The sequence below is a fragment of the Lonchura striata genome, chromosome 7 (genome assembly GCF_046129695.1).
Source record: "Lonchura striata isolate bLonStr1 chromosome 7, bLonStr1.mat, whole genome shotgun sequence".
Lineage (NCBI taxonomy): Eukaryota > Metazoa > Chordata > Aves > Passeriformes > Estrildidae > Lonchura > Lonchura striata.
This window is the reverse complement of record NC_134609.1, coordinates 27,977,940-28,121,823: the sequence shown is the minus strand read 5'-3', so window position 1 is coordinate 28,121,823 and position 143,884 is coordinate 27,977,940. Positions and strand designations below refer to the sequence as shown.

The following is a 143,884-nucleotide window of genomic DNA, read 5'->3' as shown; positions in this document are numbered from 1 at the left end:
CTGTGCTGGGCTGCAGCACTGTCTTTGGAGCCTGGTTTGGGATAAATCCATCCTGCCAGGGGGAAGCAGTGACTCGGAGGGACCACTCCTCCTCCTGATTCCTGTCCTGACGTGGTTCTCTCCCCACAGCCTCAGTCATTCCTGCTCCTCTCCAGCTCTGGTGATGCATTCCCGGCCTGCTGGCAGCCCAGGAGAGGGGTCTACCTGGAAAACTGAAGGAGCATTGATGTAAGAGAATAATATTATCAAAAAGCAGGATTTGACTGTGAGGCTTTCCAGGGACTGTCTCAAGCTGCTGAGGATTGAAGAGTCATCAGGGTTAAACTCTAAAAAGAAGCTAATTCCCAAAAGACCTTGGCCTTTGAAGTGGTGATGTCAACAGGAGAAAGAGAAAAAAGAAAAGTCTCTTCTGCTGGTGTTTGTCACTTGGAGACAAAAATGACTGCCCATGGCAGGGGTCTGGGACTGGCTGGGCTTTAATTTCCCTCCCAGTACAAACCACTCTGGTTCTATGAATACCTGAGGGCGTCATTGGTGATGTCAGAGGGTTGGAAAGCATTTCTGGAGTGAGCAGGTGAATCTCTCCACAGGGAGGGCAGTGACGGGGCCAGTCCTTTGCTCCCCAAACAGTAGGGGACATTGCAGAGGACATTGTCTCCTACATGGCTGCAGGGACCTGTGCCAGGTGCTCCCAATCTCCTTGGGAGAGCACACAGGGCAGCAGCCCTATTCCCATGGAGCCAGGTCACAGGGCTGAAGCAGAGCTGCATTTCTGCAGTGGAGGCTGCTGGTCTGGCAGAGCTGCTGGCAAAGGGATGAGAGATGTTTCCTCTCCTTTTGGCAGAATGAATGGTTTGATTTGGTTTGATTTCCCCTAACATGGTGAACAAGCTGGCAGCAGAGGAGGGGACAGGAGCAGCAGAGCTGCTGAGAGTCACAAGAATGTTATGTGGGACTGGGCAGGCTTCCCTCTAGGTTTGCTTATGTTTTAAAACCTGGATGTGGCCTTGGAGTTGGTTAGAGAGAGCTTCTACCTCCCTCCACCTGCAGCCCTGCCCATGAGACAATATCTGAGCTGCTGAGCTAAGGAAACATTGCTATTCCAGAGCCTCTGGTGTTATCCCTTCCCAAGAAAACAAGCGTGTGGCTCTCTGCAGGGTGAGAGAGGATTTGGGCACTGCATTCAGGCCTGGAGCTCTGAATGGAAAGACTGAGCTCTGCACAGCACTGAGCAAAGCTCCTCACAGCTTTCTGCCCAGAAGCTGAGTCTCCTCTGCCAACCTTCAGCTCTGCCCAGCCTTCCCAGAACGTGGTCCAAAGCCATCCTGATTTCTGCTCCCCACTGCAAGGAGCTCAGAATCAGGATTAGGATAGGTGGGTGTTGTCCTGGCCCAGTTTTTGGAAGGCTGGTTAACAGGAGTTCAGCACTGAAAATACCTGCTATGGACATGACCCTGCAGAGCTCATCCAATGTGAAGGAAACTGTTTTTGTCCAAATCTCCCAAGCCAGGAAGAAAAAGTGACTTTATAATATTTTTTTAATGTTTCAGCTTCTGCCTGACTGTTGCAACCTTCCTGTTATTTGCTGCATCATTGTTTGTCCTGCTGGGGAGGAACAGGGAGGGCAGCCCTGCTGTTTAATCACTTGCCTTCACTGCTCACTTGTGGTTAATCCTTGCTCCTCAGCACAGCAAGTGGAATGCAGCAGTGCTGCTTTGCATTACCGCCCTGGAGCTGAGAACCAGGCCAATATCATCAAAATTCAAGGCATTCCTTTCCCAAACCCACTTTACATGGAAAAGTACCCTTAACTCTCTCTAGCCCCGAATACCAGGCTTGAGGGCCTCTTTACCTGCCAATGATGCTGGGCAAGCTTTCAGCCCAGATAAATCACAGGCAGCTGGGGAATGGGTGGAGGCTCTCGTTTCACCACTTGAAAGGCAACTTTTAAAAGTTGGTTGGAATTCAGCCTTTAATTTTGCACCCACAGATTTGAGGCTGTAATCAGATGTGAGCTGGGAATCTGCAGATCCCATCTTCTGCAGCACCAACACCACCTCTTGCTGCCTGCCTAATCCAAGAGAACAGTTAGGTAATTAAAGGTCTGGATGTGTTTAGCTTTTCCCACCGCTGAGAATGGGCAGAGCATTAAAAGGCTTTGGGTCCTGTGCACACATCCTGGGTGAGCAGATTCCTGTCCTCCTCATCATCTCTGAGTGCTCCCTGTAGCTTTTCCATTTATCATAGAGTGCTCTGATATGCTCCTCCAAATGCAATTATTATTACTCTTATTGCAGTTATTATACAAAACCCCTAAACCTGCACACTTCCAAAAATGAGACTTCATTTAGTGAAGATTCTTTAAAATATATTTATTTCATTTTCCAAATCCAAACTTCAGGAAAATTTTGTATGCAGCATCCATGGCTTGGGGCTGTGCCTGTGGGCAGCCAGAGCCTCAACATTGCTTCCAGGGGAATATTGCTCCACACAGCCCAGCAGAAAATTGTTATTTTTATTGGCATTTGTGCTGCAGCAGAATTTGGAAGAGGCCATGGAGGAGCTTTATGGTATGGTCTGCTTGCTCGTGTTGTCACTGGTAAAAAAAAAACAAAACAAAACAAAACAAATGAATTTTAAAACTCTAACCCCTGTTCTCTGCATAATGATGGGGAAATGTTGCTCTGGTCTGCTGCCTTACCTGAAATGTCACTGCACATCTCAAAAAAAAAGTCAGGGAAGTAAAATGAAAAAAGAAATATGGGTTTTTTTCATTCCTTTCCTAAATATATGTAGTAAGTATGGAAGGAGGAGGTATATTTTTGCTGGGATACTCCTTGAAGAAGTCACTGATATTTGTGTTTACCGCTGGATCCCATCATATCTGCTGTACTTCATTCACAGAATGATGGATTTAACTCAAAGGACAAAGTGCAATGGAGCAAAATGATTGGACTTACTGTGAAGTACGTGATTCTCACAGGTGCTCTCTTATTTTATTAAGAAAAAATTAAGTCTCTGCACAGAAGCAACTGATGCTGCATCAGGCTTTGGATGTGCTCTTCCCTGTGGGACTGTGATCCCAGTGATCTGACTGAGTCCCAGCTGGAAGTGAATGTTGTCTGGGACTGATCCCAATGCCCAAACACACCAACCATGGCTGGGGGCAGGTGACCTCCCCAGAGAAGCCAACCTATGCCAGGAAAGCATCACTTGCAGTCAGGCACAGGAGGGGAGATGCATTTTGCTCTGGGGGTGTGTTCTCAGCAGCAGTTCTCAGTCTGGATCATGATTAATGCTGTGCCTAGTCTAAAAATTCAAATTTTTATTCATATAATTGGGCATTGAGCTTGCTTTTATTTTTAATTTTTGTTTCCTGACTCATTTGAATGTATCAGACAAAGTCTTTTTCCTCTCCTGGAAAAACTCTGTAAATGTCTTATCATGATTCCATCTTGATATGCTTCTGGTTCTCCTCTCCACCTTCCCCTTCGTTCTGGAACCTGCACCATGCGTACATTTGACATGATCACATTTGTATTTCTATGTCTTGAGATTCATTTTCTTCTTTCCATCCTTTTGCTTTCATTACCTTGCCTTGTTGCACTTTAGGCTGCAAAACCTGTGGGGCAGAAATTTTCCTCCTACAAAACCAGCCCCAGGGTGATGAGCAAACCAGGGTGCAGAGGGCACATTGTGTGCTCTCATGGGCTGCTGGGGTGTTCACAGGGAAAAGCTCTTTATTGCAGATGAATGCAGAGCATGGAAATGGAGTGGAATTCATATTTCACAGAATCATTTAGCTTGGAAAAGGCCTTGTTAAACATCATGTAATATTTATTCCATGTTTGCTGGCCTGAACCACTAAGCAAAGTTGCTGAGGGCTGTTGCCTCTCCCAGCAGTGGCTGTGGTGGGGGGTTTGTGAGGCTGTCTTGCATCCTTCAAGATGCAAGACCCTGTCTTAGGGATATCCTGTTTTATTATTTATTTAAAGGATGTTTTCATTCATGACACTGCAATTTCTGAACCCAGCATGGCGGGACCATAAAATAATAGCGGGTCTGTTTGGGAGGACGTGTTTTATTTGGCACATTTTGGTGAAGAGAAGTACTAAGGAAGAAAAAAAGGTTGCAGTGAGCTGGGCTCTGTCCGTTTGTAACCACTCACCACAAATAACTGCTTGCTGCTGCCCACACGTGATATTTTAGGGCCTGAGCTCTTAAAAAGAAGCTCTTAAACATCAGCAATATTTACTGCCGTGCAGCCTCCTGGCCACACATAATGACTGCAGTGTTTTTTATGAAAATGAAACTCATCACATTTGGGGCTTTGCTTTAAGACCTCACATCCATCACTCAACCCCAAGCCGTGCCTCACACCTTTCCAATTCCCAGAGTCCTGCTCTAAATGTCTCTTTTTTCTGCCTTCTTCCTTGCTGCCTGCTCCTTGAGGAAATATCCTCTTTCCAAAGCTGTTTGCTGAACACTCCTACTGATCTGGAGGAGAGAGGGAAACCTGATCACATCCATGAAGCAAATGCAATTAGAGCACAGTTATTGACTGTCAAAATAAAAACAAACATAAGTTGTATAAAGATCAAGCAGCACCTAAGGTAAGTAAAGGAAAAAATATTTTTGCCCACCACAAAATTAATGGTAGGACTCACTTCCACAGGATATTGTGAAGGGCAGAAATAGAAATGATTCTTTTAAATTAACTAAGAAAATGAATGAAGGCTGGATTCATCACTTGTTATGAAATGCAATGACTCAGGTGAATAAAGCTGCTGAGAAAGCTCCCAGGGAGTTGGTAGGAGCTGGGAGGACCAGGAATCCACTGCTGGTCCTGTGGGATGTGAGATGGATCTGACTCAGCCACTCTTACGTGTTTATCAATCGTGCCACCTGTCAGGAATAAAACAATTACAAAACATAATTTCAAACTGCTGCAGACTGCATAAATGCAGTTAATTCAAGGTATGGATTTGCCTTACTGATGAGATGACCTAGTTCTTCAACCTTTTCATCTCTCACTTTCTTCCCTTCTGCCTAATATTATCTTTCTCCTGCTCTGGTAATGGGAAGTTTTGTTTTGCTGCTCCTCAGGGCTGTGCCTGTGGCTTTCTGTCTATAAAGCTGTCCCACGCAACTAAAAGTAAAGCAGTTTATTCATTTGCTTTTGTTTTCTCCCATTCCTTGACAACCCCAAATCCTCTGGTTCTCCCTTACCCTTTAGTCTCCTTCTCTCTACGTAGTGGAGAATAAACACAGCAAAAAACCTTTCCACCAAGCAGGAAAGGTTGGTAGGACATTTCCAAAGTGCTTGGTCCCTTATCAAAGACCCTTGTGATGAAACTGGGTAGGACATTTCCAAGGTGCTTGGTCTCTTATCACAGACCCTTATGATGAAACTGGGGCTCAACCAGCACCAAGGCCACTGCTGAGTGTCTGAAAACTCTTCTTCCCACCACTCTGTTTCAATTTGAGCCCCCCACCCTCTGGTTATTTTGAATTAGGGCTGTGCCTGGGACCACTGAATTACACAGTGTGACATGAGAATTTATATAAAATATATAACAAACAGCCCAGCACTGCTGGCTGGCTGAGCATCACTTCATCTCTCGTGCCTGGGGGAGTGCAGGATGCAGGCAGATGAATTTCTTACATTGAGATGCACCTTCCTCTCTAAGGTTAGACTGTAAAACCATGAAGGAAATGCAAGATAAGCCACGGCTTCAGCAACCTCCTTTGTCTTGTCCCTCCCCACCCACTGCTGGTGCCCACAGACACTGCTGAGCTTTGTTGGGTGCCCTGCTGGGCAGCAGCACAGTGCCCAGTGCCACAAGTCACCAGCTGTCCCAGGGCCACAGTAAACAAGCAGGGACAATGGGGGCTCTGCAGAGGGGCAGTGGCTTTGTGCCAGGGCTGGTGGCCATACCTGAGGTGACAAAGGGACAATTGAGCCCTCTGGGATGGTGCAGAGAGCATCAGCAAGGCTGGGCTTGTGCAGGCTGGCACATGATAACGTTATTGCTTCTGTCATTTGATGCTGGGTGAAGAATGCAGGAAAAAAAAAAAATGGTTTTAGCCAGCCAAGTTAGCATGTGATGTATTGCAAAAAACGTTAATTACTTGGTTTTTAAAATTTTAAAAGTTTAATAATAATAAAATGGTTATAAAAATAATAATATAATTAGAGTAATAAAGTTTAGAGTTAGGACAATTACAAGACAATAAAAAGTAAAGAATTACGGACGTTTGGATGCTCTCGGACACTAAGTTACGAAAAATATGATTTGTGAAAAAAGGAATTACCCTTAAACTAATATATTTGTTGCATATTCATACATTTTTTATGGTTATGCATACATTCTGTTCTAAATAAGAAACTCTGTTTGTTGTATGTCAACTGTTTTTTTTAATTTTCTGGAGTCTTTGAGTTTGAGTAAGGTTTGAAGAAATTAGCTTCTTCTGATAAGAAGCCATAAATTTTTTTCTTTGGAAGATTTAGGTGTTTTTTGAAGCTAGTATTTTATTCTTAAAAAAAACTTCCCCTACATACATAGTCTCTATTTGAACATTATGTTGTAACCTAAAACTACATTTAACACACTACGTAAGAGAACATTTCTAACATTATACATATAGTATTCATTGTAGCATTTGTGAAAAGGCAATCATAAAATATGAGTTTTTCACAAGTATGATTGGTGAGGTTATTTTATGGCATATTCTGCTCTGCTCCCTTTTTCTGTCCCCTGCAGTCTGGTGGAAAACCACTCTGATATTCCTGGTTATCAGGCACACCAGGATGGTGGAATTCCTGGCTCAGTTAACAACTGGCAATTACCCAGGGATCAATACACCCTGAAAATTTCAGGGTGGCTCACCTTGGGCAGGCTTTCAAAGTATCAAAAACTGAATGCCTGGCCTAAAGCATCCAGGATGGTAGAAAGGTAACTCACACCTGTATAAAAAATGGTCTGGTGAGGATTTATACCCCGAGGAACTGGATAGCTCTGCACAGCACGCAATGAGAAACCCAGCAATGGGCACCTGGGCTTGAAGATGTTGGTTTGTGCTCTCCGTGACACACTTTGTAAAACCAAAATCTGAGTGTAAATAGTAGCAGATAAAGAATTTTTTTTTTAATGGCCTGTTGCCATGAAGAAATGGAGCTGAGCAAGCAAACAAGCAAAGGCAGCTGAGAGAATGAAGGTTCCATTACTCACAGTGCATTTGTTTACTTTCTTTGGCAGGAGACACAGGTGTGAGCTCTTTGTTTCTTGCTGCAGGCTGGAAAGAAGCCTGCCTGCTCCTTGCCATGCAGGTAGCATAGCTCTAGTACCAAAGAATATTCTTTAGCCACCTCTTCAATGAAAGCACAAATGCCTTTTGGAAAAAAAGAAGTCCAAGGACCAGCTAAAGTTGAATAAATAAAACCTGCAAACTGTTTCACGCAAGGCTCTAAGGATGGTTTTCATTTATTCACCTCACCTCCCCCTGAAATAACCTAAACTGAATGTTCATGGATTACTCTCCCCAGTTTTGCTTCCTGGCCTAGATCTTTGCACATTTTCACCTCTCAGGTGTTGAAAATCCCCACAGACTCCCCCTGAGTGCAGACTCTGTACACGCTGTCTTCATGGTTCTGTTAGTCTTTTGTATTTTAAACATTGTAAGGATTCTTTCTGTATGCACTTTTTGATTTTAGACCCTTTTAGTTTAGCAAGTTTAATGGAATCACAGAGAATTTGGGAGAGGGCAAAGTGTAAGAGCAGTAGTGAGGATGGGTGAGTGAACCTAGGTCGGAGATGCTGTCTCAGAATCTGTGTTATTGATGATCCTGAGATTGTAGAAAGTCTCTGTCTGTCAGCCCCGCTGCCAAAGCAGAAGCCAGAATTGGTCTGTGCTGGTTTCCAGGTTGTTTATTCTGTTTATCTCTCACATGTTCTGCTGCCCTGCCCAGCTCTGTCCTGCAGGGCAGCGTGTGGGGCTCTGCCCTCAGTGGGATGTGACAAACATTAAATACCAGAAACTCCCTGGGCTGCATTTACAAGAACGTGCCAATATCTGTCACCTACGTTGGACAGTGTGTCCCCAGCCTGAACCAACAGAAAAATGCCAACACCACAGTGAGACATGGAGGGCATGAAGAAGGAGAAAAAGGACAAGGCACACCCAATTTCCTCCATCTTGTCCCCTTTGGACCACTTATCTAGAATCCTAAAATTTTACTTTTGCACCCGTGCCACACTTAATTATGACTTACATCAAACACTCAGAGCTTGTAATTCATCCTGTAAGATGGAAAACTCTTTTCCATGGCCAGAGATCACAGCCAGTGTCTCTGGGGGCTCTGTCCAGGGGGGTTCCTGACCCCTGCCAGGGTCCCAGGGCAGCCAGAGGGATGCCCTGGATTCCCACAATGCTGGATACAGAGCGACAGTTTTTGGGGAATAGGGGCCACATCCAGCCTTAGGAAAGGGAGTTAAGTTTTCAAAACTAAATGAGCTGTGGAGAAGCCTCTCCTGGAGTAGGAGACAGACACCCAGGCCAGCTGTGTACCCTGGACACCTTTCCTGGGGGATGGATAACAGGGAGAAAAGCAGCACCTGGAGAAAGCAGCCTGGGTGGACTGACAGCACTGTCTTGTGTGCGAGGCTGGAGAGCAGGGAGAGGGAGAGAGGGAGAGAGAGGAAGAGCAGGCAGCTGCTCTGTGGATGCTCCGAGTATTTGGCTAATGATGGTAATAAAACAGGATTAGCTGCTAGCCCTGGATTGATGGCCGTGGCAATTGCCAGCCACTCTGCTTCCCTTCTGCGAGCAAAGGAAGGTGGCTGCATGTGGGAATTACTTTTAAAAGCTCATTAGCTGGGTGTTAAGTCTCATCAAACAGTTAACATTTCAAACAAGTACAACCTGGGTATAATTGCAGCCTCTCTAAATTTGTTTGCCCCATTAATACCTGCCACTATCAATTATTTAATTCCTCCTCAGCTGTTTGAGTGCTCGTTTCACACTGAGCCTTACATGGATTTGTTTGTTTGTTTCTGGCCAGAAGCTAGCAGGAGTTTTTTAAACCAGAAGATGTGTTTTCTGCTCCATGAGCCCTGTAATCTGAAGGTAAGAGATTAAGCGGAAGACAATGAGGATGGCGAGCTTTGGTTTCATGCTGCAAAATCCATAGGAAATTTCTAGGCAGAGGGCAAGCCCAGGGTGGAGAAGATTGGGGTTTGGAGGACCTGCTTTGAGTCTCCCAGATGTGCCAAGGAGTTCCCACCAAAGCAAATGGAGCCTGAGTCATGCAGGAGACTTCAGGTCATGTTTATTCCAGCAACGGGAGAACCATGGCAGCAGGAAAACAAACTCTGGGACAGAGGACAGATAAATGAGACATTCCTGGGCAGCAGGGAGTGAGTGAGTTCCACAGGGATGCCAGAGGGGAGAGAGGGTCCCCTGCCCTGGAGCACTGGGGGAGTGTAAGAGGGGTGAATTGTCAGGCTGATAAGGAAAATCATAACCAGGAAAAATCTTTATTAGTGCTGACCCAAACATTTTTGCTGTTTCTTACCTCGGAATGTTTGCTTTTATTGCTGTTGATTCTCTTTTTGTCTGGCTGCTGTGTCTCTGCTGAAAGTTTTGTGGCACAGATGGCTCTCTGGTAATTTCTGTGTATGTCCTCCAGGACAGCTATTTAAATTTGACTTTTTTTTTTTTAAAGTGGCACCTGTTGTATGTGAGTATTAACTGGAGAGGGCAACAAAGTGGGCTGGCAGGTGAAAGCCCTCCTCTTGATCTCCCTGTGCTTATCTTTAATGCTTTTAAGCACAGAGAATCAAAATAATTAATTAGGGCAGCATTTCTGTGGTCAGAGGGAGAGCTTTGCTTTGGCTCCCAGCTCCCCACAGCTGCTCAGCTGCCACGTGAGCAGGCATTTCTGTGCAGTGCATATGTGGCACTCTGTGCTCCTGGTGACCGAGAAAAGGGGTTTATTTTGGAAACTGCTAATGGCTTTGTTTGCACATTTATTCCCTTTGCTGAGAGAGGCTGCAGACTTGTTACTGTGACCTTTAGTGATGCTGTGATAAGAAGCTGCTTTGGAGGAAAGCAGGTCTGATGCTTTGGGCATCCAGGGGCCTTTGGAAAGGTTTCCAAACCATGGAGGCAGGATGTTGATTGCAGCTGGAATCCATAGGCTGGGCAATGTTTGCTAGGGTAAATATTTGGAATGTAGGTGTAGGAATTTAGAAGGAAAGAGGTTAATGGATATACTTCTCCAAGGCACTGGGTTGCTGGTTTTGAGAGACCAGTTCTGGAGGCATCTCCAGCTGTGCCAGGGTTGCTTCCAGTTTGTTTCCTGTAGAGCAGAGGCCTGCACATAGAGGGGAATGTGCCTTCCTCCCATCTTCAGTCAGGAGCCCTGCAAAGCTGTCAGGCACCAGCTGAAAAGGGCCTTTTGCCTCCTGGAAAGGGAAATAGCAAACCACCCGTGAAGCCTGAGCAGCAGCACTCAGTGTTCTCCCATCTGCAGACCACCTCTTAAATATAGCTGCAAAATAATTCAAGTTTAAATGTTCATTTTCATATAAGATGCAAACTATAAATTGTTCTTGCTCTTTATTTTGGCACTAGAGATGCAAACAGCAAGGCATGTTGTACTACCTTTATAAATTAATCCCTCCAAAAGTGGCTGTAATTGACTTTCAAGTTTTGGTAATATTGGTTTCCATGTATGTTCCCAGTTTCTAGTAGTAAAAAAAGCCTGCTCACATGAATCATAATTTATGACAGGGAAAACTGAATTATGAAGATATCCATGCTGAAAGTATGAAGTGCTTTTTTTTATTATCATTCTTGGTTCAAGAATTAGCTTGGAACTGGTCATTTAAAGAAGAAAAACAATGCTGGTTGCTTTTCCAGTGGCCTTTTCAGCTCGTGCATGTAATAATATATAAAATGAGGCATATTTCCATAGCTGCCATTCTGGAGTGAGCAATTCTTGTTATTAGCTTGTCTAGCCTGGTTTGTTTGCTTTGAACTTCAGTCAGGGGATGAGTGCATGCTTGACATTTCTTCTGCTTTAGACACTAAAATGTCTAAAGCAATGCCAGCCTGGGCTCCATTATGGGAAACGAGTAAAATCCATTCAGTATGTTCATGAGCAGCTATTCTGATTTTTAATATACTTACAAAATATATAACCACTTTTGGCTGCTTATGCAGCCAATGTTTTCCATGTTTAAAAGACAAAAAAACCCCAAAAAAACTAGTGTAGGTTTTCTTAGATATTGAAAAAGCACCAGCAAAATCCATATTTGTTTTATGTGGCTGAACCTGTTTATACTGCCCAGGGTGAGGATAATATGCCCTTAAACAGGAGAGGAATCTTGTCTACAGCTGCTGTCATATTTTTTATTATAAAAGATGACACATGAAAAGTGAAGATTTTGCTTAATGGTTATGTTGGTCATGAGAATCAGATCAGACACATCTGTGATTTTAGCTCAGTTCCTTGGTCCCTGGAAGTACTTTAAGTACATCCCTGACCTGATCCCTGTTGTACAAATAAAGTGAGTATATCTTTGTGGTTATTAGTTTCAATGGGGCTTGCACATGTGTTCAATAACTATGTACAACAAAAGCTCTGCTGAATTCAGGCTCCAGGTTTGTTTTTCAAGTCAAGAACAATGGCATTTGTCCAGCTTGTCCTGAGAGCTACGGATAAAACCACTGTGGATGTTGAAAGTAGAGTTCTCCAGGCTCAAAACTGTTAAAAAAATAGACAAACTGCATTTGTCCTTCTCAGATTCCCTGGAGATGTCTGATTTGGCTGATGGCTTGCCATCAATATCATCATCAGATAATCCCAGAATAAAAACATCATTAAGGTTGGAAAAAGCCTCCAGTGAGCCTGATAGTAACTGAGCACTGCCAAGGCCACCACTAACCATGTCCCCAAATGCCACATCCACACATTGAAATCTTCCACCACTGCCCTGGGCAGCCTGTGCCAATGCTTGACCACCCTTTAGAGAAAAAAACTTCTCCTAATACCCAATCTAAACTCCTCTGGCACAACTTGAGGCCCTTTCTTCTTGTCCTGTCGTTTGTTACCTGGGAGAAGAGACTGATCCCCAGTGATGTTCATCAATTTAGATATTGCTGTGCAAGATCCAGGCATCTCTTTTAATTAATGGCATTATTTATACCTCTCTGAGTATGCCTAAACCTTTCTTTTTTTTCTTCCCTTTTGCCACAGCAATTAATTAACCTAAAGGCTGATATAAGTGGCAGTGAGTATGACCAGAAATCATGTTCAGAAGTGGCCTTCACCACGTACCTTCATGCTGGCTCTGCTGGAACCCTGTCAGGGCTCCTTCCCACAAGATGTGTCTGAACAGGAGGCATCCAGGCTCTGCCCTTTTCCAGCAGCAGCAGCAGGAAGCGATTTCAGAGTTCCTCCTTTGGGTTCATTCCACCCAAACGTGCATATTTTTTTGGTGAATACAGCATGCATGCAGCCTGCTTGACCTCAGTAAATACTGTGTGAGCCGGTGTGTAAACTCGAGGTTGGTGGCTTGGAGAGGCTGCTCTGGCAGCAGGGACCTGCCATCAATCACAGCCCTTGCAAGCAGAGCAGGCTCTGTTAGTCAGTAAAAACTGCAGATGAGGAGGAGCTCAGTGGTGGGAGAGCAGCACTGCTGTGTGAGGTAATTCACCTGTGGCCCTGCTGTGTGTGCACAATAGCAACAGAGCCAACCTTTCCCCACATTAGTCACTGTCAGGTTTTTTTCCTGGTGGCTAGCAGCTATCACTTGAATCTTCCTAACTAGACCGAGTCCCAAATAGTTCCAAACTGTCCCCTGGTCAGCTTGTTATGGCGAAAAGACTGGACTCTCCATTCACAAACTCTTTAAATTTGTGTTTCCTTCATGAAATCCCTACTTTGGGATGTCCATGATGTCTTTAAACTTTCTGTCTCCAAATCTTCATATAAAGTTCAAGGTTGGCACCTGGTAGTTATCCTTAACACTTCACATCAGACACAGTGCAACTAACATCCTACTATTTATTGTTTTGCTCCCTGGGGGAAACTTGATTTTTTTTTTCCCTGAAGATTAACCCAGTCACCCAAATCAGATATTTTTTGTGATGGTTCCTGTCAGAACATTTTCAGTAGTGGCCCAGTGGTGTTCAAGATGGAGATGAAGCAAGACAATATGGCTCCAACAAAGCTAATAGGAAAAACTCCCATGAAGTTCAGCAGAATCAGGATTTAATCCCTGCTATTGTAGAGTTAAGAAAAGCTCCATGAGAGAGAAGTCTTAAAAAAAATTATTAGAGAACAGTTATGATCTCGCATGTCAAATGTATTTAATTAGAAGAATTTTTCCAGTACCTCTAGAAATTTAGGGACATGCAGTGGGACCTTTTCTGCTTGGAAAATACTTTGCCCATTGTGGGCACTAGGAGAGGAGAAAAATTGAAATAATCTGTATCCAATTGCAGTTAGAAATGTAATACAATGGGATAGGGCTGAGACCCACAGGGAAGCAGTGGCAGCACTCCCACTGACCTTAATGGGAGCTGGACCACATCCCACACGGCCTCGGAGACGTTTGTGGGGGGAGAGAAGTCTACTGCAAAGCTGAAAGATGAGAAGGAAGAAACTCATGGATTTCAAAACTCTGTGGCTCAAGTGGGGCCAGAGCCAGAACCTGCTGAAGCAAACACAGAGTCGACAGTCAGGCAGGCTTGGTTTGACTCATTCTGTTGGCTCTTTTGTTTTGCAGAAAGTTTTTTGGGTTTGTTCGTTCCCACTCTTAGAAAATACCTGTTCATCAGCAGATACTGCAATTAGCAGCTCCTCTGTGTAACTGATATGCTGGATTTTATCCAAAATCATAGGTTTTATCCAAAACCACAGGTTTTATCCAAAATCACAATGTGTTTTCACTGATGAAGTCCAGCAGGAGCTGGTGACCTCCACTCTAAGCAGTTCCACTCCCAGAGGGGGATGTCTCCCATGGGATCACCTGTGGGCAAGGGCTGGGAAAAGGCTGGCAAAAAGGGGTCTTACAGTGGTGGCGTTTCTGTTGCTGAAAATTGAGGCAGATCATGGTGGTAAAAATGCTGCTGTCTCACTGGCTTTCAAGACAGCAGAAAAATGATGAGGAGGTAAAATTTGCTAGTGGTAAAATATTTGAAATGCAGCTGAGGAAAGGCTTAATGGTGAAAAGGCATTTCCTTCATGTAGAGGAAAAGGAAACCCAAAGAAATAGAATGAAAATACCTTCAACCTCAACAGGGCCAGCGAAGGGCAGAGAGCTCCCAAAGTGCTGTTGCTTCCTTTCCATTTTGTGAACTTAAGGAAAGAGGTCTCTACCATGGTTCAGTTCACAGAAATCAGGTTTCTGATTTACAAATGTGGGGAGCTAAAGACAGGGCAAACACAAAGCCTCTTCTGGATACCAGGACGAGCTTTGCTCCGTGTTTCTCCGAGTACATCAGTTCTCCAAACTACATGGAACAGTCTCCAGCACTTTCAGCAAAGCCTGGCTCACCAACACCAGCTTTATAGAGAATTAGGAGGGTCCTCCTCCACAAAGAGCTCTTGGAGAGACAGTGCACAGGAGGAGCCCAGCTCCTGAGCAAAGAGCTGCCTGTGCTTCCAGAAGAACTTGCTAGAAGCCACAATGCATCTTGGAAGGAGCGGGGCTCATATTTCAGCCCTGGATTTTAGGCACACGTTGTGACAGCCGGCGGCAGACATGCCAGGAACTTCATTCCGTAAATCACATTTCTTGCAAAGGAGGCCTCTGTGCTCAGTAGTAGTAGCGTTTGTTTCTTCTTTTTCTTGGCTGCTTTGCTTGGAAGTAGTGTAAAGACTTAACCCTGGTGAGAAGGACCTGCAGAGAAATAATGGAGTATGTGAGAGCTCCGGCTTTTGCCTTGTTAAATGAAACTTTGTCTATATAAACACCCTTGAAAAAACCCACTGGTAATGCTGCAAACATGGGATTCTGCAGTGGGCTGTTTTCATTTAGCCTCTTGGCAGCATTTTTAACAAGAATATGTTTTTTTGCGACTTTCAAACCAGACACATCATCTTGGATGAACTATAATGGTAATAAAAGCATTGCAAATATCTCTATTTCTAACCCAGGTTTTGCTGGAAACATCTTACTGCTCAGAGGAGAAATAGAGCCTTCATGTACTGAGTGCAAATTGCTTAGAATTGAGCATATTCCTGTCTTTACTTACACCCCAGCTCTACTCTTAGTGTTCTTTGGTTGGCTCAGTATCACCCCCCTTGTTAAAGGTGGCTTTTACTTTCATCCAGCTGTGCTGCAGAAACTTCTGAAGCTCCTGGCCTGATGTACTTTGCCTTTTCCCTCTGAAGTGTGTGATGTGCTTAATGTAACAGTGTTTTGTATACACAAAGGCTATCATCACCCCAAATTACCTGTTTGTAGACAAATGTTTCCTCAGTCAGTTGCTGAGGGTGAGGAAGATCTCTGCTGTCAGGTAAGGAAAGGCCTCAGTCTAGAGTGAAGTCTGCTTTGAACATTTCTGAATTAATATTTTGCAAAGAAATGTACATACGGAGACATGGTATTCAGCTTGATTATAGTGGTGACCCTAAAATATGCAAATGGAGTGAAGATAGTAATCACAAAAAGGGTTTAATTAGCAAAGCACCCACTGATTTGTAGAGCAGACATGACCAGCTTCAGTTTGAAGTTCTTGCTCCTACCTAAGATGCTGAACCACATCATCAGCTCATCATAACCTTGTGTATCCACTGCCAGCCTATGGCTAGGCAGGAATTTGCCCTCACTACTAGCTAGAAAGTTACTCCAGAATCTCTCTCAATAGCTCCAAACTTTCCAACTTCCATGTGTTCTACATTTTCTTGTCATTGCCAGCTGGTAAAGTTTGGCATAACTGTCACTGCTAATCCTGAGCAGCACAACTCTATTCATTGTACCACTGAATTCAGTCTTTCTTTTTTCTTCTTGTCAGTTCTGATCCCATTCTCCCTGAATAGACATTCCCATCTTCCTGTGTTTGGCAGTCCTTTCCAGTCTTATGCTATCAACAAAATTCAACATGCTCCTATTTCCTGTGCCAAGAATATGAATGAAAATATCTAATATTGATCTAATATCTAATATTACTATTAAGCTAATTATCTAATAACCCAACACTCAGTGTCTGGGAACTCCCCTGTTCAACTCTCTCCATGTTGATGTCCCCCCCTTCAGTTTGAGATCACACTCCAGCTTCCCTAAGAATTCCTTTCTGGCTCTCTGCTGAAAGTTGCTGGGAATGCTGGGGTCTGCCCATTCCTCTCCTCAAAAGCTGGGTGAAGACCAAAAAGCACATTTCCTTAAAATATACCAGTCATAGAATCACAGACTGGTTTGGGTTGGAAGGGACCTTAAAGCTCATCCTATTCCCCTGCCCTGGGCTGGGACAATTTCCACTGTCCCAGGTTGCTCCAAGCCTTATCCAGCCTGGCCTGGAGCTCAGAGGGATGGGGCAGCCACAGCTTCTCTGGGAACTTCTCTGGCCTCACCAACCTCGCAGTAAATAATTTCTTCCTCATATCTCATCTAAACCTTCCCTCTGTCAATCTGAAGCCATTCCCTCTTGTCTTGTCACTACATGCCTCTGTAAATTAAAAAAAAGTAACCCAAAACCAGCAGAACTCTGGAAGCTGGGGCTGTCTCTGAGCCAAAACACATCTTAATAATGAAATGTGGAGTGAGAAAATGAATTGTGCCTTCTGCAAAATCGCTGGGTTTATAAGAACCATAGGCAATGGGACGTTTATCACCAAGAGCCCCCAGTAGCTCATTGACAACAATTCATGCTGTCCATGAAGGTATAGATTGGGTGTGCTGTCACACAGCTGCTGTTGGCCAGTGCAGGTTAATTCCTTGAAGATGTGGCCTCAACACCGAGGATTCTCCCCTGCTTTGGAGCAGAGCTTCCTCTGCGAACGCCGGTGGCAGCTGCAGCACCACCACCACTGACCACAGCAGAAATCATCTCCTCCAAACTCCTTCATGTGGGACAAACACCGCGTGGAAAACCTGAGCCTGTGCCCTTCCCAGGGGCTTTGCTCTTTCACCTCTGCCCTCCTGCACCCAGGGAATCGACCATCAGTGCTCCACAGCCCACTGAGGCCCCTTGAGCCTCACCAGAGGAGGGGCGAGGGAGCAGCACCCTTGTGGTGCAGATCATCCTTCCTGCTGGAATCCTGGGTGCTCAGAATTTTAAACTTTCCCTGCTGAAAGGCACAGACTTGCAAGACAGCACTGCATTCAACCTGAGGCTGCGGAGAAGGCTTCCAAAATTGATTTATAGCACTGGGATTGCGGGTGTGTGGTTGGTTAGAAGTGTGTAATATCACAGGGTGGAAAACTTAGAGTTTGGGATTTTAAAATAAAATAGAGTAATGGATATAAAGCAAGATGGAGGTTTTAGGGCAGGTTGTTCTTTTTCACCTTCTTCTTCATGGGTTTGGGTGTTGTTTTGTGATTGGACAGAAAAGCATTGTGGGCTTTGAGGGATCAGTTATTGGGTTAAAAGGGAAAATAATCTCAGTGTCATTTTTTAATAAGGTAGTTTAGTCTTAGTTCAGCCTTAAAAGACCTTGAAACTGTGCATCTGTGACCATTTTATGCTGTTTTCCTGCATGCAAGGTCTGGTGCAGATATCATGTTGAAGTTTTGATAACAATAAACAAGAAGCTGAAGTCCCCTGTCAGGGGAGCCCTGAGGGAGAAGCCAAACTTGGGGGTAGCAAATACTTGTGGTGGTGCAGGAAGCAGGCAGGGAGTTAATTTTGTGCTCTGCCATGGCTTAGAGCTGCCAGCCCTGCCAGCCTGCTGTTGCTGTCGGGGCAGGATGGGAATGAGAAGACTCTGATCAGAAGGCTGCTGAGTGTAAAACTGATTTATTCAAAATAAACTGCTCTTTTATACAGAGCTCCATGAGGACCAACTCCATTGGTCCTGAAGTGAAAATAACCCACAGCATTGGTGCGAAGTGCTTGACGCACCATGATAGAACTTAACTATAAACAATGTGAATAAGAAGAGAGATAGAGAATTATTTACGTTTTTCTCCAGCTCTTTCCCAGGCTTCTGCCTGGCTAGAAACTCTCCGTTTCTCTCTTTGACTGGATCTGAGGCCCACAGCCTGTGAGGAGCAGCGGGTCAAGCTGCGGGTCAAGCGGAGCCACGGCGGCGCTCCCGGCCTCACCCCACTGCTCCTCCTGCAGCCCCCCAAGGGCCAGTGGAAAACAACAATCAGGAGTTAGTTCCATTGTTTGCCTCCCAATGTCCCGTGCCAAGCACAACAGGAATTCCCTGCGCCGCGAGGTGCGGGCAGGCGCAGGAGCAGCCCGCTGGTTTGTGGCTCTGCAGCTCTGCTTTCTGCATTTCGGGGTTGTGGGGACAGCCGCGGCTGTGCCATGCTGTGGTGTTTCGTGTTTGTGTTGTTTCATGGAGTCGCGGAGTGTGCTGGGTTGGAAGGGATCCATCAGGACCATCAAATCCAGCTCCTGGCCCTGTGCAGGGCATCCCAACTCTCCCACCCTGTGCCCAGGAGTGTTGTCCAAACGCTTCCTGAGCTCTGTCAGGCTTGGTGTTCTGATCACTGCTCCTCTTCCAGTGCTCAACCATCCTCTGGGTGAAAAACCTTTTATTGATACCCAACCTAAACCTCCCCATAAACACCTAATTTTAATGATGTTTGATGCAGTGTTGTCCCTCCTGTCTATGCATTATTTTTTTTCAAATGTTTAATTAGCCTAAATAAAAGACTGGATAACTGACATTAACTCAGGAAATTCCTGTAAATGTAGCAAATTTACAGAGTTTACTGGCTATTGCGTGCAGTCTCTCCCTGACTGTGTGTGCATCACCCCATGCTTCCCTGTGTGACAAACCATTAGTGCCAAAGGGTTCTGGTGTGGGGAAAGGGCTCTGTAATGAAGCAAAATTATAATGAGGTTTTGTGGCTGAAAGCTGAAGCTGAAGAATTCAGACCAGTAATAAGGTGTGCATTCTTGGCCACTGGAGAATTTAATATCTGAAACAATTTGCCTAGGGATATGACGAATTCTCTCTTTGAAAGCTTAAATTAAGATTTTTTTTTTTTTTTTTTTTTTTTTTTTTTTTTTCTCTAAACAGTCTGGTTCAACCAGAAGTTATGGTCTTAATGCTGAAGGTTCTGGTAGCAAGTACCTGACCCAGGCAATGCAGGAGTTCAGACGAGACGCTGCAAGTCTCCACTTGGGTGAAATAAAATGTTTTAAATTCTGTACTAAAGCATTGCTTATGTTCATGCTTTAAGTCTTACCTCAATCTCTCCTGCATGAAGAAGTGGGGGGAAAGTGAGAACAAATGGCATTTTCTGAATTTTTCTGTGATGTGCTTTTACTTCTGTATCTATTCCTCCAATAACTTCTTCCTGACATTAAATATAACTTGGTTTAAAGGGAATTGTCTCACCTTCAGAGAGCCTCCTGATCCCTTTTCTTGTCCTGGGGAATGGGTTACTGCTTGCCTGATGGAACACCAGTGCTAAGGGATAATTCACCAGGAAATACCCCCGGCCAAGCAATGAACTGCACAGCAGCCCTCTTTCTACTCATTTTCCTGCAAAAACAATCCTTGTGTGCTTAGATATTTAAGGAATGCAAAATACAGTGGTGGTAGTGACTTTTGGAGTTGCTAAGTATATTTTTCTTCTCTTCCCTTAGCATAAAGGGGAATTTTACAAAAGCCCCTCTGGTGGGCAGGGTGCAGACCTCCCTGGCTGGAGCAGGATTTCTCCTCCTCCTCTTCCTCCTCCTGGCCCCTTGTGGAGGAGCTGTGGCTGAATTCCAGTGACATCCAAACCACTGCTACCTGCCCAAGTGGCTCCTGAGCCCCTGCAGATGAGCTGGGGAAGGGATGGGCAAGGAAGATTTCTACATCCCTGGGAATACCTGGGCTGGCAGGAGTTGCAGGGCTGTCACCACAGCAGTGCTGAACAGTCAGCAGCAGACTAGTGATGAGAAGGAAAAAAAAAAAAAAAAAAAACAAATAAGAAGAGGACCTTTGATACAATCCCATAGAAACCACCCCTACAACCCAAGACTACCCTACAAACTCATCCAGAGCTGTATAAATCTACTAAATTAATCCAGTGTTTATGATCTAGATGAACCCTTGTACTGGTTTCAGCTGTTTCTGTACAAGGACCTCGAAGGAAAATGAAGATAAAGGCCTGTATGTGAGGTCTACTTGACTTTTCTCTGTCCCTATGATAGTGGTGCATGAATGTCTACAGGGAATGCCAAACTTAATTATGTTGTCTGTGAATAATGAGTCTTCTCTTAATACTCTGGAATTAGTAGGTAAACAAGGGAGTGTTTTTTGGGGACACAGATGTAGTGGCTCCAGTATTTCCCATGATTATACACTTAGATTTATTCAGTCAGTGGGTTTGATGAACCCTCAGACCACGTCCCCACAATGACATCAGTCAGACTCCCTCTCTTGTGCTTTAGGAGATCATTCTAATAAATGTTATACTTTTTAACCTCTGAGCAAAGCAGGGTTGGAGGAGAACTGAAATACCAATTTACTTTATATGAGAAGCAGGCAATGTCCAAGGGATAAAATACTGGAAAATTATTCTTTCATTTGTCAGCGTGCAAAAGCCAGGATCCATCCTTTTGCCAATGCTAAATTATTCTTCATTGTGTACAACACAGATTCACAAATTATTGCTTTTTCAACCTTACTGCCCAGTAGTTACTGAACAGAAAAATCCGTGTTTTCATTTAGAAAGCTGCTCACTCTGGAGAAATAAATTTATTTACCAGCAAGAGTTTTACTTTTTGAAGCAAAACGAGTACTTTGCTGAAGAGTGTTTTGGGGAAAACTGCATATGTTTATCTCCCTGTGTTTACTGAAAATAAACAGAAAAATCTCCCTAGCAGAGGTTCTCTTTAATGGTGATGAGGCCCAGACCTGAAAAGCTCTGGTGGGTTGTGAGCTGGCAGATGTGAAAGTTCTTATTTTCTTCTGCCTTCATGGCTTTCATCAGCAGAGATGCACAGGGTGGCATTTGAAGACTGTAGCTCACCAGGAGAGTGTGAATAATACCCTCTGGTAGGAAAGGAGATGAGATTTATACAAGGAATTTCAAAGCCTGCAATTGAGGAGTACATGCAGGTAAATTTTGCTGGGGAGATGTTTCTTTATTGGCCTGAGACACACTCACTTGACAATGCTTTGTGTTTGGCCAGTAAATTATTTAATGGAACAAACAGTTAATCTTCAGTCCCAGCCTTGACTCTGGCTCTGCTCTTCAAGCTCGTACTCACTCCAGAGCAAATGTTCCTGCTGACAAATTCACGGTGATTTTTCATGTTGTTGGCGAGGTCTGGCACATTTCTTCAAGGAAAATAAATCTTGATATGAAATAGGGAATATTCACCTAAGGAGGAGCCGAGTAAAGGTTGGCTATTGGTTATTTGGGTGTACCTTCCTTCAGGGGAAGAAACTCATCCTTCTGTTTAACTCTTGAGAGGTATTATTGACTTTAAATAGAAAGAAAAAACATTGAGAGCAGGCCACAATCTCCTGACAAATGTGTAAAATCCTGTCCATGTGCATCCACAGAGCAGAGCTGGAAGCGAGCAATGAATAAAGACCATCAGAAAACTTGCAGGAGATGAAACAATGAGCAATGGCCCAGAATTTGGGTGGGGATGAGCTTTTGGGCAGGGGTGGTTTCAAACTAAAAGAAGGTTGATATAAGGAATTTTTTTTCACAATGAGTGTGTGAAACACTGGCCCAGGTAGCCCAGAGAAGCTGCCCCCTCCCTGGAAGTGTTCAAGGCCAGGTTGGTTGGGGTTGGAGCCACCTGGTCTAGTGGAAGCTGTCCCTGCCCATGGGTGGGAGTTGGGATGAAATTATCTTTAATGACCCTTCCAACCCAAATATTTTAGAACTCTGTAATTCAATAAAGAATAAAGGAAGATGTAGCCCTGGGGTGCTCTGTAGCAATAGTAAATTCAATAATAAATTTCTAGGACTGGACATGTGTATAACTGAGCCTTACCCCAGCACAGTGACACCCTGGATGGAAAACTGCTCTAAGGGAGATTTGTCATATGGAAGTGGTACCCAGCCCTCACAAGGAAATAATTTCTCCTGCTTATCTACAAGCTCTTCTGCAATGCTGGGTGAACTGAAGTCAAATATTACACTCTAAAAGACAATTACGTGTCTTTCACTTCCTCAAGTCCCTCGAAAGCCAAATAGTGCTATCTAATCTAAACCACCAGCTCTTCTCCATCCCCTCAGACACATGCTGTGCATTACATTTCTGCAGAAATCCACTGCAGTCTGCTTCAGCAATCCCTTTGAAGTCCTTGGAAGCTTATCTGTACTCCAGCAAGCAAGGGTGTGTCTCCAGGCCAGCTTGCTGGCGACCATAAAGCAGAAATTTATCCCAGAGGCCACAGGTGGCTCTCTGGGGATTTTTTTTTTTCTCTGACTGTAAAGAGCTCTCCAGAAGTTAGCCCAGAATAAAGGGCTTCTCAGGCTGTCAGTGCTGCTGAGTGTGAGTGGGAATGTATTGTGGGTCTGGCCCACCAAGTCTTAAACGAAAACCTTCAAGAAAGCACATTTTCAGAAGATTCTTGAAGGTCACAGCTGCCTCGTGACAAAACTGAGCAGGCAAAACCAAAGAGGGGTTGGCAGGAGGCATCTGCCTGTCTCCTCTCCAAACCCCAGCCAATCCCCCAGGTGCACCCACCAGCACCAGCCTTCCCCTGCCCAGCTCCATTCCCACTCTCCAGAGGGGGTACAGACCCCACTTCCCTTGCCTCATCACCATTCTCATCCCCCTTTCCCAGTAACCACAAATACTATGCCAAAAAATAAAAGCTAGAAAATGGTTTTAATGCCACAAGAGAAAAGAAAAAAAAAAAAAAAAAAGAAAATCTGACATTAATCCTGAGATGAAAATGGTTGAGCAAGTATTTATGTTGATTTAGGGCTGTTCTTGTTGCATTCTTGAAACTACTGAAGTTATCTTGTAATCCATCTGAATTGCAGCTTGAGGCATTTTGAGCTAATTTTCAATTGTGCTGCCTTTAACTATTCTTTACCTCCTTCTGCCTCCCAGTATCTGTGAAAAAACATTCATCAGGCTTAGGAAAACTAAGCCTATAGCCTCTGAGGTGTCTCTGTATCAGAGAATGAAGACAGCATTTCTTAAAAAGACAAATTTTGGGGTCTGATGAGATTTTGGATTCTGTTGAGAGATGACACTTTTGCAGGGCTGGGTTTTGCCTGGAGGAGAGTTTACTGAGCAGCTCCCTTTCTGTTTATTTTCTGAATGCTTGGAGTGAATGCACGCCTCTCTAGATGTTTAGAAAGCAGCAGCAGCACTGGAGATGGGGTTTATTTATTCACAAGATATGTATTGTGCAAACAGCTGTGCACTGCTTCTCCCCACTGCCCTGGTGATGAGATTCAGCTCCCAGCCCACAGATCCCATGGGGAGAGGCAGCACAGCCCCCCAGGAGTGGGGTCTGCAGTGCCTGGAGGCTCCTGCCTCTCCTCCAGCACCAGCCCAGTGGGTTTATCCCTTCCTGCAGCTGGAGCTCTGTCTGCTGGCTGGAAAGAGGGAGGAAAACTGGACATGACCCAGCACTCACTGGGTGCCCAGAGCAGATGTGGCTGCCCCATCCCTGAAGTGTCCAAGGCCAGGCTGGACAGGGTTTGGACCAACCTGGGACAGTGGAAGGTGCCCATGGCAGGGGAACTTGGAAGATTGACCGTTAAAGGTTCTTCCAACACAAACCATTCCATGATTCCAACATGGATATGAGGATTTTGGAAGAGTTTTTCCCTCTGGTGAAGTTAATTCCCTTCTCCCACCATTCTCCCTATTAACAGAAGAGCTCCAAATGGGTGGCAAATTTGTCAGAGTTTTGGATGCAAGGCTGTTGGGCCAGTTTGGTGATCTTCTCAGCATCCAAGGAAAGGAAATCTCAACACTAATCCCAGCATTTAACATATCCAATGACCAGAGAGATTTTCCCAGAGTACAAAGCAGCTGTCTAAGGACATGGGCTCATACCATGATTTTCCTCTGGGATCTTTTGCAAGTTGCTCCCTGAGGAAAGTGGGGTTTAAACCCATTTTTCACGTGCCTCTGGAAAATACTCTTGGTCTGCTCCTTACCCCTTAAACCAAAAGAAATCTGGGCATTCGAGGCAGGAATGAAGAAAGAAAAGAAACCTGGTATTCCCCAAAGAAATCTTGTATTTCGCCATCATGTCCTGGCTCCAGGACAGTTTTAGTGAGAGCACCATATGAGCACCTTCCTTTGCTCCTTCAGCTTCATTTCCCTTTTGTCCCTTCTCTTGACCCCTGGGCACCCCTGTGGCATGGAAAGAGACCCATTGCTTGTAGTTGCCTCCTGCCTGTTTGTTTGCAGAGACAGGGTTAAACCTGCATTATTTCTTATTTCTTATAATTATGTTTTTCCTGTTGAACACAATTCCAAATGCAGGTCTTTTGCTTTTAGCTCATTTTTTCAGTGCTTGTTCCTCCCCACCACCGCCCTTGGTTGTACTCTGGCGATCACAGCAGTTTCTGTTTAAAATGTTTCAGTTTCTCTGTTTTCTAGAATTAACCAGGAGCTTGTTGCTACATGTGGAGCAGGGCGGGACTGCTGATGCTTTTTTTTTTTTTTTTCTCTTTCTTTTTTTTTTTCCTCTCAGAAAGTAGATTACTGAATGTAAGGCTTCAGGGAATAAAATTTACGGGAGAGAAATTGCCTTGTATGTTTTTAAGGCAGAGCTATGTTGCTGGCCAACACAGGATTTCACCCTTTGCATGCCATGAAAAACTCTTTTCAGAGCTAATGCTTTCTGTAAATCTGGGATCAGTGTTTCTCCAGTTCCTCACTCCTTACTACTCTTTTCTTATCCTCTGAGGCCAAAATTGAATTTGTTGCTTTCAGGTGCATTGCTGCTCTGATTTGCATGTAATGAGGCTGAATATTCCTGTAAAAATTTGAAGCCCTATTTAAAATCTCCCTTTTTAAAGAGATGTTTGAGATTTAGCATTTGTCACCCATCAACATTATGGCCCTTTTCAAAGGACCTGCAAAATTTTGGGACCCATCCATCTCGGGAAGGTAGGGAGAGGCTATTTATCATGAAACCCCTGTGGAGGATACCCGTGGGACAGGGCTGGGTCTACAAGGCTGTCTTTGGCAAATTAAAGGAGCACCAGGATTAAAAACCAGCACAAGCTCTGCTGCACATCCTCAGGACCTGCTGTATTCCTCCCACTAGAGGACAGCAGCTGGGTCAAGGCAGCCACCAGGAGCTTTTCACAGCAGAAGCAGGAATATAACAGCCCTACCCTTCCTGTAGAAACTTGTTCCTTTCTAGTGGTTTTCACATAATGAATCCCAGTGAATATTTAACTCAGTCTCCCCTGTAATCAAGTTTCTGGCCTCTTTACTTGTACCCACAGTGCAAAACATTTCCTGACCCATGGAGTTCAGCAGCCCTGGGAGTCTCCAGCAGGATCTCTGCTCAGTTGGCATCAGGAGAGCAGCGTGAGGGTTTTGGGGTTTTTCTCATCCAGCAATCACCAACACAACCTTTGTTATCCTTTAAGAAATGGAATCTGACTTCAACTTGGCTATCTAAATCAAAAGCAGGCCTTCTCTCCAAGCCCTGAAATATGGCTGTGTGTTTACACATATATGAATATTCATTCATATGCATATGAATATTCAGTAATGCAAGTCTGGATTTCATGCAAAGCAAGCTTCCCTGCAACCCTGTATTTAAAACAGAAGATAAAGAAGGAGAAAAGTATGTTTCTGGGTCTGTGGGAGCAGGGAAAAAGGACAATTTGGGTCTGTGTGTGGGAAACCTTTCTGTGACTTTGGTTTAAAGAACTCCCCATGCTTGTATCAAATTGCCTTTGGACTTTATCTGCCTGACCATCACCTTTCCATGCCATTTTTGGGGACTGCAGCTTGTGAACGTGGTTGCAGAGTTAACAAATGAGGGCTGTTAAACCTCGATGCATCTCTGTTTATGGAGACTTTCTTGGGCAGATCACTGGCTGCTCCCCAAGGCAACCCAGTGAAATTGTGGGTACCACAATCCCCTGGCAAAGTGGAGGAGGCCACCTTCCAGTGGGCACTGGAGCTGATAAAAGGCATGGCTTACACTGAGAGGAAGAAGAAAATTCCTGTGAAAACTACGGTAGGAGATAGGAAAGGAAATTATGTGCAAAGGATGGGGAGAGGAGAAAGAATATTGACTGCCTGGAGAATGCTGACTTGAAAGATGTTTGAGGGTTAAGAAGAATGAGGCAGGGAAATAGTTGTAGGCATTTCATGCTTTATTACCCAAGGTGGGAAGTAGAAGAATTTTTTTTATTTTATATTTTTAACTACAGAGTGACTGTGCCTGCTTGTGTCTGCACCTGGCCTGTGGGAGAGAGAACTGGAAGTGCAGAGCTTGGCACTGCAGCAGAGGATTTGGGAAGCAGGAGGGATCTGTTGGGATTTGGTGCTGTGGGACAGCTGGGTCACAGAAAGAGCAGAGTGCCCACACTGTGGGTTCCTTCCTTCCAGTTTCCTGCTCCTTGCAGGATTCAGACTGTAACACGAGCCCTGGTGCAAAGCTGACTTCACACCTCCTGCTCTGTGCCTGGAAGCTGGAGCACCTCTGCTGAGCCCTGCGGTGTCAGCAGGGAGGAACCTGATCTGATGGAGCCCTGCAGGGAAGCTGCCACAACCACCAGTGAGGCACAGGGCTCCTCTAAAACAAACCAGTGGGTATTGATCAGCTGGAAACAGAAACGAGAAGTGCTTGGGCCAGCAAGTAAAATATACCCCAGTTCTGTAACAGAAGGAGAAATTTTCTTTGCAGCCTTTGTCTCCTCGTTTTTACAAGTCTGGCTCTGTCAGAAGTTTATTCACAGGGTTTCTCTGCATTCTGCTTTAAAGGAGATCACTGCTAAAAGATCTTCTGCCATGGATGCTGCTTTCCACTCTTTTAGAAATGATACTGTTCCCCGAGAGCCAGGGGTGCTTTACCAGGACAGTGTGTGACAAATCCTTTATGAGGGAATACATAATAAATGGAGGATTTTCTTTTATTTTGATTATTTAGTATTCAATATTTGCATTATGGAAGTGCCTGGAGGTTCCAGCTGAGATCACTGCCCTATTGTTCTAAGCCATGCATAAAAACATGGTCAGAGATGAGGAGCTTAACATCTAAATAGATGAACTGGATAAAGGGTGGGAGACAGGAAGCATCTATTATTCTCATTTCATAGCTGGAGAGCTTGGACACAGACAAATTAAGTGCTTTTCCCAGGAAAGCCAATGGAGAAGGGCAGAAATCATGGATTGTCCAGGATGCCACTGTAATACCCTGCTCAAAACACTCCATATTTCCTGCTTAAATATATCTTGCGACACTGTAATGAAAACAACAAATATTTGTTTGGAATATTTTCCTTAAGACACACAAAATGAGAGGTGCAGCAGAAAGGTTACATGGCTACAAGGCATAACAATCCAAGGGGAGTGTTGATACTCAAATGCCATTACAAGACACTGACACAGCAACAGTCAAAGTAAGATTTTTTTTTTTTCCTCAACTGCTTAGCCTTACTGCCTGGAGAAGTATTTCCTAGAATATTCAGCCGTTCATAATGCAGAGGAAGATCAAATATTGATGGACAAAAGCAATTAATTTGCCCCCTTCTCTAGCTTAACCAAAATGACGTTTCCATGTTTGATAAACACCCAGTAAAACTATCCTTTGATGGGCCAGGAGCAGCAGCTTCCCCTTCCCGTACAAATTTTCCTGCAAAAGAACTTAGTAGCCCATCTGCTTCACACTTTCATGGATAATTATTGGATCTATTTGTATTAAAATAATTAATTGTTATCTCAGTTTCTCAATTTAGCAGCCTCTTGAAGTAGTATCTGGTGAGAATTATTGATGGAAGCCTCTCTTTTAGTAGTAGCTTTTGTTTTAAAACAGGGTTGTTTTTGTATGAAATAACTTTTCCCTAAGACACTGAAAAATCTATAGAGCAACTTTGCCTGTCTTTGAAAAAAAAAAATCAGAAGTGGGGTCCTATTATTTGCTCTTGGGTACCCTAAAAAGGAGTTTGAAGCTGCCTGGAAAGAAAACCATAAACATTTTGGAAACCAGGTAAATATTTTAGCTGCCAAAGTTTGAGTTTAGACACTTAGCTTTGGAAGAACTTCAAAGAAAAGAAAAATCTTAGACAAGCATTTAATCATATCCAGCATGAGCAGGAGAAATTTTTGGATGGGACAGTTGGAATAACAGGGAAGAATTGTTGATTCCCATTGTCTTTCATGGAGAAAACCCTCGGTGATGTGTGTGGTTGAATTTGGATTTAGGGAGTTTCTCCCCAAAGACCTCTAAGACTTGAATGTGTGGGCTTTCATTTTCTTTCATTTTTTTCCCTGCTTTAACTCCATGTATTTTATTGCTGTTTCCATCAGCGGCATGTTGGCAGGTCCTGCACCTGGAGAATGGTGCAGTGCTGCAGAACCTCCTTCCCCGGGGTACCCATGGCCTCCCCTGCCATCTGCCAGGAGCTGGGGCTGCTTCCTCGCTGGAATTCCACGGAGGAGCCGCTTCCCGCGGAGCTCTGCCTGCCCTGATATCTCCAGCACTTAAAAGAAATGTCAGAGAGTCTGCGGGGATTAGAAGAACTGAGAGAGCTCTGTGCTGTGCTTTTTTCCGAGGTGACTTTTCCCGCATTTCTCGGAGGCGCTGCCTGCCCGTCTCACCCCATCTCCCCGCAGACACGAGCTGCTTGCCACCTGCTGAACCTTCTGCCTTCATCCCTTCCAGCTGGGCTTCTATGGATGAGCTGGTCCAGCCCAGGAGCAGCCTGAAGTCGGGCACATCTTTACCCCCCCAGGTAAAAGGGATGTTGGGAGGGAATGAATCCATTCCCTAACTTTTTGCCTTCATCCCTTCCAGCTGGGATGAAGGGATGAGCTGGTCCAGCCCAGGAGCTGCCTGAAGTCGGGCACATCTTTACCCCACCAGGTAAAAGGGATGTTGGGAGGGAATTAATCTATCTCCTCAGTTTCTGCCTTCATCCCTTCCAGCTGGGATGAAGGGATGAGCTGGGCTCTGCTGGGTCCAACCCAGGAGCTGCCTGAAGTCGGGCACATCTTTACCCCGCCAGGTAAAAGAGATGTTGGGAAGGATTGAATCCATCTCATCACCCAGCTGTGCCCTCGCTGCAGCTGGAGCAGGGCTGGGACCCTGCTCCTGTTGAACATTAACTCTATCCCTGCCTGCGTGCAGAGGGAGGACTGGAGCTGGGCTGACAGCAGCGACAAAGAGCTGGCAGGGCTGAAAGATTCAATTTAACTTTCTTTCTCCTCCCCCGCTTCCATATGCGAGGGCACACAGCGCTGTTCCTGCTTTTGAAACTTGCGGGGCAAAGGAGCATTGGTGTCCTCATTTTCCTTCCTCCCTATTGATGTATCATTGCCAGGATGAAAAAGGACGTCTCAAGAGCTTTTGAAAAAATGGGTGACTACTCAAGACATTTTATAAAGGAGGAAGAATGGGAGAGAAAATAGGACTCGGTAGGGGGTAGAAGGAGCCTGAATGTGTGCCTTGTCTGTCTATTCTTTAGCTTGAAACCTGGAGCTGTTGTTCCTATTTCAGTTCAAACTGTCACCTTTAGTTCATGATGGCTTTACTGCCCTTGCTCCTGAACCTCAACAGATTGGGGCTTATTTACCTATTCACACTCTGCTGTGGAACCTCATTAATAGGCTTATTAGCCACACCATTCACGTGCAGGAGGGCTCACAGAAAGGATCCCAGCCACTTTGAGAGGAGGAGGAAAAAACTGTAAAGAGATTATGCTCTCATTCAGCAGCCTAACTGCTATGAAAGGCTCCCTGGGCCCACTGAGATCTCTTGAAGCCTAAATATGATGACAGAATTGATCCCCCCCCCCCCACCCCTTTAATTCCAAACATGCTTCTGCTTTTCTCAGATTGAGGAGCTGGGCTGTTGTGGGCCACTTTAGGAGAATGTGGCTCATTTAAGAGAAAAGGCTGCTATTGATAGACTGCTATCTTTTCATCCTCCAAAAGAATAAATTCTGACAAGTGCTTCCAGACCTTGGAAATAGGTGTTCTGACTTGTCATTTTTAGTGGAATGCTTCCTTTTCTTTCAGAGTATGCAAAGATATCGATGAATGGGGAAAGGTATTGCAGCTTCCTGTGCCGGACAATAATTTATGTGAGAATGTGTTAACAATGTTTTCAATGGGCGATGGACATGCCCGGTGCTGGGAAAATTGGATCTTGACTGTGACATCTCAGCTTCTCAATTAGTAACATTCAGATGTCTGTTGCTTTAGGAACAACAAAAAAACCCCGCAAAAACAAAAAACGAAACCTGTGTTTCCAATCAATTACAAATTTGTCTGCCCTCCCTCATAAAGGCTGCAGTAGTGGTGGGAAAATACGTGCTGGGAGGTAAGTACAGAAAACTTGAAGTTTTTGGTGTCTAGGTGTGTGGAAATAGTCTTACACTACGATGCGTGGCCTCAGTCCTTGAAAATCCCCTTGATCAATACTTCACACAACATATAAAATGTACAGTAGAGCTTAAATAAAGTAACATTAAATTGATCAACACTGATTAAATTTGAGGCAACCACCACTTATTGATTTTGTTGTCAAGCTGATTCTACACAAGCAAGCATTACAGACTCCATATTCAAAACCTTTGAATGGTTGATGGTATCTAAAGCAAATGTTTTATTAAGCAAGGATCAGGCTAAGCTATATTGAATTCTGAATACCAATATTATGCAGTTTTAAATCCGTGTGGCCAAACAAATGATGTTTGCATAACTTTTCGACAACTTTTCCCATTTGGGCACCACACGGGTATTAAAAGTGCACTGTCAGACCAACTCACGGGGCAGCTGGAATCAAGCTTTGGATGAGAGGCTCCTGAGGGTAATTTTTGGAGCGGGTGTTATCCAGCTACCCTCTCTGGATGGGACTGGCCGCTGGCCAGCCGTGGCTTCTGAGCCAGAAACACTGCAGGAGAGGTTTCGGGGACAACTGCCGAGCTGGTACCATTTCAGCGTGAGGATGCAGACGCTGCCCAGCGCCGGGGTGGCGGTGCCGCAGCCCAGGCTCACCCGCTGCGGCGGCGCTTTCCGCGCACCTCTCCCTCTCCCTCTCCTTTCCAGCCCGCTGGAAAAACTTTCAGCGGAGCAGCCGGCCGGGAGCAGCGCGGGTTCCTGCCCTCGTCCCCGCGGCCGCCCCGGGATGCGCTGCCCCGCTGCCCCGGGCGGGCAGGGCCGGAGCGCGGCTCCCCGCTCCCCTCCTGCCCCGCGCCGCTGCTGCCGCGGGGGCACCCGCGACCCCCGGGCGGGGTGGGGGCTCCCGGCTCCGCACCTCCGAGGGCTCGGCGGCGATTGGCAGAGCCCGGCAGCGCCGTCCAGGAAACGGCTCGGGTTGCAGCGGGGGGAGTGACCGGGGGAGGAGGAAGGAGCCGGAGGAGTGCGCCGAGAGGGGGGGAGAAGGGGGCAGAGAAAACCCACCTCCCACCCGAGGGGGCTGTCGGCGTGACAAAGCTGCGGCGGCTCGGGGCGGGCGGCTGGATGGAGCGGAGCGGGACCCGCGGCGCGCTGCTCGGCGATGCCCGCGCGGGGGAGGAGGCAGCTGGCGCCGGGCACGGCGGGCTCGCCCCTGTGAGGCGGTAGCCGCCGCGGCCGAGCCAGGGCACGGCACGGGACGGGGCGCCGGGCCGGCTCCTGCCTCGCCTCGCCGCCCTCCTGCCTGCCCCGGGCGCGTCCCGCGGGGGATGCGCGGCGCTGCGCCGCTGCGGGCTCGCCAGCCGCGGCCGCCCGCGCCGTGACCGCGGCCGCAGCCGCGGGAGTTCCGCCCCGTCCCGGGAGCCGCCGCTCCGCAGCGGAGCCCGCCCGGCGCTCTCGCCGCAGGTAAAGGCAGCGGGCGGGCCGGGGAAGGGCGGCCCGGGGCAGGGCTGGGGGTCCCGCCGCGCTCCCGGCTCCGGGCGGGGCTCGGGGGTCCCCCGGTGCGGGGCTGGGGGTGCCCGGGCCGGGATGCGCCGGTGCGGGGCTCCCTTTGCTCCGCGGTGGAGCTGCGGGTCGCGTTGCGGTCGCTCGGTCGCCGCTGCGGTGCGGGGGGAAGCCCGAGCAGCAGCGCTGTTCCCCTGCCGTTCCCGCATCCCCGTGGGTGTCTTCGGGGATGGTTCCAGCGGTGACAGCAGCACGGGCGGAGGAAGGGAGGCTCGCCCCGGAGGAGCAGCCCCGCCTCGGTAGCGGCCGCGGGTCGGAGCCCGGTCCTGCCCCGCCGTGCTGCGGGAGCGGGGCTGCGGGGCACAACCGCCCCGTCTGGGACAAGGGGGGAGAGAAATCGTCAATGAAATATATATTTAAATGCAAAACGGCCCCTTCAAACTGGGACCCATTATGCGTTTGGTGTGAAACGCTATCAACATTTAAAACTTTATTGTCTCCTTTGTACCAAATCCCTGTAAATCTTCCACTAGCCTTTTCTCATTTTCATCTGAAAAGCCTGTTTGGGCTGAATAGACAGCAATCAGCAGCCTCTGGACTTCTCCCGCTCTCTGGAATGTCAATTAAAATGCAGATTTTTCTTCCCCCCCCCCTCCCCGATCTCTTGGTGGCAAAAGACTTGAGAAAAACAGGATAGTCCTGGAAAGCAAATGAAAGAAGTTCAAACAATGAAAAAGTACTGAAGCTGCCAGCCGGTTCCCATTAGTCCTTCAGAATTAATGTTTAATAGCTGTGATACTCAGATTTGCTTGGCGATTGAACTCTGCTGAAGAGTCTTGTTAGATATATATGTGTATGTATATTTTTATAGATGGATGTATATTTCTGCATTTTCTGTCCATACACAATTCTTCTGTCAGTGGAATTGTGTATATAAAGCTGTTAGCTTTAAAGCTTCTTCAACCTGGATTTTTTCTGACGAAGCTACTAGGCTTTTAGAGCCCTTGAGGTTTCTTTGTGGAGGGAAGATCCATATTTCACTCAGATTTTGCTATTCCCCGCCTAATTGAGAAAGATGCTGAAAAGTTATACAGTGACCAATGCATTGATTTGGTTAACATACTCTACAAATCGTGCTGTCCCTGGGGAGTGATAAACATCTTATAAACAACAATGCAAGTAGATTAAAAAGAACACTGAGAATTGAATTTAATTAATGTCACTGCTGAACAAGTACTACTTGTTTGTGTGTGCGAGTGTGTTTAAACTGAAGTGCAGCTTGGAGGAATTTGGTTGGGCTCCCAAACCAGTCTGCTTTCCCATGCTTGTCAGTTTGGCAAAGAAAATTTGGGCAGGTATGTGACGAGGTGAAAATTGACTTGATGAGCGAGTGGCAAGGAGAGCCATCAATCATTGGGGGCTGACAACTCCTCCCCAAAGTGTAGGCTGAGAAGAGAGACAGAGTTCCCTTTCAAGGGGAAAAATAAACACTACGTGTGGCTTTCACTGAGTCTGAGACTCCAGGAGGGATTATGGTATTGTAGTCAGGAAGCCAGAATTGTGGAGGCCAAAAAGCATGCTGGGGCTGTGTTCCAAACATTGAGATAGAGGTACATAATTATCCAGCACAGGAGGTCTTTCCAGGGACTCGTCCCCCAGCAACTGTGGCAATTAAACTATGAAAAGAATTTGGTGGTTTCGTTGCATCTTCGCTGGACTCCACTTCTTTTGGGAGAGGGCAATCCTTGAAGCCTGTCTGCTGTCCTGGTGGTAGAGTGGTTTGGCTCCATGGATGGGTGCAGAGCTCTGATTTTTGCATCGTTGCGCCTTCGCAAGGCAGGATTTTGGGTTTGCTGCTGCCCTGTGGATGAAGAATCCCTTCTTTCTGCCGGCAGATGTTGAGGTGCAGGAGGCAACAAAAACCTTCAGGTGAGGAGACGCGTGGCCAAGTAGCTTTGTGCCGCTCTTCAGGATTTAGGGTGAGGATAGGAACCACAAATGTGCTGTCAGTGGTGTTTAGTGTAGTCTGAAAATCTGAAACTGCAGGAATGTCAGTGGAATTAATGCTCTTGGAGTTTGAAATACATGCTGGCGTTCTGGTATGTTTTCTTTCTGCAAAACCGTGATAGGATTTTGCATTTATCAACATAGGCTTTAATCGGAGTTTACAGGATGATTTATGGAAATGAAATCAGCATTACAGCCAGGCTGTTAATGAGGGGTTTCTACCCACTTTACAGCTGGATAAACTGAGCTGCAGGGCTGTGGCTGCCAGACAGCGAGGTGGGCAGTGGACCTGGGTGGTGGCATCCAGGGGGGTTTGCTCCACGCACAGAGTGGTCCCAAAACCAGAGCTCTCTTCAGCTCTACACCTGCTCTCTGCTTATTTAGAGAAGGGCCGGGCAAGCTCTTTGCAAATGTTTGTGCAGTGGTCTGGTGGTGTTTTCGCTGGAAATGTAATGGTAGTTGCTAGCTTGTGGTCTGGGATGCTGGAGCCGGGCTGAAATCTTTACAGGAAGGGACAGGGCTTTGAGGTGATACCAACGGAGTTGGAAAAAGCTTGCCCTGAAGTAGCAGGGATTCATCTTGTATTGTTTTCCTCAAGTGATTTATTTATGTCATCCAAAACCTGTTTCTACTGACTCCAAAAGTTACTGTGTATAGTGCCCAAGATAAAAGATGCCCCAGCAGCATTTGTGAACTTTGTAGCAGCTAGCGCAAGGCTAATAAAAATCAGAATCAACTTTTTAAATGGTTGGCTTTATAAAAGGAGAATCTTTGTCCCTGTTTCAGCATGCTGAGGTACCACACCAAATCTTAATGACAAGAAGTTTGGAGAAGGTTTACATTATCTCCACACTCCCTTACTTCTTCTTTTTTTTATTATTTTTTTTATTTTTTATTTTCAAGTGTTGGGGGCAGGAGGGAAAAAGAGGTTTTGTGGTTTTTTTTCCCCTTCCAGACAAGTGCTCTCCAAATTTCAGTTGAGTTTCATCACATCTAAGATGAATCATTGACCAGATTAGAACAATTGCTGCAGTTACTTGTTTTATCCATTTACTGAGGTTTTACTTTTATTTCTGAAGCGGAAAATCAGGTCTCATTTTCTGCTTGAGCTGTTAAATCACCCTGTGAGGAGGATGCTCTTCTGACCCTCACCTGGCATCTCAGTGTGGAGGCAACAGGGTCCCCTGAAGGGAGTGCCAGTTCCTTTCATGCTACTTCTGTCAGACCGTGGCTGGATTATCACTTAACTTCATCCATTTAAATTTGTTTTATTGTGAATAAGATAGACTCTTTTTTTTTCCCCCACCTCTGAAAAATATATCTCAATAAGCATCACTGAGAGACTGAGCAAAGAAAGTTTTGTGCACAAAAGTTGGCATGTATGGATGGAAAGTGGTGATTGTGAAACAGCACTCTCTACCATATTTTATACAGATTTTAATTACCTGTAATGCAGTGTAGCAAACCAATATCACTGCAAAGACTTGAGCCTTTCACCTGACAAGGACTCAGGGGTTTCCAAAGACCACTAAACTGAGTCAGAAGAAGGTACATCCATGAAATAGTCTTACAGATTTTTCCAAGTCTGAGCAGTATATTTTTTCAACTGTTTTTCTTCTGGAAAATTACTGAATTCCTGCAAATTCGTCTGGCTGCAGAACTGCCTAGGTGAAGGAATGAAAAACAAGGCAAACTTACATAAACCTTCAAACAATAACAAGAATATAATTTGTATAATTGTGGTAATTTTGTAGCATTACAGGTTATATGCCTGCACATGTGTGTGCCTCTCATTTTTTGAAAACCTGTATGTTTTTCTGTCAGTAAAATAGCTCTCAATATGTGCTGAGAAGTGATTTTGTGAAAACAAGGAGGACTTGGTTACGCCTCAGGTGATGATGGAAACTGCTAACAGAAGATGAAAAGTCACTCACTTTTCACATATTCTTGAAGCTGGAAAACTACTTTCCCCATCCTCCTGCTCCCCTCCCTCTCACCTCAGCTCTGTTGGAGGCTTTATGAAGTTTTTGGTTTGTGTTTGGAGATGTTTTTGCTGACAGTGTTCCATCTCTCTCCTCCCCGCAGCAGCCGTCTTTCCAAGGGAGGAGGCATTACCCTGGCCGAAGGCACGGCTTTCTCTCCATGCTTCTCTAGAGGTGTTCAGATGGGATTAAAGTCCACATGGAGATATGGAAATGGACCAGGAATTTACTCTAAAAAGATGGTCAGCTGGGATTCGGGTTGCCTTATCTGCCTGGTGGTGGTCACCATGGCTGGACTTTCCCTGGCTCGACCTTCATTTAATTTAGTTGTTGAAGACACCACGGTGGAACCTGAAGGTAAATCACTCTCGAATACTTAATTCCTTAAAAGAAGCTAATTTTAAATGCTTGGACATGTGAAATAGAAGTCAAGATCTTTCCATGTGCTCTGGTAAATCTAAGGCAAGTAGCAGAGCAGCCCTGGCGAGTTACGGTTTCTGACTTTCCCTGCTCTCGCCTGGGCTGTGTTTGTACAAGCGTGCGTTTGTTTATTCTTGTGCAAGCCAGTGGTGTCAGTGATTTCACTTGGGACTGTCATCACGTTGTATAATCAAAGTGTACAGATGAAAGTTTTCAGGAACGGGTCTTTAAGGAAACCACTCTGTGGCACTTGGGTGTTGCTGTCTCAAGGAACAAAGCGGATGAGTGGCTGCTGCTCTTTGGGATTGTCTTAACCTGAGGAGTCCAGAGAAAAATGAATCTCTGTGGTTTTCATTTGGGAATGTTTAGTTTTGCTGGGCACGCTGCAGAAATGCTATGGCAGCTTTGTTGGTGTTTGTACTCAGGACAAACGTCCCTGTTGCTGTTAATATCCAGGCACAATCGGTGGTGCAGTGCCTGGATCACAAGTTCTGAAGATGTGAATGTTGAGATCTCAATAGAAGGGCTGGAGTTTATTGCTGTGAGAGCAAAGGCCAATCTAGACCTTCACGTTGAAAGAGGTGTTTTGATAAAATCTCCTATTTTGAGCTTGCACGTGTTGGTATGTTCTTCTAGGTTTATCTGCTCCTCAAGCTTTGCAAAGTGGTTTTCTTCTCTGGAGAGCTCAGGAGAGGCTGCTTTTTCATTGTTGTGAGCTGATTGTGTTGAAGAATGATTTTACTGTGTTGTGCTGGATCATTCCTGCTCTCTGAGCATCTGGGGGAGGAAGTGAGGCTTCTTTCATAAGGTTGTATCTGCCTTTTGGAGGAGTGATCACAGTTCTAATAACTCAGCTGTCAAGCTGATCTAATAGTCCACAGAGCATTTCTGACCTGGCAAGCTTGCTGCAGAGAGTTTGGCCTTTACACAATCTACTACTCATGTCCATGGATGCAGCTTCGTTTTTATTTAATAAATATTCATGCAAAACTTATTTGTTTCTATCCACTGCCTCTAAAAATAGACGTCACCAGCTAACGCATTTTTAGAATCCACTCCAAGTACATTTTTATTGATGGCAGGGGATGAACTATTTAGAGGTGATGAGCCCTCTTCCCTAGCAAACATTCCTGAAAAAAATTCTCAAAGAATAGCAATATTGTCATCTGTCAGGCACAGAGATTGTTGATAGCAAAAATGCTTGGGTTTTTTGTTTTTTCTTCTTTTGAAGGTAACCCGAGATTTAAAAAAAAACCAAAACCTCTTGTTGCCACTTACTGTATGATTTGTTAATTGAACATCTGGTGCCTTTTTGGCTTTTCAGGAGAACGACAAAATCATGAATAATTCTGGTTTCAGCCTAGCTTTGTAGTGAGGTCCCCTAGTTTTAGGGTTAAGTCAGAAATAATGTGGTTGAAGATTGGCAAAGTGCTTTATGGGAAGAAGAGTAATATTTTTTGAATGGTGACTGATAATTTTGCAACTTTTCAGGGAAAGAATAGCTTTCATTATTTTGGAAAGCACAGTTTGAGACTATATGTGTCGTACACACTGATATGTAGGGGGTGGAATCTGGGTTTTATCAAAGAGTAAATTGTTAAAAAAGATTTAAAACTTCTTTCCTGGGAAGGAATGTTACTGATGTGAAACAATTTTTGATGTGAGAACCGAAATCATTACCAGAAACAAGAAAAAAAAAATCAAAACGCTTCTAAGTTAATGGCATAATAAGAGCTTTTATGCTGCAGAATACAGGGAATTGTGTGGGTTTTATATCTGAGATTTGGGAAATAAAACCTCCTTTATGTATTTCATTAAACCCTTTGATAAGAAAAAGCAAACCAAAACACAACCAAGGTTTTTACACAATCACCTTCTCTGGGTTCTGTCACTGCCACCCACAAGCTCTCCAAGCCCAAACCAAAAAAACCCTTCAAAAGATCTCTTCAAAGACAGAGCAGACTTCTTTTTTAATTTAGTAAATGCCAAAACGTTTTGTACACAGCTAATTTGGGGGGTCAGGTGCTCCAATAATGTAAATTTTCAGTGGGGCTGCTGACTGCAGTCATTAGAGCTATGACATTTCATGCCAGCTGAGAAGGTCGGCAGGGCCACGACCTTTGGTGACATTTGCTGATCTGCTCCTGAGCCTTCCTTCACGGACATGCCCTGAATTGTCTGTATTTATTTATTTATTTTTAATACAAGGTGCTTGGATTGTTATTGTTTATTGTCTTGGTGACTCAGACTATTGGAAAAGCTTCACACAGCATTAACGGGAATTGAGATTTGTTGCTTTGGGTGTAACAGAGAAAATGCCTTCTCTCAGCTGTGCATAACTTTAGGGGCATTTGCAATCCTTTTCTTCAGATTATCTGGCTATATATAAAAAATACTAAGGTATGTGCTTTAGTTCAAGCAGTATTTACCTAGCAGGGTAATCAGCTGATGGATATGTGAAAGATGTCATGCATTAAGGGGGTGCTGTGCCTTTTGGCTCTTCTCAGTCAGTCTTGAGTAAATAAATATCCTCTGTTACCACTGAGTATTACTCTGGTCCGCTTGAAAGTGTTTACACTGGAAATAGCATCTTGATCCATTGTGAGTGGTAATGTTGGTGCTGCTATTGTGGCATCCTGAGTGTGGTGGATCTCAGCTGTGGTGCTTTATTCCCAAGCAGTGATGGCAAAACCCAGGGCTGTTGAGCTGTGTGAGCAGAAACAGGACCTGCAGGACTTCTGTGGGGACTGCCAGCTCTCAAATTATCTCTCACATCAAGTGTTTACATACATGTTTTTTGTCTCAGGGAGCAGAGAGACTTTTTCTGCTTTTAAATGTTTAGAAACAAGCTTTCCCCAGCGTGTACAAAGGCACCATTCTCTCAGCCTGTGCGTGCCCAGGCCTTTGATGATAGCCAGCGTTTCACAAGGGCTCTGACCGCACACATGGGTTGAAGGGTTACTTTGTGAACTGAATAATTAGTTTGGACGTGTATTTGATAAATAGTGAGCTCTCCCTTGACCTCCCCTTGCCCAGGCTGTGTGTTATCATCCTGCTGGGGAGCTAATTTGGTCTCTTACCCCCATGCAATGCCTTGACACCATCCTTGGAGCACCCACTTGGAGCCCCCGCCCGGTGCGGTGGCAACACGTTTCAGTTCTTTTAATTTAGGTCAAATTTCAAAGGATTAATTTAAGCTTTCCACAAGGGACAGCCTATTTCTGTGTCCTGTGGAAAACAGAGTAGTTCAGAATGGTCCTACATTTGGGAGATTCCCAGGAGCAGCAGGGAAGGGGAGAGAACCCCTTTACCAGGTGATGTGTGTTTATGGTGGAAGTGAATAATGAATTTTTCTATGGGATTTAATCAGTCATAGCCACTTGCTGACACAAAACAACATCCAAAAATAAGTATGTTCAGCAGAGTACCTTCCTTTCTGCAAAAATGTTGAGTCTTTTGAGCAACGTACCTTCATTTTTGTCAAAATGTTGGCAGTGCTTAAAGATTAATGTCACCTGTGGTCACAGTGGTCAGCACTGTCCACTTGGAGATCCTTCTTGAGCTGCTGTGAGCTGCCTGGGCCAGGATGGGGGATTTTGTGAGGTGCTCCAGTGTGTGCAGCAGGGATGCTGTGGTGGTGGGATGTCCCCTGTCCCACTCCCCAGTCTGGGGTGTCCAGCCAGTGCCACCCTGCCGAGAGGTCACAGGGCTGGAGGACCCTGCACATCCATCATTTATTTTCCTGGGACAGAGGTGGTGTAGAAGCACCAGAATGCTGCTTCTAGTTTGGTAGGAAAAAAAATAAAGCAAATGGTTCACCCGAACTTCTGACTGTTTTATTTTGGCTTTTTCTTTTTTAAACAAGAACAGCGTCTTTGATATCTGTGAGTTAAATTAAGAATTCAAAACGATTAGTTAAATCAGAGTCGGCTTCATATTTTAAATTGATTTAATTTTAATTTTATTTCATGGAAGGGCAATTATTAAAGCCCATTATGGAGGAATGTGACATCCCCACAGCTTCGGGTGAGGGCTGGCTGCCCTTTCAGGGATCTGGTTCAGTAAGTTATTTGGCCCAGTACAGGATTTGCTAGCTGAGATTCTGGGGAATTGTACAAGCAGCCAGATTAAATCAGTCTTAATGTGTCCATTCTGTGTTTAAAATCTGCAGCCCTTTAGCAGGAGCATGGTCTTGAGCTTCAAACTAATTGGACATGGGTAGGGTTGTTATTTACAGTCAGTGTTGATGAGACACTGGGAATTGGTAGTCTCTCTGTGTGGCTACTATTTTGCAAAGTAGCAGAAATAATTGCATGTTTTAGGCTTATCTGCCATGCAGTTGAAGCTTTTTGAAGGAGTATAATAGTTATTAACTTTTGGGAATTTGATTCCTTTAGTGAGGGTTTGTTTTTTTTTTTTTTTTTTTTTTTTTGAGCCAGATTATCAAAGATGCTGACTTGTGAGGTTTTTTTATCTTTTTATTCTTTCTTAAAAATAACTTGTGTAGATAAAACTCCAAACCAGCAGCTGACTCCAATGAATGCATAGTTTCCTAATATTAAAATAGTTCTTCCTTGGCAGGGAAATAACAACAAATTTTGGGCCATAGCAACTTTTTTACAGGCAAGTTTGAAACCTCTGAAAGCAGAATTTACAATGAAAATGCTGACATCTCCAGTTATGCAAGTTGTGTATGCATGAGAAAATGGACTATTGTGATGTTTTAATAATACCCATGGCGTAGCTCTTAACGAGCTTATTTCTATATCCAGCTTCCCAGCTTCACTAGAAATGATCTTTAAATGGCTTTAAACAAAAACAGAGATAAGTGTTTTCTTAAAATGAATATTTCGTTTAGGATCGGATGGGAGTGCTAGAAAAATACTCAACTATGTCATTTTCTGTCATTTATGGAGAAAAAATTGCTTATTGGAAGTGTCAGATTTTAAGTGTCATGCATTTGAGACTCAGTATTAAAGCTTTAGAGTGAAAGAGACTTTATTCGAAGCAGTGCTCCTGAGCAGTTTAAATCTTGTGTTTCTAAAAGAACCATCACCCGCTTTGGCAAGTTGTGTCTTGTCTAGCACACCTGGTTTGACTAGAGGAGAAAATTCATTTCAGTGTAGTTAAAGAAGTGCAAAATTCAGGCTGAAAAGGGACCATGAATCCCAGCTGGACAAGTGGGAACATCTTCTGCAGAGGATTGGTGGTAGTGGTGGCAGTGGGAAACGGGGCAGTATTTGGTTTGGCACGGAGCCTTCCAGAGTAAAATCATCCTGTGAGCAACCTGGGGACTGATTTGGAGCTCAGACCTTTGAGTTGAGGCTCAGCACGTTGCAGGGTGTGTTTGCAGTGGGGTTTTTTCGGGGAGATTTGGCACGGCGTGCTCCCCAAATCACAGACGCCGTCTTGCAGTACCAGGGAATAAACTGACTTTTAAACTGATTGAAAGAGAAGTTGGAGCAACTGAGCAACTTTGGAGCGACTTTGTAAGAGTCAGATCTTAAATAAGGACCAGATTTGCAGGAGTTCAGCAGCCAACAGCTCCTGTTATAATTACGAAATGTGCGCTGGGAGTGCCAGAGCTGTTCTGGAAGTTTGGCCCTTCGGGTTTCAGTCGGAGCTGGGAGCGTCGGCAGAACTGCCTTGGCATTTGCTCCTTGGGGACTGTGCTTCCCAACCAAGACATTGCAAAACAAGAGATTCTGTAGGGATTTTTTTTTTTAATGTGGATTTTTTTTTTTTTTACTTTCAAGACCACCTTATAATGCATAAACTGATTATGTGTGTCTCCAGATTGTCCTTTCCCATCTCTTAATTATCACTGGTAGTTTCTTTGTTTTGTTTTGTTTTTTTTTTTTTTTCCAAAGAACCCTTTTTTAATGGGTTTGTTTTTCCTGGACTTCTGAATATCAGATACTGTGATGCATCTTGTGGGCTTCATTTTCTGCTGGTTCAGGTTTTTGTGCCTCTTGTCACCACACAAATGCAATTATCCATATCAAAGAAAGGGATTGAAAGCTGAATTCTACAGTGTTGCTTTGTTCACTTGCTGTGCTATTATTATTTTAATTGTATTTTTAAAGTGACTGTAAGTGAAAGCATTTGGTGAACCCCAGTGAAGCTGAGGAGTTGAGACCTGACCTACTTTCATTCCCCTCCTCACACGTTGCAGGTTGTGTGTAATTATTGCTTTTCCTCCCCCACAAAAGAACTGGCTCATCAGTTTGGGACATTGACCGTGTCAAGCAAAGCCACAAGAACTGGGAAGAGGGGAAAATTCCTTTGTACCAAGCAAATGGCTTGCATTTGTGAGGGTTTACTGGAAAGGGAAATGTGTTGGAGGATGGAAGGGAGAAAAACGAGCATGAGAGACTGGTTGAGCATGAGAGGCTGGTTGAGGATGAGAAAACCATAGTTTGGTTGTATTTGAATTTTTGTTTTCTTTTAGCTGTTCTATTTTGAATTGAGTTTTGTTACATGGAAGGAAAAAACTTTTGTGACCCTTCAGGCTTTCTCCCAGGGGACTTGTGGCTGTTTCTGAGTGGGGTTGGAGTGGGATGCTGTGGCTGGGGGTGCCTTGGTGGGCTGTACCCACCAGGACAAGGCTGTAGGAAGTTCTGTTGTGGTTGGACGGACAGCAATTGATCAGATCACCATGAAATAACTTAGTTTTTAAACTGTAATAAAAAGTTGAGTGGTAGGAAAACTCATGCTACGCTTCCTTTAGGATGGGCAGTGTGGGGAGGTGAGCTGCTGGCAGGACCTGCTGCTGGGCAGGAGCAGAACCTGCTCTGGGAGACTGGCTTTGCAAGTTTGGAAAGTGCCCTGCTCAGTGGCTCAGTGTTGCAATATTTAATTTGTTTCAAGGAAAGTAATATGACTTCTAATCCTGAATGCCACCTGACAGTTCTTGAAAGTAATTTTTAACACCCAGTTCAAATTTTAAGTACTTCTTGAGCATGGTTCTGTTAAACACTGTTTGTTCATGAAAAAAATTAGTGCTGTTGAGATACTACAGTATTGAAGTATCCAGATTTCCCTGATACTGTTTACTCAGCAGGGTAGCACAGGTATTTTAGCTGTGCAGGATTAACATGGAGACTCTTAATAAATCTGCAGTGAACCACAGCTCAGTAATAGCTCTTCTGACAATTCAGAAGCATTTGAACCTCTCCCATTAGTATGGCAAAGTGCCCAGGAGCCACTGGTCCTGTCAGGAGTGACAGAGGTGTCTGCAGGTTCACTGTGTGAGTGCTTGTGTGCCACCTGGAAAGGCAGGTAGCCAGCCTGGCTTTTCACTTCAGGGCTTGTGCTGCTCTTTCTTTGTCCCCACTGGAGACTGTCCTCTGTGTGGAGCTGGAATTAAACAAGTTATGATGCCTCTTGCCTAAATATTGCTCTCGGTTGAAAGGGAGCCTGGTATGCCTTGAGGCTTTGAAGTGCTTGGAGAATATCCCGTGGTTTATGCCCTGTGTGTTGTGGATGAGGCTCTCAAAAGTGCTGAGAGGATGTTTTGGGGATATTGTTTCCAGTGCCTATTTTCAAATCCCCCTTTAGGAAGTGGGGGGAGATGAATTTCAGGGGAGCAGGCAAGATAAGACTTCCAGACGAGCTGCTAAAATTAAGAGGATTTGTATAGTCAAGTAAAAATGGGACAGTGTACAAAAGAAACAACTGCAGGCTTGCTTGTAGGGAATCTGAATAGATGTTCTCTGCATCCAGAACTAACACTGCAACATTGAATTGTGCAATTTTTATCCTCCCAGTTGTAATTTATTTCTTTTGCACATTGAGCAGTTATAGTCTTGAGCATGGATTTTGGCAAACCTGGAAGAAAAAGATTCTGTTTTTATGTTTGGATCTATGTTCTGTTCAGGTTTTATGTTGCTCTTGAAATGCAAATAAAGAACCTGAAAAAGAGCTACAGATTGGAATAGACGGAAGAAAATACTGAACCCAAGAAAAACCTTTTGTAACCAAATATACGTGCTCGTACGCTTTCCCAAGGCTGTATATCTTACTATGGAGCCTTTCCCAAGCAGACTTTAAGGCTGGGTTGAACAACAGGAGCTGGTTTAATTGCTCTGCCACTTGGTTACGTGCAGAGTTCAGTCAGGGAGATTTAAAGTTCTGCTCTTGCTGAAAGAAGAAACAATAAGAAAACGTTCCTAGTTTCAAATTCTGCTTTTTTAAGAAGAGAAGATTAATTTTTTTTTTCAGCTTTTCATTTGAGGTTCTGGCAAAATGCGATTCATTTCCCCTTTGTATTGTATAATAGATTACATGAGAAGACTCTTCTGTAATGAGTTTGAAGAGTAGTTAATTATTTTTGAGATTGTGTTACAAGTGTGTTAGGTTTGTCGTACTCCTCAGTTCACTTAGCAGAGAGGTTCCCACTCTGTTCATTTAGGCAGGTGGTGGATTTTATAACTTGGACAGAAATGGTAAAGATTTGCTGCCTGGAACCAAGCATTCACATCCTGAAGATGGCCTTTAGTTTCTCATCAAACTGACGAAATTACAGACAGTAATTTTAGGGGGTTTGGTGTGACTCCTCAGGGTTGGGGATGCTCTTTCCCTCCATGCTTGCCACCTCTTCGTGCAGAAGCCATCCTGGTGCTTTCCTGTTTCTTGCCCTATCTGGAGATCAGTCCTGTGGTGCTGCTGCATGAAGAACTCTCCATCCTGCCAGGAGCAGACGTGCGGGATGGGGACGAGCAGGAAGAAGTGGCAGGGCAGTTCCCAGCAGCAGGTGGTGGCCTCGCTGGTCTCTGCTGTTTACTTTGAACTTGGCATGCTCTGAGTCTTCCCTGGCCTGGCTTCCAGCAGCACAGACACCCAGCCAAGCCCACGAGCATGTGATACTCAAGGCTGCGTGGTTGTGCAGCCGTAACTCAACACTCACGTCTATAAAGACAGGTAGGAGCAAGCAGGCTACGAGTTGTAGGAATTTTTAATCTCTGCACAAAGCCTAGACAAGTATAATTTCTTTCTCTTTGGGAATGAATCTTTCTATAACCACACGGTGAGTGAGACACATCCACCCAATGCTTGGCAGCCATCAAAGCCCTGATGAAACTTTTCGTGTCCCTCACCCCTGGTAGCAGGGGACCATCCTCGTGAGGTTTGGTCCCGCTGCTCTCCTCTGCTGGGTGTGATGAGGTCTGGGTGGCTGTAGCCAGGGCCAAATGCTGCCTGGGGGCTGCTACCTGCTGCCAAGGAGTATGACCCAAGACAGATGGGATATAATCACATGGGGATAATTTCTGGTTTTAGCAGAGGATTTTTTCTTGTCCACGGAGTCTGACAAGTGGCAAAATGCTTTGTTGCTCACCAGAATGTTTTATTTTTCTAAGCCTTCAAAGCTTAGGAAAACAAGATATAGTGCAGTGTAATATTTTCCCTTACCCATGATGACATTGGCAAGTTATTGCAATTGGAGGAGATTCACTTTTTTAGGCTTTTTTAGATGGTTTTAGTATATGCAACACTCAGTAGGAGTTGACATGGTGCAGAGGTCCAAGCTCCAGCAGGTCACTGTGGCTGTAAGCTCCAAACATGCTGGAGAACCAGCCACGTATGATGTGGCAACTTTTTTTGCTAATGTTAATTTCCAGGACAAGAGGATTATTCTGGTTCCTTATGTAATTTTTTTTTTTTTTGTGTCTAGTTTAATCTCTTTACCCATCAGATGATTGTGTCCTTATTCTATAAGGATAACAATACTAATGAACATGCCAGGAGAAAGTTATTTTTGAGAATCTGGCACTTTGTTTTGTGAAAGTTTATCAAATAGAGCAGATGAGGGGTTTCTGGTAAAGGAATGATTAAAGACTTAGAATCTGCCACATATTTATATTTGTAACCATCATGGATAGCTTTTTCAAGTTTTGTGTTTGAAGCTTTTCTACAAGGCCCAGATCTTTTTAATCAGATTTGAGCAACTAATGTTTTTCTACATTATCTGGTGGGAAATGATTCGTGCTCTTTGCAGTCTTGTTCAGGGACAAGGGATTTAAAAAATAATAAACTGTTAGTGTTTTAAAATTATGGGAGGAACTGTAGCAATTTGGGACGTGTTTTATCAGGACAGAGACTTCCTGATGGTGCCTGGCAGAGGCAGAGCTGGCAGCTGGCTGACAGGAACAGTACCAGTGGGACAGCAGGAACCCAGTGGCTTTGGAGCAGCTGATGGATGAATTGCAAACACTGTTTTGTGCCCCTTTGTCTAAGGAACCTTTGTTTTGCTCTTGGCTAATGGGAGATGGTCACCATGGCCAGGAATGACACTCTGCATTCTTAAACTGGTGGGCTGTGTCTTTTGCAGGCTGATTTTATCATCCGTTGTCAGAAGAGGGCACGGAGATCCTCTAAATATTGGTCTGCCAGCTTAAATGAAGGGAGAGTCCCATCATCTTGGCCCTGGGAGCGGGGAGGGAAGGCTGCACACCTGCCTGGTGATACCTGGGCTGCCTCCTGCGGAGAGCCTAAAGCCTTGGGCTGCACTTGCAAAGTCATGAGACCTATTTGACATCCCCATTCCATGCTGTTCATCCAGCATGGCCTTGCTGGACTTCCCCCAGTGACAGGAGAACCACGAGGAGGGGTAGGAGAAGCAGCAGTGGTGGTGGTGGTTGGCAGCCTGGCATTCCCTGTGGGGACATGCAGTTTTGCAGTGAACCTCTTGGATTCCTGACAGGTCAGGTCTGTTGACCCTTCTGGGCACACTGTGGTGAGTGTTTAGTTATTTACTGAAGCCTTTTGAAGTGAAAGTGGCTTGATGGGGTCTGAGGCTTTTGTGTTCTGGAGAGTTGTGTGAGAATCTTTGCTGGGGTTAGCTATTAGCTGATGGTTTCATTATTTGGCTCTGTAACTAAGTAACTAAATGACTTGAGACTTAAGATAAGCAGCTCTTTGTTAACATTTTATTAAATGGAGACTAATGATAATGATAATAATTTAAAACTTAAGGAAGTATAAACCTCTCTCAGTGAATGAATTTGGAACAGAAACATAATTTCGAATACAATTGCGTATCTTAATAATCTGAAATAGAGCAGTCAGAGTGTCCCCAGTCCTCTATTGTGGTCATGGCTTTTATACAAACAGTCTTTACTCCACTTGATGGCTGGATGGAATAAACCATGCTGTGAGGCTGTATGAGCAGGCAGAGAAAAAGTTCACAGCTGTTTATTTAACAGCAGCTTGGTTTTCCATGGCAGTATTGTTCAACAGCTCCACCTATAAAGTTTAAATACATTGTGTGCACCTCTGTTACAAATAAGGATGTAGCTGAGAGCAGAAAATAGCAGAAGCAGTGGTCCCTGTCCTGCAGTGTTTAAGAACTCCCAGAGTCATTCTGCATGTGCCTTTGTTGCTTGTTTGGTGTTCTAAGGGGTGACAGACAGGTGTAATTCACCTCAGTCAGTGTATCTCTGCAGGAGGAACCAGTGCCACAGTTACAGGATTTGCAGGATTTACTTAAAAAGGAATCTTGTGCCTCTTTAGAATCAAGGAATGGTTTGGATTGGAGGAGACCTTTAAAGGCCATCTTGTCCAACCTCCCTGCAATGAGCTGGGGTATCTTCAACCAGACCAGTCTGCTCAGAGCCCTGCCCAGCCTGACCTCAAATGTTTCCAGGGATGAGCATCCACTGCCTCTCTGGGCAGCTTGTGCCACTGCCACCCTCCTTGTAGAAACTTCTTTCTATCTAACCTGACCAACCCAGCAAAGGGCTCTGGTGATGGCTGAGGATCCAGATCCAAGGCAGAGCTTCCAAGAGGGCTGGAGGAGCTGGATGTGATAACAGGTCATCAAGCCTTGCCTGGAGAGCAGGGACAGAATCCTGCCGGCAGCCACAGGGCAGCCATTGGTTTGGTGGTACAGCATGGACATGAGCTCAAACTTTGTCCCTAAATTTCAGAGCAGAGCAAAAATCCCTGTGTAGTGTCCCAGGGAGAGTTAACTCTGCAGCATGGGTTGTTTATGTGCTGCTGGGAATTTCTGAACAGTTTGAACTGGTTGATTTTTGCAGTGAAGCTGTTGGGTGGATTCATGCCTCAGAATCCCACCTGTTCTCTGTTTGCTTTTGGGCACCATTTCAAACCCACACTGGAAAAAAGTTTATAGGCAAACATTATAAAAAGTGACAGTCTTAAGTGCTGCTACATTCTAGTTTGGCAACACAAAGGCTTACCTGAAGTAACTCACGATTTCCAAACATGACTTCATTATATCATGACAACACTTTGCTGCATCTTCCCTGATACTCTAAGAGAGAAAGAAATGGAGGAGGATAATATATACCAAATGCTAATACCTGTTTGAAACTTGTTTTTCTTTAGTGTACTACTGATCTTCTTTATAAAAGGAGTTTTTTAATTGTAATTTTGAAATAAATTACTGTTCTCAGGTTTGGATTTGGATTTATATTGAAAGACTCTGCAAATTTGGAGTTAGTAGTTGAAAAGAGATGAAATCAGTAATATGATGCTAAAGATTTATTTTCATTTTAATTTCTTTTTAATTGTGTGTGGGCTCATCCTGTGAGTTTCCTGACACTGTTCAGCAGAAGGCTCTAATGCATTTAAAGGAGATTTAAGGTATCATCACCCAAGGTGGCTTTTAAAGAAGTTTAAACAAAGACATTTTTAGTCTCCAGTACATTGCTGTCACAGTGTAAACTCTGTAAAAGAAATTTTTTTGCAGGTAGAATGTTACAAAGAAGTCTTATTTAACTTCAAAGTAAATTAGGTGACTGGCTTCAGGTACCTTCTTTATTTGACAGTGAAATCTAATTTAAAACAATTCTCAAGCAGACTCAAACACACTCATTACTGTGATGAAATATATGTAGAAAGGAGCCCATGCTCCTTCTGAAAATTTGATTTCTGTGAGCGTAATGTGACACACCTCAGTGAAACACCTGAATTGCAGACCTGTGTGTTCATGACTCTATCAGCAAGACTGAATTAATTTATAAGAGGTATAAATCTCTACTGGAGCCTAGACTCTTGAGATGGAACTCTGCATGCTAGGGAGTTAGAGACCTTGTTATAAAATCTAAATCCTAAAAACTTTACAGTCTCTGTAACTGGTCGTGTTTTGGGATGGATTTCACGTGCCACCTTGGTGTGATGTGTGTGTCAAACCTGTTCTTTGAGCAAACATGTTTGCCCTAATGAAAAGGCAGGAGAAGCTTTGATAGGGCACGTTCCTGTAATGACAGGATTGCAGGATGAGTGGGAGAGAAATTGGGTCTCCAGGTCCATGAGTAGAACCTGATACCTAAATGCATGAGTCCCCCACCCTGCTGGACTCTTCTGGTGCTCATAGAATCATGTTTCCTGCTGGAATGGACCCATGGAGACCATCAAGTCCAACTCTCTGCTCCTTGCAGGGCTGCACAAAACCCAGCTACTGACACAACTTCAGCATTTCCAGACATCTCAGACGTGGTGCTTGTTTCAGGCTTCCCTGTTGAAAGTGTGATACAGAAAACGACAACCCAAGGAGGAGGAACACTGGTTTCAGGGTTTTGGCATTCTTAGAAGGAAGTAGGGACTTCACCATTTAGAGCTGCCTCAGATCCCAAGCAGACAGAGAGGTGTTTTATTTATTCCTGGGCTCACAGGTGGTGCCTGTGCAGGGCAGGACGTGTCCGGGCTGCGCGGGGAGCAGCTGTCTCTATGCTCTGACCCTCCCCATGAGCAAACAGAAGATGCCTCTGTGCTTCTTTCCTTTATTTACCATTCCTGCCACTCTTGGTGAGGCCCTTGGGAGAGGGATAGTGTGGAGGTAGGGAGCAACCAGTTGCAGAAGCAGTGCCAGTCTGTGGGACAGCCTGAGCTCATGGTAGGTGTGCTGAGCTTCCCACTGTGGAGACAGTCTGGAGTGCCCGGGGCTGCAGTTCCTTTCCCCCTGCTGAGAGCTGTCCCTGCAAGGGGGAATGAATCTCTAGTAACTATAGGCAGATGTAGTTTTCCAAGGGTGTTTTTTTGGAAAAAGACTGTGGTTTGACATTCTTGTTACCAAAGGGAGCTGACGGATGAGCCATTTAGTTCTGAACTTCTGTGTGTACTTCGATTCTGAAAGCTTTGCTTGTGCTCCTGGGTTTCTGCTGTATTCACTTGGGAGAGGTTGTGAAATAAGTAATGAAGCAAAAAAGAATTTAAAGGGAAAAGTTACTGCCATGGAGAGAAGTGTTCATTGCATAGAAGGCAAATGAGACTTCGTGATGGGCACAGGGAGAAAAATAAAAGGAATCATATATACTGTGTATAGGAACTCATGTTTATTAGTTTAGTGAATGAAGGGGGTTTGGGGTGTCCTTTTCTTTAAAAACAGCACCTCCTAGGTTTTAACAATTAAAAAGTGACTTATAACAAAATCAGGTAGGGAAAGATAATTATTCATTTGAATTGTGGACCTAAATGCTAAGATAGAAAACAGAATTTGCCTTTTGAACCCCTCCTTCTCCTACAAGTCCTTTGAAGTCTCCAGGTTCTGCAGCCCTCATTGTCCCCTGCTCTCTGTGACCCATGAGAGGAGTAATGTGTTGGTGTGGCACTGGGGACAAGGGACATGCCAAGACACTGGTCAAAAGTGCCTGAGCTTTACTCGTGGTGAACTTCTTGAAAATAACCTGCATGTGGTTCAGTTTAACAACACAGGCTGATCGGGACAAAACTTTTTTTTTTTTTTTTAATTTAACGTAACTTGATTTCCGTGGATACAAAGGGCCTTCACTGACCTGTGTTGGAAATTCTCTCCTTTCCCTTCTCTTTCTTCTATTTTTTCCTCCTTTCCTTCCACCTTCGCAGAGCCGCCAACCAAATACCAAATCTCTCAGCCAGATGTTTACTCAGCACTTCCAGGAGAGACGCTTGAGTTGCGCTGTCAATTGAGAGACGCCGTCATGATCAGTTGGACTAAGGATGGGCTCCCTTTGGGGCCTGACAATAGGACAGTGATTATTGGGGAGTACTTACAAATTAAGGATGCCACAGCCAGAGATTCGGGCCTCTATGCTTGCACTGCTGTTAGGACCCTAGACAGTGATACTCTGTACTTCATTGTAAATGTTACAGGTGAGTGAGTCAAACACAGGTTTTTGCATGCAGAAGGTGTAAGATGTGATGTTAAGACAAATAATGACCTAACATGAAACAGTCCACTAGGGCACAGTGAGTTAAGATGAGCTCTGTAGCCGTTTTGGGGGTTTTTCTCCTTGTCCTGACCCTGAAATTGGCTCAGTTTATATCTACTCCTTTTTGCTCCATGGGTTCTACAAAGATTAACAGCTGCTGTAGAGCTCTCTGTTTTATGCCACTCCGACAGGATTAAATTAGAAAGAGTTGCTGTGATGATGAGAAATCCAATAGAATGAATATAGGTTTTTGTCCCCTCCATCAGAAAAGGAGAACGTGTGTTGTACATCCTTCAAGTTTAGCAATAAATTGTTCCGGAGATACTCAGTTCTGTTCAACTGCATTTCTCAAACAGAAATTAAAATATTAAGTAGAAAGAGATTTTTGCGATTGGCAAACTCCCTTGGGAAACTCTGTAGCACTTCAGGACTATTAGCTAGTTTTGTTACAATTTTACATGGAAATAGCACATTTTGTGGCTGGATTTTCTTTTTCTCTAGCTTCTGCACAACTAACAAACACTTGTTTTTCTTAATATACAGTCTAAGATGTAGCTTATCAATTTGTTTTTCTGTAAAAAAAAAAAAAAAGTAGGCTGGTTTAAAGACTTGGTTGTTTTTAATGTGCAGATGCTCTTTCCTCTGGGGATGATGAAGACGACAATGATGGGTCCGAGGACTTTGTGAATGACAGCAACCAGATGAGTAAGTAACAACGAACTGCCAGAAGTCACTAGCAAGATCCACGTGGAAAATTATGTCCCATCTCTTGCACTCCTGTCTTCAGAGCTTCTTGATTGTTAACTGCATGTCCTGTCAAGTAGTGGTATCTTTGTCCTCCTCTGTTTTCTGTTTCATGTAGCTCATAACTTGGAAAAGAAAAATAAAAATAAACTAGTATTCTTCTGAATGTGCTTTTCTGGTCTGTACTTTCTTTTTCCCCCTTCTTCCTGGCGTTTCTGCAGTTTCCTTTCTTTCTGAACTGAAGTTTGGTCTTTGTCTGGTTTACACTCTCACAGATGAACTAACTTTTCCTCAACCTGAGCAGAAATGCAACAGAAGAAACAAAGATCCAGCTCATTTTGTTAAAAGGTGGTATGAAAACTTAAAAAAAACCTTAAATTGTAATGAGGAAAATACTTCAATCCCCAATTCCAGCAGAAATCTCACCAGGGATAATGAATTTGGAAGCAATGAGGTTCTTTTGTCTGCAAAGGACCTTAAGGTTTGTTGCAAAGAAGGCGATTCAGTGCTAAACCCACATTTTATGTTACTTATGCATGATGAAAATGGGCTAAAAGAGTCTTAGACCTATCTGAATGCGTTAAACCTCGTCCCCTTTAGAGAATTCCTAAAGCTATTAATAAACTCTAAATAGAGCACTCTCTAAGAGGAAAAAAAACTGTGTAAAATTCATATTGGCTCCTTGTGCCACTGTGCAGCGTTGCAAAACCCCCTCGGTGGCTGGTGGTTTGCTGTCGCTGGTAAAGGCAATAACACAGAGAGCACAGAAATCCTTTGGGGGAGATGACAGTGGGCAGGGAGTGCATTTGGTGCTCAGCCTGGCAAGGAGCTGGCAGCTGCCCTGCAGCTTGGAGCACTCGCTCAGGTGGGACAGTGTGGGGCTGATCTCTGTGCCTTTTGTGTGCTGCTGCCCCTGGTCTGGAGCTGTGAAACGTTAGATGCTATTTAAAGTGATATAAGTTCCTAGCTGCCTGTTTGGCCTCTGCCATCTGTTAGTGTGATTAACCCTGGGCTGATGCACAGGTGCCTCTGGAAGGGGCTGAGATCAGGCAGCTGGAGGCTGCCCTGACAGAGGAATGCAGTGGCAAAGAGAATGGGAGCGCTTGGAAAAGGGACACTGCTTTTAAAGGAGGTTGTCTAGGCAAAACTCACCAATCCAGGCAGTGTTAGCTCTGCCCTGAAATGGACCCGTGGTTGGAAATTCCTTTTAGGAAACTTTTCTGATGCTTGCTGTTCCTTAAAGCTTTACTAGTATTGGTCAGAAAAGGGTTTGTGATATTTTCAGTGGCAATTGTGCTTCTGATCTGCAGTGGTGGCTTTGGTGATCCATTGTGAGCATAAATGGCTTTTGGAAGAAGTGAAGGGCCTGCTCTCGAGGCAGCTGTGCTCTGTAATGGCCTCAGAAGGATTCCTGCCCTTCCAGTGACAGGGAGCAGTGCCCAGCGGTTGCGCTAATGACGTTCTTGTAAAACGAGCTATCATTTTAAGCTACTGTTAATCAATCTTGATTGGGGAGCTGGTGAAAGGCCCTTGACAGTGTCCATCTGCTGGGACAGGGCTGTGTGCTGCAGCAGGGGCCAGCACACTTTCCCTGCTCTGAGCGAAAGATGCCTCTCGGGCGTGAGAGTTTAAACATCGCGGATGGAGGGGAAAGCACAGCCATAAAGATGGAAGGGAGGAAACTGCAAAAAACAGATCTGGGCCTGAGCAGAGCATTCCACAAGCAACTCCTTGTTGGATTGCTCTCTAGATGGTGCCCACTGCCTGCTGAGGGAGCAACACAGCCTCCCAGGGTTTGAGCTGGAAGCAGGACTTTGACTGAAGGGTCGCAGCACCGTGTCCCACCAAGTATTCTAGAGTGCTCAGCGAAAAGTTGCACCCCTTGGATTAATACAAGGCTGCTGAAAGAGGGTTGTGATTTGGCAAATAATATGTGAAAATCAGGGATGGGACTTGGGATGGTGTGCCTAGTGCCTTGTAAGTCTTCTTTTCCTCTTCCAAGTTTTCTATCGCATCCAAGAGGCCACAGCTAATTGAAGGCACTGTGCTGCAAGGCAGATGGAGGAGGGATCAGGAGCTGTCTTCCCGGTGTGTGCTGTGGGGCAGGCAGTGGTACACAATGGCCAAATGTCCTTTACCCTTCCCTGCCTAAGGGATGTTGAGCCTGGCAAAGTCCACGACCTCACAATAGTCCCTGGCTGCTGTTCTTCTACAGAAGTCTTTTAAGTGTTTCCTCAATCATGGTTTGAGCTTTGCAGATCTCAAATGATTTAACTGATAATTTACATACAAATTATAGCTGTGATCATTAAGGATAAGCAATGGAAATTGGCCTGGTTATGGCTTTACTGATGGAAACAAAAGGCCATAGTCTTCAAAGGTTGTTGCTTTTTGATGAAACAATTCTGATAAAGTCCAGCTGTCTTGGCATGTTAATTATGATGAGATGAAGCAGGAAATGGCTGTAGTGCCTTCAACAGGAAGCTGAACCTTGGCATTCTCATTCCTGCATACTTAAAACTAAAACAAACCTTTTAGAGCTGTTTTATTCACACTGCTAAGTATTCTTTTAAGCTGTTTTATTTTCTTTGTCTCCTTTGCAAATACATATTTCAGAGGCCAAGGTTTCTGAATGCAGGTGGAGAGGCTGTTGAGGAAATCTAGTACAATTTTCAAGGCTACCCAGAAAATGCAATTGCTCTTGAAGTCAGTGGAGTCTGTAGGTGACTCTGTAGATATGAGGAGCAGCTTCTCCTTGGGGAGAGGAGGGCACTGGTGTGTACCCATGTGCATTTGACCATTGACTCTGTGTGTATTTTTCAGTAAGAGGCACGCAGAGCAGATTTCACTCTGTGTTTGCTGTCCCTTCAGCTTGACAGATACTTTAACTGTCTGAAAAAACACTGTGGTAGATTTGTTCCAGACTGCATCCTGAATAGCTTTTTATTACTTCCAGCTTTTGTTGAAGGGATTAGTGCTCGTGGAGAAGGTGCAGGATTGGTTCCACTGCAAAACAGTCCCCTTTCTCCACAAAATGGCTTAGTTGGCAACTCAAGTTTTCCCCTTTGTTACCCTAAAGATGGGCCTTAGCTTGGTTCTTGGAGGGTCATCTCCAAAGACTTGCTTTTACAAACTTTTGTGCTGATCATCATTCTGGCAGCAGTGGAAAAGACATTGCTGGCACTTACTGCCTTGTCCTTGTTGTGATTTTGGGAGGTAGCCCTAATTTGAGGGATTTCTACAATCCTGACCTGATGCTGGCAAGGCAGCAGCTGTCGTGGTGGTTGCAATCAAGTCCACCAACTAATTTATTCTGTAGACCTCTGGGTAGCCCTGAAGATGCTGCTGCTCTGCCTTGAATTCTGGTCAGGCAACTGGAGGCTTTATGACTTTTTTTTTTCTTATCGCCCTTTAAACAATTTCTTCTGGGCCGAGCAATGGTAAATTGGCACCAAGAACAAAAAGTATCTAAATGTAATCCACATGCTGTTCCTTTCATGCCTTGAAGAGTTTCAGAAAGGATGAAACAAGGTTCAAATTCATCAAATCCTGTAGAGTGGAAACCCACTCAGGGGAGCAGCAAAAATTGGATGTTGCCTAGAAGTGTTTTTTAATTAAAGGTCAAATACAATAGTAGTGAAAACCTTGGAGGGGTTTGATGTGGTCACTTCTGGCACTCTATTGCCTGCTTGAGGTGCTTGTCAGGCAGGCTTGGAGTTGACTGCTTTTGTGTTCCTTTGTACTAGGTAAGTCCAAATAAAAACTGAAGAGTCCTGAAGTGGTCCCCTGGGCTCCCTAATTTCAATTTCACATGCAGGAGATTTGGCTGATTAGATGTAATGTCTGTGCAGTGTGGGTCAGCAGGATATTTTCTTCACTAATGAGAACTCTACGGGCAATCAGGAATTCCCACCCGTTCCCCTGCTGCTTGTTGCTGCTTCATGCTGGAGTCTGCCCTGTGGTTACTGTGAACTTTCAGCAGTGGTGCCACCAACTTTACCTGTCCTGATAGCAGTGATGGGATGTGATGGACATGGCCCTGAGAGCAGTCAGCACCTGGTGCTATCTACTCATTAATTGTGCTCATTATGGGTTTTAGTGAAGCTTGGCATTTTTCCTCTCAAGACAATTAGAAGCCCTAAAAGGTGTTTTGGGTTATGATGATTTAATCTATAAAGAAGAATGCTTTGTGTTGATCAGATCAATCCACTGGATGAAAGCACAATTTGAGGGCAAATGTGAAGGTTTGTGGATGTTGCTGCCTTTTCTTCTTTTCCTTGAACATGCTGAGGAGCTGCCAAATGTAGGATGTCTTGAAGCATTTTCAGATGGTGCTTTCCATATGTGATGTCTGCATGTTTTTCTCCAAGCTGACCTGTAATTTAAGAGCATTGCAGGTTATGCTGAGGGTTGGGTGAGGGGAAGCTTTCCAAACAGACCTTTCTCCCATTCTGGGGTATTTATTTTCCCTTTCTGCGGGACAAAACAGAGCCACTTCTCTTATTCCTGCCTGCATCTGCTTGGCCTCTTTTCTGCACCCATCTCTGTCAGAGATTTCCCTCTGTGCATTTGTTGTATTGGAGCTTTTCCAGGAGCAGATTGTTGATGGAAAGGATAGTTATTTTCAAGGAAACCAGAGGATGGAATGGACCATAACAGTACAAACCTGGCTGTATGAAGCAGCTTTGTTTGGGGAGCTGCTGGAGGCTGCATCCTGACCAACTCCAGTGCCCTGGTCCCAGTCTGCAGCCTGATGGGAACATCCAGAGCTTGGCCCTTCCAGCCCGTGAACTGCAGGGCAGCTTTGCCATGGGTGAGCTGTGGAGCTCGAGGCTCAGAGGCTGCATTTGCTCACTCATGTGAGCTCTGTGTGCTCCCTAAGTGTGAGAGAGGTTCGTGTGATGGATGTGACCATGCTGGCTGCAGAGTTGCTGGCTTGGCAGTATCCATTTGGGACTAAAACAAGCCCTCTGCTCTGGCTGGGGTGCTGAGACAATGGTTTGGATGGTTGATTGTCTTTGACCTGCTCTAGTTTTCTTTGACTTTGTGGGAGCTGTGAGCAGGGCCCAGCAATGGTTGCCTTGTATTGCCTTGTGGAAGACTTTTTAGCAGTCCAGGGAAAATAGCTTTTTAGTCCCTCAGTACCAGCATGTAATTCTGCCTTTGCCTGCTGTACTTGTAATGTAATTTGGCCTTTGTGTGTAGCAGTTAATTCCACTGTTTGGCTTTGTTTAAAGTCTTCTGTTGTTTTAATGTGATCCTGCTTTTAGCAAATAATGTTAACAGAGATTTTCCTTGCATCCCTAATTCACTTTAGTCTGCGTAACAATTTCTTAGTGTTGCAGTTAAATTTTCAATAGTTACTTGATTTTCTGTTTTGATTACATGCATAAATTTGCTTTGCTTTTCTACTTCATTAATTTTAACACTAATTGCCACTTCAGGCAAAAAAAAAAAAAACCAAACACTTATCGTTCATAGCATCATTATGGGACTTGCTTTTAGAATGTTTTCTTTATACTGAGAGAGATTTTGTTAAAGGGTTCATTCCTGTATTTTCTGTCCAGCTGTATTTTTATTTAGAGAGGGGGAGTAGCAGGATTTCTGAGTTTGCACTGATTGTAAGAACTGCTATAAATATTTGAGGAACGGAAGAATTTATTTATAGTGGAGTGTTGGCTTGCTAATGAAGGAAATGAAACAGGGCTGGGAGAAATGGAGTTATTCTTCTGGACCCCTCTAGTCCTAAAAATTCCACGCTAATCTGATTTGCTTCAGGAAAACTCCATTGTAAAAAAAATTAATGTTTCCTACTATTTACTAGATCTTGAATCTTTAACTTAAAAAAAAACTGTTACGGTGAGATGACTAAAGCAATGCCATGAAGTCATTGAGAAATGTAGATGAAGTGGTGCAAGGACCCAGAGCATGGGATGGCTTTGTCTTTGGGTCTGTGTATCCAAGTTTACTTTTGTGAGGGTAAAAACATATGGGCAGTTGTAAATTCTGTTCTGCTGTGTTTTCTCTACTGGTACATGACAAATGTGCTTCTCATGACATTCACGTGGGCATAAGCTGGGCAAGGACATGGGAAGGAGTGAGTGAGAGCCAGGAGAGCCATGTCAGGGTCTGGGAAAATGATCACCTCAGAAAATGTGAGTTGAGAGAGAGGCACTCTCATTTTGTGCCATGTTTTTGGATGCCACTGACCCTTTGGACTTTAAGAGGCCCGTTAGTGTGGGAAAGCCCTTCAAAATGAGAAATTATTTTGTTGATCCACATTTCCTCATTTGATTCCATCTGCTTGGGTTAAGATTTCAGAAGTATGTTCCATTTGTAAATAGATTTCAGTGGTTTCCGTGGCAGTAGGAGCACAGTTCACCTTGGCTTCACACGTTGCAGGCTTTAGCTGCTGTCAGGCAGGTGGGTGTTTTTATCCCCCTTCTCACAGAAGGGGAAAAGGGCTGATGCTTCCAAGCATCTTCTGTCTTGGTTTGTCTGGCTTCACAGCTGAGGGGGAAAAATTCTGAGTTTGAACCATTGCAGTAACTCAGCTCCAAAGTGTCTGATGAAAACCTGGTCCCTGTGTCTTGACGTACACAAAACAAAAGTTGTCTGTGGTTAATTACTGGAGTTTTGTCACAAATTAAATAGCCTGAGCAGCAGATTGAGCCGTTTGCAAAACCCAGGCTGACACTTGCAGCAGCCGATCTGCCGTGTGCTCTTTTTGAACCAGTTGTTTAAAAATGTCGCGTGTTCTTTTTAAACCGCGCTTCAAGCAGGTTCCTGGTGGAAGGGGCTGGAGGGGGAGCTCGGTTTCCAAGTGCTGATGTTTCTGGATGTGTCCCTTCGGAACAGGGGCACCTTACTGGACACACACGGACAAAATGGAGAAGAGGCTCCACGCCGTGCCAGCCGCCAACACCGTCAAGTTCCGCTGCCCGGCCATGGGAAACCCAACGCCCACCATGCGCTGGCTGAAAAACGGGAAGGAGTTCAAGCAGGAGCATCGCATTGGTGGCTACAAGGTAAGGGCTCGTGGTGGAGTTTTGGAGTGTCTCTTCTTGACCAAAGCTGTAAAAAAATATAAAACCAACCAAACAACCCAAAGCCAGCCCTCCTCCCCCTCAGAAAAAAAAAAAAAAAAAAAATCAAAACCAGAAATCCACCAAAAACTTGCTGAAGTCAACAGAAAATCTTTTAGCGGCCTTGGATCAAATGTGGAAGCAAAAAGAGGTGGTTGTTTTCTTCTGGGGAAGGTGGGTGGTTTCTTTGGCAGTTACTGAGCACTAATTTTTTTTTTTTTTTTTTGAAATTCAAGCTTCTAGCCTAGCAGTGCAGCTAAGGATTATTTATAGAGACGTATTTGGAAAACTAAAGACTGACTTAGCGAAGCAGATTAAGACTGTTTTGCTCTACTCATTTTTGGCTGCATTGTTAAAAACATGACCATCCGCTTTGGTGAGCGTAAGGCAGTTTAATAAAGGAAGCCTTGGAAGTCAAAAGTTATTATTTTCTATAGAGTTTATGGCCTGTGAAACTGAAATGGGAAGAAGAATTTGAGGGAAAGTAACAGCAATTACTTGGAAGGGTTTGTTTGAATTTTAAATAGCTTCAGATAAGATGTCTTATTCTGAGTTGGTGGTTACTGATTAAGAGAGAGTTTTAGGGAGGCCAGCTCGCTCTGTGTGTCAGTGCACAGACCTTTCACCTCGTGGTATCTGCCTGGGTCAGGTCAGAAGTCAGGATTTGGTCATCTGATCCCTCTCCTCCAAGGAACTGGGAATGCGTGACTTTGGTGGCAAATTGCTGTTCAAGCATGGCCATTTCTGACTTCACCTCCCGTGTGGATCTTCTCTCAGCGGTTTCCTCATGTCCCCGACACCTCTGCAGCTCTTCCCTCAAGAGGAGAAGTTTCGAGCAGTCCCCTTGTGTCAGGAATCCCCAGCCTGGAGCTTGTGCTGAGCTGCTCAGAGCAGTTTGCAATGGTCATTAGACACAAGTTAATTGTCTTTGCTAGACAGAGCTCAATTCTGAGTCCTGAGGCTGCCCCCCAGTCCTGCCCCACTGCTTTGCCCCATGGTTGCAGTGTTTTTGGGGGGCTGCCTTAGTTGAGCCATTGCTTTGTGAGCTGTCGATTCAGGTCCTGCCCGGTGCAAAAAAACTGTTTTCCAGTGCAGAGGAGGGCAAGCCTCAGTCTCCTTTCCTCTCTAGCTGGATTTACTGTAGAAAGTGTCAATTTTTCCAACATTTGTGTTAGCAGAGAGCAGAGCCCAGAAAGTCTCCCCGCTTGAGCACTAATTATCTAGGTAGACTTTTCCATCTATGTTTGCTTACACCATAAATTTCTGTTGCTTATGAGTGTACACCTGGCAACACCTTCTGCCTTTCATAACGCTGTGGAGTGTTAATGAATTGGCTCCCATTCAGTGATTTTTGCCCTTCTCAGTGCTTTTTTAAAAACAAAAAAAGTGCCAATTAAGGAAAAAAAAAAAATCCCCAACCAAACTAATCCTGTCTTGGAAAATAATAGTAACTGTGCTGGTAGTAACCAGGCTGTTACTTTGAACACTTTGCATCTGATGAAGGGGAAATGAAGATATCACTCTTGAAGACCATGTAGGAAAATATGTGTCTAGAGAGGCAGGATGGGGATACCTGGTGTCTGCTTTGGGATCTTTGGTGAGTAAATCAGCTCGTGTGGGGCTCTGTGCTGCCACTGTTAGTCTGGGTTAGGGAGCTGGGTGAGATCATTTAGAGTTGTGCCCATTAAGTGGCACAAATTCAACTTTTGGTCATGTGTATTAAATGCATGCAATTTCCTAGGTATGTATGTACTCTGGGAAGGAACTACAGATGCCTGTTCCTAAAAGCCAGCTGTACCTCTAATTCTAAATCATAACTTCTTATATCTCTTTAGTCCAAAGAAAAAAAAGAGGGTACACAGCTGAGGATTTCAGACTTTCTTGTTGCTTGTAAAGACATTACATTTAAAATTATCTTGTAGGATTTACTTACCGTTGTCAAATCAACCAAATCTGTGTATATTCTATTTTCTGTCATTTTGAATAATCATCTTTGAAGATGGAAGTTTGTTCACAGTGAAGGGGTGTTAAAGAGTGAGGACTCCATAGTCTTTTTTTTTTTGAACTGTGTCCTCATCCTGTTTAAGGGGCAGGATGAAGTCACTGTGAAAAATTACACTAGAATACAGAGAATAGTATTTTCTTGACACCACTTTTATTTTATTGCCAATGAACTTTTATTCAAGGAGTCCTCAGGAAGGACTGAGTCTATTCGTTTTGGTCTGTGTTTAACCAGGTATCACAGCAGCTCATGCTAAATCTTGCACATTGCTTTGTCTTGAATCTGGGTGTTGCTCTCTGCAAGGCATTTTTGCTGGAGATATTCACAATATTTGGGATAGAATAGCTGGAAGCAAACCTGGCCATATCTGACAGAAGAGACAAACATCCCTTGAAGCCCTAAGGGACAAAGGGAAGGGAAAGAAAACGTGAAACTTCTCAGTAATCCTTCAGCCACCTCTTTCCTGCTAAGAATGAGAAATCCCTTGGTGTATTGTTTTTATCAAAATCAGATAGTGGTCTGTAGCACTTTGTCCCTCGGACTGGGGAATGTCTTGAGTCAATTTGCACTCGGGCAGGCTAGCAGGAGGGTGTATGTTCTGGCCAAGATAGCTTCCAGGGCGGAATTCCTGCACTGTGACTAATTCTGGGTGGTGAATTTCAAAATTGATCCTTTTATGATCTTTCAAGATATACCCAACCTCCTTAAAATAAAGAGAACAGGATCAGTTACTGAATAGCTAAATCCTTTTTACTCTGATTTCTCGAAGTGATGATAACTCTTGTTTGTGCCTTTGGAGGCATTTTATATTTTCTTTGAGTTGATAATCTAAATCCTCTCAGAGACCACAGGAGCCTTTTCTTTCCTGTACACCACCCAGAAAGCAAACGCATTTCTATCAGCTGTTACTGTTTAAGCATTAACACGTGTGTGTTTGCACCTATGCATTTGGATAAGCTTCATCACTGCAGCTGTCTTAAACACATTTAAATCCAGCCAGGTAAATACAGAGTAAGAAAATTCATGATTACAGGAACAACTGCAGAAGCCTATGGCCTCTGCCAGGGGTGTTCTGTACTTGTTCTCTTTGTCTGAGCAGTACCACTGTACTGCTGTCTGAGCTGTGCTGCTGTTGTGAAGAGCTGTGTTTTCATTTCTAATCCTTCTTTCGTTTGAGATTAGTTTAAAATTGATCTATTTTTAGCTAACTGACAACTTTTCATGGCATTATCTCTCCAGTGAAGACACACATTTTAAGACTGAACAGAACCGTCCACTCTTCTTTTTGGGAAACTCCAAAAGCAAAAAGTTTATATGAAAAATTCCTTGCCCTTTCCCAGTTCTCTGACCAATATTCCTTGACATTTTGATTCCAGTTTGTTTCCCACCTCCAAGCTATAATTTAACAGTGCAATTTGTATGCAGTTTGATACTGATAATTCAGTTTAAAAATGGAATCTTTTGTTTGGAGGAATGGTTAAAACCTTAATGGAGAAGAACTCTTCCCCCCAATAAAGCTGTCAGTAATTTGCTAGAAGTGTCCATAACTAGTCAGGAAAAAACCTGAACTAAGGCATGTGGCATTTCACATTAAAAGACCATATTACTAAAGCCTGTGTTTCAGGCTGTGTGGGTGCAGGGATGTGGCTGGAGTATTGCATGTCTGAGAATGAAAAGTTGAATTTGGAAATCTTCAGTGGGAGAAGAGGCTCCTCATCCTAGCAAAGGGGGTTTTTCCTGGACTTTGCAATGCTGCACTTGTAGCCAATAATCTTGTTGGATCCAGATCCCTGACATAAATCCAGTTGTCTGACAATGTGTCATAACTCCTTTGGACCTCTACAGTAGTTGTTTAGCTTAAACCAAAGTAGCTTAAGCTGTTTTGTTTTAAAGATATTATCTCTGTCTATGGATTTACAAGAAGGGAAATTGCACAAATACTTTTTAATATTGCCATCCAGTATATCCACTTGTGGCTGTTAAGTTAGATATGTTTTTTTACTGAACATAAACAATTTCTTGTGTTTTCCTGTCAAATTAATTACCTGCAGCTTTTTTGAAATTTTTATTTGTTTTAACTTTTGTGGCAATGTGATCTGGTCTTCCTGTTTCACAGTCACATTGGTTAAAAACTCTTGCTCTGATTCCGAGAAGTGTGTTTTAACTTGTTTTGGCAGAAAGTTCAGGTCACTTTGGCCAAGTGTCCTTCAAAATAAATCACAAAGAAGTATTTAATACTCAAAATATGTAGCTGTTTATTTGTTATTTACAAACAATTTATGACAGCAGCTCTTCCTCACCCAAACTTTGACTTTCAGAGTTGCTACACAGAACAACGAGATGTTAAAACAACACTGATAAACTCTTTCTAGTTCTATAAACTTATCCTTAGCCCTTCACAGTGCGAAGAAAAGTCAAGATATTTTAATGAAATCAATATAATTGTTTGACCATCAACACGAGGGGCTGAGGAGAGAAGCCTTAAGTTTAGGCTGGAGATTTTGAGGCCGTGTCACAATTTCTCTGACATTAGCATAGCATCTTCTCCTGCTGCTGGAGTCTTGCCCACACTTTCTTTGCTTTTCAAAGCTCACATGGCCAGTCATTAGCTAATATTAGTCCACAACTGAGCAATAAGAGACATATCCAGCTATTGAGATAATTCCTAGCTGGGGCAACTAGGATATGCCAGGAGGTGCCTATAGAAAGAACTTCTCTTCCAAGCTTTGAACCGAAGGCATTTTTACCTCCAGCAAGTGCTCTTGGCACTGGGATGTGGCCCTGTGCAGCTTTTCCTGCTGGATAAGGACCTACAAAATAGTCAGGCCCGATGCAGGATTTCATAGCTATAGTTGTAATGATGTTTTAAGAATGTATGGTTACTGGAAGCATCACTGAATGGTCCATAAATTTTTCTGGTGTACAGCACTGAATTACTGCTTTCCATTTGGCTGATTAAAATGACTGTAGCAGATTGTGTTTTATTCCATTTGCTGAAATATGTACTTTGCTGTTGAAGAATTGTACGTTGCAGCTACAGAGAATGTTAAGCTTTCTGAGCACTTTGTCAAAAATGTAATGCTAAAACAAGGAATTTGTTTTATAAGATATAGCCAGCAAAAGGTCATTTTGGGAGCCAACTTCTGATGCAGGAAATATATGTATGTACCGGATGGCTCTGTATCCTTCCAGTACTGGGCTGGATCCTATTTTCTGTGAGACCAAAGCCAGTGCTCCCTTGGAGCTCGAAAAGGAATGGAATTAGTACCTTTAATAAATTCTGAGAGGGATTCTGTGAGATAAATATAATTATAAAATACATATATATTATAATCCTATATTATTTTATATCAATACTATAGTATATATATTATTATTTTTATTATTTATTTTATTTATAAAAATAGATATAATAGAATCCTTATGCTCTGTTTCCATGAGGACTTTTTTCGGGCATTTTTAATGAAGCAGCATGTTTCTAGGATTAATTTCTTTCTTGGGGTACCCCAGAGCAGCAGGAGTTCTGGGGGAGGCATCCCAAACATAACCCCTCAGTTTCTCTAAAATGTGAGCTGTGTCATTGGGCTTTTAGGAAGGGTGAAGACGTGGATGTTTAGGGGATCATGTCCATCCTGGGTTGCTGATGGGTAGTTATTACCAGGTGGCTGTTTGGAGACAGATGGGGAATACCCTGAGAGTGTGCATTCACTTTAGAGTGGATTGAAAGACAAAGTCCAGTAAGACAACTGCTGCTAATTGGTGCCACCCTGCTCAGCCTGGGAGGACTGAGTGTGCACTGACATCTGCAGTGCTTGGAGCAGGGGCCAGGTAGATTTACAGCAGAGGGTGTGAAAGCTTTCACCCTGCAGCCGTGCTGTCCTGCATCAAGCACAAATCATTTCAGCATCCAGAACTGTCAAACGAGCGCTGAAGAGGCTTCCAGCTGTGGATTACACCAGGTTAATTATTCAGGGAACAGTTTTTTGGAAGGGGAGAGGGTAAAACTCTGCTTGAGAAGATCCCAACCTGCCTGGTTCCATCCCCCAGGTCCGTAACCAGCACTGGAGCCTCATCATGGAGAGCGTGGTGCCGTCGGACAAGGGGAACTACACGTGCATAGTGGAGAACCAGTACGGGTCCATCAACCACACCTACCACCTCGACGTGGTTGGTAAGTGAAGCTCTCAGGGGCAGGACAATGTTTGTCACTAATGGCTTTCTCTATTAAAGCATTTGGAAGCGAGCTGATGCATTCCACGTTTATTTTGGAGATGATTTCACAGTATTCTAAAGATAAGATTTAAGCCAATTGCTTCATAACTTTGTATATTCATCTGTCTCACTTGTGCCTGTAGGATTAATCTACCCCTGCCTTGGCAAAAAGTGTAATATCCATGTGCAATATCCACCCACAGGTTTGCCATGACGACCAAATAATACATGCTGATGCAACTTTAATCATTAGCATTACAATTTAATTATTACTTGTACAATTGTACTAACACAGGCTTTAATAACTGCAGTTAGGAAAACTGTCAAGCAATCCTTTAGAGTCCTGTTATTATAGCTGAAATTATTATTTTTTTTTTAAATGAAAAGCTAGATATTGACTTTGCAGCCAGAGCAGACCTGGAGCTTCAGGAAAGGGAGTTTGCATTCACAGCAGCTCTAAGCCTTGTTGGGTGGGCTCTGAGCAGTCCCCAAAACACAGATGATAAAAATTCAGAAGTGTTTTACCTGAGGACAAATTCTAAACAGCTGTGTGGATTTTTAAGTAGCAGCAAAGCTGTGATTACAGGCTTAATAATATTACCCAATTAATACCTAAATCCTGATGACTTTAATAAGGCTTACAGATATTTATTTAAGTGGTTAGCTAAATTAGAGCTTGAAATCTCAGGAACAATTTTTGTTCACCTCTAGTCTTTCTGATTAGCCTGGATGGGTGTGAGCAATTTTATTGACTCTGAAGGTATTGTCCAAAATAACCAGTGTGGCTTTTCTTACAGCACCTTTAGGGAAATGAGTCATGGTTTCTAAAGAATATCTTGCATGGGCTTTGCTGTCTCCACCTTTGTGAAGTGATCTGAGCATTAGAAGCTCTGTGAATAGAACTTTTGATCAATCACTACTGAAAGCAAATATTAATTTGGTTATTGTATGCTATTTTTGGCTGGTGACACACAGCCAAACTCCATAGATTCTTTGTGGAATATCTTACTGTAAGGGCTTATAGAACTTAAATGGTGAAAAAATGTTAATTTCCCTAGTTCTTGATTGGTTTTACGTGAGAAGAAATATATCCCTTGCATTGTTTTGGATGGTCTTTAAAAGTAGTGTCTTGTTTCATCTGAGACCGCCTAAATCTGCAGAAACACACAAATCCAAGAGAAAACAAGTGCCAGCTTCTTGGGTGGCATGAAAGGAAAACATTCCCTGTGAAAATGCCAAGGAGAGCTAGGCTTTGTGGAGCAGAGGAGGAGAAAGATCACTTTGGGATGAGGATGCCATCAGACCAAATCCCCACCACCAGCCTCATCCTTTTAAGTCTTCAGAGCCCCTGAACCACCCAGCTCACCTGTACTTGAGTTTGGGCAGTCAGCACTGAAAGCAGTGAGGATTTTCATGGCCTAGGCAATATTTTTACCCAGGGTGAGCTCTGGGGATGGTTGAGGTGGGCTGGGTGGCTGGCAAAGCCATTTTTGTTTGAACACTTGTTTAAACAAAATTTATGGAGGGTGCAGCAGCAACGGCTGCCGGGGATGGGTGTCAGTTGTTGTGGGAAGCTGTGTTCTGCATGGTGTGGTTCTCTGCTGGCCATCTCTCCTCGAGCTCAGGCTGCCTGCAGGGGCTTGCCAGGCTCTAAAAACCTCTCCTTGATGAAATGAAACTGGTTAAAAATTCCCCTTCTCTACCCCCTCTTCGTTTTCCTGTCCCAGCCTGGCGTGTTTCGTGTTGACCATAAATTTCTTCTCCCATTTTTTTTTTCCTAGCAAATGTGTTCATGGATGATGCAGTCACTTGAGCAAATATTTGTTAGAAGCCCTCTCACCTCCTCTCCTGCTTTGAGCCTTTTGAATGTCTTACATTGAGGAATATTTTGCAGAAGTTTATTTTTCCTTGCAGTAAAGTATAGTGGCCTGCATGAATGAATGGAATGGTAGTAGGGATTATGTCATTTATTTAAATGTCTAGTCCTTTCCTATAGAGAGGCAGGAAAGTAAATAATGAGGTTTTCAAAAGTGATGAGAGGTTTGGTGTGCTGGGTACCCAGCTGATGGCACCCAGAGGACCCTCCTTGTGTCCTGTAAGAAATGAAACCAGAAGTTCAAAAATTACTTTTGCAAGTCACAACCTGTGTTTTGGAGTCCTGCATACTTAGTAATTTTGCCACTCTTTTAAAAAAAAAATCATTTGATGAGTTCAAGGGTATAATTGCGAGTCTGTTTTCAAACCTGTGCATGGGAATGTGTACCTTGGGTTGAATTTAGTGTGAATCTCTCAAGAGATTGGGATTTTAACCTAAAGGGGGGTTGATGTTGGAGTGCCCAGCCATTCCTGTGCGGCTGGAGGCTTGCAGTAATTGTGGAGCATTCATAAAATTGCTGAAGCAGTAAATTAAGGCTGGCCAGAAGGGGAAACTCTGACAGTTTTTCTAGTTGAGACAGTTCTACAGAGTTAGCTTTATGCCCTTTTTTCTGTTTTCATATGAATTTTCAGTTCCCACAGGGTTGTGGAGAATTATGAATGTTTGTTTAGAGGCAATTGCCTACGTAGACCGCATCTTACGAACTTCAGGTCGTAATTCTAGGTCAAGTTCTGTGTAGAAAGCTGTCAGTTGAAAGCCTCTGAAATTACTTTTTCTATATGGTTTAACTGGTTCCAGAGCTGATTAAGTGTAAGTAATAGCAAATGGTATTAAACATGGTAACATATTACACTAACATGAGCATCTGACTATATGGTGTAATGTAGAGAACCCTCTGATTATGTCACAGAGTTGGGAGGTATCCCAGGAAAAATCGTGCCAAATAGTGACACAATGCTAGTTAGGCATATGCCAATAACTTTCCAAACCTTGAACTCTTTTGACAATTAAAAGCCTGGAGCCAGCAGGGCTGAGAAGTTTTCAGTCAGAATGTAGGTGTGAAGCATTCTCATTTTTACCTTGTAATTACTTGCAAGAACTCTTAAGACTCAGCTCAGATGGTCTTGTTCAAATTTACAGACCTGGCAAAACCCTTGCAGTGATTTTTTTTTTTTAACAGTGAGAGTAGAAAATACAGAAGGAAAAAAAAAAAGCAGCAAGTCATTGGCAGCCTCTCTACTGCACAGGATACTTGTGCACAGTGACTGTGTTAGCAGGGAATGGCCCATTCAAATTGGCCAGGATGTTCTGTGCTGAACAAAGTTATTCTCTGAATGTTTGGGATACCCCAGTCAATGGCTTTTTCCTTCCTTCTCCATTTCCAAGTGGGGATTGAAGCAGGGCTTTGCTCAGGGACTCAGATGTGTTTGCAAACGGTGGTGATACAAAACTCCAGGAGGACGCTGTCACAGGGAGACGAGTCGATTTTAGCTTTTTATTAGAGCAGTACACAGAGGCTTCAATTAATATTGGATACTTATTGTCCAGGGCAACGTGCCAGCACATAGGAATTGCTTACAACAGAAATACAGCAAGGCCAGGAGAGCGAAATGTCACTGTCCATTTTACAGATGAAAACCTGGAGTGATGAAATTTCTTGCCCTGGGTCACACAGGAAGCTGGTGACAGAGCCAAGAAGCAAAGCTGGTCTTTGAATCCTAATCCAGTACCTTAATTAAAAGAATGTTCTTTCCCTTGTATAGCTTAGCCCATTAGCTGTTTTTTTACATGCAGCTGAAGTGCCTTTTCTCCTCCTTTGTATTTAACAGTAGGTAGAAACTTGGGTTTTTATGGCAAGCTTACTAATAGACTAACTCCATTCTCAGTACCTGTATATAAAGTCGTGCAGTCTTGAGGGAGAAGGAATGGGAACGAGGTGGATTTCACTCTCGAGTTGTATTGTAGTGAATCCGGGTTGTAGGAAGCAACGTGGGAATGCAGCCACTGAGACTTGTATATAATTAGATCACTCTTGGATGGCAATTATTGCTGGAGTACAATTTCAGCAGCGGCAGTTCTGTTTGAGCATGGAGGAGCTAATTGAATTTGGGTTTTAACGGCAAAAGAAAAAAAAAAAAAAAAGTCACTCTTTGAGCAGTCCTGCTCCAGGTAGCCATTTCTGCCCTATTTAATGTTGTCATCCGGGGAGACAAAAGATGGTTTGGTTTCAGGTGAAGTTTGCCACGTTGCCTCATTTAGTGGGATTTGCAAGCAGTTGCTACAGCACAACACCTCTACAAAGAATATATGATGACCCTGCTGTTTGCTATAAAAATGAATATGCTGCAAATGTATTTTTTTCCAAAAGAAGCCCTTCTGCAGCCAGGTTAGCAGTACTTTAAACAGTTCCTAATTTGCCTAATAGCCTTTGGCTCTCTTTGCTGAGGAGTTAGCTCCAGGGGTGGCAGAGCACCACGCAGCTGTCCCTTAAGAGTAATTCATATTTTCATATAAAAGCAGTGTGAGAGTAACTTCTCACCCAGAAAGCATTTTAAATGACTCTCAGTTTAAAGCTTGTGCCTCAGAAATCTCATGTATGAGTGATTTTACTGATGGCTGTGCAGAAAAACACTTCTATTCTGAACTCTTGGTAGTTTTAGAAGATATATTTTAGCATATTATAAGATATCCTATTTGCCATAGGATAAATTTTGTTCTTGTTTTTTTATGACATGCTGTTAAAAATCTTGCTAAAATGGAATCGACATTTTGCTATTGGTACTTCACTGTTTATGTTTCCCTTCGTTTAGACAGAAGGAAAAACTTCTGCTTTTGCTTCTAGTCAAGTTTTATTTTTGGACTTTCATGTCCTCTCCCAGTCTCTAGCTGCGAACATGGCATGAGCACATATTTTTTTTTTTAAAGACATGTTTCCATTTTGTCATTCCCAAATCCATAAAAACATATGGATTGTTGTTTGCCTTTTGCTGAGGCTTGTTGAAATAAAGTTCAGAATTAGTTTGACTCAAGTATAGTTCTTCCCTTGATTTCCAGATTGTTTTTAGGATTCGGGTTACATACGAAAAAAGGAACTGACACCAACTCAATAACATGCCTTGGGTGTTGCATCATTAAAGTCTGGCAGGAGTTAAGGGCAGGTATTACAACCAAGCCTAAACTTGCATTTCTGGCAGATGTTCTTGCAGTTGTTGACTGCCTCTTTACAAGGACAAGCTTTGGCTTGACGTCTTCACCCCGGCGCTCGCGGCGCGGGACAAGATGAGGCAGGGACAGAAAGCACGAAGGAATCCAGGCTGCTGCCTGCCCTCGGGTCTCTCTAGGCTGAGAGGGAAGATGCTTTTATTTAATGTGTTGATAAGCCCAGTGTGGACTTTACACCTGGCACCAGGCTCTTGGCAAGGTGCTGCATCGCAGGAGGAATTACGCAAATTGTTTAGCGCTGGGGGCTGTGCGGTTTGCTCCCGAAAACAAAGCCCACACTGTGATGGTTCAGCTCAGGCAAAATGAAAGCTTATGGGTTTCCCCCCTCTGCTCCCTTAATAAGGTAAAAATATTCCAACCCTGTAGTTTTATAGCATTAAAGCTTCTGATTTCATTGGAGTAGTCTGGCTAAATTACATTTTATGGACAAATACTGGTGTCATTACTTCATCTGCTGGGTGAACAGTGAATTTGTCATGTTTGGAATGCTTCCTGCAGAGTCTGCTGGGGAGGACTGGTCTCCCTGTCCCATTTTCTGTCTTATTACAGCCCCAAGGCAGTTATTTCTCCTTCTTTTGATGAGTGATGAACAGGATATTGTTTCAGCTCTGTTATTATAATTTTTAATCATGCCTTCTAATTTGTGTTGTATCCTACTTATGGAAGTGCAAGTAGGAATTTGCAGGAGTTGTCTGAAGATGCAAACACAGGACTGTTGCCTTGTTAATGTGCTATTGGCATCTGTCAAAAGCCATATCTGTGCCTAATAGGAGGGTCTTTCTGACCTGATCCAGGTTTTCTCACAGCTTTATTAGTAAAAAAATGGAAGTGTAATTGGCAGCGAATTGGTAAAGCTATGTCTTAAAAATACAGAAAAAAATGAAGCTAAAATTATTATAAATATAGAAAAGTTGTAAATGAACTGTGATACAGGTTGGATGATGACATATTGAAGACAAACACAAGGTTTACAATGTAGGAGAAAAAAAAAAATTAAGGGCTGTTACCAAGGTGAGAAAGGTGAGAGGGGGAGGAATCTGGCAGTAGAAAAGCATGGACAAATCAGTAAAATGTAAAATTGTGTATCTAATAAAGAAAAAGGCCTCACTTAGAACCTCAGTGTTGGTCTCCTCTCCTCTCTCTGCTCTGCAGAGCACTGTGTGACCTGACATCCAGAGGTGGCTGTGATTTACAGCTTTTGAGGGTTTTTGAGGGTTTTAAGCAATTATGTCATCTTTGGATTGCTACTGTTCCTCTGGTGCAGCTTCCACAGCTGTTATTCCATTTAAACATAAAAAGACACATTAAAAATCAGAGTTTGGTAAACACGTTTGAATACTGATTCACTCTGTAAATTTAAGGTACTGAGTTTATTTTTTTTCAGATTGCTCTTTGAAAGGTATCATGAACATGTTGAAATTTTTGACTTTTCATGAAAGTAAAACACTGTGCTGTCAGAACTTTAGCAAAGGGAAGAACCCAACATGACAGTGTGTTAGTTGGAATAATTTATCATTTTTACAGGATGCTTATAAAAGTCTAAAATTACATATACTTTTAGGGGGGTTTTAATCACCATCACAAGTAAAGCATCAGTTGTTTTTGTGTATTCTGCATTTATAAGTGAATCTCCCTGCATTCCTTGCTGTTTATTCCTGCAGCACTGTTTCTGCTATTCAGTTGGACTATGTGCATTGTTGAGCAACATGATTTCATTGCAGCAGTTGGCTTCCTTTGATATTTGTGCACCTAGGGTGTTTGTGAGCATACCTATGTCTATATTTCACAGAATAATGAGGTTGGAAGAGACCTCTAAGATCATCAAGTCCAACCTATGCCCTAGTGAATTTTCCAGCAAATGGGTTTTACTGCCCCAACTGCTTTTCAGAGACATTTTCTCAGAAAGCAGCTCAGGCACCTGCTGCTCAGCCAGAGGCTGTTGGTGATGCTCCTGTCCCTGCTTCCTAGGAAGCTGTCCTTTTTTGCTGAAAGGCAGCAAAAGGGGGTGCAGGAATGCTGTGGGTTTTCCCCAGCAGGCAACCAAGCCCCACACAATTCTTGCTTACTCCTCACCATGGGATGGGGAAGAGAATCAGAAGGGCAGAACTGAGGACTTGTGGGTTGAGATAAGAACAGTTCAATAATTTAAATATAATGGCAATAATGAAAAAGAAAATAAGGAAAAGAGAGAGAAATAAAACTCAAGAAAGTCAAGTGACGCAAATGAAAAACAGTTGCTCAGCACTGACTGACTGGTGCTCAGCCAGTTCCTGAGTGGCTCCTGGCCACCTTTCCCCACAATTGATGCACTGAGTTTGTGGTCTGGAGTATCTCTGTGGTCAGCTCTCCTGGCTGTGTCCCCCCCCAGCTCCTTGTGCCCCCCAGTTATCCCCCCTGGCAGGGCAGCAGGAGGAGCTGACAGGTCCTTGACTGAGTGTCAGAGCTGCTCAGCAGCCACCAAACCATCAGTGTGTTCTCAGCATTATTCTCATCCTTGATCCAGACAGGGCACTGTACCAGTGGTAGGAAGAAAATTACCTACCCCAGCCAGAACCAGGAGAGGAGCTGTGGAAAGTTAATACATCAATTTTGTAGTTCTGGAGCACCAAGTTTATGTCCAAGTGTGGCCAGCCTGTGAACGCTGCTGCATCTTGTGAAATTTACTTGGATTGACCCAAATTACTGGAAATAAAATGAAAAATATGTGTAATCAGGGTCTTCCCATGAGCAGTTTTCTTCAGCATCTGGCCCAGCTTTCAGAGCAGTGGATTGTGTGCTGCAGAAGGGAATGTGGTGCTGGTGGAGGGATGTCCCCAAACTTCACCACCAGGGAAGGGAAGCCCAAAGAGCTCAGTGAGGGCTGACACAGACATGTCATGATGCTGAGCCAGGACTGTCCAGCTCTGAAATTCTGTGTGCTGGAGCTTCTTTTCTGCCCTGAGACCTGCACAGTTGGTATAGCCAGTCAGCTGCTGGTTGGCTGTGTCTGGCAGGGAGCTGGGGAAGGGTGAATTCCACAGTGCTTCTGATAATTCCACACCTGCACTGCTCAACAGAGCAAGCTTGCTGTGTAAGAAAAGGGGGGAGCGGTGTAGAAATGTAAGGAGTGCTTTTAAAGCTTTACATAATCTTTTCCATTTTACTTTAAAGGCAGAGCTGTTTTCAGGAAAGGAAATTTGGCAGATGAGAAATATGTAGTTGGGTCACAATACCAGGAGAAAGAATAACTCCCCCCGTGTGCTTTATGGCATCACTGGGTGCACTGGTGAGCTAAAGCCACTGCAGCTGGGAGAGGACATCATCCCTGTGGGAGGGATGCTGTTTGCCAGGCATGCAGTAAACCTTTGGCAGAGCCTACTGGGGAGCCCATTCCAGTGATGCTGGACCCAGCATTGTCTCTGGTTATTATACAGCAGCTGAGTGCTGGGAGCTGTGCACAGTACAAAGGATGATATCTCTGGGTGTAAAAATTAATGCAGTCTCTGGGAACAGCCAGAACAATAAAATTTTACCACTTGTCTGTGAGAAGTCACAAGCTGTTTTTCATATTCTCTTGTAGACTTTTTCTTTTAGGGCACCCTGAAAGGAATATCAATGAAAATTGTAGCCTCTCATTGTTCTGTTTCCCATAATTTTTTCACACTAAAATAAGGCCTCTCCACCCTTTGTTCAGACATGTATGAAGCATTTGCTTATGCATGCACTGTGTGAGGGACACTGCAAGGGAGCTCCAAGATCTGTGTTGTACAACTCTTGCTGCTACGACTTTTTCTGCTCCTTGGGGCTGATGAGGCCCACGCTGTCAGCCTGACAATAGGGCTTTGCTTTTAAGGACAAGCTGATCTTAAAACCCTGTTGATAATTTCATGTTTTAAAACAAGAGCATTCATGTTTCCTGCTGTAGCCTCAGGCTTGGTGGATGTCCCTGTGTCTTTTAACCCTCAGATATATGTGTGGTTTGAAAGGACAGCTTTTAACTAGTTCTGATTATGACTTTTTTTTTTTTTTTTTGGGTACTGTTTTCATTGACACCAACAGGCTTTGTATCAAGCCAAATAGGTCAGTCTTGCTTGCTGTCTCTTCCCCATCTTGCTGCCCTGTGAGGAAGCAGTGTAAAGGTGTGCAGAGATGGATTTTTAGCTAAAATGCAGAAAGGAGAGAGAGCTGAAGCTCTGCTGTACAGCTATCCAAGGAGACAGATGGGATAACATCAGTGGGAGCTTGCCTGCTTGGGAAACAATGCCATCACTTAAAATTAGAGGTGAAGGTGGTGAAGCCAAGGACAAAGAGTTTGAATACATCTGCTTAACTTCTGTAAAGCTTTTTAAAAGGCATTGCCTTTTCCTTGGCTGGTCTTGGTGAGTAGAAGGGCTTGAATGTCTCAAGGCAGTTGGATGGAGTGGCAGAGGCTTTGCTATGGGTAACAAATGGGTCTGCTTTGATATATGTGACAGAACTTTAATCTTTAGCATTAAAACTCTTTAATGATGTTCAAATGTTTAACTTCTGGTGAAAGTATCAGTGACAGCAGGGATGTGTGAAGTCTGGTTCCCTGCTGTCTCACTCTGCTGACTGCTGGTACTGCCCAGAAATCAGAGCAGAGCTGGGTGGTGGGGCCCAGAGTGAGACACAAAGCAGCAAGAAGTGCCTCAAATTTGTGTAAAAGGCTTCTAAATTAAAGGACAAAGATAATGGTGATGGAGGTTGGCCCCAGGTCCCTGTGCCAGGTTCACGGGAGCTCCATCTGCAGCAATGCCCCTTTGAGCTTTGGCCACCACAATGATTTCTCCAAGTAGTATTGAGCCAGTAGGAAGTGCTGCACATGGAGACTCCTGCTGTACTGGAATGTGGAGCAGCATGAACTGTTTGTTGGCTAATGCCTACTGGTTAAAAAATGCCAAAATTTGTAAGGTGGGGTATCATCAGTACTGGTAGTGCTGGTTTGATCCATAAGCTGTTCTGCAAGCCTGCCTGAGAGGCTCCTGTTCTTTATCAAGTGTTCTTGCCAGGGATGGTCTTTATCTCTTACTGTTTCGTGACAGTGATGTTAATCCTTCCAGCCTGCAAGCATCTTGTGATTTTTCAGAGTTTAGCAAGAGAGCATCATCCCTAACTTGCTGTGGGCTCTGCCTTGGCGTGTGTAAATTACCCAGGAAGAGATGATTGGAGGGGTTTGTCTTGTGTGTCTGTTTAAATGGAACATGAGAGTTGAGCAGCACTTCTGAATTGGCTGAAAGCAACATGCAGAGCCTCATCTTGTACAGAGAGAAGCCCCAAGTGATGTGGAGCTGGTGGAGCCTGCTCAGCTCCTGGTCCAGGGACGTCTGGCCCGTGACATTTGTTAGCAGAGATGTTCTGCCTACACCTGCCTGCTTCTTTCTGATCTTCTGAATGAGCAGCCATCACTCAGCCTTCCTCCTCCACGCCATGGAGCAAATGGTGGCGTTAGGAGTGTTCTGCTTCCAGGATTTCAGAGAGCTCAGGTTCCCCTAAGCAATGGATTTGTGCAGGGGAGAGGAAGTGAAGGCTTGGCTTGGCCCAGTGTAGAGAGCTACCTTGGAGGAGAAAACTCCTGAAGGAGCTGGCATGACTTTGGCTGGATCCCTTTTACACCTCTCTGTCTCAGGGTGTGGAGTGCAAGTGTGGTTCCAAATGGGGTCCAGTGTATGAACCTGGAAAATGCTAGATTTATACAGAAACCCAAGCTGCAATTCCTCATGCTGGAGTTTCTCCTGGAAATCACCTCAGAAAGGTCCTCTGATTCAGAGAACAATGATTAATCCAGCCTCTGAGTGCTGGGGAAGGGATTTGCAGTTAGTGTAGGTGGGATCTTTCATGAAGGGTGGTGATCCTTGCAATCTGGTGCCTTTGCAGTCATCTAGCACAGGATAGAAACCTGAAACTCATTGCTCACTGAGCAGAAAGCGTTTAATAATCTTATAATCTTTCCTCTAATGGTTAATATTTAGCCCAAATAGATGCTGATCAGGCACATATCCTGTGGCTGACCCTTTGGCTTTAGTAAATGCTCCAGTCCTGTAGCAGGTACCCACATCACCAAAAGCAGCAGCAGAGCCAGCAGTAGCAGTGCCTACATGTCTCAACAGGGATGTCAAAAAAGGAGCACAGAGACAGAGTGGCTGGCACAGATGGAGGGGGTTGTTCCCTCAGACTGTGACTGAAATGGTCACTAGTGCCACTTCTGAGAGCAAATCATGTTTCAGCTTGGAGGTGGTGTGGGGTGCACTGTGGGAACCTGGAACTGCACCTGAGAGGTTTCACCTTCCTGCCTTCAGTGGTTAAGTCACCTGAAAAGTTACCATGGGACTGCCCTTCCTGATGGAGCAGCTTTGGTAATCCCATGGGAGTGGTTGGAGGAGGGCATGAGGAGAGGGCTCTGGGTGTCCCAGAGGTGGGTGACACTGCTGGAGAAGGCTCTGGATGTCCCAGAGGTGGGTGACACTGCTGGAGAAGGTTCTGGATGCCCCAGAGATGGGTGAAACTGCTGGAGAAGGCTCTGGGTGTCCCAGAGGTGGGTGACACTGCTGGAGAAGGTTCTGGGTGTCCCAGAGGTGGGTGACACTGCTGGAGAAGGTTCTGGGTGTCCCAGAGGTGGGTGACACTGCTAGAGAGGACTCTGGGTGTCCCAGAGGTGGGTGACACTGCTGGAGAAGGTTCTGGATGCCCCAGAGATGGGTGAAACTGCTGGAGAAGGCTCTGGGTGTCCCAGAGGTGGGTGGCACTGCTGGCTTCCCACTCTGTGAGGTCTGTGGGTCACTTGGTGGCACAAGGGATGTGTCAGGTGGCTTCACACCCCAAAGTGTTTCCCAGGGGAATGCCCAGATGTGATGTGCTGTTAATTCAGGGACAGAGCCCTGCTCCTCCATCAGCAGGGCTGCTCCCAGACCCCAGCAGCCTTCTGAGATCTCCTGGGTTAAGGGAGATGGCCCAGTGGAGATGGTGGGAAAGTGCTGCTCCTTGGTGAAGATGAAACACAGGGGAGGAATGTTTCAGTCCAAGCCTGCAATGAAAAGGCTGTGGTTAATTTTTTTAAAGGCTTGCAACTCAATCTTGCAAGTTTGCTACGTGAAGCCAAAGCCAGTGCAAGAGGCTGTGATTACAGTCTGGCCTAAAATGCTGGAGGATGTTTTTGAGACTCATCATTTACAGCACAATTAGCATCTTCCAAAGCAACAGATGTTGCAGCATCTGAGGGAAGGTGTTTTCTCCAAACATGGTCCAGGCTGCTGCTGAATATTTCCTGAGCTTGGAATCAGGCAAAATAAGCAACTAGAGCTGAGGGTGCTGCACTGACCAGGGGAAGATGAGGGCATGGCAGGTCTGTGTTTTCAGGGAGAGCTGGAATTACTTCATTTCTCATTTAGTGATGGCTGAAGGCACAGAACCTCTCCCAGGAGCTATTGATTCAGAACTGGTGCTCAGAGGCATCATTTGAGGGATCCCTCTGTATTTGCTCAGTGGCAGCCATCAAGATGAGTCCTAGAAGTCAGTAACATTTCAAAACTGTGATTAAAGGCTCTGATAAATGTGTCCAGCTAAAACTTAGGTAATTTTATTCTCCCTCACTTTCCCCCTTAATTGAGGATCTCTCCATTGTCCCCAGAACTCATGCTTGGTCTTGCATTTGCTATTAAGCTTTTCTTTTTCTAGCCCACACTTGAATCACACATTTGCAAGGAGAGGAAACAAGCACATTCAAAAGCAGAAAATAAGAGTAGTTTTTCATTTTCTTTTTTTTTCAATGAATCGGATGCCTTATGCAAAGCCCATTGAATTCCATGTGAGTTTTCCCCCTGACTTCAATGGGCTTTGGTTCTGGCTTTTAGCTCCCCTGAAAGGTCCTGAACTATCTGTGCTAGGGTGACAAGGAGGCTTGGAGAGACAATTCCCAGAGCTCTTCTCAGCCCCTGGCACAGCCAGGTTGCTAAGGAGACTTGGCCTGGCCAAGCTCCTGGAGCTCCCCCTTTCCGGGGTTATTGTCTGCTGTCCCTGCCAAGGCTCTCTGGTGGCAGCAGTGCCACTCTCCCAGCCACAAAACCTCTCCCCTGGCCTCTGACAGCAGCAATTCCTGCCCTGCATCTCCCCTCTGCCAGCGTGCTTGGCCAGCAGCCTCCCTTCCCATGGCTGCTCCATCCTGCTCCAGGGCTGGAGCGATGGGCTTGTGGCTGCTGGCCTCCCTCTGCTCTGAGAGTTGGGCTTTGGTCCCTGTCAGCCACCTCCACACCCCAGCATCTTCATCTCCTACGGCTGCATCACTTCCCTCTTTCTCTTCTCTCTCCTTTACCCCCTTCTCTCTCCTTTGCCCAGCACCAAAAAAAAAAAAAAAAAAAAAAAAAGCCAAGGAATCTTCTGTTCGGGGGATTAAATTCCTTAAGGAGCCCGTTCTCAGGATTCCTTGTTAAGTGTGTAGGCTCCTACATTCATTTCCAGTAGCAGGACAGGCTCCCACCATCTCTAGGTGTCCTGCAGTACTTTGGACTTCCTAGGAAGTTCCTTCCCTTGTGCCAGGTTTTTTTTGTGTTTTTTTTTCTTTTGTTTTGTGTTTTTCTTTTTTTTTTTCTTTTTTTTTTTTTTTGTTGTTTGTTTGTTTGCTTGGCTTTTTTATTTTTGTTTGTTTGTTTTTGTTTTTTGGGTTTTTTTTTGTTTTGTTTTTTTTTGGACTTGGAATTTTCCAGCTTTCCTGGATTCTTTGTAGTTTTATCTCTTGGAAGGAGGTATTTTGAAGTTTTAACATTAACAGGCTAAATGACAGTTTCCTCTAAGCCTTTTGGGCAAGGTCTCTTTGTCAGTATCCCTTCAGATAGCAACTCTTGTTTGTCTACAGATAAGTGAGCAGAAATATTCAAACCCTGGGCACTTTTATGGTGGTGTAAAATTTAGGTGTTTGTGGCCTTGAATCTGATATATCTCATGTGAGCAATCATTTTGACTCTGTGTTTTGTAGATAACTAATTCCTCAGACGGGGATGATGTTGATTTTGTATCTAAACTGCAAGCTGGTATCTTGTCTCTTGTGGTGGGATCCAGCAGGAAGCATGTTGGGAGTGATTTTCTGTATTATAGTATAAGTTTTTGACTTGTTTTTATAACAAATTGTGTCATTAGTGAGATTGTAACACTGAAATGTCAGTGCTCAGGCAGCATATATTTATTTCTCAAGGTGTTTATTCAAAATTCAAAAAATAATGAATGAACAAGGAATAGTGAAATCACTCCCCAGAGCTATGAGATTTGCTGCCAGCTTGTTTTGTATAAAAATATTGTTTAAATAACTGGAGATGTATATGGTCACAGTGTTTTAGTGATGATCTTGATTATAATTATTAGGTAATGATACTATCACTTTCACCAGCCTTAAAATTTTTTTTAAAGGCAATTTTGACTCCTTTGCTGGTGTTCAGTAGAAAGGAACATGCTGTTTCCATCTAATATTAGTGCAGCTAGCTGTTTGAGTGATGATATCTGCTTACAAATGTACAGCTTGTATTTTAAATGCTGAATAGTGATGTGAGATTTATGAATATGGCTTTGACAGTACATGTGCTTAACAGAGACCTTGGATGTGTGTGGGTTTGCAGAGACGTAGGATAACTTCAGGATGTTTTTGGATAACGTCCTGAAACGAGTATTTCCAGGAAAAGGTGCTCTACAGAATTAAGCTTGGTCGTTGGTAATTATGGAAGTTTCTTTGTAGTTATTTTTCCCAATCCTGAGTGTTTTTTGTGGGCTCTTTGGACCCCATGCCTGCTGGATTTACATGGTGATGGTTTTGTTCTCCTGTGCTGTTTGCCTGTGTGGGCACAGGACTACTCCCCTCTGCTGAAGTGGAGGAGTTGGTGAATACTGATCCATGTGGGGGAAGGCAACAAAAGTTTATTTTTAACATATTTCCCTTTAGAAAAGAAATTTCACAAACAGCCATACGTATATGCCCATCCACATACACACACTTTAATTTTTTTAATAAAACTGGGGGCCAAGAGTGTGAGAACTCTGCTTTTACTCCTTTGCTTTGCCTCCTCTTTTTTGGTAGAGGAAATGCTTGACAGTCATCAATAAAAGATTAAATCATTGATGGCTATCAGGATAAACGAAACACGTCTTGTGTGTGGATGTTGGCATAGTAGGAACTTTTCCAAGATGTTTCAGGCCTCATTCTCTGGTTTGTTAAAGGGCAGAGAATAAGGTCACAAAGGAAATCAAACCCTGATGTGGAGAAATGAAACATGAGGCCTACTGACTTCTAAAAAACATTTTAAATAACATTCTCTAAGGTTTCATTTTATACCGAAGGCAGCTGTAATAAGTTTTGGAAGATGGTGTAAGGTTTCTATTAAAGAGAGATTTTTGCTTGCTGTTTTTGTACCCAAATGAAGGAATGAGGGAGATGGAATTAGAGCTTATTTAGTATAAGGTGAGAAACTAAAAGTTCTCTCCAGAACTGTAAAATAATAATTTATATGTTCTACTGCAATTTACAAATTAAAAAATATGAAACTGTTCCTAGATCTTCAAAAATGACACACATAGCCATGGAATAATTTAGTAACTGCAATTCAAGTGCACTTTTGCCACAAGTAAAATAAGACTGCTGCTTTGTAGTGTGCTGCCAGCATAGCCTCAGTGAATAAATTCCCAGTAGATGTTTGCTGCATGCCAAATGTATTGGACTGTATAAAAGATCCCATTGTTCAATGGCATCATTATTTGCTATTATACTCACAATGTTTGCTTGTGAAACAATTTATTGGAGACAAGTATGTTTAAGAAAGAACGCTTGGTTTGAAATTCAGCTGATTTGGCTTGTAATGTCAGAGCATTTACAGTATATAGCCTCTAAAAATAAATATTTAGGTCTGCTATTTTTTACTTATCTTTGAAAGAATTCCTGGAGCAGGGGAGAATGCGAAGCTGAGGCTGGGGATGGCCAGCGAGCAGTTCACTTCTGATTCATAGAATTGTTCAGGTTGGAAAAGCCCCCTAAAATCATTGAGTCCAATTAATTAACCCAGCAGCGCCAAGGCCACCCATAAACCACATCCCCACATATCACATCTACACACATGACCTTCAGATGTCCTTTAGCCTGTTCCAAAGCTGGGCAGCCCTTTTGGTGAGGGAATTTCCCCTGATACCCAATCCAAACCCTCCCCTGGCACAACCCGAGGCCATTTCCCCTCCTCCTGTCACCTGTGAGAGGAGCCTGGCTCCCACCTGGCTCAAACATCCTATCAGGGAGTTGTAGAGAGTGAGAAGGTCCCTCCTGAACCTCCTTTTCTCCAGGCTAAATAATCTCAATTCCCTCAGCTGCTCCCCATGAGAGGTTCCCTGAAAATGTGTGAGAAATGCTTATGCATGGGCATAGATTAGAAGCTGAATTGGCTCACATTAAATACACTTTCATTTTCCAGAGAGCTCTGTATTTGCCTGTGTCTTGGTGAGAATAAGAACGAAGCAGTGTTTCTGCTGCTGTGTCTGGATGGTGGTGGTGGCACTGATTGGAGCATTTTAGGAAGCTGAGCTGCCTAGTTTGTGCATCCTGCACTTCTGCCGCTATTTCTGAGAAATTCCTTTTGGTTTATTTTAACACGTTTTAAATCAATCATTATTCAAAATTAATCAATAATATTTCTTCCTAATGTGTGTCAATAATATTTCTTCTTAATCAAAAAATTAATCAAAAATTGATCAATAATATTTCTTCTTAATGTGTGGAGGTCTAGTTGAGTCAAGACGTTCTAGAACTCAGAGGTAACTTAATTACGGTAGCTTAAAAAAACCCAAAAGGAGATATTTTACCTAATTAGGGCTGAGTTAAACCACGGAAAATGAGCAAAGTGTTTTAAGCGGGGTTTTTCCCTCCCTCCCCCCAAATGGCTATTCTTTAAATTACAAGTGTAGCGCTCAAGCCATCTCCTTTGAACTGCAGGTTTTGTTACACGCTTTGGCTGCGGCGTTACTTCGGAGGAGTCAGCCAACAGGCTTACAGGGCTTTTTGGCTGGGGTTCACTTACAGTTTTCTTGGCAGCCCTGCTTATTTATGCATCTTTATTTCTCTCTCTCTCTCTCTCTTGCTCCTTCCCCGCCGTTCCCTGCTGGCGCAGAGCGCTCCCCGCACCGGCCCATCCTGCAGGCGGGGCTCCCCGCCAACGCCTCCGCCGTGGTCGGGGGGGACGTGGAGTTTGTCTGCAAGGTCTACAGCGATGCCCAGCCCCACATCCAGTGGATAAAGCACGTGGAGAGGAACGGCAGTAAATACGGGCCAGACGGGCTGCCTTATCTCCAGGTTTTAAAGGTGAGGCTTCGCAGATGCCGGCGGTGGTGATGCCTTCTTTAGAGCGTGGTGTAAATCCGAGGATTTTGAGTTCTGAGCTTCTTTTGAAAGTGGAGATGTTTATGTTAGAAGTGAAATGATGAGTTAGATTGTCTGAATGCTAACTGTGCAGCTTATCGACACTGTTTTGCTCCTTTTTACTTCCATGAGAAATCGTTTATATCATTTATATCTGAATGTTTCAGGCATGACTTGTTAAGAAAAAATGAAAATCCTTCTAAAGAATATCACTGACATTTCTGTATGGGTAGAAAGCATCCAAAACATACCTGGGACAATCTTCTCCGTTTCTTTCATGTTTCTTCAGCCTCTTGATTTCAAAGAAACATGGCAGCTGCTGCCAAAGGCTTGCTGGAGGACTGGGCTGTCAGGATGCTGAGATGTCTGGTTTGGAGCAGTGTATTGGTACTGTCATACCTGCCCGTTTGGAGCAAGCCTGACAGGGAAACTGAAGCTTTCCAAGCTGGGTGGCATTGCCAAAACTCTGTCAGGCAGGACAGCCAGCTCTATACCTGCTTGTCCCATGCAATACCTGCCTAGGTGGATTCTTTTTTCCCCCCACGCTGCTGTTTTCTAACTCCTCGTGTGATGCTGCAGATGTAAGAAAACCAAACAACAACAACAACAACCGAAAGGAAAATAAAAAACCCTACAAATTCCAACCCCAAGCCTTTCAGTGTTTAGAAGCTGATGTGGAATATTCTGGTGACGTGTTGGTGGTGGGACCATAGACAGATTGGTGTCCATTCTGGGCAGCAGTGACGTTGTTCTCCTGTGTTATTGGTCTGTTCTAGCACTCGGGGATAAATAGTTCCAATGCTGAAGTGCTGACACTGTACAATGTGACAGAGGTGGACGCTGGAGAATATATTTGTAAGGTCTCCAATTATATAGGGGAGGCCAACCAGTCTGCCTGGCTCTCTGTTCTGCCAAGCATACAAGGTAACAACGTTTTTTAAAGCAAGCTGGAAAAAATGGTGCTTTGGGAGACTGCAGGCAGCTTGTAGGATACTCTCTGGCCTTGGTGGTATATGTGTAATCCTCCTTTGGTGATGCAGCTGGTGTTACACCAGCAGCCATGGAAAAATTCCCACAATATTTTCTGTACCAGAAGCACTGCTTTGGTTTCTGTTTGCTGATCTTTATTCTCTCTTTGGTGTCTTTGTGTCTGCGTGTGCTGAACAGTTTTGTTGTTGATTCTGCATACTCTGCAGTTCACACCAAGGGTACTCCTTGAATAATGTAATTACAGCCTAGCAGTGTATATTTATATATACACATAGGTGTGTATGTATATGACCTGTTCACATAAAAACCCCCTGGAGCACAAGTCAGGTCAGTTTAGTCACTGTGACTGTGCAGGTGGGAGGATTTTTCCAGGTCTTACTCACCCATTACTAACTGGGTTTTACTCAGCAGTAACGATAAAGACAGGCAACCGTGTGACTGCAGCCCACAATTAAATTAACCTCAAAATTGTCCAATAAAAAGGTATTTATTCCCTGATTGTGTATTTCAAAGTAACATTTTTGAATGGAACAGAGATCAAAAGTAGCAAACATTAATTTCTCTAAACCTCCATCACTGAGCTCTTGATGCTGACGCTCTGATGTGCCCATCTTGGGGCAGCTGGGGAGTTCCAGGCCTAAAATTTACTCCATTTGTATGAGTTTGGATACTTGGAGTGGTGCACAAGTCTGGAAGATCACTAATAAAAAATGCAAAACGTGCAGTTTTTTTTCCCCTCAATCTTTAGGTTGTAGAAAAATATATTTTATTTCTATTGTCTGGTTCTCAAACCTTTGAAGTCTTTTCTCTCCCACCTGTGAGAGCCACAACTGAACAAGATCTCTGATTTCTGAGCAAGAATTGGGATAATTTTCACTGTGCTTCTAGGCAAACCATCAAATATTTCCAGATCTGAGATTTAAATGAGATTTGGCAACTCTTCACAATGTACAGTAGTAGTTACTACTCAAAAGTGCAGTGCAGTGGGTGATGCAAGTATCATACCATCTAAGACAGCTACAATTTTGTCTTTTGGAACAGAATTCACCCCTTTTTTATCATTTTAGAGTATACTTTTACTTTAGATTCTTTCCTCTGAAACACGTCTCTACATGTGAAGGATCCCACATTCTGTCCTACTTTGTTTTCTCTTTGTTTTTCTTTCAACTTTCTCTCGTCGCAAAAGAAGAAGGCAAAAAAAAAAAAAAAGATTTGTGGGTGAATTTTTCCATGTCTTTTCATTGCATGCATGTTTAGGTGGTGAGTTTAGGCCTGGTGAAGGGTGTTGATTACTTTCTGAGGTGAGCTGGGACCTGTTGGTAAACGCCTTTTGGATGAGGGATTGTGGATGGGGAAGGAGCTTTGCATCTCTCCACCTCTGCCTTTACCAAGTGCAAAGCCCTGTGGCTCCATCTCCCTATCCACAAAATTTCTCTCAGTGTCTAGCTTTTTCTCTTGCTTCCCTCTTGTTTTTTTTTAGGCTGCCGGTGTTAACACCACGGACAAAGAAATTGAGGTTCTCTATATACGGAATGTAACTTTTGAGGATGCTGGGGAGTATACATGCTTGGCGGGTAATTCTATTGGGATATCCTTTCACACTGCATGGTTGACAGTTCTGCCAGGTATACACTGCTCTCTTTCTGTGGTTTTTCCTCTTTTTTTCCCCTCCCCTCCCCTTGTTGATTGCTGAAGAATTAGCACGGCTTCTGTCTCAAAAAAAAAAAAAAGGACTTTTACAATGATTTTGGTTTTTTTAAGCGCAGTTGTCTCAAGAAAGTGAGTTGTTCTGTCACGTGTTTGCAACTCCAAAAACCAAACGGCAACAACAACAGAAGAGTGGAGTATGTGGCTATTCCACTTAATTGAAATGCTTTTACATCATCAGAAATGCTAAGGAGCTGCATTTCCTTAGCACTTCAGTGAGACAACTGAAAATTAGCCCATAAATCATTGTAAACTTTGTCAAGAGGATGAAATTCAGTTCGTTACAAAGTTTGGAACTAATTTGGCCATAGTTATGTACTGGCTCATTAAAATGCCTGAGCTGTTCAGTGTACTTCAATTCACTTTTACCTATCATGCATATCTCTCATGGAAATTCCAGTTTCAATGCCAGAGGATCATGTACAGAAGCAGTGCCTTCCATATCTTGGGAATCGGCTCCGTGCATCTTTAAACATTGCATGCTCTAAGGAAATAAGTAGTCATTTGCTTTTACTGCAAAGCATGTCTTGCTGTTCTGGGGTTGATGATGTTTCTGTCCTTAAAAGAAACAAACATCAATGTGCTTTATTGCCTGAAAATTATTATCAGCTGTTAGAAGATGTAACCGTAGTTGGTTTTGACATTAGTCAAATTTTCTCATTTATAACTGTTGGCAGCTGCCTCCGGAGTTCCTTTGGAAAAAAACATGAACTACCTGAGGTTTGCTGGGTCATCTTGTGCTTAACATTTATTAATTGTTAATCCTAAGTAAGAGGTACAACAAAACCTGCATGTGCGTATTGCTGAGGCTCACAATGTGGGAGTTAAATGTTCCCACTGTCTGCAGATAATTTCTTACCTTTTACTGAAATATATTGAACAAGGCAGCTTTATTCCATCTCACTCTGAACTGAACCCTGAGCCTGTGAAGTGTCACCAAGCAGGCAGAGCAGTGCTTATGTAGAGTTTGCTTCTGCTGGCAATGTTTGCATTTTGCAAGTGCTTGAACAGCATTTTTTTAAACCCATTTTCTTTTAACAAAGTATTTTTCTAAGCTTGGAAAGGCACGAGAAAATTTCAGCTTGAAACGTGCATTGCTTGTGGAGTGACCGCTGATGGCTGTGGAATGCTGTTTATCCGGGGGTTGAATCCCAGATAAGGGATTAGGGACACTGTTTGCACATATAACTGTCTTGAAGATAGCTTCAAAATGGTTTCAATCAGAGCAACAGCTCTGTAGAGCCACTCCCTCCCAAATCTAATCTCATAGGCCAGTAACCACTGATGAGGTTACTGCCGTCCTCACTGAAGAGGGCTCGTTAATTAACGTGTTGCTGCCAATTCCTTTTTCAATTATGCTTCAATTATGCTTTTTAATCCAGCACTGGGCTCCTCAAAGGACCTCAGGGGAGTTGGGCACCCAGCATGAAGCACAGCTGGTTGAGCAGCTGGACAGCCAGCTCCTTGAAACCCTTTTGAAACCCCTAAACTGAGTTTATAGACATGATGGGGGACTGATTCATCCTCCCTTCCCTCTGTGTTTTAAGATCCTACTGCAAATTTTGAATAAACAGGTAGACTCAAGCAGGCTCAAGCCCAAACATTTATTTTCAAATTTAGACACTTTTCATTCAGGCTAGCTAATTCAGTTTTATCTTTAGATGTGCTTTGGTGTAGTTCACAAGAATTGCTGTGTTTTTGCAATTTGGCTTGAGTAACAAAATTAACCTGAGCCTAGTTTGAACAGTTTTTCGTCCCTCTAAAACGATCCTTGATCATGCAATATTTCAGTGTATGTGTACGTACCTACCTAGGCAGACACGTGTATACGTTTGTGTCTGCATACATAGATGCACGAGCTCATGCTCGGTGCAAACTGAAAAATCAAAGCAGTAATCTGCAAAAAATAATTGCTCTTAGATTACAAGATGGCCTAAACACCCAGTGCTCTGAACATCACGGAGGAATTTATATTTTATATTTTACCATTACTTACTCCAAGCGCTGTGCCGAACGCTGCCCTGTTTGCTAACCCTGTGGCATGATTGTTCCCTCCTGCAACCTTCCCACCCAGCTCCTGAGAAAGAAAAGGAATACCCAGCCTCTCCAGACTACGTGGAAATAGCAATTTACTGCATAGGGGTGTTCCTGATAGCCTGCATGGTGCTGACAGTGATCCTGTGCCGCATGAAGAACACCACCAAGAAGCCGGATTTCAGCAGCCAGCCCGCTGTCCACAAGCTGACCAAGCGAATCCCCCTGCGCAGACAGGTAACAGAAAGTAGATAAAGAGTTTCAAAAAAACTTTTTTCTCACCCCAACCACTAAGCCAGCACATCCTCCTGCTGAGGAAAGGGAAGGGAAGAAGGGAATTAATAAATTGCAGCAGGTTGCGGTAGGGGTGGGAGGGAGCTTAGCACAGCGATGGGCGTCTCGAGGAAATCAGGGTAGGGCTGTTAGAGAGGGGAGAAATGTAAAAAATGAAATATTTCCTGTATTAGCAGTCTGTACATGAGGGGAAAAAAATGTATTTCAGCTATTTTGGGGCCTGATCCCGCAGCTTGTTGGCGTCAATGGAAAAAATGTTACTGCCATAATGGGCTCTGGAGCAGAATCCTGTTTAATTGTATATTTATGATGTTTCTAAGGTGATTATTATTGTGGTAACTAGGTACCAGATGCAGAGAGGTATTTTTCAGGGAGACTTTTGAAGACTGAAGGGAGGGAGTTTCATAGCCAGGCCTCCAGAAAACACCCCAAAATAGAAAAAAGACTGTAATAAAGTAAAAATAGTGAGATACTATATCAGATCTCGGGCAGCTTGATTACGATAATGATGCTTTTGAGTAAGAAACAAAAGCAAGTGCCAGATTTAAAATGCACACAACAGCATCGCATGAAATATATTTTACAATTGTTTGTGGTTGGCAATGAGCAATACTGGAGAGGGAGATACCACGAGCAATGAACCAGTTGAACAAGTAACAGGACTTTGGCTTTATCACAGGCCACCACTTGCCAAAACAGCCTCCATTCCCACACTCTGTCCTCTCCTGAAGGATTTGTGGTGTTTTTAGAAGCTGGTGTTTAATAGGTTTTGATTTTCCTGCACTAGGTCTTGAGGCCAGGCCTCTGCACCCCCAGATTTCAGCCCTGCAGGATGGGGGATGTTGGAATCTGAAGCTGGGGTTCACCTCAGCAGCCAAAAAAATTCTGTCTAGGGGGGTTGGATCCAAGCCCTGGCCAGGGACCTGGGATGTGAGGGTTCACTTTGTGTCCATCTGCACCATGAGTAAGTGGTGCAGGATTTCTGCAGATTTGTTTTTACAGTCCAGAATATTGTCACTGTCAGAGTAATACATGTACCTTAAAAAGGGTTCTTCAGCATGGGTAAGTGTTTGAAATTACATGTATGGGCACACAGAGTAGGAAATTCTGAGCAGCATTATATTTTTCTGGACCCTCGTTTCATGGTGTCTGAATTTCCTTGGTTAAAAATACCAAGGAGTGGAATACTTTAGCTACCTTCCTCTGAATTCAGTATTTTACAGAACCTTGAGGTGAGGGACCTGAACTTTTTTCAATCTGAAAGATATTTGGTTTGTTTAACGTGCAAAAAAATGTTAATTCTTTTTTTTTTTTTAATCTTTCTTTGCCACTTTAGGATGTTTTTAGGGGATTTTGGATTTTTGGTGGGGTTTTTTGTTGTTTTGTTTGTTTTTTGATTTTGTCTTTTGTTTTTTTTTTTTTTTTTTGTAATTTTGATTTTGCACATTTGTTTGAGTACCACTGGGACAAAGAGAGACTTTTCACTCTGAGTGTGTCAGAAAGAGTGATGAGAAGCCCTCAGCCCAATATTCACACATCTCTCTGGCTAGAAATCTGTGTCTGCAGCTTTGTGGACAAAGGAGGCCTTTCAGAGGTTGTGTGCTTAGCCAGAGAGAGATACACATCAACTGCTTAGATAGGAGACATTTATTAGATTTCTGCCTGAATATAAAAGCCTAATGACTCAGAGACAAGTTGATGGTAAAAAAAATACCTAGGGTTTGGTGTGAACTCAGTTGTGTCAGCTGGAAATGGCTCCTCGGGGAGCAGAGTGTTATTTCATTGCATGTGACAGCAGTGCCAACCACTGCCCTCACTTCAGCTATTTATCCTTAAATGATGCAATATGGACCTTCTCCAAAGCTATTGTTTGCACAGAGGAAAGAAACTGTCTTACAACATGTTTGTCACGTTGGGTTTTATCAATTTATTTCAGTATTTCTACATATTTTTAGCCGAAATGGCATTTTGCTTTTAAAACTGGGAATACTTTAAAAAAAAAATATATATATTTGAAAGTGCAAATGCTTTTTCAACGCCTAAGCAAAAATCCCACTACTCCAAATTGCTCCTGGTACTGTTTTGTTAGCAGCAGTTGCTCATTGAAGGTCTCTCTGCTCTTGTGTCTGCATGGAAGAAAATGTAACTACTGTGTAAGCATTGTCTGAAATCTGTATTTCTGATTTGATGATTTCACTGGTCAGTTTGCAAAGGCAGGATGAGACAAGCAGTCCCTGAAGAGTCGCTTGTGAATATTCCTTCATTTCTTCTTGATGCTGAGGCTGCAGCAGCTCTTCAGTTTCTGCATCTTTTAAATCTGGTTTTGGATTTCAGGGCTGTTGTCACAAGTGAAGAATTGAAAAATAGTCCAGATGTTTTATTTAAAGGGTGTGTGTTTCTGGATCATTCAACCCTGTTTTATTGTGCCACCAAGCTCACTTTGTTCCAGTTTATTTGTGTTTCAGAGGATTGTATTTAGACTTGGTGGGGTTTTGTCACTAAACCTTTATTTATCTGTGGATCACAGGAGGTTTCCCTTGGTGCTGTGTGTGGGAGGGATGAGGTGGGAAGGGAGCAAGATGCTCGTGGCAGGTAGGCTGTGAGAATGGGGCTGGGTGATGATGGGATTTGTTGGAATTCCAGAGAAATGAGGCCACAGACTGGGAAATTCTTGATACTGTTTTCAAAGCTCCTCTGCTGCTGGGTCAGGGTCCCCGAGGATCTGGGCTGGAAAATAATCGTGGTTCAGAGAGAGACGTTTGCACAGCTCTGATGCCATCTTGTCTGAGCAGGAGAAGAGTCTTGCTGAGTAACATATGGTTTGGTTTGGATCCTCCTGCACTGTTTAGCCTGAGCCACCACAGGATTTTATCATTCCCCACATGCAGGCATTTTTCCCCTGCCAAAATGCAGTTCTGTTGGCGTTTGCAGCAAGGGTCAGGGTGAAGTCAGGAATTATCAGTTCCCATCCCCTAGCATCCTCATCCTCCCCAGGATCTGGTACTTGGTTTTCAGGTTTTTCCATGGAAATCCAGCAGGCAGCTCCTTTTTTCATCAAAGCAGTTAAGTGTTACCTGCGTGGAGGTGCCAGCTTGAGAGGGAGGGGATGGAGAATTTGTGGGATTGAGCCTCACAAGCTGATTTGCAGGACAGGCTTTAAGTGAGAGGGTCACTATACAAAGAGTACAAAGTAGCCTTCAATAGGATGTACATCTCCTTTGTAGAACCTTTGTTTTAGCAGATAAATTGTAATTGAGGCAGACAAAAAGACAATGCCATCGCTTGTGACTTGCTCAAAGTCAAGTACAAATGTTTGTCATCGCTAAAGGTTTTTGTTAGGGCTGTCACAGTCAATCTGTCAAATTTGGACCCCCTCAACATGTGTCTTAAACAGGAAGCAGTGATCTTTTTAATGCTTACATTTAAAATACACTCCCATTAATTTATGTCTGTTGTTGTTGTTGTGGAGTCTAATCCTTCATAAAGATATAATGGGTGTATTTGCGATGAACAAAGACTGATCAGTTTAAAGCAAGGCTTGAGCTCACCCAGCAGAATAGTTCAAAATGGTAGCTCAATAATTCAAAATTATAATGGCAGCTGGAATGTAAAAAAAAAAAAAAAGTGATAAGGAAAAGGGGAAGTAATGCAGTATTTCATGTAATATTGAGCAGTAAAATCATAATTTTTTTAGAGGACTAGACTATGAAGTACAAATATTAATTCATAACTGTCAGTAAGATATTGTTGAATGGAATTTACCTTAAATATTTATTTTATTTTTTTCTTTATGCTTGGGTTTTTTTTAATGGAAACCACTGTCTTGTTTAGTGGTACTTATTGGATATTATTTTGTGTATACGTGTTTCCAAATGAGTGCTTTTCATGGAGGGGTGGTGCATGTGTTTTAAATGTCAGTACTTAACATGAGGACTACTCAGTTTTGTGTAGTGCATTTAACCTTGTATTTTCCTGCATCTGGTCACTCAGACGGGCTGTTTCTACCAGCAGCTAACAGCATTATTTACTAATTATAATTTACAAATATGCATATGATTCCAAATTAACTTTTACAGCAGGGCCTTCAAAAAAGCTGACAGTTATAGGCAATCACTGCATGCCTGCTAAAAAGTCCCAGCATGAGTGCCAGAACTGACAGATCTAGGCTCCAGGACATGGTATGAATTATCAGTGGAGGAAAACACCCTTCATAATCAATTACAGACAATTACACACTGCTCTGCAGCTGATTTTGCCACATGGCATTTAAAGATTCCAGCTAAGATTTGTTTGTTTTAAACGCTCTGCTGCTTGGAAATGCTTGTAGAGCATTCACTGAGAGCTGATTAAGCACAGTGTGTTGGTCAGGGGAAGAAGATGAAGTTAAAATATAATATAATCATGCATTGTTAAAATATAATCATGCATTGATGGGTGAGGGTTGGGTGCAGTGGGCTTTTCTCCTTCCCCAGTGCAGATTTGGAGCTAAAGGTCTGTCTGAGGCTGGTGCTGTTCTCACTTCTGGCCTGCTAAAAGCACAAAGGAAGCACACAGGAATATTTTCTGGTGGAGCTCTGCCTTCCTTTTGAGGTTAACATCTACCATAATGCTTTTTTCAGTGCTCTGCTCAACTCAAGCTGACTTTCACCTTTCTTTCTTTAATTAAGAAATTAAACACCTCCCTGGTGCAGTGTCATCACTTAAAACAGGGTGTCAGCACACTGAGTGGGCCCCCAAGATGTTTAATTCACCTGTGTCAGGTGAAACTGCATGGTGAGGATCTGGAGAACAGAGCTGGAAAAAAGTAAAAAGCATACAGAAAGCTGCCACTTAAATGTAGATTAAAGCTGACCATGTCTACTGACCTTGGAATAGGTAGGATTTTCCTCAGTCTTTTATAGTGTGCTCTAAGGCAGTGAAAAAAAAAAAAATGCTCGAGGGAGGAGATCAAAGGTTAATTCTTTCTTATTGCAGGAAAGGTGAGAGGCCATTTCAAAACAGAAAATCCCCCCAACCACAGGCCAGGCTGGCTTGGCTTCATCTTTTCTGGAGCAGATTTTTATAGCCCTTGAGCTCCTGTAACTCCTTGTAGCGCTCCAGTTAATCAATCAGGAGAATATTCCCTGGGAGTACAGTCCATTTGTCTTCTCCCAGACACGGAGCAGCTCCTCTGGATTTCTCATCATTCCTATCCACATTAATGCACCTTGGTTACCTCCAGTACCTCTGGCCCATCACACAGTTCTGCTGTGAAGTAAACACGTGGAGTAGTGTTAAAAGGGAAACTGGCAGAGCCTTTAATCTGCTTTTTTTCTATACATTATTGCTATTTAAGCTCTGTGTTTAAAGCGCATCACTGGATTATTTCAGTTTATTGCAAGTTTATATTTATAGGCTTTAACCGTGCTAAAGCTGCTGAATGGTGAGCGTAAAAACTAGTGAAAAGATGAAACTCTGGAAGAGATCCAGACAGTGTCCAGTACAATGATTGTATTCATGAATGAAAACCAAAACCAAAAAACAAGACCCCAGAATCCAGAATTCTGGACCATTTTTGATACCTAAGGTATCTAAATTTTGTAGGTTCACTTCTATGCCTTTCTGTCCCTTGAAAATAATGGCTGTAATAGCAAAGACAAGCACAGAAAAAAAGGAAATGTAAATTAATAAAAAATGTAATAATCAAGACTTGAATAAAAATCTTGGTAGAATGACTGGAGAATAGTAAGTAGGTTTTGTAAATATGGAGGAAGTGCTCATAGAGTATTGATAGTTTTGTGGTGAGAGATGAAAAAATGGAAGCCAGAAAGAACAGAAAAGTGGAATTCAGGAAAGTAGGGTTGGGGGCAGAGGAGCTGCCACACTGGAGATTTGCACATTTCTTGCTGCTGAGCTGGTTCGTTTCATGAAGCATCATTTTCAAACTGTAGTGAAATAATGAAAATGAGAAAGAAAAAAAAAAAAAAAAGCTGATCAGAGATCAGATTCCAGCTCTAGTTCTCTTGCTGGTCCAGCAGGTGAGTTCCCTTCTGCAGGCTGGCCATGGCAGCGCCTCTCTCTCTCAGAACTCCATTCAGTATTCACTCACTGATTTATTTACAGCTCCATAGTCTGCCTTAATACTGCTTTTCTGTTTGCATCCCAAGTGGTCACTGGATTTATTTTCCTAGAGGAATGTGCCAGGTACTTATATTTGCTGAAAGTAAATATTAGCATTCATGATGGTGGGGTGAATGAGGCAGAAGCAGTCCACCTTTCTTTTTTGAATGGTGGCCTTGTGTTTGTGCAGCTTCACTCTCTCTTCCCATGGCCACATCTTGTGGGCAGGAGCTGTTTCTGATATCAGGAAAGGTCTGTCAGCTGCAAATCTGGTTACCAAGATTAATTTTTTGATAACAACCCTTAATATTTTCTTCCTTGCGAAACCTCTTTCCACTCTTAACAGCTGGGTTTAGAAAGATGCCTTTTTTAATCTAAGACCTGCACAACAAAGCTGCAACCTGGTGACATTTTACATAAATAAACCTGCTGGCAAAGTTGATCTCATCCAGGTGATGAGGGTGTGGGTGCTCTGGTGCTCCAGGCTTCCAGTGGGTCCAAGAGAAGAACCTCCTGCTGCCTGGTGTGAGGATGGGTGCCAGTGATGGCTTTGTGGCATCCTTCATCCCAGCCTGGCTGCCGGATTTTGGATTGCCAAGAACGCGATCGTGGCTTGAAGAGAGAAGGAGGATTCACACTCGGGAGGGGAAGACTGGCAATTCATTTCTGTTTTTTCTACAAGCATTTCTATTTTGTGTTAGTATTCACTTGAAGCTCCGAGGTCAGCAGATGTCAGGCTGCTGCTTGCAGGCTTGAGGAAAGAGCCTTATAGAAGATCCCACACCAAACCAAATTTTGTTACACGGGTGGAGCAGCAGCCTCTTTTTTCTCAAAGCATTTATCAATCAGTACTTTTGGTTCTCTAAGGAAGATGTCAGGGCTGATGAGAAATCACGCTCCAGAGTTTCAAAATGGAGTTATTTTTAGTACCTCTTCCCCACATTTCCTGTAGAGTCTTTAGCTAAGAATGTAGTTAATTGAAAACTGAAGTGTTGTGATAGCTTTTTGATGCTTTCAGTATTGGAGACTTGGAAAATCGAAAGTAATAGAATCATATAGACTGGAAAAGACCTTCAAGATTGTTGAGTCCAAATGTAAGCACTGCCAAGACCACCACTAAACCATGTCCCACGTGCCACATCTATGCATATTTTAAATCCCTCTGAGGTTGGTGACTCCACCACTGCCCTGGGCAGCCTGACAGTCCATCCATTGAAGGAGCTGTTCTTAATATCCAGTCCAAACCTCCCCTGGAGGCCATTAACTCTTGTGCTATTGCTTTTCCTTGGGAGAAGAGATGGAGCCCCATCTGGGTGTGCTGATTTGGGAGAAAACGCGGTGACATGGACAACTAGGAGTGGAAAAAGAGAAGTTATTGGTCACCTCTGCTTGTGGTATAAGCTGCTTACTTGGGTATCTGAGGCTAGTGATGTAAATACTGCCAGTTTATTAAAAAAGTTTAATATGATAAAAACACCTTCTGAGGGAATAAATTTAAAACTTACATGGTTTTTGATTTGTGGGACAGACTGTATTGGCAGCCTTTAGAGCCAGTATTGTGCTTACAGAGAAGGCAAAATGTGAGAAGAGAGCTCTAGGATCAGGACTGTAGATTCAGCCATTTCCTACCACCATGGTTCTGAGCTGGCTTGGTATCAGGTGCTGGTGGTTTTCAGATTTTGGGCCAAGATTACATCTCCATCTTTTTTTTTTTTTTTTCCCCCTTGTTGCATCTTGCATTGCAACCACAGGTGTCGGCCGACTCGAGCTCCTCCATGAACTCCAACACGCCTCTGGTGAGGATCACCACCCGCCTCTCCTCCGCCGCTGATGCCCCCATGCTGGCAGGAGTCTCGGAGTATGAGCTGCCAGAAGACCCCAAGTGGGAGTTCCCAAGAGATAAGTACGTGGCTTGCTCCCTCTCACATAGTTTCTGCCTGTCTGAATGCCAGCATGGCAGGTGGAAGCATCTCCTCATGTCTCCCGGGGTTTCTCTGGCTTAAAGAAAAATCTCAGTTACCTGAAGCTGCTCTGAAGATCGAGATTCAATTCAATTGTCTGAAATCAGTTTGGTTAAATAGAAACTGAATTTCTTCTGCCTGCAGCCTCGATTATATTTTCAGATTTCTTGCAGGTTTTCAGATGTTCTGCTGAAATGTAGCTCCTCTGGTAGGAAGTGAGTTTGGAAAACTCGGTGTGATCTAGACTGGGAAAAATATCCACATGCAAGCACTGCTGAAAGGCAGTGGTGATTTCCCCAAGCAGCACCTCTGAACATTAAACCATGTTTCTTAGTCAACTACTTAATTGGCTAATATTTAAAAAAACAAGTAATATAATATGTAGGAGACAGAGAAAGTCTGAATTATGCTATTGGACAATCTTTTCTTTCTTTGACATCTCTGGATAGGATTTGGTGTTGAGTTTGTATTGACATGCATTAATGGAGATGATTTTTTTAATTTAGGGGAACATTTTGCACGTTGGTGCATGTATGTGCAATTTCCATGGCTCGAGAGTGTTGGGTTTCAAGCAGAGCATACTAAATTTTGATATATTCAAATTCACGTGGCTACATAATATTGTTGACTAACATTCAAAATGAGCTTTTGGATAATCTAATTAAAACTGCAACTGCAAAGCTTAATATAAAAAAAGACATGCAAAAGAGAGATAATGTTAAACAAGAGTAAAAGTCTGTAATTGCCACCTGCAGCATTCTGGTCAACAGTGGGGGCCTGTATATGTGCTCCTGTCAGCCCATGCCCTGGGGGGATCCACTAAATGCGGAAAATTTTAGAGTTGCTAAACATTTAAACCCAGTGTTCAGCACAAATGTAGGTGGAGCAGATTTGCAATGAAAGGAGGCTATTTAGAGGCAGTTTATGAGGCTGGGGGGCAGCAGGCACACAATGAGGGGTTTGTTACTTTGGTCCTAGCAGGGCAATAACACATAAATTAACCAGTTTCCAATGCAAATGTTTGTTCTCTGCCAAGACCCTAAATTCAGTTTTAGTTCTGGAGAAAATGTAGGGTGACCTCAGCATAGCATATGCTGCCCTTCGGTCTTTGCACCTTTTTAAAACTTGCATTTGCTTTAGAAACCAATCCAAAACAGCTCGAGGAATTCTCACCAAGCCAGAGCCCACATGTCACAGAGGGAGCTGGCTGCCCTTGGGAGGAGCCACCTCACTTCTGTCCGTGCCCAAGCAGAAAAGCAGGGTTTGAAATCACTTATCCCTCATCTAACACTGCTGCTGATGGCATGACAGCCTCTCCCTGTGCTTCATGGTGGAAGACAGGTGCCCATGCTTTTAAGAATGAGTCCCTACATCTGTGATATCTGTGAAATCCTCCTGTTGACCACGGAAAGTCAAGTCCTTAAGAATTTGTTTCTAAAAATGCTTGTCTGAATCTGGCCCCTATGCTGGATAACATTATCAGCATCACACTCACTGGGCATCCTCCTGATTCCTGCCACAGCACTGCTGCTGGATGTCAAAAGATATTCTCTGCAAGTAAAGGAGGCTGGCTCTGCCCCTTAAGCACTTAGGCTGCAATCAAAAAGATTTTGACCAGAGGCTTTCACGTTTCTTTTTTATTTCTTCTCTTTCTCCCCGTGAAGCTGAGATCGACATCTCTGTGTCTGTCTGTTAGATATAAGCAGGTTTTGCAAACAGGAACATGCTCAACAAAATTCATTCTGCAGAGCCCACTTAGTGACTGCTCCTTTTAGAAGGGTTTGATGTTGGTGCTGTGATTACAACCGAGTTTATTTTTCCCAAACTCTGCCTCCCCTCTCTGAGCAGAGCCTGGGCTCTGTGGGCAGGAGGCTCCTTCTGGTCCTCTCAGCCAAGACTCTTGTGGCTGCAAAGAGCCTTGCAGCCAAGAAAGAGCCCCTGTGCAGGACCCTCTGTGGCTGAAACTTGACTCTCACCTCCTTGCAGTCAGTGTGGAAACAAAGATGACCAGCCATGTCACAGTGACAGGACATGCTGGCCTGTTGCTGGCTGCTTCCCAATTCCAGCCACGCTCTAATGATGCTCTTTCAAAGCTCTGCCCCTCCACTCTGCATCTCCCCACGAGCCACCAAGTGCAGCCTTGAGGAGAGCTTAAAATCTGGTTTTAGTGACTGATGCGCCTCTCTGAGATGCTCACTCCAACCTGACGCGCACCCAGGCCCTTATTGGTTCCATATGATAAACTCCTCGTGCTGCAGCAAGTTGTTGAAAGGCTTTTAGTTGAAAGGTTTTTATATTTAGCCCTGGAATTTCACTGGCTGCACCCCTTCAGCAGATGCTGTGTGTTAATCTGCTGTTTGCACCTCCAGGCTGACGCTGGGCAAACCCTTGGGAGAAGGTTGCTTTGGCCAAGTGGTCATGGCTGAAGCGGTGGGGATTGACAAAGACAGGCCGAAAGAAGCAGTGACCGTGGCAGTGAAGATGTTGAAAGGTAAGAAAATTGGGTGATTAGGGGTCAGAACGGGCAGTGTGGCAGCTCTCAGCCAGAGAATTTTCTTTTGTGGCATCTGAACTCTGTCATCGTTGTGGGGTGGGTCAAAGAGCACATAGCTGACCTCAGCCTTCAGCGGTGTGGGGTGTAAATCTGCACCCTTGACAGCCTGTTTATCTTGAGCAGTGACTATTTGGGAGCCAGGAGATGTATTAGCATTGTGTGGGTCTCTCTGCTTTCAGTTTATTTCATGTCAGAGGCTATCCTTGTGTACATCTGAGCCCATTCGGTCCAGGTGGTTGGTACCAATTTATTTTGAATTTAATTGTAAGGTTATTTTGCGGGAAAGGCAGTGTTATTGGAGGTTTGATAGCTAAGGACAGCTTCTTTATGTCTGGTCTTGCTGTGCTTTTTTATGCCTGGTCTTGCTGTGCTGCTGCTTTACATAATAATACTGAAGAGTTGGTCAGTCCACCAAAGAGGCTGAGACTATTTTTTGGCAGGCCATAGTATATAATGTGCATTGTAAACTGGAAAACAAATCCCACATTCTGCATTTTGAGCCACACATATTTTACACCAACTGATGAGACTTACTGAAGCTGAGGCTGGCACACTAAAATATATGAACTGAACCTGTGCCTTCTACAGATGATGCCACAGAAAAAGACCTGTCTGATTTGGTGTCAGAGATGGAGATGATGAAGATGATTGGGAAGCATAAAAATATCATCAATCTTCTTGGAGCCTGTACCCAGGACGGTGAGTAGAGAAAAGAAAGTAAACCAGGACTTTCCAACAGGTCTGTGAAAGTCTCATTAATCATAATTTTTCAAGAGGTTTTAAGGAAGCAGTCATGCCGTGATAGGATTTTTAGGTATTTCTTTAGCTTAACAGCAATATTTTAACTTCTGTTTCTCATTATAGTTGCGGCCTTAATATGAGAAAGGGTCCTATATCATATGAAAACTCTCTAATCCTTTGCTGTAAGGAACAAATGACCTTTAACAGGGCCTTTACCCATGTCTGCTGTTATGAATTTTCAGCCCTGCTTTAGGAGAACTTGCACCCCACAAATTTGAAATGTGTACTTTCACTCCTGGAAAGGTGAATTATCACATAAAGTGATACAGAATGGTATAACGCTCTTGAAATTAAAAAAAAATATGGAGAAACACTTCCCCTTTGTTGTCAATCTCAGGCTATTTTTGGATTGAAAAGATTTGTTTTTCAGTACTTGGTGAGGTCTGAAAGGAGCAGGCACTGGGGCAGGGTTTAGGTACTTTAAGGCACTAATTGTGGCTCTGCCACTCCTGCTGTGGAGCTTTGGGCAATCACTTCCCCATATCCAGACCTTTTATTTTTATTTTTTAAAGCGGTGCTTGCCATTTTCCCATTTCATTGATTCAGTTCATTTATTAGGGCTCACTAAAAGCTTTTTTTTTTTTTACACAAAACCCATTTTACCCTGGGACCTGACCCTGCTTTTGCCATGGTTTTCATCCCAAGGTCCTTTGTATGTGATAGTGGAATATGCTTCCAAGGGGAACCTGCGGGAGTACCTGCGAGCGCGCCGCCCGCCCGGCATGGAGTACTCCTTCGACATCAACAGGGTGCCCGAGGAGCAGATGACATTCAAGGACCTGGTCTCCTGCACCTACCAGCTGGCACGAGGCATGGAGTACCTGGCTTCCCAAAAAGTAGGTGGAACTCAGAGCTTTTTTTTCCCTCGGTTTGATTTTGTCCTCGTCTCATTCGCGCTCAGGAGTTTGCTGGGAGAAGGAACTGCCTCAAAGAGGTTGTGTAATCCACACCCCTGCAGATCAGTGGGAGAATTCATGCACTTAAAGGTTTTTCACCTTTGTTTAGCAGCATTGCTGAAATGAGGCCCGGAGTGGGTCATTTAAAGTAAACACTGTGCACATACCTGCAGTTTGAATCCAGGAGCACAGGTGATCACTGGATTACACAAGTCACATCACTCCACCCATGAGGCAGCAGGCTCTGTTTGCCTTCTGTTTCCAGTCAAACCAACCAAATCCTTTCACATCGTGGTGTAAAACAAATTATTTCAGTGGCTGCAAGGACTTGCAGAATAACAACAGGCAGGGTTGAGAAGACCCAAGACAGCAGGGCAAAAATAGTGGGCAGAAGAGGCAAAAATAAGTGGAGTGTATTAGTCACTTGAATTATACACTTTACTTTAAACTGGTGTTTTCAGGAGAGTGAGCTGGTTGAAAGAATTTATTTATCCTGTCATGTCTCCAGACACTTATTTCTAAAACCCATCTTCAAACATTTCTTTTTAACCAGCATTTTGATTAAATCATAGCTATAAAACCTTAAATAGCCCTGTATAACTAACTCTGTAAACACACTGTGGCTTAGTGGACGAGCAATCCTGGATACCCTGGGTGATGTTTGGACCCAAAGGCTAAACCAGAGCAGCAGATAGCAATGATAAGTACTTCCTGCAGGGTGTGGAGTGGTTAGTGGGATTTATACTGATTTCCAGTCATGTCCACTCCCAAGTATGGAGCTGTTTTTAACCAAAGACCAGGACTGAGTGTAAGCCTCCATTCCTGTTGTGTGGAGTCATAATTTTGTTATTGTTTTTTCTGCACTTGTAGAGGTTGGGGAAGAGAGGGAGTCCAGGTTTAATTTTGCTTTTATCCTTTTTGTTTTGAAACAGTAAATTAGTGCAGCAGGGTGGCGTGCGTGACAGCAAGGGACAACTCTTCTAATGGACTAAAGCAGGGGTATTGATTAGGTGACACACCTCAGGATATCACTTTCTGAAATTATTACAACTCCTGCCTGGCAGTGAGCCACATCCCAAGAAAACAGAGCTGATGTGAAAGGAAAACACAAATCTTTTCACTGGCCATCTTGAGAGCAAGTGTCCTCCTGAGGAGCTCTGAAGTGCTGCTGTAGGACACTCCCACGAGCCAGTGCAGCCTTTTTTGTTTGCAAAAGCACTTGACTGGTGCTGTGCTGAGCTGGACAGATTGAGAGGCATTGCCCAAGGCAGAGGGAGAGCAGGGGCAGCACAGAGTGCTGTGCTCCAGATATCCCACCACTTGTGTTTGTATTTTCTCCCCTTAGGTGTTGGAACTCAAAATGTCTCTCAGACATTTTTAGAGGTTCCAGGCCTTGGTCAGAGGCATTTTAGACCCTGACAGGCAGCTGCAAACAGCTGTGATTTTGGGTTTGAGCCATGGAATGAGTTACCAACTTTGGAGGTGGAACAAGCAGTCACAAAGGGTTAGATAGTATAGTAAAAGTAGTTACAAAACAGAGGGGAAAATTTTTTAGTTTTGTACCAGGGTTGTTTTAGCACCTGTACAGGGGGGTTTTTACTTTGTACATGGGGGTCAGAAGTTCTAAGATGGAGGAAAGTGGGCTGATCCTGTTCTTACTCCTTCTTCTTCCTTGCCTCCATGTTCTTGGTGATGTTGGCACTCACAGATTGGTTTAGAGTAGAAAAGCACTTTGTAATATAGGTAGTAGGTATTGGGGGAAAACTATAAACATGTAATACATAATATATCATATAAAAGACAGCAGCAGCCCTGGGTGGGGGGAGAAAAGAAGAAGACAGCAGACAGAGAGGATGTCAGGGTGTGTGTGTGCCTCTGCCTGAGCTGTGAGCAAACCACAGCAGCCTGAGAAGAAAATCTTTTAGATAACTCACAATAAACTGCCTTGAGACCGAACAGCAAGAGCCTGTGCAGTTTTTCTTTGGAAGCAGGGTTGGAGGAGAGACTTTTCCACCACACAAGACCCCTGAACCAAGCCCGGGGTTCTCACACTTGGGGATCCATTTACTGAGCTGGAATAATAAAGAGCTGCTCTCCCCATGGTATTCCCATCATGAGCTGTGAGAAGGGCAGTGTTCTTGTCATTTCAATCCAATAAGGGGCTCGCTGAGACTTCAATAAAGAAAATGGTGAAGGTGATGTTTGTTCACCTACCCCTTTGCCTCACCAGGAGTTTTTGCCTTACAAGCAGTTGTACTTAGAAACAGTTTCCCATTTCCAGTGTTGGATGGACGATTTTAAAAGTAGGAAGCTTGGCCCATGTTGTTTTTGCCACCACAGCATTGCTGATGCTGGGCTGGAGGACTGATGGGATGCTGAAATCATGCACTGCTGGCTGGTCCTGTGCTCATGAGGGCATTGCTGGAGCAGGTTTTTCCTGGGAGTTCCCCATGTTTGACCCAGTGAGGAGAAAAAACTTCATTTTACCCATGTGGGATAAGAGATGTCAGCAGTTTGCTGGGGCAAGTTAAAGAGCAAGAAAAAAACCTGGTTGTTGTATAGTTTTTTGTAGTGTTTCTCTGCACATACTGAAATAAAACATGCAATGTCAAGAGTTATCTAAAATTGAGGAGGGAAAAGAAATATATTTTAAGTTGAAAATAAATAAAATGTCCTGCTGGGATCCAAAGTTGCAATGTTTCTTACCATGCCCTCACTGCCACCTTGTATAAACCCTAATAAAGCTGCTTGGACACAGGGATAGTCAGAGCAGTCAGAGTCCCCTCAGTGTCAGGATAATGCTGACCTGAAGGAAACATCTCTCTGGAGGCAATAGGTTTAGTTTCAGTATCAAAACTGTCTTAAAATCAAACACTCAAACCCTGATTGTTTGGGGTTTTTTTTTTTTAGTTTTCCTTTTCATAATTGCATTTTTGTAGTCTTGTGGTTGAAGTAATTATATACACCCTAGACATCCTGCTGACAATTATATTAATATCTTTACTATTAAAAAGAGTTGCACTGATTCAGACTGGCTGTCAGGTTTTATCTCTGGTGAGACAGTATAATTTAAGAGAAGCCACACAATAAAAATGTTCATTAACAGTATTTCTGATGAAACTGCTGTATCTGTTCCTGGGCACATGTAAAGGAGAGTGGATCACACAATGCTTGGCACAACTTGGGTCACCACCCAGCTTTCAGCCTTAGCAAAAATATAAGATTTAAACAGACCAGGACTTTCTAAGGGCCTTTGTTCAGCTTGGAAACACCAGCTGAGGGGATGAATTGCAATAATTAAGAAAATCATATTTCACAGGCTTGTAGTGAATGTGTGGGTTTCCCACCTGGTTATTTAGGTTAAAATCTATAAAGGAGAATTAGTTGTGGTGTAGAAGCACTTCTACATTTGCTGCAGTTTATTTCACTGGGCTGTTTTTTTTCTTCTTTTTTTTGTTTCCAGTGCATCCATCGAGACTTGGCTGCAAGAAATGTTTTGGTAACGGAGAACAATGTCATGAAAATAGCAGACTTTGGTTTAGCCAGAGACATCAACAATATAGATTATTATAAAAAGACTACTAATGTAAGTGGATGGTTTTCTAATCTCTGGAAACAAGCATTTCTTTCAGTGATTCATTTCAGGACTATGGTTGTAACCTTAATGGGCTTCTTGTACAGCAGACTCACTTTTCATCCCAGACAAAAAAGCAGGGATCAAGGACATGAGCATTTCTGTCTCTTCTTACAGCAGGGATAGTTGGTTAAAAAGATAAGCAAAGAGGCTGTGTTTTGGAGGATAAGAAATGCTAAAGCACAAGAATTTTTTTTTTTTATTGTGTCCCTGACTCCAGTCAGTTGTAATAAGTGGAAAAATTCCTGCTGATCCCAGCTGGCTTAGCACTCAGCCTAGGATCTTGGAATACAAACAATGCCAGCAACAACCACAATAAAAATTCTGTTTACTTGTGGTGATGTCACACTCAGCCTTCTGCCTGTGCCCGTACTTAACTTGCTAGGGACAGATTGTGGTGATCTCAAAATGGGGCTAGAGATAGAGAAAATTTATTTGTACTACCCACATTGTCACTGTTTTGCTGCTTAGCCTGTACCAAATCAAGAAGATAAAAGATTTGGGATGTAGCACTGGTACCTGGTTTGAGCTCCTTACACCTCCTCAGGGATTCTCTCAAGGTCCTGTTGAGCTGCACTTGGGTTTTGATGGGAACTCTGTAGAACCCATCGAGTTCTACGGATTTGCTTTCTATAAATATGACTTCTTATTAACAATCATGTTAAGTGGCTTATTTATGAAAATCACTAAGTGATTAGTGGCATTTTAATGGTAACATCTGCCTATTTCCAAAAGCCAGAACCACCATGTAGAGCAGGGTTGGAGAGGGTTGAACCTTCATTTCAGACTCAGTGCAATTCCCAGCTCTGTGTCTGCAAAGCAACAGGCAGCTCTGACTGTGAGCCTTGGGTCACTGCAAAAGGGACAGGAAAACAAAATTCTTGGGTTTAGTAATCAATTTGTTTTTTCAGGCAGGCCTGTTTTTCAGAATTTTATTAATCGTGGGGTTTTTTGTCTTTAAAGAGCCATAGCAGAATGATACTTCTGATTTTGATCTGCTTATCCTATCATTCTCCTAGCAAGCACTCTGGGAAATTTTTGGGAACTCTCAATGCTTTTAATTTTATCTTCAATGCTTATACCCATTTTTTATAACAGTCTCTGTACTTTAGCCCATCTTACTGTTCTCTCACAGAAAATGCTTAAGGTAAATGATATGCTAGTTTCTTTAGCAGACAGCTCTTAGAGAAATCATCCTGTAAATTGTTGCCATTTTAATTTCTCTTCCCCTCCAAACTCACAGGGACGGCTTCCAGTAAAGTGGATGGCTCCAGAAGCTCTGTTTGACAGAGTCTACACACATCAAAGTGATGTGTAAGTGGCCTGATTTCAATGGGGTTTTGGGGGTGGGAAGGGGAGGTTGTTTTGCTTTGTGTTTGTTAAAATTTGGGGTATTTCTTATGTGTTTTGCTGTTGTCCTTTACCTTTAAGCGTGTTCATTCTGTTTCACATATTAATAGATGGAACAGGACTTGCCCTTAGAAAGTGAGGATTTTATGGTAGACTGCTAACCAGTGCTCTGTTACTAATCTGCCCAGCTTCAAAGCACATGAAAGGTGGAAAATGCTAACCTCCTTCTGTCACTGCGGAAGTTCCCCCCTTGAACTTATTTACGGATGTGCAGCTACAAAGAGTCTATCTAATTTGCTTGCCTTTTGACATACTCTGGACTTCCTTCAGGTTTAAAAAAATGAAAGGAGAGAGAGAGAAAAGAATGAAAAAAAAAGAAAGTTCCTGAAGACTTCTTCTAAAAATCTGTGCTTATATTCGGTGCAATAAATGTAGGCTGGGTATGCTGGAAAAGTTTTCTCTGATTTTCAGAAGTGCTTCCCAGCAGTACTTCACATGTAATAGGAAATCATTGGACTCTGACACTTCAAAAATCTGTTAATGTGTGCACAGAGCCACTGGCTGATGCAACTGCTCAGGGTTTATTCTGCTTCTTATTACAGTTCTGTGTGTGTTGTGCTTGAAGTAGATGTGTATTATGCAATGCAGATGAAGATCCTGTTTTTTATTTCTCCAAGAAAAGCTATTAACTGTAAAGGGCTGGATGCTTCCCAGCAGAGGTACAAAAGGTTATGCAAGTCAGTGCAGAGTTAAAAAGGAAAAGGGCAGGATGGAGAAAATAAGAAGTACTTCCTCTTTCTTTAACCTGGGTGCAGTTTCCATAAGAAAATCTTAAGGATTTTATGCTCTCTCCTTAAAAAAATCATTTACAGAGGAGTTTCCTGCAATCTCTACATAATTTAAAAAGGAAACTAAATACACAGGTTAAGGGTGGATCAAACTTGTGTTTTAAAATAACATCTTGGCAAAATATTTAAGTGAATGTGAAGTAAACCACTTTGCTGGCTTGGGGCTGAGAGTCAGCCTGAGCTCCTCAGCAGCCAGGGAGCATGAGGATTTCAGTGCTGGGACTTGGAGACTATTGGCCCCATGGTGGCTTTGAAGATGGCTAAAGATAATATTATTGTAAGTTTGTGCAAACAGTTTACTAAAATAAGGTACTGCAGAGCTGGGGGAGCTGCAGAGGAGCTGGGGAGCCAGTGCAGGCTCTGTGCTGGTGCTCACCTGGCAGAGCTGCTGCCACAGAGCCCCAGCTTGCCAGCCAGGCAGGATGAGGCAGGCAAACTGGCTTAAAAATTATCCCCCTTCATTTCCTAGCAGAAGTTAGCAACAAAAGAAAAGGGGAAAAAAAAAAAAAAAGAAAGGCTGGGTGATGCATAATATTTTTGTTTTGAACAGTCTGCTTTTTCCAAAATATCCTGCCACATAATTGCACTCCAGCTGAGCTGTGAGTGCTCTGTAAGTCATTAAGCTGTGAAGATGCAGTGCTGGGCATAGCCCCAGGGTGCTCAGAGCACACCAGACAGAGGAAAAGAGGGTATTTGGGAACATGCTGGGGTCAGTCCCCATCCTAAATGCTGTCCATACAGCTGATGCACTTCCCAGATCCCTGTCCTGTTCTGGGCAGGCAGACCTGGGCAGAGCCTGGTTTAAACATCTCTGGGAGGGATGGGATGCTCTGTTTCCAGCAGCCTGGCAGATCTACTAATGCAGTTTTCTCTTTGATTTGCAGTTGGTCATTTGGTGTGTTAATGTGGGAGATCTTCACCTTAGGAGGGTCTCCCTACCCAGGAATCCCAGTGGAGGAACTTTTTAAGCTGCTGAAAGAAGGGCACCGGATGGATAAACCTGCCAACTGCACCAACGAGCTGTAAGGACCCAGATCTGCTGGCCCAGGGCTGATGGGCACAGCTGGACTGAGTTCATGGGTTTAGTGCTACCCCCAGCTGAATCAAACACTTCCAGAAGTGCTGGACTCTAAAATCTGGGATATTTGTGAGGGTATAGATGTGTAAGGAAAAGGTATGGGAAGGATTTCAGGAAATGTTTGGCAGAGGATGCTGCTTTACGCATCCTGCTGTGATCCTATTGGAAAAAGATGAAATCATCTGCAAGCCAGTCTCTGTCAGTGTTTTTTACACCCATATTTTCTTGATTTTAATCTTACTAATATGGAAATTCACAAATGTTGCACATACCACTGATCAAACGTGAGGTACATCAGGCTGCTTTTATACGTAACAAAATATATGTCCTGGTGGTGTGGGGAGTGTGATTTCAGGTATTGCAATACTATATTTACTTCTTTTTTTGCATTTTAATGTCTTCACAAACACTGCAGTCCCTGACATGCAAAAAATATTGTAAATTAATACCTTTGAAGTTGCTGGGCCACAGAATTGGGCCCACAAAAAGGTGATTTAGGCACTGAACAAGGGAGAGACAGGAGTAGGAAGCCCCTCTGAGAGCAGGGAGTGTTGCCCAGGTTTGGGGGTTCAGTGGTCCATGAGCAGAGCCGTGTGTGCTCGCTGCTCCCCTTGTGAAGGGCAGCACTGACTGTGCATGAAAAGGTTTGTGAGGAGGACGTGTGATTTTAATTAAGCCAAGCAAATGTGTGTTTCTTCCAGCTATATGATGATGAGAGATTGCTGGCATGCTGTGCCTTCTCACAGACCCACTTTCAAACAGTTGGTGGAGGACTTGGATCGGATTCTCACTCTCACAACTAATGAGGTAGGTGAATTGTCTCCCCCCACAAGCTGCTGGTCGGGAAGAATGGTTCAGGGGACAGATGGAATTTATTCAATTATGAAATCCTGCTCAAGTTCACTTCTTATTCTGTTTGTCATTGTCCTCTGAGGTTACATGCAGCTAAACTATGTATCCTATGAAATCCTCAGTCTCCTGCCATTATGCCTGGAATTATGTAACTAAAGAGAAACACATCTTTAAGGAGCTTTTGTTTATTTCTCTCTGCATCTCTGCATGTTGTTAGTGTCGAGGGATGGCACGTGGCAGGTTGAGGGGCAGTGTTTGTGTTTCAGCAGGAATGGCACGTGAGGGAGGGATGAGGAGCTCGTGGTGGTTCTCATTTGCTGGCTCAGTTTGAATCCCAGCCATGCTATGTAGGTCAGAAGAGGAGAAATCGTCAATGGCAGATTTCAGATGATGTGTCTGAGAGTGAATTAGGTTCACTGCAACAGCTCTCTGTGGAGGGAGTGAGGACCCACAGGGGATGTGCAAACAGCCATCCAATTATCCAAAGGTCCTGCCTAGCACTGCTTCAGGTTGGGGTATGTGAATGCAGGAAGGTTTTATTTGAAGAGCGTTCTTTCAGAGGTCTGAGATATTATTAGTGTTAGCAAGGAACACACTGATTAGGGTATTCACACAGGAATCAGTCCTCTTATCACTGAACCACATGCACCTGTGAGGAAAATCACAAGTGATGGAAATGTTGATTCTTTTGGTGGAAATTTTTTTTGAGAGACAATACTTGGTGTCCCAGAAATATTCTACAAACTCTATTACTTCTGAGAAATAAAATGTCTAACAGGAGAAAAAAAGAAAAAAGCAGTTACACAAGAAAGTTGCAACAACTGGGTTTGACCATTTCATTTGTATTTGTTATTGCTTCTTTGTAGGGAAAAAAAAAAAAAAAAGATTTGAATCACTCTTGTGTGGCTCCTCAACATTATGTTCTAATTTTTTAGAATTGTCAGAGAAATAAAAAATGGATTGTGGAGCAGCTTTTGGAAAGCTTTTTCACAAAGGAGATGACAGGAGAACCTGAGTAAAGAGGTGGTGTTTTTTATGATCATTTTTATGATTATTTTTATGCCCAGTAGATCTGGTTGAAAAAGATTCTTTGGCTTCAGTAGCGGCTGTAAATTTATCTGGGTTCTGTTTTTAAGGCTTACTCTAAAAAGTGGCACCTTCAGGGCTGGCTGAGCGATATGGAAGGAATATGCTCTCCCTATGGAGTCGTGGATGGAGCTCTGTGTCCTGTTACCATGTTCGCCTCATCCCGTACTCCCTGCATCTCTTCCTGCCTAATTCATATATGATTTCACAAGCCCAGTTGGAGGTGGGCTGGCTGCCACTGCGGAGTGCTGGGTGGCTTGGACTGGATATGTGTTTGCAAATTCAAGAGGGAGGTTCTGGGCTGCAATTCCAAGCCTGGGAAAGGATATTGCTTTCTTTTTTTGCGTGTGTTTAACCGTCGAGCCTTCCCAACCCCGTACTGCTCACAGACCTGGAATGATCTCAAAGTTAACCTGAAAAGGCCTTTAGGGTTATGTAAATTACTTTAGAGTAGAATCATAGGAAAAAAGTCTGGAAAAAGCTTAGGAACACATCCAGTCCATCTGATGGGCCTATGGCAGGGCCCACTATACGTTTGTCATTCCTGACAGATGTTTATGTAACTTGTCCTTGCACATCTCCACTGCTGTATTTCGGCATCGCCTCTTGACAGCCTGTTGCTTTGTTTTCCTAATCTCTAATCTTTCAACATCAGATATTGCTTTTGTCCTATTTACCCTGGACATAGAAAGCAAATCATTCCACTTGTCCTCGCAGCACGTTTCGTGTTCCAGAGCGCTTGTCGTCATCTCGGTGTCCCCTGAGAGCTCCACTGTCTGTGTCCCATTTTCCTCCACAGCTTTGGAGATCTCTGATTCTGTGCAGTCTGCGTGGTCTTCCTGAAGTGCAGGTCCTCACTTCTGCTTCTCCTCTCCCCACTCTCCCTTTCCCCCCAGAATCACACTGATGGCCCAGGCTCAGTCTGGTTTACCCAACAACTCATTTTGCTGGGGCAGCCAATAATTTCTACTGTTTTTGTGCAAGTAATGATTTCTGCTTAAATAGTAACATCTCGCTCTTTTCCATGTTGGATCATCGCTTGTTGGGTTTTTAATGTGTTTTCTTGCTGGGTTTTTTTCCCCAAAAGACTCTCATTCCCATGTTTCTGTGACCCACATGAGCAGAAGTCACCAGGAATCAGTCTCATGGCTGTGGTGCTTTCCCAGCACCAGAAATCAAACTGGTGTTGGTTCTTGTGCCCCTTGGTGTGACTCTGGCTATTGACACTGGATATGGATCCTGTCTTCAATGCTGAATTAATATCTAGGGTACATCAAGTTTTCTGATATGACGAGCCATGCCTGACAGCCCCTGGGAAAGCCCTGTTTCTTCAAAGACTGGGATCTTTTATTCTTCTATCTATTTAGAAATTGTCTGATTATTTCTGCTCACATAGGGCTGATTTGCTTATCCACAAATATGTATCAGGATTGCCCTAGTGGATTTTTCAAGAGCCTGGGCAGCCACATAGTCAGTAATCAATAGATCCAAATTCTCTCCTTTTGGTTCCTATTAAATTTTCCAGCATTTTAAAACATACCACACCCTCCTTTTAAAATGGTGACCATTTTTTAACTCTAAGATGGTAATGACTGAATCTGACTTAAAAAAGGAATGTTAGCCAGAGGACTAAATTACTCCAAACCTAAGCACAGCAGCATAAAATACTGACTGAGGTGGAAGACTTGTCTCGTCAGTGCGATCATAACTTGTGGTTTAGCAAATGAAGAGATTGCATTTAAATGAATGCAGCTGCCTTTAGAAGTTGAAAGAGAAGGAACATTTCAAGGGGAAAAATAACTTTATTCTCTTGCCAAAACTGTTGTTTCTAGCAAAAGAGTCTTAACCCAAAATTTGGACTCAGCAGATGATATTTCCTTTTTTAATGACTGCTTTGGTCATGGCTACTCTGGGATGCACAAGACACAAATATGCAGTGTCAAAAAAACCCAAATCGTGTGAATTTGGTTTTGTTTTTCCTTCAGATCTTTTTTGCACGTATGCCACTGCATGTTGAAACACAAATTTAATATCACAGAATATAAAACAGGGATTCAAAGTGACCAAAGGCATACGAAGTTGGAAGCGTCTTTTGCTCTCCAAATCACTACCATGTGCTAAAGAAAAATGGTTCTATTTAGGATGAAGTTTCATTTTTATCATTGCGAGTGAAAAGCCCTCTTTTGATGTGGTTGCCATGTTTATTCCCACTGACACAGCTAATGCTGGTGATGTTGGACTTCAGAAAATACCGTGTTATTGGCTTGTTTTTTCTTTCCCTAGTCGAGCTCCTTGTTTTATGAGGTATTTAGGCAACAAGGCAGTTTTGAAGGCAGCTGATCCACAGAAGCGAGCGCCACTTTCAAACCGCTCTCTTCCAAAATCCGCGCAGCGGTGACGTTTTATTGCCAGCTCTCTTCACTGGCTAAAAACTGGTTTTATTCCTCTTGCCACAGGAGTATCTGGACCTCAGTGGACCTCTGGAACAGTATTCACCCAGCTACCCCGACACGAGGAGCTCGTGTTCCTCGGGGGACGACTCCGTGTTCTCTCCCGACCCGATGCCTTACGAACCTTGTCTCCCCAAGTACCAGCACATGAACGGGAGTGTGAAAACATGAAAAGAGGAGCAAAGAGGCAAGAACATCAAGCTACCTACCCCAGGCAAAGCAAAAGCTTTTCTCCAGGACCTTCATGTTTCTGCTTGTACATAGGAAATACGGAAAATAAAAAAAGAGAGAAGAAAGAGGGGAAAAAAAAAAACAATTTGGAGGAAAGCAGTCAGAACCTACATAAAGATTCTCATCACTTGCAGCTTTCAGATGTTCCCAAGAAAGAAGAATGTTTATGAACTATGTCTAGATACCCATTGCTATCAATTTTCTGGCTTCCTGTGAGCTGCAACAGACTTTGTTTGTACAATGGACCAGTTGGACTTGAGGCGAACTCTGGGTCTGCCTTTCTTGTTTATTTTGTAATATTTGGAGAAAATATATGTTGGCACACACTTACAGAGCACAAATGCAGTATATAGGTGCTGGATGTATGTAAATATATTCAAAAATATGTATAAATATATATTATATATATTTACAATGAATTATTTTTTGTATTGATTTAAAAAATGGATGTCCCAATCCACCTAGCAAATTAGTCTCTTTTTTAACAGCTATTTGCTAAATGCTGTTCTTACACAGAATTTCTTAATTTTCACCATCCAAAGGTGGAAAATACTTTGCTTTCAGGGAAAATGGTATATCATTAATTTATTAACTAATTGGTAATGTACAAAACAGTTAATCGTTTATAGGGTTGTTGTGTTTTTGTAATTTAAATGGCATTTCTATGCAGGCAGCACAGAGGACTAGTAGATATATTGCTCAGACTTTACTAGTTTTCAGATCTTTAAGAAAATAAATATTTACAGTATATAACTAATTTGTGGGAATTAAACTTTTGATTTATTTGTGTTTAAAAACTGCAGTGTCAGATGATTATTCTTATCAAAACCAAATCCTTTAACAAGAAAGTCTTTTTCTTATAAGGTCCAAAAAGCAGAGTCGTTCCACTCCCCCCCCCAAAAAAAAAAATAAAGACAATAAAGGACATTTTGAAGAAGGTTCTTAAAGTAAGGAAAGGCATGAGTTGGTCTATTACCACAGCAGAACAGACTGCTCTAAAAGGAGCTGAGTTTCTATCCTGAGTTGCACATGCATCAAATTATCTACAATTCTCTTGCCTCAGTTGCATAATAGGTTCCAGACCTTTTGGCCTGGATCTCTTGCCTTTATCCCTCTATTGTAACTTAAGTTAAAAAGAAATAAGTTGTTTATAATGACAGCTTGCCATAGGAATATCAGCATCTTTTTAGGGGATTAATTCATGCTGACTCCAGTATTTCCTTCTGAACCATTCCATAACAGTAGGTGTAGCACTGGCCTCTGCTAGAATATCACTGTTGTTTGCATCTTTTTTACAGAATCTTGTATTTTACTTTCAGAACATCCACATTGATATGGCCATGGAATATGAATGCAAATTTCACTATTTTATGTGGTGGTGTGTTTGTTTTGTTTTTGGTTTGGTTTTTTTTTTTATAATTTTTTAATTGGGTAAAATAAGTCTTAAAATCTGTTAACTTTTGTACTGACAATAAAATGTTTCTACAGATATTAATGTTAAAATTACAAAATAAATGTCATGCAGCTTATTTTTCCTAATCCTTTGTGTCATACAAAATGGCTTCCTGAACATCAAGTGATGGAACACGTCCAGAAAAGCTTCCTTAAGACCTTATCATAGATCCTATATTACAAAGCAATCCTTTCAGGAATAATACTTTTGCCTCTGTCTTGTAAAATATCTACTCATGAATAGCATGAGTTATTTGAGTAAACACATGTACAGTCTTTGGTGGAAAATGGCTTGAAGTGTTCATAATGTAGACCCAAAGTATGTTCTTTTTTTATTTAGGCTGTACTCTTTAATTAAGTGAGGTTTCTGATTCATTCAGGGGAGGCTGGAGGACCATTTGCATGGGAGATTTTTTTTTTAAATCGTAACAGATGGAAAGAGGGAAAGAGTTTGGCATCATGGCAAGAGTTTAGAAGTTTTCTATTGTACTTTTTTATCTTTTTTTTTAAACTTGGAAGCAGAAAGAAGACACCCCAAAACAGCCTGTGCTTGAGGCAGAACTTTATGGTCACATTGCTGCAGGTTAGCCTGGAGAGGGATGTTGGATGTGATCTTCACCATGTGCTCTGGAAGTGCTCCAGACACCAAACTGTTCCTTGGTTCCTTTCTGCCTCCTTCTGCTCTGACTGAAAATCCCATGCCAACCCTAAGAAACTATTTCTAAAAAAGTTCTTGTTAAAAACTGGTGGTTTTCAATTAAGAATTATCTGATTGGAAGATTCCCACTGACTTCACTGGAAACCATAATTCCCTTTCCCTACAGCCCCTATTACAATCAGCAGCAACGGTGACTACTGTGACAGAAACCACAATGTTTGTAATGACACATGTCTGGTTCTAAGATTTTTTTTAAAGCCTCTCAGAAGATCTTGAATCTTTCTCTGCTTGTATTGAAATGGATTTAACTGCATCTCTACTACTTTGATACCTTTTTAAAATAACAGGATGAAAACATGCAGAAATGTGGTGGAAAGGTGCTGTTAACTAATGTAGTTTATTGCCCTAGTTTTGTTTTAAACAGTTGATTTGGGTTTTTATGTTCTTTTTTTAGCTCTCAAGAGAGATTTACACCTTGGAGGTATTCCACAGTTCCACAAATGTTGCCTGAAGTCTGTTGTGCTATTTTCCTAATTTTATACTGTAATCCCTGGATTAAGTTTTTATTCTTTCCTGCTATCTGAAGACTTTCTTCTCCACTGCCTGCTGACTGATTTCCTTCTGTGGAAACCCTGGCTCTAGGGCAGGGCACAGAAGCCTCAGTTTTGGGGCAGAAGCAGAATATCCTCTGTGTGTGGAGTTGCAAGAGGAAAGTGGGCACCAGAGAATAAAATGTGGCACTGAAATTTGTTCCAAATCCTACCTTTGGCTCGTTCATGAGTAGAAGGCTTGAGGATTTGGGGTTGCTAAATTTCAGATTCCTCATCTGAAAAGAAAGTTGCCATGAATTGGAGCAGTGATGGAGAGTGCATTTTGTCAGGAAGTGGATTTACATGGATGTGGATTCTGTGTGTAATCTGTTCCCTTCAGCACCTCCTTGTTTTTTGTCCCTCTTTAGGTATTGATTTGAATCAACTCTGTGCAATAATATGGGAAAATAATGTAGAAATGAGGTTTCTTACAGCTCAAATCCATAAACAAGTTCATATTTCCTGTTTTGGAGGGTTTCCACGTTTTTACTGTAATTTAGCAAGTAGCAGGGGTGATATATATCAGACAAGACTGCAGTTTTTGGCTATAATCTACCAAGTAGCACAGGCTGTATGCATCAGATAAGAATATAGCTTGTTCTTTTTTTCTGTTGATGTTATACCATCCAATATCTGGTTCATTTTGCCTTTACAAAAGTAAGAGTTCAGCTGTGTTATGAGTTTCAAATTTGTCTAAATACAAATAAATCGACTGTTTCTGGAATTTCTGGAAGCAAGATGAGCAAAGCTGAGTGCAGAATGTAGCAATTTTCACATCTAGCCCTTGAGAAAAAAGCACCACAGAACCCTGAGGTTTAGCAAGAATCATTCTAATGAATGATTCAATGAGCTCAAAGTGATAAATTAAACCAAGAGATGGTTAATACTAGAGATTTTTCTGTAGTCAAGGAATTTTAAAGTGTATGTATGTTTAGAAAAAGCAAAATATTGTCAGAAGACAAGTCCTTGGACTCTAATGTGTTTTAGTTTTATTTACATTTTTTTAAGTGGCCAAACATACTTGAGAAAAAAAAGGGGAAAAAAAGAAGCAAATAGTTGATATTCATAACCCCACCCCCCCCCAGCCATAGAAAGGAGAAAAAAAGCCAACAAACACCTGGTTTTGAAAGGTCATCTGTCCATTCCGTAATCAGGAAGTTCTGCAGTTGCATAATTTGATCTAATAATTAGAAAAACTCATTGGTTTTTCCACAGTAAATGTAATAAGGTCGTTGGGATGAAACATAAGGTACCTCCAACAGTTTGTTCTTGGAAAGACTGCCTGTGAAAATGTCTGTACTCCTGAGTTTTTGCTGCCAGAGTCCTGAATGTTACAAGCAGCTTAAATGCAACAGATTCTGTGGAGCAAATCTTTTTTATTCCCTTTTATTTGATTTACCTGTTAACCTTTCCTGTAAAACTCCAGAGGAGAGAGAAGATGGAGACAGTGCTGGGAGAACAAGGGGAAGAGGTACCAGTTGCTTCAGGGTATTTCTATCTGAATTTTTGAAGGCATTTCTTCACTTTGGGACCACTTGGACACTGGGATAAACTGCCTGGAGAAGCAGTGGAATCTTTCTGGCCGTAGATATTAAAGAATTTGGCTTGCCAGGGCCGTGGATAACCTCATCTAAGGCCCTGCTTTCAACACAGAGTTGGCCAAGATGATCTCCAGGGTCCTTTCCAGCTGAAACTTTGTGATTTTGCAAATCTGTGTTGTTGGCCAAAGGTAACCCAGATCTGCAGCAGTCCTGGAAAGCTGTGCTGGCACATGTGGAGGCTGTCAGTGGGATGCATTGTTCAGTAAATTCAATTTAGTGATGCATTTAACAAGAGAGATCCCCTCTATTAAGGACGTTAAATGTCAGGTCCTGGCTTGTTTGTGATTATCACAGCTGGCCAAAAATTTTTGAGATTGGATTCCTGTGCAGTAGAAAGCAGTGCTTTGTCAGAAGCTTTCTAGAGTGAGTGCCCTGCAGAAGATGGAGTATTTTGACTTTATCAGAATGATAAAGAGTCAGAAGGAAATTAAGGTGTTTTATGTTGCAGCTATTTTAGACAATGGCATATAAAGTCAAAATACAAAATGAAGTATTTAGATTTTGTCAAACCAGAACAGACTAATTCTAAGTGACATCCAGGTACCACAAATAATTTTGCTTTTCACATGTTTTATTTCCAGTTCAGGCTGAAGATGAGGTTTCCTTGAAGAATGCACTTTGAAGGATCAAAGATGTCCATATAGCTCAGACTGTCAGCCAGTATTTTGACAGGTTTTTTTCCTGATTCCCCAGCATTTGTCCCCTGGAAGCAGAGGCTGTGAGTGAGGCCAGGGGCCAGGATGGTTTTTGAGATGGTTTGTGATGGGCCTGGTCCCATTTCCCTTGCCCAGCCCTGGGTGCTGGGACAAGGTTGTTTTCCTTGAAATAGTGAAATACTGGGAAAGTTTTTCCAAAATCTTCATTTCCAGGGAGGACTAATAATTCTCTGTGGCAGGGGAGCAGCACATCTCTTCTGCTGGGGCATCTCTGAATTGTCTGAGAGGGTGGAGAAAGAGGCCAGCAAACAGGAGCCCTGGTGTCCCCCGGGGAAATCTATGGAACCAATGGGAAATACAATTCATGGGGGGGGGGAATCATTACTCCCCCAAAACTGTTCTAAAGACATCTGACAGAAGGTAGAAGGTGCAATATTTTGTCTAGATGTGTTTCCCTGGCACAATAATATTTTATTTATTATTTTTTAATTTTTATTTTTATTTTTTACTTTTTATTTATTTTAGGGTTTCTAATCAGCATGAGAATTATATTATACATAATATTTCAGTTATTTCCAGTAAGATTCTTTTTAAACAGTATTTGCATTTTTCAGGTCAGAGAATTGAGAAAAAAAACCCCAAACATTTGGGTTTCTGCTGGAAATTGTAAGTAGTGGAAATTTGCCTATATATTTTTTCAAATTGGTGTTTTCTCTCTCCTTTAAGATTTCCAAGACTTGTTCCCTGACAGCTATTGTAACAAATGGTGGGGCTTCTTCAGCTGATGTAATCCAAGACTTCAGTCGTGTCAGTGGAGTTGTAATATTTATTTATCAACTGGTCAATGGAACATAATCTGTTGATTTGTTCTTTAGAGTCAAGTAGCCCTTTTGTTGTATTTTGCCACTAAAAACACTATATTTATTTCTAGTTATGTATGCAGACTAGGTCTGTGCAAGAAATTCTGTAAAGAAATTTAAAAATCTGTTTGCAGGTTTTTAAATCAGGAAGCTAATGCTACATAAATGTTCAGTAATCACATAATAGACATAATCATGACAGGGTTCTGAGAGGGTCAATAAAAATGTTACAAACCAGATTAAAATGGTAAAAAAAAGGAAAAGTGTTATTATTGTGAGTTAAAAGCAGTGGGGTGTTTCGGGAATTTTCCCCTTAGTGTCTGGCAGTGCTTTGCTTGCCCTTCATTTGACTTTTTGCTTCAATTGTTGACAATTACTCTGAATCCTCATCTGGCTTAATATTTGGGAAACAACAGGTTCAGGATGGTTCCAGCAAGCTTTAAAATCACCCCAGAATTTCATGCCTGGCCCCTTCTGCATAGCCCTAGACATGAAGGATGTCACTTGGATGCAGGCTGGAACCCTGCAACCTCTGTTTCTCTGCCTGTGTCAGTTGGCTCCTCAGCATGTGTGCTGAGCTGCCTCCATTCTTGGGGTTGCAATAAAAAAGGAGGAAAAATCTCCTGTGGTTTTCCTTTGGCTTTGTTTCACTCCCTGCAGGCAGATGAGGAGGGAAGAGGCAGCAGCCCCTTGCTTTTCCTGGAGCCACATTTGTTGTCTGTGTTGCTGGAGCCTCCTGCCCTCATCAGGGTACCACCACATCTGTAGTTTAAAAAACACACATCCTCAAGCACCCATATTTTGTGGAGATTTCTTTGTAACCTGACTAGACAGCCACTGGCCCATTCATCCACTCCCTCTGTTTGACACACAGCAGATTTATGGCTCTGGGTTGATGAAACCAAAAGGCAATTAAACACAATCAATCAGCTGGGCTGAAGGTTCCAGGTTCTGCTCATGAAATCCTTTTCAGCTGCCATTAGAGCTGGGGCTTTGAGAGGCCTGGAGTGAAAACAAAGGAAAGATGCTTGTTTTTCCAGGTTTTCCTGGGTGTTTTTTCAGCCTCTCAGAATATACCCTCAAAGGTTCTAAATGGATTTTTAAAAAAAAGAGCCAAGGGGAAGAGAAGCTTGTAGGGGTTTGCTTTCAGTCCTGGGTGTGTGGGAATCCAGAGCTTCTCTCTGGCTGCCCTGGGACCCTGGCAGGGGTCAGGAACCCCCCTGGACAGAGCCCCCGGAGACACTGGCTGTGATCTCTGGCCATGGAAAAGAGTTTTCAATCTTACAGGATGAATTACCAGCTCTGAGTGTTTGATATAAGTCATAATTAAGTGTGGCACAGGTGGAAAAGTAAAATTTTAGGATTCTAGATGAGGGGTCCAAAGGGGACAAGATGGAGGAAATTGGGTGTGTGTTGTCCTTTTTCTCCTTCTTCATGCCCTCCATGTCTCACTGTGGTGTTGGCATTTTTCTGTTGGTTCAGGCTGGGGACACACTGTCCAACGTAGGTGACAGATATTGGCACGTTCTTGTAAATCCAGCCCAGGGAGTTTCTGGTATTTAATGTTTGTCACATCCCACTGAGGGCAGAGCCCCACACGCTGCCCTGCAGGACAGAGCTGGGCAGGGCAGCAGAACATGTGAGAGATAAACAGAATAAACAACCTGGAAACCAGCACAGACCAATTCTGGCTTCTGCTTTGGCAGCAGGGCTGAGAGACAGAGACTTTCTGCAATCTCAGAATAATCAATACCTCGGATTCCAACAGAAGTGGGGGTAAAGAAGAGCATCAGATGCCCAAGTGGTAAGTCACTAAATCTGTGTGGTTTCTGCTTTTGCTCTGAGAGGTGCAGCAGACATGAACAGCATGCTGCTCCTTTTTGGGGGGAACATTCCCCCTTCATTAATTAACAGCAAAGATACAATGCAAGCCTGACAGAGTTGCCTGCTGGGTTTGTAAACCCTTTCTTAAACAGCTCTGGGGTTCTTGGTTTCCACTCTGTTGCTCTGTACAGCCTTAGTCCAGCAGCTGACTTCCAGGAAACAACCATCAACCAGAAGCAGCTTAATTTCACTTGTTCATTTATTTATTTGTTCTATGTAACAATCCTTTTTCTCCAAAGCAGCTGTGATATACAGGTAATGAAACGAAAAAAAAATTAATTTTTATTCTTCCATCCATTGTATCTCTTTTGAGGAAAAATGCTTGGTATTCCTTGAGTGTGCACACATTAACAAATGTCAATATTTTTTGTTATATCTGTTACCACTACAAACATATGTAAATTGCTATATGCTCTTTATATAATATGAAAAGAGAAAGGCACTCCAGTAATGGTGCCTGTGCTCCTATGCAGTTCATATTGGGTTGATTCTTACAAAAAATAAAAGAATATATTCCTATACACACTTGGGAAGCTGCAATGTCCCAAGAACTTCTTTACCCGGTGGAGAATATCCTGAGAGTTTTCCAAAAATGGGGAAAAAGAAGGGAATCAACTTCCACAGCAATAAGCAAACAAATATTTTTAAAAAATAAGATTTTGTCCTTCTACTCAATCTATATGTTAGGTCACTTCATAAATCTTTTGGTGTTTCTGGAACTTAGTTCTGTGTTTGATAGTCAACAAAGGCCAGCTCCCATTTTTGTGTATTTATTTTTCCTTACAAATGCATCTTTATCTGAACTACTTCTGATTCTGCTATGGAGCCAGTACTCCAGACTCATCACTAAAAAAGGAACAAGGATCTCTCTCAGCAGAGTCTAAGGACATTTGATGCCATTAAAAGTAGGCCTTTTGCTAGGATCCATATGACTGAGCTTCCTATGGTTTCAGGGTAAAGCAGTGGAGAAGCTGTCTCCATCTCGAAATCCCCACTTTATGCTATTCCTAGAGAGGTGAGGAGGGTGCAATGCTTGACTTCAAGCATATTGCTTTGAAAAAAATCCCAACATTTTCCTGGTGATGGAACAGCCACAGACATCCAGATCATGATGTTTTTCCCATCATTGATAGCAAAGTGTTGGGATCCTGCAGTGAGCCTGTGAGATGGTGAGCATTCACATTGTGACAGGTGGTTTGCAGGTTGAGATCCAATTCTGGACCAGAGTCTTGGACCACAGAGTCCAGCAGCTGCTGGTCCTGCTGCTCCATGCCCAGAGCAGTTTGCTGTCTCCAAAGGGCTGCTGGGATTTGGAGAAAGGCTCTGCAGCTCCAAATCCAACTCCTTGACAGGATCGTTGCTTGTAAGGTTTATTTTGCCTCTCTGAGCACCTTCTGTGCTTCTTGTTGCAGAACCACCCACCAGAGCTTCTCTGCCTGCAGCAGCAGCGCCAGAGGAAGAAGCAGCTGATGGAGGAAACTGTGCTCTCCCTCATTTGTTCTTTTTTCTCCAAAAGGGAACCCCATCCTTGTTAAAGCTCCCCAAGACACCTTGCCAGACCCGCTTCAGCAGCAAGCAGCTCTCATCCCGGCATTACTGGTTCCCACTTTACCTCCTAAAAATTCATCTCACTTTTATTTTAGAACAAAAAACCTCATTTCCAGGTTCTCTGCAAGATGATCTTCTAAAGACAGCTACTGCATTGACCGTGTAACCTGGACATTGCACACACACAGCTGGATCTTGGATTGGTTTTAAATTTTCCAATTGTTAATATTATAATGTGTCCCTCAGGTCCTTTATTAATGGACAGCTTATGGAGGAGGTCTGGGTTGCTGTTTACCACAGCCCTCAATACTTTGGCATCCCTTGAGTCAAATTGAGCTCTCAGGCCTCTGCTTGCCAAGTTAAATCCTTTTAGCATTTTTATAATCTCCAAAAACACGTTTCTTCATCTCTCAGAGTCAGTCTCTGCACTTCAGTAAGCATTTGTTGTTTGAAATCAGATCATGATGAAATCGTTTAATAGTCGGTCTATGAAAATATTTTGTTTAAAAAACACTCAGAACTTAATTGGAATGAAAATACCAGCAGCTGGATTGTAGTTTGAAGTCAAAAGTCTGAGAAGCAGCTGGAACAGCAGGATTCAGAGAGACACTTCCAATTCTTCCCCTTCCTACAGGAACATTCCAAGGCTGCTCTGTTTTGGCAGGCAGTGAAAAGGACCCACTCGTGTTCAGCTTTCTCTGACCAGTCTCATCTGCTGCTGGCACATCTGCCCCTGAGCTTTGCAGATAGAGCACAAAAACCTCCTGGTTTTCTTTTTTTTTTCAATTTTATGAAGGGTTCTGATGGACTCCATGTACTCCCACAACATCCTTGTCATTACTGGCATGTCTAAGCAATGGCTTGCTCTAGAAGAGAAATTTAATTTCTTCTCAGATCCCCTAATGACACTTAAAGAAGGATATGTGGTAAAGAAAGATTTTGGATTATTTGTTTAATGGACATGGGGCTACTCATTCAATTGTATTGAGTCTGGTCCTGTGATTTGTGAACATTCTGGACAGTTTATTATGTGTTTTATTTATGCTTGGTTGGAGGAGTTCTTAAAGCTTAAATAGTTGGAGACCTTGGATATGCACAGTAGTGTCCCTGCAACGAGTTCATTGGCAAAATGCTGGAAGTTTTCAGACCAGATCTCTGTCCAATTTCCACTAGATAAAATTCCTTCCATCAAAGGAGTTAATTGATAAGGGTCTAATTAAGTGCCTGAAGTAATTGCCTTCTTGGGGTAGAAGTAATCTCCATACACAGCCCAGCAGCTTCTTGTTTGTATCAGAAAAGACTGGCTCTTCAATTTCTATTTTGTTTTAGATAAAGATGAAAATGGATGTATAAAAAATGAAGTTTTGACACTGAGGATCTAAGAGGTACATGCAAAATACCCTTAAATGAATGCAAACTTACTGGAACTGCCTTTAGAGAAATTATTCTCATTGGATGTTTACTTCCAAATTGCACATATGACCAGCAGGATATCTGGATGCCTAAAACCAATTTTTTTTTTTAAGTTGCAGATATAGTAATACAAACTTGGCACAGAATGCAGTGAAAATGTCAGCAGCCTCAGAAGTCTGAAAGGATCCAGTGGATGAAGCACCCTCCTCTGCCAGCAGCAATAAAGGAGCTCCAGTGAGGACTTTTGGGGCTTTAAAGAGGTATCCAAAGTTATTTAGTCATGGCTGCAATCATCACAGCATTGACAAGCTTTTTGATATGTGGTTTTTTTGGTAGGGATTTTTTATGTCCTGGCATGCAAACTGAGATCAGAGGACATAAATAACAAAATGTAGTTGCCAAACTCACTGGTTAAGGATATAAACCAGACTCCCAACTCAAAGGTGTTGTCCTTAGTTTATCTCCTACTGAACAATCTGTTTAACCTAAGGTAATCAAAACCATGAGGATGAGGAGAGGGAGCAAGCATGTTTTAGTGCAGAAGGGCAATTATTATCTCCTGTTAACTCGCAGTCACTCCTGATCATACTGTAAATTATTTCCTAGAGCTAAAGTGTGCTCCATTTACATTTGCTAATTCTTTCTCAGCAGTATTCTTTCAGTGGCCATAGGCTTCATGAATTTAACACAAAACTAATTTTACATCAGCAGGATGGGTCTGGGTTACCTGTCTGGGGCCACCTCCATGCTGATGCAGACAGTGCTCAAGCCAAAAATGTCCCAAAGAGGAGAAAACAAATTTAAACAATTTACTTCTAACCATTGGCAACTAATTCTGGAGGGGTTTTTGTTTGTTTAATCCCCTTCCAAATTCTACATTACAAAGATGTTGTCCTTTCTGGACAACACTGTAGACAGCAGGAGTGTCTCACTGGTTTGGCAATGAGAAATGGACACAGATTAAAAATGTGATGCATACTAGACCTGGTGAATAGTTGCCAAAACATTCCATGCTTGGAATATTTTAAAATTCCAATATTTTAAAAATATTCCAATTGCTTGGGTTTTGAAGTGAATTCACTTTTTCTTCCTTCTTTGGACCTCACACACCAAGAGCATTGCAGTCTTGCCATCCCTGACCACGTATGAAAGCAACTTTTAAAATAATTTGCATTAGCAGAAGTTGAATTTTGTATTTTGTATTGCAGATATTGTCCAATTTTATATTTTGTATTGCAGAGATTTGCCCAAGACTTTAAAAAGAAAGGAGACAAAAATGAGTGCAGCACTTCTGTCTGATCACAACAGTGACAATGAGGAAGGGAATAATGCTGCCAGATTTGCCTTGTGAGCATAGCAGGAGAATAATTTTGGGAGGAAAAAGAAAAAGCATAGAAAATGTATTTGTTCCTGCTTTTTTCTGAAGGCTGAAGAGTGGTCACACCAATCCTGAAATCAGCATGTGATGCCAAAAGAGGGGCAGATCTCGGGTGACGGGATGGGAGTGGAAAAGGTCACTTGGGACTACAGCAGGATTCCTGCTGCCACTGGTGAAAGTTTCTGCTGTTTTGGGTGGTGTTTGTTTGTGTGCTGCTGTGCTCAGGGCTTGTCCCCAGGCTGTAAGGAATGGGGAACAACAACCTGGTGCCAGTGGCTGGGAAATACACCTGGGGAGACAGGAGTGGATCAGTGTCAGAGAAAATGGCTCCAGCACAGAGAGTTCAGCAGCTCCATGAACAACTGATGAAAGAAAGGCAATCAAGAAATACAAGAAAAATATTCCTGCTGTGGTTTTCCTAAGGACAGCGTCCAAACAGGTTGTAATCTGTTCATGGAGTTTCTGCATTCAAGGAAGTGAAACCTGTCAAACACTCGATTGTCTCTAACATTCAATTGAGAAATCAGGTTGTTCATTCCACTCCTAAATAAGCACAGAACCCGACAGATAAACTCGAGTTTCTAGAATAACTGGCTGTCGTGAGGCAGAAAGCTGAGATTCCCAGCTGCAGCCTGGTAAATCTGTTTTCCTTTATCCTTCTGGAGAAGCCAGAATCCTGAGTTGCTAGATTAGGTTTACGTTTCAGACAAGAGTGATTTAAACCAAAATATTTTATCACACATATCCCAGAGCTCAGCACAAGCCCTCAATTGTGCTCTGCTGAAATTCATGTGAATGCCATCATTGTATTGATCAGTTGACTATCACTGCAGATGTTTGAGGGTTATGGATTCTTTCCTGAGATCATATTAAATCTTAAATTGGGTTTCTGAATTACCAAAGTAAATGAATAAAAGGGTATAAATGGATAACCAAGGAAGTTGCATCAGTTTACACAGCCTGAGGTTGTGAGCTGTACTTTATTTTGTGCCAACTCTGTGTTCCTGCATCATTAAGTTATCCTTGTGGTATCTGGTTGTGGCATTTGATTACAAAATAATTCTGTCATAAAGAAAGAAGCTGTCTTCTATTATAAATCTATGTTTAGTGTTCAGGATTTTCATGTGCTGTGAGGATATCAAGTAAGAAGCAAACCTTTTCTTCATGATTTTGACCATACTCTTGAGCACAGTGGATTTAAAAATCCACTGCAACCTTTTGCTGTTGGCACACAGCATGTGTCTGACCTCCTGACCTCACAGCTGTATTCAGGGAATTGTACACCTCAATGATTTCTTTTTATACAGACCTGTGTTTAGTTAATTTTAAAAATAATTGTTTTGAGTTTTCCTAGAAAGGAGAGTCAGAGACATAGCATGTTCCAGCCTACAAGACACAGCTACTAAAGCACCATGCTTAAAACCCTTATATATAAGGATATAAGTGTTATTTATAGCTGCCTCTCCTTACCTATGTGAGTATGGGTAAATATTCCACTTCTAACTACAGTGCTGCTCTGCTGTTCTTGAAGAGTAATACCCCATGAAACAGAGCTGGAGTGGGTTTTCATACAGTGATATGGAGTCTCAAATGGTGTAGGGTGAGAGGATCAATAATGAATTATTCTGAAATACAGAATAATATTTGAGAATCCTGTTCTACACTCATAGGTCAGGTCAGTGGTTTCTCCCACATTTTTGCTTTCAGGTTTGTAACTTTTATGACTTCACCAATACAATTTCTAGCAGACCATTGCAAAATGCTGTACTGGTGCAAGTGGTGGGCAGTGAACAGTGATGTTGGGATGATCATGTGAGGAGGGTGTGAAAGAAGAAACCTTTAAAACTGGTTTTATTTTTGGAGGAAGGCTGATGTTGCATCCCGATTGTCAGACTTGACCTACAAATGAAAATGTAATTATTTCAGAACGTTGAATAGAAAGATGTAGGTGTACATAGACAAACACAGATTTAATTGAAGTACTACTGGTGGACATCTGGAAATAGATATATTTTTTTTGGAACTTGATGTCGTAACAAGGCTTCTAACAAGAGCTTTGGACCTTAGAAAGTAGAGAAATATTCTGGGTTTCACTTTTACCTACATGTCAAAGCCAGTCATTTAGTGCTGAGTATTGCTTTAAATAAAGCAGGACAGATATGTTTCCACTGTCAACCTTCTCATTCCTTTGTGGTTTACAGAGTGAAAGTTGTTGTTTCCATGTGTGATCTCTCTTTCTCTCTCCTGAGAATGCAGAAGGACCTTGGCCTCAGCCTCTGGGCAGCATCCAAGCAAGTCCTTGCTCCATCCCACTCAGGGCAGGGCCCTTGCTCTGCAGCATCTTGGTGACTCCTCTGCCTACCTGACCTGCAAAATCTGTGATTTTCCAATTATCAGGGTGTTCACAGGTTATTTTAGAAGAGAAAACAGTCCAAGAAAAAGCCCAACATCTCTATTCATCTTCAGTACTGCCACGTGCTTGACATGGTACTTCATACAGTACTGAGTAAAATGAGCCTGTACAAATGGTATGGGTGCAAAAATTAGCATTACACAGTCGATAAATCATGCAAGGAATTTGGTATCTGTGTACTTAATCTAAATTTGTTAACACTGGCAAGATAAAGGTCATTTGGACTCCATGCTGACTCTTGAAACTGGGACGCTGTTCAGAAATTTGAGGTTTCTCCATCCAGCTGTGTACATGTGCCTTGTTATCTAATACTTTAATTGCTAACAAAACACTGGGTAGTGGAGAATATACAGGTCTGTGTCAATATTTAAGCAGGACTTTACTTATGGCTGAAGTTTATTCACCTTGGAGAGAGAAAATTTTTTTGCCTCACTTGAATAACTGGTCAAAGCAAAGGCAGGGTTTCAACTTGCTCCTGTGGTTTGTGCTTACTATAGGCAAAGAGAAAAGTATGTCAGCTATTTTTGAAACCTGCATTTTCAGATCCCTTTTTATTCTTTTCTTTCTTTTTCCTTTTTCTGGATATTTCAGGAACTCTTGAGACCTCAGAAGTGCTTGGGACCTTTCTCCTTCCCTCTTTTAAATGGTTGAGGTGAAATAACCTCTCTGGTTTGTTACTGATGAATATTTGCCTAAATTCTTAAAATTCTTCCACAAAGGAGATTAGGAGTTGTAATTGTCTCCCCTCTCTTGTCCTTCTCATCACCCCTTGGAAAGCTGAGCCTGGGGATGAGGACTCCTGCAGGCTTACAGGGAAGGGCACCTGAGAAAAGACAGGAGAACCTACTGAGGTTTAGCAACCACCACCACTGTCTACCTACACCCCATTCCCAGAGGCTTTTTCCCAAAGTCACTTTCCTTTAAGCTTCTAAATTCTAAAAACTTGCTGTGTTCCATGTCCAGAAGCCTGATTCTTGCTGTGGAGGAAGTTAAAATAAGGGATTGCCACCATACTCAATAAAGCCATAAAACTTTTGGTATGACAATGAAGGAGGGGGTTATAGAGATAAAATATTTCCTTATGCAAACTGGAGCTGTCCATGAAGGAGATGCAGCATTGTGGAGCTCTGAAGTCTCTGCCATGTGCAGAGGCTCAGGCTGGCTGATTTTTCCTGGAATCTGTTCACATGGCCAAAGGATCTGTTTGTTTTTCATACCTCACGTTCACCAACCCGTGGTAACGTTAACAAACCAAGTCCTGAGCTAGTTCCATACTTTGATCATTCTTTTATGCTTCCTGAAATTCTCTCCTGGGCTGATCCTACTTCAAACTTCCCCTTCCATACTGACAGTTGAATTCTTGCTTCTGCTTTTCCCCATTTTTGTGCTATATTTGGACTTGAAATAAATATATAGCAAAATGACCCCCCTCATAGCAAGGCACAGAGGGTACACTCAGTCTTTGTCCTGTGAAATAATACAATATTGTCCCCCAAATGTAGCACAGCTTATGGCTGCTCTGTACATCACAGGACACTAGAAAATAGGAATCGAGGTACCCGACTGCTGGTTTTAATAGAAATCTCATTATTAGTGTAAGGCCTGGCTTATGGCCATGAAAGTGGTGGTTTTGTTGGGTGTGGGTTTTTGATTTCTTTTTTCTCTAAGCAGAGGAAATGTGCAAAGAGCACACACCCCATAAGTTAGAGCTAGGTGCAGATAGCTGTAGAGAGGAAGAAGAGGCAGCGAGCTTTGAACAAAGAATCTTTTCTGCACAGGAGATGTGCACATGGGCTGTGCCTTCAAAACCCTCTGCCAGCCCTGACCAGGCTGCTCAGGGTGACACCTTAAGTTTTTCTGTTCTGTTTTGGTGGGCAGCTTTTAGCTCTAGATGAAGTGTCACTAGGATCTTTTCATGGTGTGGTGAAGACAAAACAATCCAATTCCAGCTGGACACTCAAGGACAATCTCTTCAAACCTCAGGCCCAAAGCATAAACAAGGTGAAAAGAGGAGGGTGGGCAAGCAAGCAAGGAGGATGAAACTTCATCATTTGAAGTTAATAATAATTGGACAGTTAATTTAAATTTAATAATTTTATTGGACAGTTAACTCCTGTATGCAAATGGACTAAAACTTATAAAAATGTCAGATCTCATGACCAAGCTCTTTTGCTTCCATCTTGGAGCCATCTGGGCACAGCCACGACTGTGGCTCCAGTCCTGCCAGGGTGTGGCCTGTGAAGATGCTGCAATAAATTTCCACTTTATTCCCCCTTAACTCCATCTAGCTTCTGCTCCAGTTCCTATTTCACCAAGGGAACAGACTGGAACTTGTCTGTGTGTCCTGCAGTAGGTGGCTTCTGACCTCCCTCCAGGGGAACTGGGAAGGCTCAGAGCAGGGATTCAGGAGTCAGGGCTGATGTTTGTGGTGCATGAATACACACAGAGTTGGAAAGAGCTGCATTCAGCAAGCTAGCCAACAGTTTTCAGCCTTGTTCTATGACACTCAGCCCTCCCTTGGCTTTCAAGGTAAATTTTAGACATTTTTTCTGAGCTGGTTTCAAGTGTGGCTTATGTTTGTCAAGCAGAGTTTTCTTCCACATCCTCCCTCAAGTCCAGATTTTTCAGCAACTCAAATTCTTATTAATGCAAATCCAGCTCCTTAACAATCCCAGAACACTGGATTTAAATATTTAACTGTTTTATAATAATTTCAATTCTCATTCAGATATATATTTTCTGTAGGAATACTTATTGGAAGGACACCATTTATTTTGTAAACTCACTACATTATATCATGATGAGGATCTAAATTGTGAAGTGTTGAGCTTAAAACTATCACTATCTGCTCTGACAATAAAAATCAAGTCTGCAGCTCATTATTGCTAAACCTGAATATATAAAACCTCTTGTCTGTCTTTCACATCTCTAATATTTAGCTAGGTGCTAGAACAGCTAAAATCTGAGATATTTTTAAATAAAATTCTGGAGTTTGGACCTTTAGAGTTCATCTTTACAAGACCTTTTTTCTAATGAAGCCTCATATGATCACTCCAAAAATTGATATTTTAAGAAAAAGTACCAAATAATTTTTACAATATGGCAGGTCATGCAAAAGGATGAAATGAGAAAGAACTAAGTTATTAATATCAAAGAAAGCTCAAAACCCAGCCATGTTTAAATGCTGAGTTTTACAGAGATGTGTTTTCTTAAGGATTTCCTGCTAAGGATGATAGATCAAACATCTTTTATCATGTCAGTGATTTTTGGCTTTTTAGGATTTTTGGCTTTTTACAGGAGCGTGGTGGCAAGAAAAAGTCTTCCTGGATTGCCCATGATGAATTTTTGGACACAAACCAGGTTTTGTAGTTAGGAAAAAGTGGTTTCCTTCCACTCCCAATACTTTCCTTCCTGTATTCTCTGTGGTACCTTGCTTCTCAAAGTCAGGTTTTGTCTCAGCCTAGCAAACATTTGAAACATAGGTTATTAGAAATGTTGTTCCTTCTTATGCAGTTAAATGCATGTCATTTTTTATTTCCTGTGCCATTAATTTTAAATATGGATTTTTGGGTCTTTTCCTCACTTTTGGGTGTTGGCAGGCTCTAAAGAGCCATGTAGTACACCATGCCAGTTGTTCTCAATCATTCTTGTGACAATATTATCCCTGTAAAGTGGCCAAAGCAGAGGCTGTGTGGATTATCTGAGGCTTAATTATCTGAATTACATAGATATAAAATGCAATATGTGCAATCATAAGGCATGTAATCAAATTATTTGACCACTCTTGTATTTTCCCCTACTTTATTCCTTTTAGTGGTTTGTATTTTTGAATTACCACTTCAAAAAATAGAAGAAACCAAAACATGTGATATTTCTACACTGGTTTGGATTATGGTAACACGTGATGTAAATATGAGAGTCCATTTGAAGGCTTCCACCCTTCTCCACATTATATTTAAACTCAGGGCAGCACAGTTGCTCTGGACCACATGACTATTAATTTTTCATATCTTGAGCCTGCCAATATATGTGCTATTTTAAAAAAAATCAATGGCCAGTTAATTTTTTTTTGTGTCTTCTTTGTCATTTCTTGTATCTGATGTAACTCATGGATTTAGAGATCCTAAAACTCTGGAGGTATCACTGGCTTGATGATGCTTCAGGGGAAGTATTTCTGTAGTAATTTTAGAAGTCTGCATCTGTCATTACTGGATTTGCTGTTGCCACTAGGAAAATGCTGCATCATGTGCAGTGCCAACACTGACTTGGGGACAGATTTGATAGAATCTCTCCAAAGTTTAATTCCAGTGTATTCTTGCCTAAACCAGTCAGATCCTTCAGAGTGACAATCCTAGCCCTATCCAAATTTTCTGTTGGGGAAAAGACAATGTGGGGAACCCTTACCCATCCTGTTAGGGCTGGTATATTCACTATAATACTTACAAACACCCCTAAAGCCAAATTACCCTGATTTTCTATGCTTTTTAGCATAGAAAATGCTTTTAGCAAGCAATTATTCAGCTGATGTCAAGTTATTCTACACAACTTCATAGTAAACTTCTGTTCTAGAACGTCTCTATGGCACTTTCTTCTTCCTTTTTAAAAAACCCCAAGGTTTGAATGCAGCCTTTATAGCTCTTTTCTAAGCCACTGCTCTTAATCTCTGTGTGTTACAAGCTACTCTTAGGTAGTACATTCCAGATAACAGAATGTAAAACAAATGGTTTCACTTGCAGAGACTATCACTTAGAGCTAAAATTATTCCAAGCTCTGTGTTGCTTTGAGACTTTAATCAGCCACCTTTTGCAGTTAATTGCTATTTTGGCAGGCTGGAGAAGGGAAATGGAGCTTTTTAACAATTTCATATCAACACAAACCAAAAAGAATTTGATGAGACAAATAAAAGGTCTTTTTCCTAACTCAAAGAAGCTCAGCTTGCCAAGTGTCAGAAGCTTTTTGCAAACATCAGAAGTGTGAGAGGATTTTTTTGAGAAAAGCTTGCTAGATCCCTCTATGATGAAAGATTTTATGCAACATAGGTAAGTTCCATTTGGAGCATGTCCTGCCTAACACATCTCACCCAGGATGTTCCACCCCAGCAAGGCAGGCTCTTGGGAGGCTTTGTGGAGCTCTGGTATGTACTGAAAAGTAACACACCTGGGTAAATTTAAATTTACCTCTCTGTCCCTCTTCTAGGTAGTATTTGCACCACAGCATTTCTGCCTTTCCCCTCACTGACCAGCACCCCAAACTCAGCATTACCAGCAAGCTTCATCCTCTCCTGATTCACCCAGTAAAAAAAGCCATGCCAGAGCTGACAATCACGAAAGTGGCTGTTTGTCATTAATATCCACTTCACTTTAAACCCACTGAAGCCCTGGAAACCTCAGAAGCAGCTATTCCAGTTGCTCATAAAGCTCTCTTTGTTTGGTGCTTGGCTTATCTTTGAGCACAATGCAATCTGAAGGAAGCACACCCACTCCCTGATGTTTTCCTTGGGAGCCAGAAATGTGCGTGCAGCATTTTTTTTTTTGGGGGGGGAGCAGTGGTCAGTAAAAGTGGAGTGTGTGTTGTGAAAGGTGCGGGGGGTGCTGGTGGTGGGATGCAGGAAATCGTGCTGCAGGTCCAGGCTAAAAGCAGAGTTGTGGCACTTTGTGGTTTCAGGTTGTGAGTCCAAAAGCTCAAGCAGAGATGCAGAGCCATTCCAGCTTGATGGATGCTTTTCCAGGGCTGGTACACCTTGTGCTCTGAGCACACCCAGCCCGTGGAAAGTTCAGCAGCTAAACTGAAACTGCCCATTGTTCAAATGCTTCAGAAATGAGAGAATCTCCTTTCCTTTAACGGTTTCCCTCCCTAAGAGCAAGGCAGTGATTTCCCAGCCTGAAATGTTTCTCCTCTCCTTAGCATTTCCAGCAGTGACAGTGTTCCTGGATCCTTACATAACTAATTCTGATCTCTTTACAATTTTTTTTTTTTAAATAATAAGTCTATGTGAAAAGTCCTAGATTTTATTTTAGCTCATGATTAATGTGGAAAGTTTAACTTTACACATGGTTGGCTTGGAAGGCTACCTGGATAGTCCAGATCTAGTCTGTATGTATTTTATTTTTATTTTTATTTTTATTTTTATTTTTATTTTTATTTTTATTTTTATTTTTATTTTTATTTTATATATATTTATATTTATATTTATATTTATATTTATATTTATATTTATATTTATATTTATATTTATATTTATATTTATGTTATAGTTATATTTTTATATATATTTCTATATCTCTATATCTCTATATCTCTATATTAATATATTTATATATTTATATATTTATATATTTATATATTTATATATTTACATATTTATATATTTATATATTTATATATTTATATATTTATGTATCTACATATTTATATATTTATATATTTATATATTTATATATTTATATATTTATATTTATGATTTTATGGGGAGTAGGGAGGACATGAGAGCACACTACAACGTTTAAGGATTCAGAATTTGCAGAAAGTACCATAATCCATATTTGCTACCCACTCTTGTTTATGGACAATGGTATTACAGCTAAAATCCTGATGTGGGTATGGACCTAATCTCACATATGTGTCCACGTCCCCTCTAATAGCTCAAATGGCACAGAAGGGCAGCCCACTGCTCTGTTAGTTACTAGAGATGTTCTTTATTTGAGATAGTGAATTTTGATCTGAACAGCCCTCTGCTCTCCAAACTCTGTGGGATTTTCTGCCTCTGCACTCTCAGCCTCTATTGGGTTTTCCCAAATTACTTTTTATTTTCTGCTGCACTCTGAATGCAGTTCTAAGGCATCAAAGAAAAGATTCTAAAAAATTACTGAATTAAAAATGAAGTCATGTGTCCCCTGCTGCTTCTTTTTTTTCTAAATAAACTAAGACAAAACCATATACAGACACCAGGTATCGGCCTCATTTTCGAGTTCCTTTAAATTTCACAAGGACTGAATCTTAAATGGTGAAAGTGAAAAGTCATTTGTTATTTGAAAAGTCATTTGGTTCAGAGTGACAGGTAAATACCATTGGAGTTCTGTTTGCAAGGTGCTGAAAATTCGGTTTAAAAGCTGATCTTGGAAAAGCTCTGATTTAACAGAAAAATATAACAGTGTTTTTCTCTTTCACTGAATAAAATTCAAACCTTGATTTAGATTTGAATTGTAGCTCTGGGTTTTTAATATCAAATACAGTTTGAGATCTTTGCTGATCTCTTGCTCTATCTTGAGCAAAGCAAGTTAGAGACCAGGCTGTTTTCCTTTTAAATAAATAAACATTGCTGTTTCATTGATGGCTCTTAGCAGAAGAGGTCAGCCCCATTGTTTCTGAAACAGCAGCATATGAATCTGAAACATAAATTATTAGTATCAACAGCAAAGCTCATGGTATAGTCAAGCATTTGTCACAATGAATGAAAAAATAAACAAGTTATTCCCCCAAGACCTCAAGGCCATTTTGAGATTAATGAAAACTTCATTGAATAAAATAATCAGCTTGAATATTTTTTGATTGTTCTGTGATTGTTTGAGAGATTATATCTTATTGAAAGATCTACACATAAAACGCTTAGCTTTTAAAATTGCTCCAAATTAGAGGTTAAGCATTAAATAATGTTTTCCCAAGGAAAACATATTTCAATCATGTTTCAATCTCACTTTTATACTATCTTAATGTTTGTAATTTTTTCTAACTAAAAAATCTTAGTGAAATAAAAAGGTTGGACTTCCTTGTATCTCTGGTATCTCATACTGCTTCATCCTTTCTGGAGAGAGAAAGGAAGAACAGAAGGGAGAGGAAAAAACTTGAAACTGGAAAAAGAATTGGGATTTTTCAGTTTTCAGAACTCGAGCTGAAATATTTTGTGCTGAATTTGAAGCATTTTATTCAGTGAAACAGCTGTTCTTATAAAAAGTGGTGGTTGCATTTCCTTTGATGTTGTCTTCTACTCAAGTTAGAACAAAAACAATTACTTTTCATACGTTCATTTTCATGGACTAAGAGAAGTCTCTGGTAGTGTTTCCATAATTCAATCTCAGACTGGTGAAGGCAATGTAGTTAAAATGGTTCTGCTCTGCAGTACCTCTGTGCATCAGGGCTTCGTTTTTCAGGCTGTTTCACAAGCACAAACGAGCTGGCCTGAAGTTTATAAACAGCTTTAAGTAGCAGCTCTGTGCTTTGCTAGAGCAGCATCCATCACAGGGATGCAGCAGGAGCTTTGTCTTATCTCCTCTCCCTCCTCGTGTTAGACAGTTGGCTCATTAAAACAAGTGGGCTATTGCTGAGCACAAAAAAGAAAAAAAAAAAAAACACCAGAAAACAAAAGAAGAAGAACAAAAAAAACCCTCATAAAACCCCCAAAAACCAAAAAGACAGACACTGCTTTTAAGACTTGGATTTACAGCTCCATGTTGTAATCAGACGTCACAGATTCTTTCTCAAGAACTGTAAAACAAGTTTCCTCATGAGAAGGAAAAAGAAAAAAAAAAAACCAACAAAGTGGGTGTGCTGTCCCCCATTAAACAATTGTGAAGTTCTGGTTTAGTGCAATCTTGAGGGGAAAAAGGGGACGTGACAGTAAATCATCTGTGCAGCTCTCAGCCATAAAGTTTCTTGAGCCATCAAAACTGCCAGGGCTTGTTTGGATGACTTATTCCAAGGCATGGGGGATGGAAGAGAATTTATAATACAGCTGCAAACTTCTGCTGTCTCTGGTGTCACTATTGTTTACTTTACGTGATAATGTGCTCCAGAAACCTCCTTCTCTATCACAGGTGAGGTTTTCCTGCCTGACCTTGTGCTGGGGTTGTTTCCCCATTCAGTGGAGCGGGGATCTGGCACTGCCTTGGCTCTTGCAGGGAGTGGGGTTGGGTGAGGGGGTCAGCAGCCAGGCTGGGCTGGGCTGGAGCTGATGGGTCTGCCTGGGTTTGGATCATGCCCTGGAGTGCCTTGGTCCCTTATCCAAATTTGGGAGGGACTGAGTGGCTGGGATGGGTTGGGCTTGGGCTTGGGTGGCTGCTGGCTCTGGATAATTCAGCTGCTGCTTGGAGCAGGCTGCCAGAGCTGGGTGTTAAATCACCAGAGCTGGGTGTTAAATCACCAGATCTTCACCATTAGGCTCAGCTTAAAATGTTCACTGCCCATCTCGGTGGGCAATGAATTTGTAGAAAACTCTCAAAGCCTGACACAAGGCTCACCCAGTGTGCATCTGTATGCAAAGCTTGAGACAAGAAATGTTGACTTAGAATGCCTTGGAATAGGACAGATGTTGTTGAGAGAGAAATGGAGCTAGAAAAAAGTTTCCAAGTGTGGCCTTGCATAAAAAACTAGATACTTTGGAGAAATAAAACTATGAAAGATGCATTGTGGTAGGACCCATGAGGGGTAATGTTAGGTGATTGGCTTTAAGGCATTTACAGAATGGTGTGGCAAAAGCTGATAGGCAAAGAAACAATTATAGTGTTTGTAATTAGGAAACAGTTGGCTTCTGATTGTAATAGCATGAATTATAACATCTGTATTGTCTCACCCTTCACAGGAGACTGCAAATGGAATAAAAGTTTTTAAAGCACCTCTCAGTAGGCCCATCTCTGGGTCAGGAAAGGGCATAATCTGACATATCTCGATCAACATCATTCAGAATCATAAAATCAAGGAGTGCTTCGGGTTGGAAGGGATCTTCAAAATCATCTCATTGCTACCCCCTGCCATGTGCAGAGACACCTTCCACTATCCCAGGCTGCTCCAAGCCCTGTCCAGCCTGGCCTTGGACACTTCCAGGGATCCAGGAACAGCCACAGCTTCTCTGGGAATCTGTGCCAGGGCCCCAGTACCCTCCCAGGGAAGAATTCCTTCCCAACATCCCATCCAACCCTGCCCTCTGGCAGCTCAAAGCCATCTCACCTTGTCTTGCCACTACACACCCTTGTCCAAAGTCCCTCTCCAGCTTAAAGAACTTCATCACTGTATTTCAGATTTTAGTCACTGCAAACTGTGCACAATGGTTGGCAAGACCATTTTCAGTAGGAAGCAGTGGTTCTGTTTGACAGCATAGGGATTATGTGATTTATCTGATTTATCTGCTAGGAGCCTGTGCCTGTGTCCCAGCAGTGTGTGGGCAGGGGTGCAGTTTTCAGACAGTCACTGCCTGGGTGAGTGGAGAAAATGCTGAAGCACTGAGAGAAAATCACTCCTGCAGAGCAGCAGAACTTGCCCAGAAGGAAGTTTCATAGTGCAGCAATTAACAGGTAAATTAGGAGAGGACAAAGGTATTTTAAGTCTTCATTTTAGACAAGAAACTTGAAAATTTGTGAGAATAATTCTAGAACTGGCTCCTAAGCTGTGTTTTTCTGGGGGAAATGGAGGAAACTAGGCCTGAATCAGGACTGTATTGCTCTTTCTTCTCCTGGAATTCTTTCTCCTCACTTTTTCCTTGTGCACTGTAACAAGAAAGACATCCAGTATCCCGAGACCTCTGACTAATGCTTGAGATGAGTATCTTTTAAATTAAACAGAACTCAGCCTGACCTGTCTCTGTCTTAAATTTCTTGCTAGTATGAAATGTACCCTTCCAACAATCTTAGACCCATGGTTCCCCCTTCTCCCCTTAATCTCAGGTATGATTAGTGCTTAATGGACCTTGAAAAGCACCTCTATTTATAATGGCCACAGGTTGCTTTTGCTTAGATATGATCTCCAATTTTCTGTTTTCTCTTGAAACAAAACCCAAAATACTGGGAGACATACTTGGTTATTATGTTCATATATGCTATTTTTTTTCCAGAACCACAGTCTTTGGTGAATGATTTAATCCACAGAACTTCTTGTGAACCCAGAACAATGGGCAGCTTTGTTCTGAGCAGCACTGATAACGTGATATCTCTTACACAGATACACCAGGCTGTCAGGTGCCAAGGGGCTCTTTCCATGGAAGAGGACATCTGAATCCGGGACATTTATTTTGCATCTGAGGAGGTGCAGTGAGAACCAGAGACAGGACTTTCCTACCCACTAAATTTTGCTGCACAAAAAAGCTCAGAATCCCACAAAACTGATTATCAGTCCTGTGCTATTTGTTGAAAAACAGGGATGAAAGCACCCAGTACTTTAAAAGAATCAACTCAAGCAGGCAAAGACCCAAACTGTGATTCCAGCATCATTTCTTGTGTTGAATAAAACCTTGTGGGTCAGACTTCAGCTCAGTTATGCCTGAGCCTCTCCTTATTGAGCACATTTCCAAGGAGCAATCTCCAAATCCCACAGCCTTTCCCAGACCTTCCTGACTCCACTCAGACTAGAAAATGAGAGGGGAAGCTCTCAGAGCTGGTAGAAGATCCTGAGGGATGAGATAAACAGTCATTACCTTTGCTAATGATGGTGAATCCCTGTGATGTGTTAGTCACGGAGCAACAGTGCCCACATCCAAAAGCCTAATTAAATTTCCTAGGAATAGATTACTGGTTTTCTCCATAATGGCATCAGATCTAATACAACCAGCCAAAGTTCAGACATATTTGCATTGCTAATGGGGCAGGGACTTATTTCTCTTCTACTAACAATAATGTTGCAGTAATGGCTGGGAGTTCTGGTGGAGGCTGGGGCTGCACCACTCTCAGGAGTGGGAAAAAAGTGGAAAAGTTCATCAAGCCCAGTGATAAAAGGTTCCTGTATCAAATCTGGAGAGAGCAGTATCCATCTCCAAGGCCTCTGTCCAGCCACTCAACCAGAAGACAAGTATATTTTTTATTATTTTGTATAATGCACAAGCTTTAACATCCAATCCCTGCTCACTTGGATTATGTCATTTTTAGCTATGCTAATTTTCTAGCAATTAGTATCCCCAGGGCTGGGTACCATCTGTTTTCCACAGCTTCTATCACCTGAATATCTAAGGGCAGATTTAAAATATAAAAAGAGCTCCGGTGGGACATGAGTGCCTGTAAAACACGGATTTTCATGCTCATCTTACTATCAGCACATTCAAAGTGGTTTCTTTGATTCCCTTTCTCTCCCCAGAGTCTTTCCAAAAATAGCCAGTGTGCTCTCCTTCTCTCCCTGGCCAAATCCTGAAAGGTGACTTAATGTGTGGAGACTCCCCCTCAATCACTGTAGGCTTCAGTACATGACTCAGTGGATAAATATTCAAAAACAGGGCAATTTCTCAGTGCTGTTTCACTAAGCAAGTTAAGGAGGGTGACAAGGCCAGCGAAGTTTTGATTTCAGATGATCAGCATGGAATGTGGCTGTGCAAAATGAAAGTGGTGAAAAATCACTGGCTGCACAGCATATCCAAATTTGCTTAAATGTATTTCCAAATTAGAATAATTTGGATTCTCCATAACTGAAAGCTGTTTCAAAAGCGTTCTCTATTTTTAGATCATTACTGCTGTTTCAGAATGTTCTAATATTACATGATTTAAGTCCTTGCAGCTATTACACTCATAGGCAAAAATTGCATGGAAAAATGAGGCAATTTAAAATGTGTCATTTGATAAAAATGAATGGAGAAAATAGAAAATATTCACCCACATATCTTGTCAAAGGATAGCTAGACAAGCAACCTGGAGAGATGAAAGGAATCTAAAAGTCAAATAATTAATGGCTGCAGTACATTGAAAGGTGAAATACTAATTAAGAAGTGAGAACTACAAACAGTAAGACAGAGAAACGTGATGGAAAGCTGTGGAGAATAGGCTCCTTCACTCTCTTCCAATCCTAGAGCCCCTTATACTTGATAGGATGCTCTCTTATTCTCAATTTTCCTCTTCTGAACACTCCTCATAATGATAGCTGTCAGGTTTAGGTTTTTTTAACACTTGGGTAAAATACTTAGAGAATAATTCTACAGCTCTCTCTGATGTTTGGTGATATTTAAACAATAGTAGCTCAGTATCTGAAACCTCAGGTCTGAAATCTCAGTGTCTTCACCACTGGAAACAATGCTGTAAAGACTAAGTTTTGTATCATAAATTCAGTGATAACTTTTAATAATCCATTGGCTGGGTTTTTCCATGGGTAAGTTTGTGTACAGATATTTACATTCTAATTTATATGGTGAGGAAAATGTTTGTTTGTTTTTATTGCTGATTGCTGATATTTGAGGTATGTGAAGTATTTTTTTGCGCTGCTGTTTTTAAAATAATGCTGAAATTATTTACACATAAATTACTGATAAGCCCCAGGATTTTATTTTCACTGCTCACTGAAAAAATGTAAAAAATGTAAATTTGATTTTTAGGGCTACCCACATCATCTAGGAAGAGACTAAAAAACCCACAACTCCTCTCCTTTTTTCCCCAAACCCACATGAGAAACAGGCCAAGGATGCTGTGGTACAGAGAAATTAACAGATGGGTCCTCATCTGTGCTGTACATCCCAGACCTGAGTCCTGCTGCGGCTTAAATAACTTTTATTTCCATGACTCATAAAAAAAATAAAGTTGAAACAATAGAGGTTAAACTTTGATATTACTGAACTGTGCAAAAGGTCCCTCTGCAAGTAACTTAATTCTCCATATGGGATGTATCTGAGAGAGAATGAATCCCAAAGCCTTGAGAAGAGTAGGGCAGGGGCTCTGAAGGGGATTTGCTGCTGAGGACATGATGCTCTCTTTCTGAGATGAGCTCTGAGCTGCAGGAGGTGTCTTTGAGATGCTCCACCTGAGCTGCTTGGCCTTGAAGAAGAAAACCCTGAGCTCCGAGGGAATCCGAGCCCTGGTGCAGAGTACAAATGTTAGGAAAGCTTCGCTGTCGTCATTTTTGTTTCTATGCCCAAACACTGTACCAATAAATCAGAATTTTTTTTTTTTTCCCCTGTTGCACTCTCAGTGTTCTGGGCTGAGACTCTTCAGCTCAGGTTGCAGGCAGAAATGCTCACCATGGGGGTGCTCAGACCCAAAATCATGGTTTGTGTTTGTGATGGAATGATGGAGCTTGAACCCCCTGGACACAGCATTTCACTCACTGGTTGTTAACTGCTGCAGTGAGTGTTTATCATATGAGCTTCTTGATTTCTCTATTTGGATTTCTTTATGGCTTTGTTATCCCTTGAGGATCTCAGTGCCTTCAGCAGGTATAGTCAGGAGACAAAGTACTTTTTTAAATGGTGTTTCAAGGACTGAGCCACTTCTTGTGTAAGTAACATGACTTAAAATGGTCAGTTGTTTGATATTTATCATGGCAGGGACTGCAGTGACCACAGAAATAAATTCTCCTTTTCCACAAGTCCATCAGTGATGAATAAACACAAATTACGAGCATCACGCCTCATTCATGGAGTGAGGTGAAATATATTTTTTATATTTTAGTATACCATATTATATTAATTATGTTATGTTATGTTATGTTATATTATATTGCATTATATTATATTGCATTATATTATGTTGCATTATATTATATTGCATTATATTATATTATATTATATTATATTATATTATATTATATTATATTTTAGTATATTATATTTTAGTATATTATATTTTAGTATATTTTAGTATATTATAGTATAGTATATTTTAGTATATTATATTATATTATATTTTAGTATATTATAGTATATTATTATATATTATTTTAAACATTATTAATAAATATATTTTAAAATTTAAATAATTTTTACATTTTATTTTTTAATGTAATATTTTTTGTGAAATACAGCTATGGGGACAGAGCAGTTCTTTGGTGGAGCTGCACATTTTTGGGCTTCTGTGTTTTATCTGGTGCTGGTTGCTTTCCCAAGTCATCCCTATCAGGTGAGGTCTAACATTGCCTATAGAGGTGGGGAATACCTGGTGTGCAGTGGCTGCAGCTTTCTGGTAACACCTGACTTGCTCTTGTGTAGGTTTTCTGCTGCACACTGAGCCCCTTTCTCCGGGGTGTATCTGCAGATGTGTGACTAACCCAGGGATGCTGTGCACACCCTTGCGCCTTGCAGGGCTGGGATGCAGCAGCCCCTCGCTGCCAGGCTCTGCCCTGCTGATGCCAGGAGGTCACACCTCTTCCCACCTCCCAGTCTGCCCCAAGAGACATCCCTGAGCCTGAAAGAAACCTCTGCTCCATTTCTGCTCTGCTCAGGTTGTTTTTAGGACAATTTCTCAAACAATCTTGCTGCTCTCAATGAGCAAAGGCCCGGAGTGTTTATTGTAACCTGCTTTGAACCGCTGGCAGCTCCAGAGGAGGGAGGCTTTGGAACAGAGCCTGTCTTGTGCCAAAAAATCAGCTCTGGGCAGAGCAGGGCCCAGGCACAGGAGCAGGGCAGCGTTAATAAAAACACTGCAAATGAAACGTTAGCGCGGGGTGCTGAAAGAGCTCAATTTTATTTTGTTTTCACACATTAGGTTTTGCTTAAAGCAGACAAGTACCAGGGAGAGCGTTCTGAAAAGAGGCTTTGTATAGGAGCTGGGGCTCTATCCATCAGATTTGTCATTTCAGGAATGCAGCCAGATGTATTGACTTACTAGCAATTGCATTGGTGCCATCTGGCCTGCTGGAGGCTGTATTAAAGATGGAAAAAGCTGAACAGAAAGAAATGAAACTTGTTCATCACGCCATTACCCTAGCTGCTTATTTAAAGAGGGAAAAAATGTAACTTCTTGGCAGGGGGTATGCTGTTTGAAAATAAAATAGGAGGTCTTAAGGACCACAAGTCTCAAAACCGAGCACTGATGTTTATATGCAGACTTGAAAGCTGGGCCTCGTTGTTGTCATTTTGTGTATTTTTTCTTTTTTTAATGGAAAAAGGCTTTCAAATCCTACTGTTCTGAGTAATGGAGCAAAAAACTCCCAAACACCCATGCCTGGTCCACTGCAGCCTTTATCCTTGCTCACTCTCAGTGCTCCCCATACCAGTTCAGCTGTCTGAATTGCTTCCTCCTCCTCTCAGGAACTGAATTTGTAGGTGCTCTGCTTCCTCTTGCTGTTCCAGCCATGTCTGCAGAAATTTTGGGTAATTTCTTTCAGACTTATCAGCATCCCTTTCTGAGCAGAACTGCTATTCCTAGTACAGCAATAGTAATAACACATTCCTTAATACTGAAACTCTTAAATGCACTTAATGTAATTAATAAATCAAATAAATCAATGTTCCAAGTGTTTCCTTGCATTTCATGTAGCAAAATCTTTTTCTTAATATTTTTATGATCAGGGGGTAAAAATTTATTGACACTATAGAACTTTTTCAGTATAGAAATGTATGATTGCTGCAGGGTAAGAAATGTTCACCAGCCTTACTGGTTTAAAGATGCCTTTATTCCTTTATTCATATTTAGTTCTACAATTAGTCTCCCTGAATCAGTACCATCTTCTTAGGAAATTATTCCATTCATTTCACAGAAGAAAACCATGGGTCTGAACCACCTCCCACCAGAGCTAATGGAATTTGGACTGACTCCTGTAAGAGCCCAGGGAACAATTCCTAGGCATTGTCAACCTTCAACCTTTGTTGAAGGACAGAAGAAAGATTTAATTACTGAAAAGTAATTGTACATAGTTTTACATTTAGTTGTCAGTACTCTCTCAGACATACTCATTCATTTACTGTTGTAATAAAAGTTGTTTACAACTACTGACAAAAATGATGAAACAAAGGACCAGAGTATTTTTTTTAAAAGAAATATTTTTCTGTTCTGCTCTGTTCTCTTCCCTTCTTTTGTTTCTGCTGTTTAAGATAGAAAGCTCTCGAGGGCAGGGAAGTGGAACTTTGTAAAATGCTGAACTATTTGTGGGTGAAGTCAGTGTTTTAGCACTCCCAAACACATGTGTTAGAAGAATACATGATAGTTTTAGGATTTCTACAACCATGAAACCTCCACTATAGCACTGCCAGGGTCTTCACTGTGGGTTTTTTTTTTTTTTCCAACAAGATGAGAAAAGCTGGCACCAATACTGGAAAAGTCAACAGTGACTAAATACCCTTAAAAGAAGATGTAATGTTCTTACTCATACCAAGTCATGGAGCTGTGTGAAAAAAGACCAAATTTAGCCTTCATTAAAGGTCAGGATAAAGATTTCTGTCCACTCCAGTGAAATCTGCTTTGTTCCTTCCAGGGGGACAGGGAGCAGCATCCCCTGGGCTGGTACCACACTCTGCTCTCGTGTCCATAGCCCCAGGCTCCTCCAAGGGTGCCCCTGAGTGGGGCTGGACTGAAAATACCCCAGTGCTTGGAGCAGCTCAGGTGACCTGCCTTCTCCACCTGAGTTTGGGAGAGTGTCTGTGACAGCTGTGACAGCCCCTGCTTGTGTTTTTGTGTTTTGTGCTGACTACACCCCATCATCCTGCATCAGGACAGAGCAGCCCCACCTGAG

The 143,884-nt window shown here is 42.7% G+C and overlaps 1 protein-coding gene across 5 annotated transcripts; it reads left to right on the top strand.

Annotated features, from left to right (window-relative positions):
• Nucleotides 1-32,021: 32,021 nt before the first annotated feature.
• On the top strand, nt 32,022-113,630 carry FGFR2 (fibroblast growth factor receptor 2). Of its 5 annotated transcripts, XM_077784721.1 has the most exons (18): nt 32,022-32,112; nt 36,244-36,497; nt 51,387-51,653; nt 52,343-52,417; nt 59,315-59,484; nt 65,591-65,714; nt 82,979-83,169; nt 85,697-85,841; nt 87,998-88,201; nt 96,103-96,253; nt 98,681-98,802; nt 99,454-99,564; nt 100,312-100,502; nt 104,026-104,148; nt 105,440-105,510; nt 107,279-107,416; nt 108,174-108,279; nt 111,867-113,630. In XM_077784721.1, the coding sequence occupies exons 2-18, from the start codon at nt 36,323-36,325 to the stop codon at nt 112,029-112,031; spliced, it is 2,529 nt and encodes an 842-aa protein (XP_077640847.1). In that variant the 5' UTR covers nt 32,022-32,112; nt 36,244-36,322; the 3' UTR covers nt 112,032-113,630. The 5 variants fall into 5 exon arrangements, with proteins under 5 accessions (XP_077640847.1, XP_021384963.1, XP_077640850.1 ...); XM_021529288.2 differs by lacking the exon at nt 32,022-32,112 and having other exon boundaries at nt 87,998-88,194; nt 96,102-96,253; XM_077784724.1 differs by lacking the exons at nt 32,022-32,112; nt 85,697-85,841 and adding an exon at nt 84,003-84,150 and having other exon boundaries at nt 87,998-88,194; nt 96,102-96,253.
• The last annotated feature ends 30,254 nt before the right edge of the window (nt 113,631-143,884 follow it).

Excerpts from the sequence above, each read along its gene's own strand:
- FGFR2 (XM_077784721.1), top strand. The coding sequence starts at position 36,323 with ATGGGATTAAAGTCCACATGGAGATATGGAAATGGACCAGGAATTTAC. Across the intron at positions 52,418-59,314 it reads GAATGACAGCAACCAGATGA|GGGCACCTTACTGGACACAC; the intron begins GTAAGTAACAAC and ends CCTTCGGAACAG. Across the intron at positions 83,170-85,696 it reads CTTATCTCCAGGTTTTAAAG|GCTGCCGGTGTTAACACCAC; the intron begins GTGAGGCTTCGC and ends GTTTTTTTTTAG.